Genomic DNA, 130,796 nt, shown 5'->3' on the forward strand with positions numbered 1-130,796 from the left:
TTTCTAGTGCTCAAATCCTAGTGAGCAATTCATAAATGTTCATTTCTCAATCATAAGAATCAGATATGTGTGCAGTTTCTAGAGTGGAATAAGCTTTTTCTGAAGATCGTTAAGTGTTGTATTCATAATTACTGATAAACTGACTGATTAATTAAGAGCTAGAGAGACATCATCTATTCCCTGATCGAGTTCTCATTTAGAACTCCCATTAGTAACATTAATGCGGATTGCAATAGATTCCTCAAACATTTCAGTCTCTCCACCCATTAGGCTTTAGGGAGAGCTGATTGAATCTTGCAAAGAGTGCATCTTGGCAAATATTAATTTGCACTTTGAAATGAATTTATTGTGACTGCTCTAGTGTGCTAGCTGGAATACCCTCAGAAGAGAGAATTTTAAGCAAGGATTGGGCATCGTTCAACAAAAGTAAAATTAGGAGGGTATAATATTCCCCCAGAAAGCTTTTCTTCATTTTTATAAATCTCTTGAAAGAATAAAAATATATTATATGACTGTCCGGTGAAAAAGATTTGAGTCTTGCCACCAGGCATCATATACCAGGTAAGGTTTGTGAGCTATTTATAGTAGTTACAAACCGAGCGCTTTTCACATAAATCATGAGATTAACATTGACAAACAGCAAAAACCCCCCAGATTAGATATGGTCTTCTGGCTAGCAGCTTGCAGACAGAAAGAGGCGACATTCCCTGGGTCACTTCATTGTTTCTAGGTCTCCTTAGAGAAGGCAGCTGCACCTCAGGTATCGTGCTGGAGCAAGGCAGAGCATTCCCTCTGACACAGCTCAACAGGCCCGTTTCCACTGTGCAGCATCTCCAAAGTGACCTACCAAAACACCCAAATCATCTCTCTTTGTGAACCTAGGCTTCCTGAGTAAGTGGCAGGAGGTTTCTGTGAGAAATCTTCCTCTACATGCAATGCTCAGACAACAGAAAGAAAAAATCCAAAGCATCATAGAATGTCACCTGCCAGATAAAACACTCATGAGACTTTCCCTGCTACAGAGCAATGCAGATGCCAGTTTCCACATTTGCCTTGTTTAACCTCCTTTTTTTTGATTTACACTACAACAGCATGCAAGATCTAATCTACTCCACCTCTTTGTTTCAGTCTTCTAAATACGTGCAAATATTTTCCCCTCCCCTTCATTATTCAACATTAACTCTGTAGGAACCAGATCCTCAGCTGACTTAAAGCAACACTTATTCCTAAAAATCAGTGGAACCATTTTAATATTTCTCCAAGCCAGGTCAAAAATGAAGTATGGCTAGGACCACTACATTCATAACTCAGTTTCAGATCTGGAATTTTTTTGCCAGTTTTGGAAAACCAGGAAAACAGTCTTCTGAGAAGGACCTCTCCAAGTCCATCAAGTCTGCTGCTCTGCAGAGGCTTTTAGCTCTCCAGTGCATTTTTTTTTTTTAATGAGAAACATTTGATCTAAGTGCTCAGCTTTGCTGAGGTCTCCTGCATCTTCCATAAAACATCCATGAAGGAATGGCTGGTGCTGCCTTCCTGCAGCTGGGACATGGCCCCATGGGGATCTCATGACAAGAGCACTGCACAGGGTCCCTGGCTCTGAACTGCCAGGGGGACCAAAAAAAGGGTGTGCTGGTTAATTCTCATTTTCCTGTCCTTTAGTGCCCAATTCTCTCCTAATATAGTGAAGTATACGGCTAAAGGGAATATGCTGAAAAATCATGCAGCACCAATCTCAGCTTGGGTGGCATAACCCAGGGGACTGAGGACCGGTGTCAGTAATTAGCTGATCAGGTGGCGAACAGGGGGAAATGACAGAGCTGCCTGTTGCAAAGATGACAGTCACTCTAGGGAACAGGGAGTAAAACTGCTCAGACAACAAACACAGCTCAACTTACTGACATATGAATCATGGGCAAAGCTTAAAAAATAAGAATATAAAACCTAATTTATGGGATTTAAAGACTCAGAACACTGCACATTTAAATGCTTTTTCAACAGAGAAGCTACCAAATAGCTTAATGTTCTTTTTAAATCTTCTATTTTCTGCTTCTCAAATTTTGGACACCTCCAGACTCAGGAGAGCAAAGATGGAATTTACATGAAAATTAAAAGCATTTTACTTGTTCGATCCACGTCACTTGTAAAAAGTTGTTTTTATGAGGGTGGAGGATGTTAGATTGACAGCTCTGGAGACTGACATCTCTATTTATATCCACAGAACAGAGAAAACAAGGGCAGGAGCAGGGCAAGCTCATGCCCAGATGTCCTCTTCTTTTCTTCCTTTCTCTACCTCCTCACTGCCAGCAGCACCCATGGGAGCAGCAGGCACTTGCTTTTATGTGAAGACAGACACAGAAGAGCTGATGGCTACTTCAAGCTGAGAGCCTGACCTGAGCCCTACTCCAGGGCAGATTCCATCATCCAGAGTTGGGGACCATAAACCACAAAGGTCATTGACCAACATCCACCAAAATGAAGAGGCTGAAAAATGCAACAGAAAAGCTCAGGATTACTTCTACCCACCATAACAGTCAGTCAGTGATGGACTGTTTCCTGGACAGAGTCAGGAAGACGTAGGAATTTGAATATTGAAATTAAATGTACAGGACTCAAGAGCATGGATGTAACAAGGGATAATTGATGAAGACATTAGCATGGAGCAGGAACGTTTTTTAGCACAGAGCAGTCAGTATCTCCTAAATTCCTCTGAAACCAAGGATCGAGGTGAAATGTTAGTGTACAACTGAAATAGCTTCTCAAGCCTGCAGAGACCAGTGAATCCATTTCTACAGGCACATATTTTGGAAGAAAAATTTACATGCTTACAGGCAGTTACTGTGAAGGTTGATTCAATTGTTAGATCTGTTTGAATATCTTAACATCTCATTTTGAAAAAGCTGTTGTTCTATTTTTAAATTTTTACATTTCAAGAGCAGATAAAGACATATCAAATTAAGGCAAGGTTGTCCTCCATATTCTGTTTGCAGATTGAAGCAAGGTAATAAATTGAAAACACCTGTGGCAGGCAGGTAGCAGAAATTGATTGAAGACCAGGCAGTGGTCATTAGATCAGGCACGATTCATATAAGAGGTCAGAAGGATCTTGAAAAGGAACTACTAATAAAAATGTTGAAATCAGCAGATGCTTCAGAGGTCTGGAGCTTTATTCTGAAAGCCAAGACTATGGTTATAGGAATTTAAAATAAGTGCTACTTACAAGGAAATGCATTGAAAATATGAGCAGAGATTTAAAAAAAAAAAAAACTATTTAAAGTTGGCAATGAATTATAAAATAGAGTAGCTATTTGCAGGAGAGCTCTGCTTGTTCAATCCAGTAAGGTTAGTTCGTTAATGAATAAAAGGAAAAAATAGGTGATACTTTTTATGTGGAGTTTCTTTGAACCTGTCAAAAGATGCTGTTAATAAAATCAAGTCCAGATGCAAGGTGAGTGCATTGTCATCCTTGAAAACTGCTGAAGAACCCTGTTCAAAAGCCACTGAAGTGAACTGAAACTATTTAGCAAACTTGGGAGCAGACTCTAAAGAAGACAAAAAAAAATCAGGAATTTGTGTCTCTTGCATAATACTGAAGCACCTACAGGTTGAAATTTAAATTGGAAGGGATTAGTGAAAGGACACTGATTTAGTAAATCTCCAAATGTAGCTAGAGAGGAGCCATGAAATCATGCAAAATCCACATCTCTTTTTAGCCAAAGCTTTCGGCATTCTCTCCCTGCACTGTTTGCTGTGGCTGCGTCATCTTCTTGCCACAAGCAGGGTCACTGCACCCTCCTTGAAATATGAGTCCTTGGCAGGACTTTATCCTGATCCGAGACCGGTGGCAAAACTCTCATTGCTTCTTTGGGATTTACTTTTTGTTCTTTTCAGAGCAACTTGGTAATTTAAGACAGGAAAAAAAAAAAAAAAGGGCAGATTGTGTAATGTGGAGTTCTTTCCATTCAAGCGTTCCAGCAGCGATTGCACATGACAGTGAAGGGACACAAGGAGCAGAGGGAGGGGGACATTTTGAGCCAGCTTGGCAGCAATCAGAGACCACATGAGCATGAGGGAGCTCCCTTCTAGACATGTAGCTTAGGTTCTGCGTAGCCACCAGCCTCGCCTCCGAAACAGATGGCTTCCTACTGAGCAGAGAGGATAAATAAAAGGTGATCTGCCCAAGCGCACTTCCGCTCCAGAGATCTGAAAGGAGGATTTTTAAAGTTGTGCTGAAGGCAGCAGTGACTCTCATCACTTGGTGAGTAAGAAGGGTAAAGTTAGCATGAAACCGGAGCCAAAGAGGGAACAGGAAACAGAAAGAGTATGAGTCAGAGCAGCAATTGTGGGGGTGTATCAATATTTATAGCACAAATCCCCAGGCTTCAACTGACTCTATCTGGTGGCACTAAATAGATTTTTTTTACACTAATCAGGAAATCTGTTTGACAACAATGGAGATCTGTTGATTCGAACTCTTCGCGCTTGATAACTACTCCAAGCTCTGAAGATTATTTCCTTAAAACTCCATGCTATTGCCTGCATGCTCCCAAGTAACAGCCTAACAGCCTCCTACAGGACAAATCACTCTGCTTTTTTCAGCCTGCAGTAACTGCTTGTACTGGATTTTACCTAATCTGCTCTCCTGCAATTAAGACACAAGAAGTGAAGAATGAAATTATCTAGATTAATAAGTGGTTTGTTTTCCAAATCCCAAAAGTCCTTTACATCTCACAGCTGAAGCAATATGAGTTTGACTGAATCTGTTTCTAAGCAATAGAAGCTGTCAAAGTTTAAATGTTGAATTATTATCCTGTATTTTCTGAAAATATGATGCTAAGGAATGGCTCAAAATGGAAGCTAATATGTTCTAATCCAACTCCCAAGGGCTTTCGCAGTCAGATTCCACCACGATGCATATGACATAGGAGCAAGGTCATTTTTAAAAGTGCCAAGTTCACTTCTCATTAAACTATGCTTCCAAAATAGTGTTTGCCAAAAAGACTTTAAAGGGCATGAGAATGGCTTTGAATTATGAAATATATAAATGTATCAGCTAGCATGTTAAATGCTTTTACTACAGCACTTAGCTTACGCAGAGGCATGTTTAAGAGTGGAGAAAACAGCACTTAATGGAACAGACAGTTTCTCACATCCAGCCATTATCTCGTCCTAGCCAAGAGTCTCACAAATGAATGTCTTTTGCTTACAACAGCTAATGACATACTATGCTACGGTTGGGTTCAGAGTTGTGCTTTGTTTCCTAAATAGTTATAATTCTGTTTACTACTCACAGGCATTTAATGACCCCTGGCTTAACTTTCAAAGCACATTATCATCACTCGTTCACTTAATCGCTTGTTTCAGACTGGATTTTCAGCAGGAAATTGTCCCCGGGCAGTGTAATAGCTTGGGATAGCTGTTGACGGAAGCCAGTTGGGGAATTATTGATTGCTGATATTTTCATACTGTGCATATTTTTACTTCAGATTGGTAGGGCTGTGGCATTCTGAGCTTTCTCACATGGTCTGAAATATTTGTAGCAATAATAATGGAAAAAGCAAAATAACATAAACAGCACTCCATGTCCTAATGCTGCTTTGTTCTGTGTACATAGTGGCTGTTAAAATGTAGTTCCTAATTGCAGAAAAGCTTTTGGAAAAAAAGCATATCATGCTTTGTTTCCTTCTAAAGGTATCTATGAGTTCAGAAGGATAGATAAGGACATTTAATGCCATGAACAGAAAATATACCACATTTTATACACAGGTCTTTGTTCTTGCACAATTTTGTGAAGTTTTTCACAAATTTTCAAATAATTGTTCAGTGTTAGACTGCAGACCTGCATTCCTCAGTGTAGAACACATGTTTGAAAAGTTTCATGGAAAGTTGGTGCTTTTTAAGTGAGATAGGTCTGCGTATTATAGACATATGGAACAGCTGCAAGAAGATGATTTTTCTACTTTTCTAATTGAAACTGCCCTGAAAGAGGCTGAGAATCTGGCCTTATGTGCATGCACACATCTCAGATTTATGTAGATACATCAGACCAAAAAGAACGGGGAAACTGTCCTGTTAATCAATTATGAATGAGTGTGCACTAATGGTAGCTCCCAAAGTATCGCTAGGGGACTGGGAGGAAGCAACCCAATTCAAATGAAACTTTCCTACCAGCTCAATTTGCCTTTGGTTTCGTAACAGAAAGAGATACAAATTTTTTCTTACAGGAATTTTATCCTTCAGAGTTAGGACAAATACTCAAGTGAAGTGACAGCCTGTTTTTATTGTTTGTTTTGTTTCTTTTCTTTCTCTCCTTTCTGTCTATTCACTGGCAATGCATGAGGGCTTCCAATCCTTTGGAAGGGCAAGAGAAGAGGTTAGACATGGGTTCAGCTGTTAGTCTCTTACAGCCCATGGAACAACGTGTTTTATATTTGTAGCTGATTGCAAAACACAAGCAATGGAGAAAATCACAAAATGCCCTGTAAACAGAAGCTGTAAGTCATGGACCTAAATCAGAGAACATTTGAATATTAATGGGAAGTTTAGGAGGCAAAAGTAAATTTAAAAAATACATAAAGATTTGCAACTTTTTAACAGAGATTTTCTCCCCTGGTGTGCAGTGTCCTTCTGGCCCTGTGCTGGGCACATCAGCATATGGGAGCCCCGGTAAGCATCGTCAGGAGGACATTGCAGAAAGTTGTCCTCTCTCTTCCTCTTTTTACACCACTGCCTCAAGCTTCCTGTCAGGCTTTAGCCCATCCCTCCCACTAACATGCACATCAATAGCTGTACAGGACAGTATTTATTTATATAAATATGGATCCCCATCCTTATTTATTAACTTTCCATGGTGAAGAAGGAAATGTCCTCAGATGTGGCTTGTGGGATCTGGGCAATTGCATTGCTCCTTACGATTTAATGAAAGTATGGTGAGACTCCTGCCAAAATGCAGACACAATTAAGTATTTTTTTTTAAGAAATGGAGTGTTTAGTGTGCAATACTGGGCTGAAACCATCAGGTCAGACTGAGCAGCCGAGAGCGATGCGGCCTGTCAAAACAACGCGGCATCGCTTCAGTAACCACCGCGGCCTACGCACAGGCTGCCGGCCTGCTCACTGAGACAGCGCTGCTCAATAGGACCCTTTATAAAAAAAGAAAAAATGAGGCTTTTCTGTGAAGGCTTTCTCATGCGTTCCTGTAATAATAGTGCACATAATAAGTGTGTTCTGTTGCTTCATCTTCTTTGCTTTTATTTTTGTATGGTAGATTTACTAAAACCTAAATTTAAATATTTATACAGTAGGCTTTTTGATTAGCATATTTTGAAGCTAATCATAATAGGGCTTAGCTAACTTAGTAGATGTGTCAGTAAAATGAATAATGAATTCAGTGACAGGGATGAAGAGGAAAGGTTGGAAAAGAAATAATGCACAATTGTGAAAAACATAGTGCCTGCTACATTGGAACAGACCTGAAGAAAAGCAAATAGGTGGCTGTCTCCTTCCTAATTCAAGGAACATTTATTTAGAGAACAACTTCTTTGAATAATAAATACCTTAATTTAAAAATAATTTTAAAAAAAGCTTCCCATAAATTAAATTTGAAAGCTTCCCTTGATTTAATGCAAAAGTACTTTGGACCTTTAAATATATGATGCATAAATGATTGCTGAAAGCATTTAAATCTTGGTTTAAAATACAGAAAGTGGATAGAGTAGTTAAGAATTCAATACTAGCCTTCTCGAAGCCTAAAATAAAAGATTAATAGAAACGTTCTTTTACTATTTATTTTTCTATTGAAAAGACTGAGTTTTTTTCTGTTAAAAAGCATTGTATTTAGGAATTAACCCAAATATACTTTTAGGAGGCCTTCAATGATCTATTTTTTAATCTAAATACAATTTTTCTGCTGTTTTTCTTCCATCTAAAGCACATTTTCATGTCATTAATGAACAAATGAATATAGTCAGGCCAATGAGCTGGCAAACTAACAAGCTCAATGCAAAAAGCCAATTCAAGTTAATTTTGAGATGTCAGGATCAAGAGCAAACTGACTCCACCAATTTTAGGCCTATACAAACACAGAATTTCATGGGTGTGATTACTTAGTCTTTTTAGATCGTGACATCCCCCAAATGATTATAGCTGTGACCCCGTGGTTGGATTTCATTAGGTCCATTGCTCACTATAGCACTTACTTGCCAGCCCGTGGCCCATGCTGTCATTCCCTACCTCACTCAATCAAAATGAGTCAAGCAGTTTAAACTTATCCTGGATTCTGGATGTCCCGGAGCCCCTGAACTTCCTCGTGGTACTTCAGCTGGGCTTGAGGTCCACCAAGAAATCCTGGCCAGATGCTAAAAATCTTTAAATTCTTCCCAAACAGAATCTGCAAGCAGACAAAAAGACAGAGTTGTCTCACTGTTCTTTCTTGAAGTTCATCACGGCAAAGCAAGAGTTGATTGTCCCAGTAGGGAGGGAATCAGATCCTCCTTATATTTTTAAATTCACATGAAAAATGCTTTTCTAAACACTTGTTACAATATTCTGTAACAATATAACACAGCTTTCATCCATTTATGAGACCAAGCAGGTGCTGTGGTGACTTTCTTGTGAAGCTGGTGGGATCTGAGCCCCTAATTCCCCAGGCTCCTAAGACAACTGCACTCAAAGACATCTCATAGAGACATGAATATGTTTTTAAAGCAGCTTCTCTAGTTTGAACTTGAGATCTTTCTTCTTTCTTTCCCTCATGTTTTTTTATAGATATGCAGTGATTTTTATGAACCTCAACAAACCAAAAATCAATTTCAAAGAACTCACTTACATGTATTTACATATTTAAAAAATCTTAGGAGTTTCTTTAAAAGAAAAACTATCTCAATCTCTGCAAGTCTGTAGCTAGCAAAAAGAAATGTTTTAGAGCAAATAGAACTTGCAATGAGGAACAAAGAAGCAGAAAAAAAAAAGGATGAGAAGACTGTGAAACACAAGAGATGTAGGATATATCTCAAGCTAAAAGGGAAAATCTCACTCTAGGTTTCAACCTAACATTTACATGTTCACGCAAAAAAAGCAACTAAAATGGTGTATGGTATATTAGACAAATTTGAAACATAGGAGTTCATAGCTCTACTGCAGAACTTTTGGGGGTCCTCAAGTAGGCTGGGCTGAAACACCTCTTGCTTAGCTCAGCTAGCAGTGTGATAGAAATCACTGTGTGAAGCTCTATGGGCATTATTAAAGAGAAAGTTCAATGGATGGCGAAGTTCAAGTCTTAAATCTGCACCTCCATCAGTTCTCTTAATTTTGCCTCATGCTAGTTAAAGACTGGAACATGCCGCTTGAGCAATACCCACCGGGTAATCAGTCACCATGGGAGAAGATTTGAAACAATCTGGCCTCCCACAATAGGTTCAAAGCTACGAGCACTGTTTATGGCACATGTTTTATACATCTGTTATTCCATGGTGGGAAGCCATTCAGCAGATGGTTTCGTTTTCACTTACATTAGGTATAAAGAGTTGTGAGCTTGTTTGTAACAAGTGATAATCAAGTTTCAGCTATAAAAAGTGTATTTATGACACCCAAATTTGCATAACAAGTTGTGTTACCAGTTTAACAAGATGTAAGTTTTCCAATGCACGAGGACCAGTGCTGCTGGGCGCTCAGAAAGAACCACCTTTATAGCCTAGCTCAGGGCACTGGTGTTCCTCAAAGTCTTTCTGGTTTAGATCTGATTATAATAAAAGTGGGCTGAGATGCTTTATGCCACACAGAGCTTTTCTGAGTCACAATGTTCAAGTTCTTCTGTAAGATTATTATTTTCAGAGCATAGTTTGTCACCAAGGACAGTTAGGATGTTTAAGAGGTATAGAGATTAGAAGTAAGAGTATTTACCTCTGACTTGAACTGGACAATGAGCATTTGCCATATTTTATTTGTATTTACTGTTTGGTTAAAAAAAACTATTTTCACTGAAAATAGACAAACATGAACAAGCATTTCCTTTGATGAAAATGTTTCACTAGGAGTTTAAGAAGGAAGTGGCATAAACACCAGAATATCATTATTATGTATATATCAACTTGGATTTCATGTATTGTATTTCATGTGGGATTTTAAATGCCAGTTTAATACTATTTCGTGCATTATTTTACCACTGACACTGTAGAAAATGTAGTTAGACTAATAAAAAAAGGAAAAATATGAACAATTCTCATCAGGCCTGAAACAAATTTCCTGCTCAAAATGATTTTGAAATATATTTTTCATAACTTTTTATTTTTCCCCAAAAAATTGTTTTCATTACAAATCAGTGCAAAAATATGCTGCAAAACACCAGCATTTCTTGTGTGAAGGAACACATAGTGTTCTAACCAGCCCGGTCCCTATGGTACTGTTTGCCCTTGTTCTTTCTCTACCCCTTATTATCTGAAGAGTGTTTCAGTCCTTAATTCTTCCTCAGGGAGATCTATAAGTAGATTGACAGCAGAAAGGAATTGAATGTGAGAATTTAAACAGATGAATGAGCTTTGGGGATAATCTTTAAGTTTTTTTTTTTCTCTCTTTCATAATGAGACATAAGATCCTTGTTCTGTACCATGGTAATGCCACCAAAGCAGCAGGGCATGTTCTCTCCAGTCATGCTACCTTGACTCTTTCCCTTTTGCTGGTTAAACAGTTCACTCTTCACGACCTGCCCAGGCCACCAGCAAAAGTGACCACTAAGGACAAAAATGAAATGACCAATCTATTGAAATGATCACTAATCAGAAAGTTAAACAGAATTGGCTTTCAGATGGCTCCAACCTGGTTTTAATGACAGTTAATGACTAGGGAAATGTCTTTGTATTTTATTTGTTTAATATTTGATAATCCTTTAGCTAGGTCTACTTGATAGTCCTTTAGCTAGGTCATAAGCAAGGAAATGTACAAAGGTTAATAGCTTTTCCAAAAATTGAATTATAACTAACATTGAAAGCTAAATATTCTTGACATTCCTATTAAATTCAATTCCTTTGAAACTCTTGTAAAAATCTCATTCTCAAGGTCTGTTGCTTTATGAAATTGCTCCCCAGTGTCAGCAACTTCCAATATCCCTTTCTTCATGTAACATAATACAGGAAGAAGTTTCACATCTATTTTTCACTGATCAGTCATTATTTTCTGACTTTTCATCATGCTTCCTTCTTTCCAAAATAAATAATCTCCACTTTCTTTTTATAAAAGGTTTTCCAAACATTGTATAAAAATTTTTAGTTTGTTTCTGAATAGTCTCTAGCTCTGCAATATTCTTAAGAGCAAGAGAGACTTTCAGAAGACACACCAAAGGTTCCTTTGGCCAATATCCATTCTCTAATAGCAAGCAGAAGTAGATGCCTACAAAAGAGCTAAGATCTAATGATTACCAATACTACATAGTGTATTCCTAAAGAATACTTTAATGACTATAAAGGTGTTACACTAGTGCTACAGTTCACTTGGAAATGATCAGTTAGACTGGCATGATGATGTTTTTCCAAGCCTAATTTTTTTCCAGAAATTCCAGATATATATTCAAGGAAAAGATTTCTATGATGAAAGGAGAGTGATTTTATATTAACATTTTAAACAAGTGAATGATTTGCACGTAATAGGGCAGATGACAGAGCTGAGATGAAGATGTTCCTGAATACAGATCTCTCAAAAATGAATGTAAAATAGACTCCAAATGGATTTGTGGTAGCTCTAGGGGAAAAAAAAAAAAAAAAAAAAAAAAGCAAGAAAGAAAAAGTGAAACATTTGTGACATGGAGGGTGCCAGTATTATTCTTACATTATGTTTTCCCTTTTCTTTCTTTTTGCCATCAGCAAATATGACCCCAGGTAAAAACGATTTTCATTGCTTGAGGAAGCAGGCAGATAGATACTACTGGAAAGACCTTAAAAATGAGCAAATACAGAAACATAATAGTACAAGAGTAGGAGGAGCCCCCAGCAATGGCACTGAGTTGCTGTCACAGCCACAAGAACCATGTAGTCACTCCCATGAGCAACCCAAGTGTGCACAGTGCCACACATGTTTCTCTCCCTCATTCTGACACTTAGACCCTTTTAATATCCTGCTGAAATTAATCCACAACTGTAAGAGAACTTGGCTGTCCTAAAAAGGACACTGTGATCATCTCCTGATCATCGTAGTTGACCTTTTCTGCACCTTCCCCAATTGGGCTTTCAAGTTGTCTTTGATGGGTCAGGAATCATCTCCTTTTGGCAAATCATTCTGGTAAACGCTCACATTTTTTTTCTGTTTTTTTGAGAAGTTGCCTGAAATGTTCAGATCTGCTGAGAAAGTTTAGTGTTGTATTGAGACATTTCCTGGGCTGCTTGCCTGGAAGGCTCTTCTCAATATCACACTCTGCCCGCAAGGAAGAAAGAGAGCTGGCAACCCCAGAGGAGGGAGAAGAGCTGGCAGCTTTGGTGGGGCGGGTGGAGGAAGGCTACGATGAGAGCACGACGAAGGAGAGAACCTGCTATCAGCCTCTGGCAGCCAGCCTGGAAGATCCCGCCAGCTTCACACAAGGAAAGGCCTCCACGAAAATCCCCTAAGCGCTCCGGTTGCAAAGCAGATGAGAAAAGAAGGAGAAAGACGGGGAAAAAATGGTTCCTTCGAAGCAGAATCTGCACTGCTGGATCACCCAGCAGTACAAGCAAGCTTTAGGTGAGGAAGAGACACGGTAGCTTATTTCTGCCAAGTTGCCCAAAGCACAGAAATTCACATTTTTGCAGCTTTCAAGCTGTGCGCCTTTCTCTGTATCTCTCTGTCATCTCTCTTTTCATAGGACCAGATTTCAAAAGCAGCTTTTTTGACTTGCCTTTTTTTTTCTTGCCCAAAGAAACACCAAGACGAGGGCTGAGGACAAGCAACGATTTTTGCAAAGAAGAATGGTCTGAGCAGTGACATCCCAAGAGAGGTTTTAGGAAGAGTGTAGGAATTGCAGGCAGATTAAGACATGCCATTTGGTTGTGTGGAAAAGATAATATATGCAAGCTTGATGAAAGTTGCTAGGATGCAGTATAGTTTTAATTTCTATGTGTGAGATTGCAGGACTCAGTCCTACAGCACCACTTCGTTTACATCATTGGCATCAGTGGTTATTGGCAGCCTTGAGTACTTGATTACAGGCTCACACATTCATGCATACATATATGCATGCCTACCAACAGGCTCTGAGTTCTTTGTATTATCGTAGTTTAAGCAAGATGAAGCTGGATCTGGCATGGATCCTAGATCTTTAAAGAAAATTCATGCAGCTACAGTTTAGGAATGGTAAAATGTGTCTTCTACTAGCACACTGCTTGAATCAGTGGCAAACATGTACCTTACCTCGGTGGCAGGCTATTTTATGTTTCTTTATATGAATAAAATAAAAAAGCAAAGACCTGGCTATAATTGCTTAGCCAAGAACCAGCAGTTAGGATGGAGGAGTTCTCCCTTTCTTCTGTCTGAATTTCAGTACCAGCAGTTAATTGTCTTCTGCCTCCAATTCTCCTTTAAAGTTAAGAGATACAGGGTATTTTCCACCTGCTTGTCCTCAGACTGGTTTGCACTGGATGATGTAGGCTATGAGTGGACTGCTATTTCCACCCAGAAGGGGCTGCACAGAACGAGTGGATGAAGAGATAAAAAATTAAATAGTTGCTTAGAAAATGGGTCTGAAAAGAACAATAAAAAGGTAAGCTGCAATGAGATTTGCCCTCCAGATGTTCTCAGAGCTCTGGGAAAGAATTTTTTTCACATGCTTATTCAGTTAACATGGACAAAATTGCACTCAATATATTCAGGGATCACTATAACAGTGATCTTTTTTTTTTTTAATTGTTCTTGAAAGATTTGTACCTTGCCCAGGCTTTAATGATCTATAGACCTTTTAATGATCTATACTATTCAAGTATAAGGACTACTTGTTCTTTGTCTGAACAGCATCGTTTTCAACAAATACTCAGTCGGTTTTGGAATATTTGGTAAAAACAAAGAATTCAGAAACAGGCTGGGGGATGCTGCAAGCTGCAGTTCTGCATCCTGGTTGAACAGAGCAGTTTAACGAATGTCCAGTTAACATAATTAAAGCGAAGCCAGGGCATTAATTTCATGGCAGATGAGTAAGTGCAGAGGTCAGGGATGTGTGAGCACCCGTGCTGGGTGTCGCAGAGATCCTGGAGCCCGCCAGCAACCAAAACACCATCATCTGTGGCAGCTGCATTTTCTGAGGGGAATTTCTTGGGAAAAATGTAATCACCAAGTACGCCCCATTGCGCGCTAAGCACAACAGTAGAGCTCCCTTGTGGTAAAGGAAAATAGAGGCATTGAACTTGTGCCGCTCAGGGAAGCCGCCGGCACTGCAAGAGGGGCAGTGGCTGCCTGACACGGAGCCGCGCGGCAGCTGTGGAAAGGCAGAGGGATCTCTGCAAGCTCCATGGGCTCAGCTTCACATCACTGACAAAGATTAATACATCTTTGCAATGCAGTGGAAGCATGCTGTGTTGGGGAAACGCTGTTATCCTAGCAGAGAGAAAGAAAAAACCTGCTTTAACAAGCCTTCAGATTGCTTCTAAAAAAGAAAAGCAACAATTGTCATGTTTGATATTTAGATACTATCTAAGATGATAAAACTGGTTTTAATATTATGTTACTCTGAAGCTGCAGAACATTTTCTCTTTTCTTTTTCGGTTATGTTACTTTCCCTTTATTTTTGATTGAATATTTAAACTTAGAAAGATTTTGGGTTTGCTTTATAGAGCTTTGAATTTGCACTCTGGATGAATAGCTGCTCTGACACATGAACAGGTTAGAAAATGTCCTGTGTAAATCTCACAAAAGTAGCTCTCGTCCCTGAATTTTCAGGGACATTTAAAAATGCTTGAAGTTCAGGTATTTCCCATTTTGGTTTATGCATTCCACATACTTTCCAGAACATAGTTAATAAAAAGATCCTGCATCTTTTGTTTGAATTAACACTTTTCTTTCTTTTTGTGAAAGAGCTTCATTTTATAAGACAAAAGGATTTATAAATCTCTCTTCTATTTCAGGAGAATATTCACACTAAATAAACGAATTCATGCTTTTAGGACCAGGCTGTTAATCCTCACATTTTCTGTGGGAAGACAATTTCTTAATCCAAATCTAGAGCATAGAATCTCAAAAAATAAATCCAAAATGACAGAGTCAGCAACACACATTTACACATTAGTTCTGTATGTAGAAGAAGAAGAAAAAAAAAAAAGATTTCTGAGATTAGCCCTAGCTCATCTAGCTGTTTAATACATCCTTATTAAAGGGAGACTTTGGTGGAAGGAGGGGACAGACACAGACGGACCAGAAAATGCCTCAGCTCCCATGGTACCAAAGAGAAGGGCAGAAGCCAGGAGATGTTTCTCACCCAAGACTGCCTAAATTTGGTTCCACACACATCTCAAAGCCAAGGGTATAAACTGGGTTGCCTTGTTCAGAGTTGTGGCTATCCTGTCCCTACTCCCCAGCATATCGTTTCCTGGTGGCTTTTAATAATTGAAAAATAGCAGGAGTTATGTAATGTAGCATCATCTCTTTGAACCACTTAAAAGGGAAAGAACAAAAAAAGAAAAAGAACAGAAAACCTTTAGTTTAAAAGAATTTTGATACCAAGGAAAATTCTGAAAGGAGTTAGGCTTAAAGCATTTGCTTTATCTTAATGAAAAGTTGTTTTCATTTGAAGTTCTCACAAACCCCACTCCTTCCCTTCTCACACTGTGGGAGATTCAACATGCTCAAGGAAAGCAGGTCACATTCTCTGTCACCCAGTCTTGCCAGGAGGCCAGATTTGTGACTATCCCACAAAACAGGGCCTGAGGCTGTGCAAAAACCTTCCCAAACCCTGTGGCAGAGCAAGCAGGGGGACAAGGCAACCACCTTGTGCACTCATGTAAACCCCAAACCCTTCCTTTCCCTTCAACAGCCTCCCTGATTAAAGTCTTTCCTACATCATGTTATCCTCGTTACCGTGACTGATTAACGAACTGCCCCCAGCCTCTTTGTGCAGCGCAGTGCCCGCTGTGGAGTCCCAGTCTGCAGAACAACCATGCAGCAATTTACCATTGCTGAGCTGCCCAAAGAAGTCGACCACTGGAGCTGGGTGTTTTCAGCATGTGTTGCTAAACTCACACTGTGAATTTCCAAAGGAAGAGCAAAGAGCGCCACCAGTTCAGCAGAGGATCTGTCATGAAGCCAGCACAGATCAAGCAAAAAGGCCATACGAGCACCTCAAAGCATTTTGAAAACAGGTCAAATCATGCTGCAGAAGGGTCAGAGCAACAGAGTAATATCTCAGTTGGGATTTTACCTCTGTCCTCCTAATGAGAGCACAGTGGTGACTGGAGCACTTAGAAAGGTGTCCTCGGATGTATTTCTTCACCTTCCCTTGGCAAACAGTCCTTCGCGCAAGGGCCACAGGCCGTGGCTCGGCCTGGCTCGGCCTGCACGCTGGCAGCCGCTCTCGCATGCAGATCTCCCAGTTCCTCTCCGCCAAAAGCATCACCCAGTGCCTGTCTGCTTGCCTCATTCTGCCCAAAGAGGATGATTGAAAATCTGAGCTCTCTCTGTACCCCTCGGGTTTGTGGTTGAGCCCCATGAGTCACCAGCTCCAGACTTGCTCCCCTTCAGGTTTGGGCTGCTCTCTAATCACAATATTGTAAAGAGGCAGCATCCAGAGCTTGTTTGAAAGGGATTTAATCTGGTCTTAATCTACTCTTCACTTTCTTGGCTGTGCTGTATCATCTTATTCTCTGCTTCTTAAGCATATAATTTGAGCATATAATTTAAACATATGATAATATGTTTACATAAATCAAGGGACAGCTCTTACACATTATTCAGTCTTTCCTCTCTTTTGCTCTGCTTTCCAGGACAAGGCAGACTTCACAACCATCAGATTGCCAAGGAGATGAATTGCTGCTTTTATTGAGTGTATTTCCCAGTAGATACCCTATGTAGCTTTTAAAGCTCTTGATCCTGATTGGAGACAGTCGTCCATCAGATAGGCCTACCTCATGGGCTGTCATCACACAGAAGAAAAGGCTTAAGAAGAGACTATCTGGGTAACAAATAAAGCCCGTGACCCTGACTTCCTCATCTTCTAACAGACTGTGTTAAATACATCTCAGAACAGAAAACTTGAACTGTCGTGTGGTGCAATATCCCTCTCTTGAATATTTCAGCCACTTTCTTATTCAACCCCCAGGACAAGTTACAGCATGTGTGACGGGCAGCAGCACAGTAGAGAAAATAGTGTTCTAAACCTGAAGTGTGTTCAGTGCTCGTTCTCAACCTCAGACTGCTTGCCTTTTTCTTTAGACATTTACCATGGTCTACATATGCTACCGTGAGTTTTATATTTTAATCCTGGAAACAACTATTTCTTAAGGAAATAAATAAACAATAAACAACTCTCTGGCACAAAAATCTGGTTTTCTTAGTTTTTGAAAAGCTCCTAAGGAGTTATGGATGTTGCTATCTGAATAGGCAATAAAAATAGTGATGTGAAAGATCATGCCAACTATGATAAGAGATGAACAAAGTGTCTCATTAGGAAAGTTTAAGGAACTTGAGCATGAAAGGCGACAAACAAGGAAGGGTTTGGATTTTCCCTTTTCCAGGAAAACTATCAAAAAGTAACAAAAGATATGGAAGCAGGCTGGTATTTTGAACCCGGAAAAGATCTTCACTCTCAGTTTCTCAATATTCATGCCCCAGTTTAAATATTGTCAATTCCAGTTAATTGCTTTAACATCAGGCGCTAGTTGTAACTGCAGTACTTTTAAAGCCAATGAAGCTACGACAATTTACATGTAATTTGCCATGGCTGCACAAAACACCAGTGAAAAATGGAGATGCAGTATATACTAATAAATTCTGCCTCTGGAACAAGTATTTCAAGGGGGTGCTTGCTTTTCATGTTCATTTCTTCCTTCACTGGAGCCTGACATTAAACTGGAATTATTTCCTCTCGTTTAGAGAGCAATATATCTGAACAGAGTAAAATGCACATCAGCTTTATTGTTATCTAACGGAGAAAACAGTGGTTAACTGACAGCAGAATGAAGAGAGATAAAACAATGACATTATTAGTGTCTGCCTTGCAGATGGGGCGGTGCTGCATAACGGGGAGTCCATTACAGGGGATTTCTCAGATGCTAAGAAGGTTAAATGGCTGAACGACTTAGCCAAAAGTGATTGCTTTTCTGATCCCAGGTCACTCGTGTTACAGAAACATTATCTTATTACTTTCAGAATCGCTCATGTGGCTTTTTCTAATTATGATTTGACTATTCTGCAAGCTACCATGCTGGCCATCTGGAGCCGGTCAGCTCTACCCAATATTTATAAAGTTCTTGACACCAGGTTTCGGCTTCACCCCTCTCACATGAGCAGGGTGAACACTTTGGCTGACATCAAACCCTCCTTGGCTACCCAGACAGATGTACAGACAGAGTAGGACTTGGCCATTCACTTCAGTGAATGGCAAATGCTTTTTTTTTTTTTTTTTTTTTTTTTTTGGCAAAGTCCAAGTCCATCTGTGGATAAACAAACGGATCCTATTGCTCTGGTTAATAGGAAATATTCCTCCTTTCATGGTGGTGAGGTGAGTGAGAGAGTGGCTGGAAGCAGAGGGAATTACTGCATGCTGAAAAGGAGTGAGGATTTATTGCATGAAGGAGCATGAAAGAGCATGTCTTGTCATCACTTTCCCTTTCCTTCTCTCTGTTTGAGACTCAGGGTTTTCAATGTCTTTTTTAATTTTTTTCCTTGTGTTTGCCCAAGCTTTCTGCAAGTTTAGGGCAAACTAAGGAGGTCAATATTAGCCCTTAGCCCAGGCAGAGAAGCAGATTGTTCTAGTTAATAGCAGCGGGTCGAGGAGAGCAGACTTAGAGCAGATGAACAGATAAAACAGTCTAGTAACTCCCAGCCTCACCATGTCGCTGAGTGTAGAGGACTCAGGTAGTTATCAAATGTGCACAATTTTGTGAGGTTTTGTGGCTATCCAATCATGCTGTTGACGGCTTTAGTGGATATGTTTGAAGTTGAAGCCCTTACAGGCTATGGAAGCAGAAAAATATCTTTTGCGTATCTGAAGAAGAAATCTTACATGTGCGGGTCAGGCCTCTACCAGAGGTTACCCTGTGACATGTGGCAGCTGAGCAGGTCGGCTTTTGCTCCTCTCTTGGAAGTTTCCGCATGGAAGAAATTGGTCAGGAAGAAAATGAGAATATCAGAAAAAAATAAAATAAATCTTTTTAGGAGCAAGAGACAAAATGGTGGGGATTCTGGTCCTTCTGAGATGCTCCAGAAAATGAAAATTATAGCCTGATACATTTCTGGATTCTCTCAAACCCAACCTATATAATTCTTGTCTTTGTTCCTTCATATCAGCTTCATCAAGTCTTCCAGACACTTGAAATGGAAATGAATGTGTGTAAAGAAGCTCTCCGTTTATCTGTCTTTCAGTTCTGTCAATAAAATTTATCCTTTGATCCTGTAAGCATCCTGCAAGGGCTACCATGAACTACCTGCAAGAACTGTCCAGATCAAAGGAGCTATGAGCATTTCAGATTCTGGCTCTCCAGAGTTACCAAACTCTTGTTCTCTTTCCAGGCAATGAGTGTAAGTAGCTGCAAAACATAATTTATTAAATCTTACATCAGCCTGAGAAAGTGCCTAATTGTCTTCCTTGACCACACTGAGCAGGGCTAGAGGTGCATCATTTATTGCTCTCTTGAGCCAGGACATTGTGGCCACAGTCTGAATTTGCCTCTGCCATGTGTTTCGTTGCCCCTCGGTGCAGGAGTGACAAGCCCTCACAGAGGAGCTGTAAAGATTCATTAACAGAACAAATTGTACCAGGTTGAGGAGCAGGTGGAAACAGAGGCTACCAACCCCCTTTGCACTAAGTGCCATGCAAATCAGAAAGGAAATGCTGCAGCAATGGCAGCTCTGCCTGAGAGCATTTCAGTCAGCCAGATCAGGGAGAGAGGCTGTGGCAGATGGAGAAAAAAAAGCCTGATCATTCATGAAGCAACAGCATATGTGGCTGAGAGCAGGAGCTATATCGCGAGCAAGTCTGGATTACACTGACATCTGAATTTTGTGTTTGCAAGGGGAAACCTAGCCACAGCCCAGGAGGGAATGCTCCAACAGTTCCTGCTTGTTTTTCTGTAGCCTGAGCTTCTTTCTTAATGCTGCAAGAAAGTGGCTTGGGGAGAGGGGCAGGAAGAGGAGGACAAAAGTGAATGCTCTTGAGATGAGAGGTTAAGATTCACCAAGAGGTCACTTGTGTAGCTGAACATCCTTCTCCTGCCATGAAAGCTTTTGAACCCTGATTTCAGACTGTTTCTGCTCACATCTGAAAAATACCTTGACCAATTTCTTTTCAATTACTCACACAATGACGTGTACCTCCTGCAAGAACTACGGTTTTCATCTTTTCTAAGTGAGGTGGTTCCAGAAGCTCCTAAACTGCAGAACTTGGGTGTTTTTCCCTTTTTGGAATCATAAAATCCACAGTTGAGCAGAAGGCACAACCAGTGTCTGCCACCTGCAGAACAATATGCCCTTTCCCCAAAGCACAGCAACCACCGAGCTTCTCATCACAACAGCCATGAATTTTAATGTGGGAAAAGCAACTTTCTTTTTCTCATGTTCACTTACGCTGACTTCACTGTTCTGACTGACACTTTAAAAGTTTGTCGACTTGCCTGAGGCATGCATCCAGCATAGAAAAATATCTGTCCAAATGATTGAGGTTTGGCAAAGTGGTAAGCAACCGAAAGTAGGGTCTTCTAAAGGAAACATTAGACAGTGTTAAGGTGATCTGGAATTTCTTTAGAATCACATTCTGCTCATCAGTTGGTGAACCATGCTTGCAGAAGTCTAGTTTGTGATCTTATGCATGCCAGCATAAATCTAAACCAAATCCCATGGAACAAATTACATTATTGTGGAGTTACTCAGCTAGCTGTGATAGATAGGCATTTGTCCCTGAGTGCCTCCAATTTTTTTTTTCTATGTGAGCAGTTTCTTCCTTGTCCTCCTTGTCTATTCCTTCCACAGGAAGGAATGTTTCTTCAACAGCGAATAGGGGAAGCAACCAATTGCATTTTGCTGGATGGTTAGGATTTCAATTGCTCAAAGTGCACAGTGGCTCTGAAAGGGCCTCTTTTCCCAAATGAATACAGACTTGCAACCACACGAAACCCCACATGAAAAACGGTGATAAATCTCATGCTGTGAAATAGGATGACCCCAAAGCTCAAGGGGATTCATACCTCTGTATTTCTCCCCTGGAAACTCCTTTGTCAGGTTAACCCAGAAAGAGATCAATTGTCCAGATTCTTGCAAGAGTATGTCCTGTTTTCTGTAAGAAACATCAGAATATGTAGTATCAGAAATGAAGTAGCTGTTCATCTGGCACTGTCTCTTTCCCTAAACTTGCTGATTAGAAAGTGCTCCTGGGCAGAGCCGGGATTGCCTGAGCACTGCTTCTAATCTACTTGTTCCAAATTGCACAGATTCTCAAGTTAAGTAGACGCAGCCTGTGCAGATCCCACAGGGCAGAGCTGCTCCCGACTCTTGAGGTGGAGTAAGAGAGGATAAAACTGACACCGACACACCGACAGTGTCACTGATGGACCCCACACTCGCCTGCTGCATGGGACAACAAACACAGAAATAGAGCAAAATGGTTTTTGCTTAGCATTTTCCCTTGAGTGGACTGAGAGCTTTTTTTTTTTTTTTAATCTCTCTCCTGTTTTTTTTAACTAATAGTTTTCCAGCAAATCTCACAATATTATGGACTTGTATTTCAGGTGACTCCCCAATTCTTTGCAATGATTCTTCTGTCTAGGTGCTGGGTAACATTTGCAATCAGAAAATCTTTAGGAAAGGAAACCATTCTCATCAGGGTGACGTGATGAGAAAGTGCGAGCCCGGCTGAGAAGAAATGACATTCAAGCCACAAATATATAAAAGCAGTGTCACACCAGGTCCATAAATGGCTGGGAACTACAATTTAGAACTATCTTCATTTATACTCCATGTTTCTCAGCTTTAGCTGAAGGTTGGTATCCATGTCGAGACATTCAGCTCTTCCTGCAGTGGTAAATATTGTTTTTTTTTTTTTTTATTAGAAAACTATTCTTTTTCTGATTCTAGACTCTCAAGAGAGAATTACTATTGGGTAGCTCAAATCTGAGAAAAGTCAGATGCTAGTGAGTTAAATGTAGATTTTCTGGCACTGTGTTTTCTATTTTAATAACAAAAATATTGTTTGTTTTGTTTTTCTCCATCCCCCTTGAAATAAAATGCTTTACTGCAAGGCTCTGACTGCAGTTATCCATCACATGGGAGCCCAATAGTAGAGAACAGCACTTATAACATTAAAAATGTATTCTCTGTGTATCAAACCAAAAAAAGCATGCCTCTTGGCAGCATTCATGGCCTAATTTTGGCTGCAGAATGAATAAAATCAAAGCTTCCAGTGAAATTCTAGCTTCAGCTCCTGAGCTGCAGAAACAGAGATAACGCGGGGTGGCAATTCGGGCAGCCTTGGAGGACTTGTGCCAGCCGGTGTCCCCTCCGTGACACCAGCGTAGGCAGCATTTACTGAGGGTTCGTTGTCCAGTTGCTGTGAGATTCAGATGATGTTTCTATTGCATATGTTTAAAACTTCCAGTCTTCACTACTAGTTTCTTTAAATGTGGGACTGGGTTGGTGACATTTACCTCCTGAAACTGCCAAGGATATTTTTTTAAAGCAAAAACACCAGGGGAACACTGTGATAACAAGAGCTAAGGTTCCTCCGAGAGTGACGAGCAACATGACAAGAAAGCAACAGCAAACTTCCTTCTCTGTGTTCCCCCAACTCAGCCTCCAGCTGAGAAATACACGATAGACTTGGATGAACTAGAATTAAAAGTTTAAAAGGACACTACAGTCCACAACTGCTGCAACAGGCAGTGGTTGGGCCTTCCCTAGCACCTCCGGTAAGAGAACATGTATTCATCTCAGTGTCCTCCCTTGAATAACAACCACAGAAATCCTAATGCTTAGCACTATGAATATCTCCAGATCTGCCTGTGGTGCACAGGACTGTATATCATGAGGCCTACTCATTAGTTTATTCTTCTGATATAGCTCCTGTTTCCATGCACAGCGTATATCTGCTTGATAAGCCGTGCTGTAATTGTGCAGTGTTTCAGGCTGCAAGCTGTGGCTCACGTGTGCCTAGGAGAGCAGCTTCAAGACTGAGAAACCGTTATGCAGTCTTTTATTTTCCTTAGGAAAAGAAAACAAGGGGTCTTTTGATTAAATTAACTGTTGAGACACTTGCAGTCTGTTTTGTTTGTGTGTACTTGGGTTATGGATATAGCTAAGTGCTTATTTATATTAAAAGAAGATGCTAAGTTTCCCGATTTCAATCAGACGAGCAAGGAGGAGAGAAAGACGATAATGAACGCAAAATGAGGGAGTTCCTTGCCATAAATGAGGCGTTCTGCCCAAGGAAAGGAAATCCTCGCTTCAAAGCTCAGAATGAGCTTCCCAGAAACGAAGCTCTAGGTCTAGCTTGGTCCCACTCCACCCGGAGCCATGTGGCATTTCTGTCACGGAGCACCTGGGCGAGCAAGGGCCTTCTTTTTCTGCAAAACCTATTTTATTTTAGAAGATTACATAAAGCACATAGGAAAGTGATATTCAGGAATGATTTTCTGTTAGCCACGACGAAGAGAAAGCCAAAAAACAAATACCTCCACAAGCACAGATGTGAAGAGAATTTGCAGTTTAAGGAAAAGTGCATTTTCTCCTCAGCCTTCCCACCCGACACATCCCTCTCTGTCACTGTCCAGCAGCACTCTAAACCCCAGAGGCTTTTACTGGTGACTATTTCCTTTATTTAATTTAGAGTGCAGCAAGCATGTAGGGGTGGAAAGGAATCACCAGTCATTTTGGAAAAGAAAGTGACTGAAATATTGAACGCTCCATTGATTGCAGCCCGTGGCATGTAAAGTGCTTCTTTTATTGTCTTGTTTGCAGAGGAGAAATGCATGCATCCTGCACAACAGCCCACGACATTATCCTTCAGCAAGGCCTTGGTTTGATCCCTGTTTCCATTGCTTCAGCTTGGCATCATTTCAACGTGATTACTTCCATCAGTACCATGAGAAGCGGGAATCCTACCCTTCAACTATTATTTTTTTCTAAGTTTCAAGTTTGATAACTCGTGGCCACAAGAGGCCACACAGAGTGAACACATGTGAATGATATGGAAGGAGGAGGAAGCAAATCGTTCCTGCTGAAAGGCAGCAAAATGGACACAGGCAGCAAGAACTAATATAATCATTATAATGGAAGAAGCTTCCTTGCTCAGGAAATACTGGTGTTCTTTAAGCTGCGTACCTGCAAATTATTTTGCTTTCAAGAAAATTAGTTCAAAATGTGGCAAATAAATCTGGAAAAATATGAAAAAAATACTCACTTTAAGTCCTTCAAAATAGATACTAACTTCAATTTATTTTGGTTCGTTAGTTTTGTTTGTTTGTTTTTTCTCCAGAATAATTTCCTGCTGTTTAAAAGCAGCCATTTTCAGGGGGCTCCTTTTCACTCTTGACCCATTTACATCCCAATAGACTTGGATGGATCCAAGGATTGCAGATTCAGGCATGATGTCAATTGGTTGAAGGAAGCTGCTGGAGCAGAGTCAGTTCAGCAGAAAACAAAGAGCAATATCAAAGACTGATGCAATTACAGAAGCACAGAATAACCTGAAATTGGATGGTACAGTTTACATCTTCAAAATCATTACACTAGTAGTTACAAAAGCCTTAGAAAACTAGAAAGTGAAAAAAATAGATAGCAGCATTTTTAAAAGACTCTTTTTAAAAAATTAAAACATCTTTTAATGAGCAATTTCAAAGCATACTCTGTGCTCTTACAATTTTCTGAATATCTCATCTTTCAGGTGCACATGCTCACAAACACATACATCACAACCAGTTATCAACATCTAATTAACTTTACTTTCTGAAATGGTGACTGCTATAGCAGTACTTGCAAGTCTCAGTCTACTCCAGGGTGAAATGCTCAGTACAAGGTCATGTACGAAGGATTGCTAACATCAAAGATCTACCCATCCTCATAGGCCGTCCTTTTAATGCAGACAACACAATCTTGATTCATTTTCTGTGTAGCCTTTCTATTTTTTTAGCAGAGATAGATATTAATGTAAGTTCCTATCTCTGCACTTTACATCGATCTCTTTTTCACACAGTCTCTACTGATTAAAACTAAAGTGCATGTGTATATTTGTGTGTATGTGTGTGTGCATATACATAAAATTTTTGGTATTAACACTATGAAAGTGCTATGAAAAATAGCACTATCGGGAAATCCCTTATTAATGAAGAAAGTAAAAATCAACTATGGAAAATGCCTTAGTGTCTGAACCCATAATTCTCCATCTCTAAAATTAATACAAACTTTGCTACTTTAGTTCATGTTAGTGACATGTTCAAGTTCTCTTCTCACATCGATGCAAAGAGGATCTCGAAAGCAAATATTTCTCTCATTTGTTTTCAAAATATTTTCAAATTAAAGAGCTGATCTGAGTTTAGAAAGATCTAAAATTGTGAAATGGAAAGTTAAACAAACTAAAAATAGAGATGTTCATGTTGAAAATGGCCAAACATCACCTACTGATTTTAGTCCTTCCTTTTTTTACTAGTTAAAATATCCCACAGTTTCAGTTTTATTGGGTTGGAGCTATTCAATGAGGAAAAAGGCCAGCTAATTTTAAGGGGAGCTACATAGATAACAACATGGAAGTTGTGAGAGAAGCAAATGCATGAGCCATGTGGAGCAAAGCAAGGTTTAAATTGAAGTTAGCTGCACCCACCTGCCTGGGAAGGCTCCTGGATTGCTGCAGCTCCCTTTGCTGAGAGCAGATCTAACACCTATGAGGTCCCTGCTTGCAGCCTGCCTCAAGTGCTCTGCTCAGCTCCCCTCTGCTGTAACATAACCACGTGGGAACGTTTGACATTGTGTGTTTTAATCTGTCAAAAATTATAAAATAGATGCCATTGTTTTCCTTGTAAGTTAAGGTACATTCTTTTTGTGGCTGTACAAATGGTATCTCTAGGAACATATTCTAATACCAGTATAATAAACACAAAAATATTTACTGGAATGGCCTGTTTCTTAAGACATAGATCACAACTCTTTAAGAATTCAGTCAGATTTAGGGGCTCAGTAATTCTAAAACAAAAAATCGATATGAGATAAAGACTGGCTCCCAATAACTCTGTTATTAAATCTCTACATCAGCACAGGCATTTACACTTTCATTAACTTTTCTGTGCTTTAGGTCAGATACCCAAATCAGTATAAAATGTTTGGCAAGGGAGTGGTGAAATGTATTCAGCTTTAACCCCGTGATTATGGTTCACTCGTTGCAAATAACTCCTTCATCAAGGCCATCAGGCTAATTATTAACCTCTTCCATCTACAAATAAAGAAATACCTTCAGTCGCGAGGTGGCAATGCAGAAAGGTGACCCAGGCCATTTGTGGGCACATGGAAATGCACAGGCTGCTCCGAGCCAGGGGAAAGGCCAGGAGCTGCCTGGCTGCGCAGGGATCGTGGGGAACACTTCCCATCGTAGCTGTGACATCTTGGTGTCCTGAGTAGGTGTCTCGATGTCCCACGTAGGGGTTGTACTGCTCCTACGAGGCTGCAGATCTCACCGGCCACATAATGCAACAGATTGCAGGGAAAACCTTCCCGAGGAAGTATCCACACTTCATCAAAGTGCCTGTTATCTCCAAAAAAATTAATGAAGAAAAACAAAAAGGGCATGACTGCATGTGAACCTGCACTGCTCTAACCTGGGAAGCCTCCAGGTGCTACGAGGTGCCCCGGCAGCCCCGGTGCTCCCACCACCCGGCTGGTCTCAGGCGGACGAGGGGCAGGCGCAGAGCAGGTAACGCCGGCCGCGCGCGGCGAGTTCGGCCTGGCCGCACACGAGTAGAGCAGCAGCCACTGGGCGCCCGCCCTGCCATCGTCCGCGACCCTTCACCAGGCCCTGCGGCAGGTAAGAGCGGCGCTTCACGGGGGAGGCCTCTCTAGGCCGTGCTGTGGGGAAAAGGATTTTGATCGGAACAGTCTCCCGAGAGAGGAATTATCGAGGCCAACAACACCAAGCGGAGAGATCGCCTGGCTCTGGCAGTGAGGAAAATGAGGGAGGGTAGAGGGAGAGGCTTGAGGGAAGAAGGCTGGAACATCACTAAAGAATCACCAGTGCACGGAGATGAAGGTGGACTAAAACCTGTGTGAGGGGAAGGAGTCAGGAGACAAAATAAATAGCTTAAATAGGAACAGAAGAAAACAGTAAAATAGGCTCAGAGAAGTCAGCATTCCTCCTGCCCTGCCTTCCCTCTCATAGCAAAGGGAAGGGCTCAGATTAGCCCTCGGAGCGAGGTGTCTAACACCTCTCCAGGGACCTCACCAGCCCGAAACCCAGGTCCGACTGCAGGGGGGAAGGTCCTGGGGCCGCCCCTTGTCACACTAGATCAACCCATTTTTTTCAGAATACAAATCATCCCCGTATAGACCACTATTAAAACAGATTGCTTTATGTGAGCTGTTAAATCATATTTTGCGCTGCAAGGTTTGAGAATAAAAGTGCTGGAAGGCAGATGTGTTTGACTAAGCAACCACAGAACTTTGTATTTCATAAATATATATATAAATGTATATACACACACATATATATATATAGTAAGTAAAATAATTCCTCATAGGTACAGAAAACATCAGGCATCAGCACACTCAAGGAAATTTTATCCAAGGAGCTTAGACTGGAGGTAGTTGTGATCCCCTGCCTGCCTTCGTTTACTGACCAAGGAAACTGTGTGCCAACTCCTTCATGTTAGCACCAAGGGGTGTGAGCTGGACGTCACTGGGGCTCATGCGCCAATTTAAATCTCAACTGCTGAATCTGTCATGCTGTGACCAATTCTCTATTTTTTTCTCCTTAATTTCAATATGAATCAGCCCTCAAAGACAAAAGGAAAATACAGGCCTGCTGTTAAAAGAATAAAATTGCTGAACTTCAGCTAAGGCCCCATCTTATCACTCCTGAAATGAGTCATTTTGTTCTGAAAAATAGGCACCAGCCGTGGGACTGTATCAAGCTTTCATAAGTACCACATAACTTAGAAAAAAAAAAAAAAAGATCAGCAAAAAAGTGGCAATAAAAAAATAGTGCTATAAGCAAAGTTTGCTATTCTGATACACCAAGGTACGATCACTGACATAAGAGTCACTAGTAAATCTGGTTTTATGCATTCTAAACAGTCACATCAAAAGCAAGTGTGTTATTCCCAAACTTGGCAGTTACTGCTTTCAAATCCCAGTTCAGAGCAACGGTTGGGAGAGCTCTCCGTACAGAGGACTTGCTCCTGCCTCTGATAAAAATTTCCATCTGCCTCTAACACGATCCCAAATAAGGGCAAATGGAAAAACAGGAGCACGTCCTCGCTGTTAGCACGATCAATACTATGGCCAAAATGCAGCATCTATTTAATAAACGCAATGTAGATTGTTTTATTTGACCTTCTGTTCACAAAATAATTTTATTATATGTATGAAAGCAGCATACAGGCAATAAAATTATGAAAACATTCACAATACATAAATACACAGACCTGATGCAGGATGTATATAGTTTGTTAGATTTTTTTCTCTCTCAGTTCTCTTTTACTGACAACACATTTTTGATATACGTTATGAAAAGTTTCTCCAAAGAGCACTGGCTCTCATTCAGAAAACAAGTAGCTTTCTTTAAATGTTGTTGAATATTAACACCCAATGTTCCTGTTGCTAAGGTTCACTGATTTTTTGGCATTACAAAGGGAAAGCAGCAGGGAAGGACAATGAAAAAGTAGCTTTTTTTTTTTTTGAATAAAACATTAGCAACTTTTTTGGAGCTCACAGGATGGCTTTGAGGTGGGGACTGCTGTTCCATCCATGTTTAGAAATGTCTTAATCCAAAATGGGAATGAGGCACTATTCCTTCTTGAATGGACTACAGGCATGGTAATTACTAAATTGTCATGTCCTCCTAGTTCCCAAAGCAAAGCTCCAAGTACCTCATTTTTATTTCTGGCCGTGATACAGGAGCAGACAGACAGCATGATCATTGACTCCGGGTGTTACTGCAATAATACAGATGACAATGAAATTTGGCATGTTTACTACCATTATAATCAGTTGTGTTTGTTCAGAAAAGATATCCAAGACTTGAAATAAGAAAAGTCTGAGAAAGCTGTTTATCATACATAAATACAAAACATTATATACTAATAAATGTTACCTAAGAAGCTTTTCTTCTCAAATTGGATCCTTGTTAAGGTTGTAATTGTATTTAAGGTATTTACAGCTCCACAAACTTGACATTCTAGCAAAGTCTTTGTAACATGAAACTTTTTAAAAATAAATAGCAGCAATTTATTTTATTTCTGTAAGGGAAGAGAATTCATAATTCAGTCAACTCTGGTCCTATCTTTTGAAAGAAATCCTACTAAAATAAAAAAAAAAACTCACAAGCAAACAAATTCCACACGGCATCAGTTTTGTTGATTCCTTCATTTCTTGCTGAGCTTCTTAACATTCCTTCATTTTCCTCACCAGCTCTCCAGACTATCAGAGCTTTATTAAAGTGCTGACTGGTTGACTGGTCAAAATGCAATTATGACACTCCAAAAATATCCCATTATTTAAACATCTTAACATAAATAAAGCTAAATCTGTTATAACATATGAAAAATATCAATTTAAACAATAAATAAATAAAACCAGTATCAACATATTACCTCCCAAAGCTTTAAAAATATCCATTCTCATTATAAGGCTCAATTATTTTTCAGAAATAATTTTAAGAAGGCATCTACCTATCTTTACAATCCCTCAGCCTTTAATCAGGACCTGTTAACACCCACTATCACAAGACACAGCAATCTTTTAACTTCTAGTAAACATTAATCTTTAAATACTTAACATTTATCTTTTACCTCATTTCAAGCCAGAAATTTGCTTCTCTAAATGTAGAGATGAAGCAATATTTTCTTTGCTGCATTGTTCTTTGCTTCACTGCACTGTATCCAAATCTGTATATTTTACTCAGTATGAAAAACACAGTTTAGCATCCCTTTTCCCCCAGTTTCCAATATCTTTTGCTGTTTATTGTTTGAAATGTTAAGTTTGATTTGAATGCCAGGAAAATTTATTCTGGGCTTTGTGTAAATGTGTTTTTCTCTCTAGATCTTAATTTCTTACTAAAAAAACTTTTATATCTTCTTTTAAAAGATTATTACCATATACATTATTAGATCTTACTGGGTTAACCTTACTGTTCAGGTTTTATGCTGCCCATTTTGTGTAATGGGGTTGATTTTTTCCAAAGAAACATCAGCTTCATAATCCAAGATACCCGACAGTGCTGGAGACATTTTCTCCATTGTCTTAGACAGTTCCCCTTCTTCCTCCTTTTTTAGAGGTTCTTCTTCTGGACAGATAATTGAATGTGGAATCAGATACACCAGATTGCACTCTTTGGGGCTAGACCCTTTGGGCTCCTGTTGGCTTGAAAAAACAACTGCTCCGTTATTGTTGATACTAACAGTCTCTATAGCATTGCTGGACACAGGGCAGAGCCTGTAGCATCCTAGCAGGGTAGAAAATGCCTTGCGGAAATCAGCATTGAAGGCATAAATGATGGGGTTCAGGGACGAATTAGCCCATCCAAACCAAACAAAAACATCGAAGGTGGTGGAACTAATGCAGAAGGGTTCTGCTCCCTTGGACGGTTGGGTAGGCTCGCAGAAAGGAACCATGCAGTTCAATATGAAGAATGGCAACCAGCAGCACACAAAGACCCCCATGATCACTGACAAAGTCTTTAAAACCTTTGTTTCCCTCTTGAAGGACATTTTGAAGTTGCTCTCTGGCTGCTGACAGTCCATGCTGCTTCTATTGCCGCTTGTGTTCTGGCAGTTCTTGGCATGCACGGCTGCTCTCTCCAAAGCTGAGATTCGTCTTATTTGCTTCTGAGCAATCCGGTATATCCTCGTGTAAGTTACTATCATGATGGCCACAGGTATATAGAAGCTAATTAGAGACGAAGAGATGGCATACATCCTGTTTAGGCTAGAATCACAGTTGTCCATGCTTATACCTTGTAAACTGGCATTTAGGTCCAAAAAGCTTGTGGTTGTAGCCTTGTGCCAGTTCAGCTGCACAGGGATGAAGGAAATCAACACAGACAAGGTCCATGCCACACTGATCAGGATGAAGGCTGCCTTGGGGGTCATTTTCCTCTCATACCTAAACGGACTGGAGATGGCCCAGTATCTATCCACGCTAATGACACAGAGATTTAAGATGGAGGCTGTTGAGCACATAATATCAAAGGCCACCCAGATGTTACAAAACGAACCAAAAGGCCAGAAACCAGCAATCTCAGCCACAGCTTTCCAAGGCATGACCAAAACTGCCACTAAAAGATCTGACACTGCCAAGGAGATGACAAAGAAGTTGGTCACCTTGGACCTTAGGTGGCGAAACCTAATGACAGCTGCACAGACCAGCGTGTTTCCCAGGAGCGTGGAGAGGATCAGCAGCGAGAGGAAGCAGCCCGTGAGGATCCGAAAGGAAGAGTCCCTTTCCACAAGCAACCCTTCCCCATCCATAGTGGTATCGTTCCAAGTCATAGTTTCTCCTGAGGGGAAATCATATCATGATTTTTGTGACGACAGCAACTGCTTTCCTTGCAGACATTAGAGACATCAGGCGTCCATTAATTACTCATCACCAAACAGTGAGAGGTCCTTGCTTGCACCTTCACCCCTGAATGGACTTCATCCACTTTGAGTTGCCCTGAATGATATTGAGAGCTCTCTAAAGAAGGAACTGAAATGCACAAACACAGTTAACTTTGCAGACTAGTATTGAAGCAATCCCTTCAGAAACACCCTGCACCACCCCGGCACCAAGTAGCCCAATTCAGACAGATCACCTGCGAACGCTCTGCCGCTCTCCTCTCCAAATACACCCCACAGACAGGAAAGCAATCACTTTTCCATGCTTGCATATATTCCCACTTAAATAAGCTATTGATCGAGAGTTTCCAGCATCCATTTCGCTAGCCCTTCATATTTACTGAAGCGTTGCACTATTTGAGGTGCTTTTTCTCTAGTTTAGTTTCCTACATGTCTCACTGATGAACCACTCCATCCCTCCTCCTCAGCACATTCGTATTAGAAAATGCATCAGTTCTCTGCTTATAGGCAGCAATTCTTCATCTTGTTTCAAACTGTTTAAGTTTTACACTTCCAGAGAAAAGGAAAGCAAACATACAGTGGCTGGTGTTTTAAAGGTTTTCAGCAAGAAGCAGCTCAGGTTATTTAATTTTATTTAAATGAGAAATTCTGTCTCCTACCTTTCACCTTTGATTCTCTGTTTGATCTGGGATGCAAGGCCGTCTCTTCTTATTTAGTTTTGGAATTGCATAGCAAATCTTATATACAAAACCAGTGCAAAAACACTGCATTGCATGGGGCATGTGGGTTTGCTTTTTTTCCCCTGAACATGCAACCTGGCAGGGGAGAAGTAAAAACAAAAGCCGCCGGAGGGTGATCATGAGGAGTTAGTTTTCAAGCGAGCAGCAGGTCTGCTTCCTTGGACCCTGCGCCAAGAGCCCTGCCAGTCTGTGCCCAGCTCTTCCCAGCCCACGGCCCCTAGTGCTCAGTCTGCAAACTTTGTCCGTCCGAGCCGCACTTTGTACATCCCGGGGAAGCAGCGCACCAGGGCAAGTCATCCCAGGCAAAAGGCACGGTATTCCCAGCACTGGCGAGAGTGGCGTCACAGTTCACTGTCTTGCACTGGAAGAAGGACGAGAGACGGAGGAAGAACCTGAGTGACCTCCCGTGGGCCACCAAACGAGGTGCGAAGGCGGCGGCCTCGGCGCAGGAGCGCGGGCACGTTCTTCGGCCAGCGGGGAAAAGTTGCTTCAGCACTTTGCTGCGAGCTCGTAGCTCTCCATAACTACGGCGGAGTAATCCCACCTCGTGCTCGGCGGGGCTGCGCTCCGGGGACGCGCTCCAGCTCCATCAGGCTCTCGCCCTTACCAGCAGCCCAGGTGCAGGGAGCTCGCGGGGGTCTCCCGCGCCCTGCCCCGCGCCGCGCACCTCCAGCGCCGGGGACTCCCGCTCCGTGGCGCCGAGCGCGGCCCGCGGCGGCCGCGGCTCCGTCCTGCCCGGGCAGGGCTCGGCAGCATCGCCTCGCCGGCCGAGGGCTCCCCGCCTGCCCGCTCCGTCCTAGAGGATTAAGACAGGAGAGAGTCTCGCAGCGGGCACCCCCCCGGCGCCTCCTCTAGCATCTTCGCTTTGGCTCACTTCCCTCTGGGCTTCCTGTCCCGGATTTTTTTTTTCGGTTTTCCAGGGAATAACGAATCCAGCAGCGCGGATACTGGGCTGTAAGAGCCGGTGTCTCGGAGCTGAGGGCAAGCCGGGTGACTTTCCGTGGGGCCGCGCCAGGCTCGGGACCCGCAGCCGCCGCGAGCCGGGTGCTATGAAGTGACGCGCGGAGCGAGTCCCGGCACCCAAGTTCGGGCAGGCTCCGGCAGCGGCTCCCGCTCCCCCTCCCCGGCCAGCAAGCGCTCCCGGGGGCCGGTGAGGCGGGCGGAGAGCCCGGCGTGCCGCTACTCACCGGGCCGGGCTGCAGCCGGGGAGCGCCGCTCCGCTCCGCCGCCTCGCGCGGCTCCCGGCGCTGCCGCGGCCGCCGGGCTCCCTCTCGTGGGCGGCCGCGGCCCCGCGCCCCGCCGCGCCGCCCCGCGGAGGCGGCCGCCGCCGGCCACCGCGCTCCGCTCCGCCCCGCGCACCTCGGCTCCGCGCGGCTGCGGTACCGAGCGCCGAGCACCTCGGGGCTCCGCTGCTTGGCCGAACCGCGCCGGCCCGGACGCGCCGCCGCCGCAGCTGTCGGCAGAGCAGAGCTGCCCTTTACGGAGCGCAGCGGGTTTCCCCCAAACCCCGCGGCCGAGCCCCATCCAGGCGCCCCGTTCAGGCGCCGCTGCTGCTGTCGAGCCCAGGGTCGCGGCTCCGGCGCGCTCCTCGCTGCCGGGGACACGGATTTAGCACAACAAGCGTCTCTTTTGGCCACCTCCAAAGAGGGGCAATCCTCAAGCTTAAACCCTGAATTCCTGAAACCGACAAAGGGCATCATATTTCCTGCATGTGGACAGAAAAGAAACAGGGATAAATAACACCTCGGAGGCCACATCCCGGCCCAGCTGCTCCCTGCATGTTCAGAGCAGCAGGGAGGGCCACAGCCCGGCTCTCTGCACCTGCATCTCCTTCTGTAGCCTCCGAGCTTGCACCAATGTCAGATTCTGAATTTTGGTCAGCTGGATTCATCCCACTGCAAAAGACAACTGAATCCTGTGAACTTCCCTACTCTCATGCAAAAATCCGTCACTCCTTTAAAACCATGTTTTCTTCTTTGCAAAAAATCATTCACATCCAGTAGTAAGCGCTGAAAACAGATCGCCCCTTCAAACCCCTTCTTTCTACAGGAAGGATTTTTTTTTACCTTAGCCACAATAAGCAACAAAAGAGGATGAAGATACTGCTCTGCAAGAAAATCCGTTTGTATAACAATCAGAAATCAGAAAATGAAGCTATAAAACATAGATAAGAGGAAGTTGAAGCCTCCTGGAAGAACAAATAAACTCACTAAGCTGTCAAGATAAATTTTCTAGGGTTCAGCATTAGTGAAGTTGCTTTTATGCCATCTATAATTTTTCATAATGTCAGTTATGCAGATACAGTGCTGAGCTAACCTTGACTAGCTAACAAAAACACTTGTTTTGCCTTTGCCTCTCTCTCATTTTTTGATTGCTTCTTAGCAACTTCTTATTGCTGCTTCTTATTATCCTGTCCTTTAATCATCATTCCTTCCTGAAGGAGCGTGAAAATAGACATGAAAAAGAATTCTGTGCTGTTTGGTAATAGAAATCTCTAATGAAACTCATTGTGGATTTTCATTTTATATTTTCAAGCTTCTTTCTTTTTTCCTCTTCTTCTCAAAGCACAACAGCAATGAGAGCTACTGCACAATACTTTTGAAAACGCAGCACGTTCCTGTCGTTCAGCTGAAAGCCGAGGGTGGGGACGAGCTGTGGGGAGCAAAGACTGCGTGCGAAGCAGCTGATATCAGAGCATTTCTGATTTTATTTGTTAAAGCCTTTGAGAGGCTCCCCCAGACCAGCTTCCCACTGCAGCCACCTCTCAGCCCGAAATTATTCCAGGAGAACCCAGAGCAAGCCCAGAGTACCCAAAGAGCTCAATCTTTCGGGCACACTGTAAAGAAAAGTTGGGATGTATATTGCAGAGCAGAGAGCAGTTTGCTGTCAGTGATCCACTTATCGCTCTGTCCACTGTACTCCTCTCTTTTCAGTTTGCTTTTGCTGGGGAAGACCCTTTCCCAGGGAAGAGGCTGAGCTTTTTGCTGGGTGGCCAAATGCTGCTCCTACAGCTGAGCATTTAAATTTTTAGCATGAATCCCACATAACAGCTGTCCCTGAGCTTCCTACGCACAGCAGCCTGTAAGAGCCTGGCCAGCGTTCATCCGAGCGGCCCTTTGGTCTCCGCTCGAGCCCTTCTCCTCTCGCGCCTGTGCGATGGCCCCGGGAGGCCGGAGCCCGCGCGGCCACAACACGGCCCTTCGGCGTCACAAGCCCCAGCACCCAGTGCAGGGCACCCTGCTCGCTCCTTTGTCACCTCAGCTCATCTGGAGCTTTTAACACTTCCTTGACTTAACAGACATACCCAGGCAAGGAACAAGAGTGAAATCCATTAAAGCCTTCTTATTATTTAGGTGAATTTAGTCATGGGATTAGGCAGCAGCTTGATACAGCTCTGGGAGCAGAAGCTGAATTTCTCCTTTGCTGCTCTCTGGGTAACGGGCCTGCAGCCAGTGCCCAAGGCAGCAGCTCTCTCCTTTTTTTTTTTTTTTAAATACTTTTCAATCACTACAGACTGACACAAGAATCAAAGCAATGACCAAGAAAGAAAACACTTTAGGTCCCTATTACCACCCTGCAAGATACCTATTCCTCCCAGGAGATTCCTACTGGGGAAAATCCTATTTGGTCCATATAAAGATTTAAATATACAAATACTCAAATATTCATAAATGCATACATACAATACATAAATATACAAATATAAATTTAAATATACAAAATATGCAAATACTGAGTAAAAAAGATTTAAATATACAAATATACCTTGATCCAACTCATATTAATCCAAACAGTAATTAGCTAGCAGAAGACCAAGTGAGAATTGAATGAAGTCCAAATCTAGCATCCAGGGATAAATACACTTTTCTAAAAAATAGCACAAACACTAAAGCTGGGAAAAAAAAAGGTGGCTTAGTTTACGAAACATTATTTACAGTATGTGGATACAAAGTGTGCTCACGTCACTCTAGGGATGACTTTTTGAGGCTGCATGCATAGAACGTATTAAACATGAAATCATCTGAGACATGTTAGCAGAAATAATGTTCAAAATAGCTGCCAGGTTGCTAAATAATTGTTGTATTAACAAGCCAAGATTACTTATGTCTCAATTTAACCTACCTGGGAAAAAAAAAGAGTTGCTGGAAATCCAACGATAGCTATAACGTCTCTAAGTTCAGTGAAGCACACTGGTTAAATTGATATTATCATGTTTGGGCATTCCACGGGGAAAAGCACAGTAGCGACGTACAAAAAGCACCAAGCAAAGAGGAGAAACAGAAGGAAACACTGCTGTGATGCTAAAGACACCCAAGGATCTGAAGATCATTCTTGAACAACGAAGATCCACTAGCAAGGAGGAAGGATCGGTGAGAGGAGTGATTCCTAGTCCTTAAACGCTGACAGCAGAGAGGCCTAAACATGCAATGTTCAGTGTGGATGCTCTTGTGCGCGTGCATGAGTGTGCCTGGCTGTAGGCACATCCATCTACTAGTGGAGCTTAGACCCCGGGGAATTCAGTAACAGCAGTCTCAGAAAGCACATCAGCACCCTTGTGAACGCTGATCATTGAGCTATTTCCCCTGGCAGCTGGTGCACAAGGCATCCCTGGATATCAAGGTCACTGATAAAGTACATGAGGAGTCTGGACACCGGCAGGAAAAAAAAAAGAAAGACTGGAAAAAAAAAAGGAGAAACACTATTTTTGGAAGTGTGACTTGTTCAAGGCAGCTAACTGAGGCAGCAGCAGAGTTGGCCACACGGAGCGTAATGCCCATAGGGTCTAGGTGAGGATGGTGTTGGTTGGTACTTGTGTTTTATGGGATTTAGAGCTCAAACACTGACTGTGGAGCGCTCACAGGGTCAGACTAGGGCACTGCTGCTCCTCGGGCATCTTCCCTCCTTGCTAAATTGATGTGTGAATGTGAGGCTGGAGATCCAGCTCTACATGGGAGAGGTTCTCACGCCTACCTCTGTCCCCTCTAGTGACAGGGCATTTAGGGAGGATTTTTTGTTCTTTGGCAGACAAGGCAGCAGACCTTCAAAGAGCTTCTTGGCTGCACAGGCTTTCGGAGTTGTGGAAAACCATAATTCGATTGTATGTCAAATGTTCTTGCTAACACGCTTACCCAAGCAGTCTCCTGTTCAGAGTCAGTTCAGCCTCTGCTCTTCTTAGGAGCTTTATCTCCTTGCTAGTAACCTCTCTTCACATTTTCAAAGCAAACACAACTCAAAGCTGGTTCATTTTAGCTATAACCCCCAAGTTTGGCAACAGAATGATTTTTTCTTTTTTTTTTTTCTTTTTCTTTTTTTCTTTTCTGGAGACAAGTCAATGACAGTAACAAAAGAGAAAAATAACGGACCTTGTAGCTGTGGATCAGAGCAGCAGGTGCCAGCTAAGCCATGCCCCATCCTCCTGCCACACAGGAGCCGTGAGTGATCCCAGAGCTCTGCGGTTAAGTAGGTTATTCCATTGACAGCTTTTCTGCCATGACTTCTCTGAGGGTTTTTCCATTTCCACCCATTCATTCCCACAAACCCAGGAAAGAACAGTTTTACACAACAAGCAGCTAGAGGAATCCTTCCTCTCCCAGCTTACCACCCTCCCTCCTCCCAGCCAAACCCAGTCAGCTGCTGTTGGATACATCTCATTCTGCTCCACAAACTGATTGAACATGGAAACCGAAATTTTCCCACAGCTTCTCTTTTTGGGATTTCCATCTACCATCAGATACAGGGTAGGAAATGAATTACTGCCCTGCCAACACTTCCCTCAAGAATGGGTAGGAAGCCCAAGTGCAGAGGACGAAGAGACTAAATTGTTGCTGAGAAGAGAGGAGAGCTCTGAGGCAAGAAAAATGCCGCCTCAGATGTCCCTGTCCCTGCACTATGGCAGAATAGTGTCAGGACATCCAGAGAAAAGCAACAGGTTTCCTCTTTCAAGCTAAAGAAACAGCTAAAAGAAACAAACAAACCAAAATACAAAATATCTCAAATCTCCTGATTATTTCACTGTCCATTTCACTGTCAGACATAGACACTCAGTGTGTGGCTGAATTTTATATTGTAATCCATGCCTTTAAAAAGCTCAGTCGAGTTGACTGATGAGGATCAGCACATAAGTAGTCCTCAGATGTCCACACAGACAGAAGCTGAGCCCTTGGCATGCTTTATTCTTTATTTGCATATAATTTTCTTAATTCTTTATGGCTTGCTTGAAATGTCCACTGCATAAATAGAAATTGAATATATGAATCAAAGGAGAAGTGGCTGAAAAAAATAACAGCACTTTAAATGCTAAGGATGGTTTTGACATATTAATTAGTATCTATCAGAAATGCAATAAAGCTAGTGAAAAAGAATGTTTCATTAGAATGAAATTAGTCTGATAAATAAGTAATCCTGTGTGAATGGATAAGAAGAATACAAATAGATACATTAGAAGGAAAATTCTTTACAGAGGAATGTTACAGTGATTTCTAGTAACAGTGGATGAAACTAGAGATAACCCACATCTCCTAGCAGATGGCTTGGTAGGTGGCACTCCACTCCGAAACCAGTGTGACAGATATAATCCTGAGCTGTGCACCAGCCAGCAGCACAAAATGGATCCTTCGCCCATATTCCAGTCCAGCCCCAGAAGGATTTTTCTGGTACAGGGTTTGTGATGATGAAGAGAGTGCTTGGTCTCTGTCTGAGTCCGAGGCCTGTAAGGGTTAGTGGAACAAGTGAGAAGAGTCAGGCTCTGTGCATTATATTTGGCTATTTTTAAGCTTGCATTAATGCACATTCAGTATGGTCAGGCTCTACAGGCCTTCTCCTAGGTAGACTACAAAGCAGAATGTTTGGATTAAATGAAATTAAATAGAAATAAACAAAATACCCTCCCCCCCTTCTCCCCCTCGCCAAAAAAGAAGCAAAAAGCAGCTGCTGCTGCCTAGAGTTCTTGCTAGCAGCAAAGCCCAGCACAAACCCATCACCCCTGCAGGAGCAGCAGGAACATGTTGCTCCATGAGGGATGACGGCCAAGAAGTAGCAATCCAAAGCAAGGTCCCTTTCGTCTGCTTCGTTCTTCCTGCCATAACTTTCACTTGAACATTCAACAAACTCAGGGATCTGAATGGATCACCTCAAATTATGGTCTAATCCTAAAATCAATTTCATCTTAGCTCCTCTGGATTTGGTTTTTGACATTTGGTTTCAGATATTCAGTCTCTTCTTCAAAACTGAATTGTGTCTCCTGAGCTGGTCTGCTCCATTTAGGTGAGGTTCAAATTATGGATGTTTTCTAGGTAAAAATCAAATAGTTGCATTTAGGAAAGACTGTTCCATTGGATCCTATTTAGTGTCTGATTTCTTTCTTCTTGTTTTTAGTTATTTTTTCCCTCTGCTTACAGTGACAGCCTCTTGAGCTTTTTTCAGCATTACTTTCTAAAGATTCACACCCCCTGGTCTCACAATTTGTCAAGGATTTTTCCTTTGCTTTCTAGGATTTTATGTTTTCACATCTTTTCAGGAATTCCCAACTGTTTTCTAGGTATTTTTGACCTCCACCCTTTCTATGAATTTCCATTGCTCTCTAGGAATTTCCTTATGCTCTCTAGGAACATCCCTCTCCCACCCTTCAGCTTTCTAGGAATTTCTTCCACCTCAATGCGAATTTACACTTGCTTCCTAGGAATTTCCAGTCACTTTCAAGAAATCTCTATTGCTTTTAGAATCCCACCCTAGTTCCCTGCTTCCTAGAAATTTCTCAGTAGTTTATTGGAATTCATCTTACTTTCTAGGATTTGGTGCTTTTTTTTTCCCAGAAAATCCCTATGTTTTCTAGGAATTTTCCATAGTTTTCTAGGAATTTCTTGTAGCATTCTAGGATTTTCCCCCTGCTTTCTAGGAATCTCCTATAGCTTTCTAAGAATCACACCTTGCTTTCTAGGAATTTCCCACAACTTTCTAGGAAATCCTCATTGCTTTCAAGGAACCCTTTCCTGCTTTCTAGGAATTGGCACCCAGCTTTCTAGGAAGTCCCCTATGTTTTCTAGGATTAACCTATTGTTTGCTAGGAATTCCCTTTGCTTGCTTGCAGGATTAAATGGAGGGAGTTCTATGGGGTTTCATTTGTTTTCTAGGATTTTCTCCTACCTTTCTTGGATTTTGCCACAGCACTCTAGGAATTGCCCCCTCCCTTTCCTCTCTCTAGGAGTTTACCCGCAGCTGGTGTGTGACCTCTTTGGCTGTTGTGTGTCCTTACATGTCCTTGTTGTCAGAAGCTGTCAAGCGCCATCCTATGCCGCTGCAGGAATAAACATTTAACGGGGCATATTTTTAATTGCTGATTTCTAAAGCTGTTGGAAAGACTCGGCGGGTGGAGTTAGGAGGCAGCACTACCTGCTCCCTAGAGGATGCTGACACCTCCCCTTGCCCTGCACTAAGGCACAGCCACCTACTGCTGCCATCCCCGATTCATCTGCCTGGCTCAGTGTCTTGTCAACAGTGGCTGGTAGAGATCCTTCAGGGTATGAACAACTCACAAAAGATATTTATAGTGTAACCACGTCATAGAGGAAATAGCTTCCTACTCCCCTTCAAAGGCAGGTTTATCCCTTCAAATGTAGCCTTATGTCCCTTCTGAATGCAGCATGACTTTTCATCTTCATTTCCTTTCAGCGTTTCCTGGTGTAAGCATGCATGTTTTCCTCTAGATAAATGGGAAAATTGGGCATGCATCAATTTCATTTGGTACTGCATAATGGATTTACCTAAAATCAGGTTCAGATATTGCAAACAGAGCCAGAACCAGTAACTAGTTTTGTAACCAAACCTCCATTAGCTTAGATAAGAGCAAAGAGTAAAATTTAGGGTGTCAAAAAGTGTTCTCGTGCTTTCTTGTTTGACTGAATTCCCCTAGGTAACAGTTTACTCATTAACAGTGGAAGCCTTGGGAAATCTGGGTGATGGCTTTTTTGATATGCTGAAACAGGCTTGAAGACCTTCCTAGCTCATTAACAGAAACAATCTTTGAACTTATGAGTACCCTTCAAGCTCTACTGCTATCCCTTCTACCTTGGGGGTTGGATATACAGGTGCTATACATGTTTCCCCTAATCCAGTACCCTGCTTCTGATACTAAAATACAGTCCAAAGCCATCATAGGCACCTTCCACTAAGTGAGTGGGAATGAACAGTGCCCAGGAATTTTGTTGGGTTCTTTTGGCAGTTCTCTGATAACATCAGCTCAGTGCCAAGGGCAGCTCCTGACACCGTGTCCAAGGGCCAACCGCTGAATACCCTGAAGCTCTTTGTGTTAATACCTCCCGGGCAGTCACCACACATCATTTCCCACCTGCTGTACAACTTCCTTTCTTACGGAGCAGCAAAGTTCTGACATACCCCAGGCTTGCCTTCAGTCCGCTTTACTGCACCATCGGTGATAAAGGGCTTGCTGAAAACTTTGTCCTGCAGTGCCACTTGCTGGACAGTTATGCCAGTAAATGCAGTGTTCCGCTGCTCTTGCTTTTGTCAGTTGATGCACCAACTTGAAATAAGAAAAATATATATATATAAAAGCAGTTAATGTCCAACGCAAATATTTTTAATGCAGTAAGGCTTGGGGAATGTAAAGTTCATTTCCTAGATGAGACAGTAGTTGTACAAGGGCAGAAATCCTCATATTCTGGTTGGTGTAGGGAAGAGTTTATCCTCTAATAGTCTTGAAATTCTTTCATGTGAAAATATGCAGTTGGTTAAGCTCGTTCCTAGTTTAGTAAAGTCCAAGGTCTGAATTTACATCTGCAGGTTTGCATGACTCTTAGTAATGGATTTGTTAGGAAATAAGAGGACTGAAAGGAATGCTCCCGCAGGAGCCAACATCATGCTTACTTAATGTATACAGCTGTAGTCTCTAGGTACATGCTTTCTATATACATATACTATATATAATGTTTGAACTGTAATATAAGCAGCAAGATAATTATGCTCTTTATGAACACATAAGAAAACATATGCTTGAATTTACAATTGGGGCACTAGCCAAGGTCAGCGTATATTCCGGGTATGTGACTGTGCAGGAGTTTTTTGAAGATCAGGGCTTCTGAAAGACGCTACACTACAAGGCTGCAGATGAACACACTGGATACCATGTTCTGGGATGGTGCTCCGTAAAGCAGAGCGCTGCCTCGAGTCCTGGCAGCCCCTTCCCTTCACCCACCAAACTCCCCTTCCTGCGGAGGCCATAGGCAGCAACAGCACGAGCCTCAAAACACACATCAGCATCTGACAGCTGGAAGATGCTGCTGGATTTTGCGTCTTTAAATGCAGCTTAAAATCCCTGTACCAGAAAGCTTAGTGGGAATGAAGAATCACATTTTACTTCTCTAGGGTTTGTTACACCGTGTTTCCTACACCCTTTACTCCCACCAGAACGTAGTTGGGGAAAACAGGCCAGCAGGTCAACCCCATGACAGGGGTGGCCAGGCCGGGGGGTCCCATCGGTGCGGCTGGCGACACAACCCCGTCACGAGCCGAGTGTCGCCACCGTGGAGCAGGGGCGGCCGCTCGCTCTCCCGGGAGCTTTTCCCCTCGAGTTTAAACGTGGTTTTGGGTGACGATCCGCGGAAATTGTCCCCCTCTCCCAGAGAAAGCTCGGAAATCCCCCCCAAAAGGGACTCGCGGAGGCGGCTCCGCCGGCGGGCGCTCACAGCAGTGCCCGGAGCAGCTGGGGGTAGCGCTGCCGCCGCGGCCCGGCCCCGGCGGGGCGGTCCGGGGCGGTCCGGGGCGGCGCGGGGCGGTCCGGGGCGGCGCCGGGCGGTCCGGGGCGGCGCGGGGCGGTCGGGGGCGGAGCAGCGCGGCCCGGCCCCGGCGGGGCGGTCCGGGGCGGAGCAGCGCGGCCCGCGGCGCCGCGGAGCCTCTTCCGGGCAGCGCGGAGCGGCCGCGGTGAGTAGTGGCCTCGGCTCCTCCGTTGTGTCCTCCCGTTTCCCGGCGCCCCGCGGGTAGGGGGCAGCGAAGGAGGCGCCGCTGCAGCGCGGGTCCTCCCGGCTCCTCCATACGGACCAGGCCCTGGTCGCCCCGGTTCCCGCGCCCGGTCCCTCCGCAGGGCCCCAGGTGCAGGTGTCACCCCCAGTCCTCTTAGGGCCCCAGGCCCTGTGTTACCCCCTGTCCCTCCACAGGGGCACAGACCTTCTGTCACCTCTGTGTGTTCTCTTTTTGTCACCCCCGCGTCCTCTCCACAGGGACACAGACTCCATGTCCTTCCCATCTCCTCCACAGGGACCCTGTGTCACCTCCATCCTCACTGTAGAGGCCAATGTCACCCCCCGTCCCCTCCACAGAGATGCAGGCCCTGGTCCCCCTGTCCTTCCTAGCCCGGGGGCGGTGGTGGCCACCCCCTTTCCTAGGGAGCTCCCATCTTCGCACTTATCACGTGCAGCAGACAGGTGACAGGGGGCTGCCATAGCCCTTGTGCCGTCCTCTGTGCGCAAATAACCGCTCCCTGCCTCCCCCCTGCATCTGCGTCCCTGACCAAGAGTCGTCCCCGCAGCTCAGCGTGTGACCGAGGGTGTCGGATCGCGGCCGGACCCACGGAAGGAGCCTCTCTGTGCCGCGGAGGAGCACCCCTTGCAGCTCCAGGTCAGGGGGGATTAAATGTGCATCCTGCTTTTTCTTTATTTACTGAGCTGTGAAAAATTGAGGATAATTATAATGCTGCATGTGGAGAGGGTAGGGGGCAGGGATGACTGGCTTTACACCAAAGTACAGGTTAAAAAATCTCCTGTTTGACCCCTATCAGAGAAAGAAATATTATATAGTGAGAAACTACAGGAGAGGACCATGAACGTGTATGGATAGACCCAGGTAATCCTGCTTAAATTGACCTTGGGTTTTAAAACATGTGGAGCAGGAAAAACGTCTGAAGCAATCAGGAATGAAATAAAGTAGGAGCTTGAAATAACCCCTTCCAGCAAACAACCCCCTTTTTTTTTTTTTTTCCCCTTTGATGAAAAAGAGAGGCAAACGTGTAATGGGTGATAGGTGTCTGTGTGATATACCTCGTGAAATGAGGGCGGTGAGAGAAGAGATGGCAAATTAAAAGCATACGCTGCTGAGTTGGCTGCTGCGACCTCTAACATCTGGAGGGAGCTTTAATGCAGAATGATGAAATCTCTCTTTAAGTTACACACCAAAGATGGCTGCTGTTTTGAGGAGACAGACCCAGCAGCAGACACTATCCATTTAACACAGACTACTGCTTTTGTTGCTAGGCTACAAAGGGGATGTACATTTATAAGCAAAAAAAAAAAAAAAAGTATCTTGTTGTGATTTACTTTAGCCATCATTCAATTTGTTTTTTATTACTACAGTAGGAAAAAAGCATATTGCAGGCAAGGATTTTTAAATTTAAATGCATATTTACCAGCTGCTCTGAGGAAGAAAAACTTGGCAAGTGGCTTTGTTAGCATTTGGTGCAAGTATCTTGATGAGACCTCCCTCGCTCATCAGCTGTGCTGCTTCTTTGAAGCAAACAGTGCAAATAGAGGAATACCGTTGCCTAAGGACCCCAATAAGGCTGATAGGTGCTGTTTTGCCATCCTGTGAAAATGATTTCTTCTAAAAAAAATCTACTACTGCTTCTCATTTAAACTAATTATACCGGCTTGATTGACATACCTGGAGAATGTGCTCTGTACTCTTCTTTACCAGAACAATTGAAATATGGGTAGTCACTGGGTTTGACTTTGCACTGTTACCCTGCTGATGTGTTGTAGTTTTAAAGTAGAATAGGTTGCGTTTTACAAGCAGGGCGGTGGTGGTGGGTGTTTCTCCCAGAAAGGAAAAATCTGAGGTTTCTTTGTTTGTTTATTTGTTTTTTGGGCAGAGAAGTCTCCCAGAAAGGTTATGTTTTATTTAAAGAATAAAAAGACCTAACAGGATTCTTAAATATTTCTCTGTCAAAGCGCCATAGAAAATGCTTGAAAAGAACTAAGCTTAGCAAAAACAGTCAAGTAGTCATGGTTGCTTCAGTTTATAAACATTTCAGAAGAAGAGAGATGCCCCTCTCCCCTTTTATAGCAGCACTTACCTCAAACTGAAGATTTTCCAGCCTACATCTCTTGTCCTAGAACAGGGTGTTGAGTGTTGGACATCAGGCTGTTAGGGCACAGCTGTGAAGATTGGAGAACTGGGAGCCCAAATGTCACATCTCTCTCCCAGTGACTCTGTGCATGACGCCTTTTCAACAGCGCATAGGTCTGGCTTTTGAACTGTTCTGTAGCCTATTGGAGTATGATAAGAAAGAGGTACTGTTGTTACCTTCTATTTTTAGTGAGTTTTAAAAGCAAAATGTGACTGCAGTCTCCTTTTCCAAAAATGGGCCACTTGGCTGCTTCTAGAGGATTTGGGGAATTGTGTTCTGGCCTAAGTGCCTTTATTTCACCTGGAGTTAGGTGTCTAAGTTCTGGTAAAGGCTAACGTATAAGTGAAACTTCCCTTTTCTGCATTTGTGTAGGCTAGTTTACCAGCTACTTTACTAACTCTTGTACAAAGGCTGTTTTGAATCATAGGTTCAAGCTCACAGTGTGTCCTATCTTGTGTAAGAGGGTTGCAGGTTTCATTTTGGAAGTTGGGCACCAAGAAGTGTGGTGTAGCTGACTTCTTTATCACATTTTTTTTTCCCTTGGTGTCATTCAGCTTGGTTTTTGCTGACTTTCCCAAATTGCAGACAAGAAGGTAAAAGGATGTTCTGTCACTAGCAGGGTCTCTTTTTGTAGGGGAAGGTACGGAAGGCTGTAAACTGAGCTCCAGCCGGTGTGAAAACAAAAAGTAACAGAAAATTCTATGTAGAAAGTGAAGCAGCTGTTAACTTCATCTGGTAGCAATCTAAGGATGCTTGCCAGAGGATCCCCATCCAGGAGAATTCTGGCTTCTATATCTGTTCAGAAAAAATATTTCTGGGGTGGTTCCCAGTTAGTTTCTCTTACAGAGAGATGATGGTATCATGCTCCCCAGCAACTAAAAAGTTCTTTCTATCCTTTAGCCATTGCAAAAATGCCCCTCTAATACACAGAGTACTGACAAAAGCTGTTTTTCCTCTCTCATGAATGAATGTTGTGACATTAGAGATGCTTCCTGACTCAGAACAATAATTACAGCTTTAAAAATGTGTATTTAGATCAGATATGGAATTCACAGTTACATCAGTAAGAAATCTCTGTTGTACTACTCCCAGTTTCAGTATATATTCTGTAGAAATTACTGATACTTGATGAAGTTTCTCATTTGCGGAATGGATTTTGTGCAAGTAACATACAAAAGTATAAATGGTTCCAGTGAAGGCAGAAAATCTGCTTTAATGATTTTGGTGCTGCAGAGTGAGGTTAGGTTGTCCAGGATTTCCCAAAAGAGATGATTGTGCACCCCTGGTCATGCAGTCGTATCTAGGTCCTTGTTTTGGGAGTCTTTTCAGTGCAGTATTAGTGGCAAGTACAGTTTAATCTTTGTTAAAAACCTCAACTTTTGCTTGCAACCACATTTCTTTTTACACATGCTAAATTAAATTATCAAATATCTGTGTTGCTCAAAACTGAATAGTTTGTTGCTCTCTGAAATACAACATTGCCACACTTTTGGCTATTGCTTCAATTTGAATGGTGGTTAGAGTGTTCAGTTTCATGTTTAAAAATGCAAACTTTGCAAAAGAACAGCTGAGAGCTGAATTCCTGACTACTCCTGAATCAGCGTTTTGTAGATTTGTCGCAACTGTTGTTCTGTTGTTAACCTTTAAACAAAGTTTAAAGTCTGCTGCTGCTGCTGCTGATTCTGAGGCAAAGCTAAACGTAGCCTTTGTACTAAAACTGTTTATTAGACTTTATGCTGTTTCTTATGTATTTATTTTTAGGAGAGGCCATTCATTTTTCAGCTCCCTCCCCACTGAGTTAATGGTAGTATTAAGCACTAGAAGTAGCAGATGATTCTATCTGAACAGAGAAAGGACAACAAACCTGAGTGTGGTTAATACTGGGAGTTTCGGCCCAGATCAGAATATCTTTTTGGTTGAAAGTACAGGCTGCAAAACATATAAAAGCAGTATTGTTTTAAAATATTGTTGTAGAAGGTTATTAAAAACACGGAATTGAGGTGTCTGTCTGGATAAAATTAGACCTTCTTTTAGTCCGTGATACATGTACGAAAAATCTCCTTATTCTGAAAAGTCTGTAATCAAAAACACAGGTTCCCAGGCATGTGCTGCAACATTGGAGGTGAAGCACGACAAAAAAGCACAAGCCAGTACCATGGTTTTTAGTTTGTTTCATTTTCTAGGGCTGGGAGAGGATGGCGGAGAGAGATGAGGAGGCAGCAGCAGGGAGACTAAGGGAGAGAAGGGGAGAGGAGAGGACGGCAGCGAAAGACTCTTGAAACCACCGGCAAGCGCAATCTCGCGCAGCCCTTTTCTCTGTGCAATCTGTGTTGGGCATCGTCGTGCCTAATTCCTGGCCGTCTGCAGAGCCACATCTTCCCTGTGGTTTTGGCTGCACTTTTGGTGACAAGTACGTGACGTGTTGACGTGTCTGTTGACAGATTGTGGGAGCGCAGCAGGGAGCAGCGCTGCCCACGACAGCCGTCCCGGAGCGCAGAGCAGGGTTCAGCTGCTGTCCTGCAGGGATACCCTGATCCGGAGGCTCCGCAGTTCGGTGATACAGGCAGGCGAGAGAACACAGTCAGTTCTTAATTACTGGTTTAATTTACTTGGGTAGGATATTACTTCAGGGTTTGCAAGCCTAGGGAGTTCTATCAGAAACTTCATTATAATCTCAGTGTTCAGAGATTTGTGGTATTTGAAATGGTGAAGATTTGCTTTTTTTTTCCTTTCCCCTTTCTTGCTATGTCTTTTCCATGGTAGATGTGACTGTTTAGATGTGTTGTCAAGTATTGTTTGTCTTTTACCCTTTTCAGCAGTGGTGGCCCTCCTAGATTGTGAATGTGACTTCAGTGGCCTTTCCAGCTGTTCATTCGGCCAGCACAGTCTCCCCGTGCAGCTGTGTGAAACTCTATTTTCTTTCTTAGCCCCCACAAGAAGATGAAGGCATGTTCACAGCAAGGGTAGACTTATATTGAAGTAGCTTATATTATACAGAAGACTGTCTTTTCATTAGATGTTGAAGTAATCTTAATTTTAAAATTTCTGGGCTTTAAGCCCTACAAAAACATAGCTGTATTAGCTCAGCCCCCTTCTCTGTAGCTCTTTTAGCATCTTTGAAGTATCATTAGGAAAATTTGTCATATGTTCACAATGTTGCAGATTGTTGCATTATGTAATCTGCCTTTTGTTGAAGCGTGGATTTAGGGAAACAACATTTGTTAATGCAATTTGTTGCCTTTGTGGTTTTTTGTTTTGTTTTGCAATGCCAAAGATTTTAATTGGATTTTGTTAAATATTTCCTTTGCCACTCTATAACACCTCTTCGAGCATTTCTGGAAGTATTTGATTTCTCCTTCCCCTTAAAACAACATGTTCAGCAAACACTACTTCATCACTCAAATAAAGCAAATTTTTGTTCAGCGCATCATTTTTTAGTATAGCTGCTTATTAACAAAATCCTTTTTTTTCTTTTTTTTCTGTTTTTTTTCTTTTTTGCATCTATCACATCCTGAGATATTTGTGCCCTCAAAAAACATGTTATATATGAATGTTTGGAGAAACAAGCATGGAAATATATATTCTGTAGATATCTAAGTTCTTGCTTTTTACTTAAATGGACAGCAACCTCATTTAAACAGTGACCGACATCATCTGCTTCCTAGTATACACTTGCTCGTTTGCAGCTCCGTTCTGCAGGATGTTCAGTGTTTGTGCTTCACTGTTTTTTTACTGTAAGTTTAACTGCTTCTCATCTTGCAGATGTAGAGACTCAAATGTTACAGGAATGTTTTGAAATGAGAATTCCAAAATGAAAATGATCATTTTTTTCTTCACAGTTTCTGAAGATGTCAGCAGATATACCATTAAATATCAATATTAAGGAGCCCCGATGGGATCAAAGCACTTTCATTGGACGAGCCAGTCACTTCTTTACTGTAACAGATCCCCGGAATATTTTGTTATCTGATGCCCAACTAGAAAATGCAAGAAAAATTGTTCATGATTACAGGTATGACAGTTGGTCATTGTTACTGCTGGCCCAAATAAATCCATGTTGGTTTTAAGTAGATGGTTATATATTTGAAAGGAAATAGTTAAGACACTGTATTCATTGTACCGCTCTTTCTTCCTATTATTTACCTGGAAACATTACCGTATTCTCTAATAAATGAGGAAATGATGTCATGTGAGAACATCTACTATTACGTTAATAATACTATGACACTATAATGATACTATTAAGTATTCTGGAATGTGGAAAAAGTGACTGATTTTGCAAATAATTAATATAACAGCAGAGTTGAAAGCTCTGACATGTTGCTCTGTTTGGGGCAAGTAGCTTCTTAAATATTTGCAAGATAAATTCTAAAAGTTTAATGCTAAAGTCTTTGAAAAGATTTTAGCTCCACAGTTCTCATACAGCTTTGAATAAACAGGACTCTGGTGTTAGAAGCATCAACTCAGCCAACATAATCGCTGCTAGAAGTTTTGATTATTTTTATTTCAACAGTCCATTTAAAAGCCAAGGATCTACTAGATCCTTAAAAATAAAGCTGACTAGAATGCTAGGTTAATTTAGTATGAACATCCTCAAGATCTCTGATGCCATGTTTTTCATTGGAATTTGCAGTATTTTTTAACAATTACAGTTTTTGCTGTTGTTTTGTTTTTTAACTTGTCCCAAGACAAGGTATCGTGGCACCTGGCTTGACAGAAGATGAATTGTGGAGAGCAAAATATATCTATGATTCAGCCTTTCATCCAGACACTGGTGAAAAGATGGTCTTGATTGGCAGAATGTCAGCTCAGGTGCCAATGAACATGACTATCACCGGGTGTATGATGACCTTTTATAGGTAAGTAATGGTAATATTATGCCTCAAATATTTGCTTGCAAATTACATGAATGAAAATGAATATTACTGTCTGTTCCGGATGGGCTGCAGGTGTTTGGCCTCCAAAGCTAGTTTGGAGTAGGTCTGCGGTTAAGGTGGCTACAAGCCTGGCTGAGCGGCCGGCTTCAACAGGTTTCTGGGGGGCTGCCTGTGAACCAGGCTGAGCAGCTGTATCCCTGCTCCTCACCACTCAGCCTAGGCAGGCAAACATCTTTTTTCTCAAGGTCTGGCCTCTGCTTCCCATGGGAGATTGTTACGACTCTACAGATCACAGAAATTTTCATCTCCAATACACTGTCAATAGAATATTTTAGATGCATTATAAATATTTGAAAATAAAAAATTTTGCTTCCTTTTCTCTTTCTCTCTGCATTCCTTCACACCCGTACTGATTAGTGGTTTCCTCTAGAAGTAGCTGTGAGATAAGTCCTTGGCACCCTCTAATCCTTCATCAAATATCCCACTTTTCCTCACTGAATCAAGGAAGTTGAGTAGTCCCAAATCCCATCCCTATAGGAGAGCCTTGTGGAGGACAAAGAGCACGAGATACCTGGTAATTCTAACCTTAGCGATCTGGCATTTAGGATGTTCTATCTGCCAAGTGAGTATTAAATATGCTTAAGTCTAATAGTTGTTGGTACATCCAGCACCTGTCAGACCCTTCCATTTCCTCAAGTCCTCAGTTCACCAGTATGATGAAGTCCTTAGTGGAAGCTAATGTCTTTTGTTAATAGGCTTTATGCTAGAAACATATATGTGAGATAATGTTTTGTTAGCAGGGACTAGGGAAAGGTTAGAAGAAATACCAATATAACTTTCAATGATGGAATTTTTAAAGTACCTTGATTCACATTCCAGAAAAGCAGTTCTGAAAGGCACTTGTGTATGCATGTGTTTGTGTGTATATAAAAGTGCTGGGCTTGTCAAGAATACAAATAAAGCCACCGGTGCAACTGCCCACAAACATTGCTGTTAACAGGTTATGCTTATTTTTATGTATATTTTGTTATTAGTGATAGTAGTTACAGAAGGTATTTAATTTTTTCTGCATTATTGGTAGAATCACTCAAAGCTGAATTGCTTATTAGCTGGAAGATTCTGATTTATTTGGAAAATACCCTCAGCAGTGCAAATGGAACTTTGCAGAAGTTCCTGGATGGTGAATTTTAGTCTCTATCTTTCTGCATGTCAATAGGTCTTGGTTATTGCTGGTTACTGGAAAAAAAAAAAAAAAAACAAATTCCTCGTTACGCCTAGGAAGGCTCTGGGCCACGCAGGAGGGTAGTGTGAGTCATGTCTGAACTTCATCGCAGGGGGCCTAAAATCCTCCGCGTTGCAGTAGCACAGGAAACACAAAGATGAATGGGGAAGAATTGCTCATGCATGAGAAGAAAGGAAGAAAACCAGCAGTGACAGAGAAAATGCAGCTAGTTTATCACTGTACCTTTCATATCAGTCAGATACTGGAAACCAGAAGGAATGAGAAGACACAAATCTTCTGATTTTTTTTTTTTTCCGTTTCAAGAAATAACATATCATCCTGTTTCAGAATTAAAGTCATTATTTTTGGTGGCCAGGTTCCCCTGGCTGAAATTCTAGTGGAGCAGAAACTTCAGTGCTTTCTCCTTAGTTTGTGGTCCTAGTCACCCAGGAACACCTAATCCCTGGTATAATCTCCCAACCTCCAACTATTTGTGGACCAGAAATTTCTTAGTCCAGAAGTGCAACGGCCATTTAGCTCACTTTTTTTTTTTTTTTTTTTTTTAATGATACTTTTAAAATCTCATAAAAAGAATAGCTTGTACTCCCATTAGTAAGACAGTATCTTATTGACTGAATTGCTTTATTCAGATAAACCAGAACCTCCACGTGATTATAGTTTGCACTGATTTTCTTGATTTCCTTGCCATTATTCTCTTCTTTTGTTTCAAATGTGTTTTTAAAAATAATAATAATTGTTTCTTGTTTTAAGGACGACCCCAGCGGTGGTTTTCTGGCAGTGGATTAACCAGTCCTTCAACGCTATAGTAAATTACACGAACAGGAGTGGTGATGCCCCAATTACTGTCAGGTCAGACACTCAACTACATAGTTCTGATGTATTTGTAACTAGTTCTCCAATGCATTTGGACACAGCTGGGCTTTAAAGGTTGAGGTGATAGACAAGTTTGGTAATCTATACTTAATACCAACTTGATAGGTTTAGAATAGAAGCCTTGAGAATGGTGGAGGTGATATCTGCCTTTCCTCCTTTAAAGATGAGCCCTAGCACCATGATTATAAGCATTTAAACAACAACATAGGATTTAATAGGAACCTGACTGCACTGATCAGTTAATCATTTGAAAATAATGCATCAGTTTTGTGTCATACCACAGTATTCCTAAATTGATGTTTTGTGTGGAATTTAATGTATCGCCTTCTCCTGCCTGTGTCCTGCAATGCAGCACATGCAACACTGAGTGCTTATTTGCACTGGAACTTTCAAGGAATTGTTCTGCATACTACTTGTATCTACTTGAAGGCAAAGAAAGGGATAAAACAGGTGCAGAATGCTAAAAATCGTGAATAGGAGACTAATTGCAGTGCCTACCTCGCTGTTCTTGAGCCAGGTTTGTTTGCTGACCTCCTGGAGAAAGCGGTGGATTAGAGGGCATGCAGACACACCTGCTAGTTGAGAAGCATGTAAAGTACGTTTGAAGGCAGATTGAGTGAACTCAGATGTTTACAACATGGCTAGCTGCATGCGTGGGTTTTGGTGCAGTTGGTATTCGTTATCATTGTGCATATTGCCTTTGACGTTTTAATTGGCCACATAAGTTTAAGTGATTAGAAAATTAAATATAGAAAAATTAATTACTTTCAAGTGATCTAAATGTAATTGTTGTGTATGTACAAACATTTTTATTTTTGTTTTAGCCAGCTGGGAACAGCCTATGTTTCTGCTACCACAGGTGCTGTTGCAACTGCTTTAGGACTTAATGCACTAACAAAGGTATTGTTGATATTTTTTTCCCATTCTTAAATATACTTTGCTGTTCTATGAAATATCAGTGGCTCATTTCTCCTCCAGTGCATCTGTGTCGTGTTTTGCACAGCTCCCAGTATGGAGCTGTAGTTGCCTCTGGCACCTGCCTTCTTTAGATTCCAGCTATATTTTCCACAATATTGATGGCTTCAATACGTTTTAAATGTCTGGGCATTGCTGTTTTGTTAACACAAACTGTATCCAGTGAAGGTGCCCGTTTTGCAGTTTCTTTGTGACTTGTCCAAGCATCTAATATTTTTTGTTAACTCGAGTGGATGTGTAATTACAAAGATGTGTGTCCAGTATCTGAATATGACCATAAAAGGTATAGGTATGTTTTAAAAAGGGTAGTATTGCTTCAGCAAACATGGAATCTGACTCTAGACTGGCTGTTAGAACTTGCTAAGATGTGCACCCCTTTGCTTATACTTTAAAGTACTAGGTATGGTAGAGTATTGACAAGTTATTTAATATAAAGAGACTGTTTTAAGAGAGTAAGTCAGATTATATAATATATTGATGAGATGAATAGTTTCTGAAGTCAGTGGTCTTAGATGCAGCTTGTATAGATGTCTGCTGGTTGTAACCTTGCCAGTGCAGACACTCATGGTGAGGTCCATTTGCTGTTGCCCTTGGGCAGACATACTCAGAAGCTGACACTCCTCTGCCGTGATACTACCAAATTCAGATTATTTTTCCCAATCTCATGCTAGTGCTCACTGTAATTAAAGTATGTATGACTTGAGTCTTGTTTGTTTGTTCTTTTGCTACAGGCCTCACTGGTGAGTTTTCAACAAATTTTAAATTAAAGGAAATAAATTTGTTCTATCACTAGTACATGAAGTTCATCTTAATATGACCTTTGGGGAAAAATTCATAATGTAATTGTTTTTCCTGTATTTTTTTTTCTCTCTATGCTTTTCGCAGCATGTTTCACCTCTCATAGGAAGGTTCGTTCCTTTTGCTGCTGTTGCTGCTGCTAACTGTATTAATATTCCACTCATGAGACAAAGGTAAGAAAAATAAAGAATATTACAATCATTCTAGAAGACAATGATGTTGTCAGGTTTTTAGATTGGCACATCACTAAAGAAAACATGTTATAGATGTTCAGTTTTTTTCAGAACGTTACTAAAATCTCACACAGTCTTGTTTTGGTCGATCAACTGTGACACATATAAAATAGAATATATTCATTCTCTTCAGATAAATATCCATTTATTTCTTCAGTCTTGAATCTCAGAAACCAAGTACCTGTCCTCCAAGACTTGATCATGTGGACTCTTTAAATACAAGCTGCTGTTTGGAAAAATATAGTCATTTCAAAAATGTTTCTTCAAATCTCACATAGAGAAGTCATAGAAGTCAGCCTCTGCAGTTCTTTTCAGTCATCTGAATTACAAAAATATGCCTGTTCACAGAAATATCATTTCATGTGTAATCTGGTTTAACTAGAACTAAAAATAGAAGTAGGGGAAAAAAACAAATGGAAAATGCCCTCTTATGAAGTGAAGGTTATGGTGGGGAAGGAGGAAGGGAGTATGAATTTCAATCCATTGTAGTATTTTATCTCTTATAAAAGGCAAGAAGAATTAATGCAGTCCTCAATAAAAGTGTCCTTCTGTCTGCTTCTTGCTCTCCTAGAAGTTCTCCTTGGTATGGGTTTAACACCCAATCCTGCACTTGAGCAAAATATCTCATAGAGAATACTACAGTCATAGAAAGGTAGTTTCTTTCATACCTACTTGTATATTGTAAAACATGATGTTACTGGTTAAACTGAAAACTGTAAGACTAGAATGTTCTGGAGGGAATTTTCACAAAGATGCTTTTTTTTAGTTCAATGAAACTAATTTTTCTGTGTTCCAATATTGGCTGTGGGAGAAGACAGTAAACTTTGAGAGCAATCCAGAAAGTTCAAATTCTCTAAATTGCTTTTTGAAGGAACCTGTCCCTGCTATGGACTGTGGAGATAGCAGGTCTTCTCTTTTCCCCTCTGGAAGGCATGTGAGCAGGCTCAGGTGATAGACTGCTGTTACAGATTTTCCACAACTCCTCTGCCTTTTGAAATCGTTTGTACCAAAGAGTGTTAAAGACAAACTTGGAAAATAGAACTCCACAGATTTATATCTTCCAACAGGGAACTCAAGTTTGGAATCCCTGTCACAGATGAGAATGGAAACAGACTGGGTGAATCAACCAAAGCAGCTCAGCAGGCAATTACTCAGGTGGTTATTTCAAGGATTCTGATGGCTGCTCCTGGCATGGGTAAGGACAATTTCAATCAATACAGCTCTTGATTACTGATTTCTGAAGTGAGGAGAGCTTAAATTCTATATAGGTATTTTTTCTCAAAGACCAAATTATCTTATAGTTTTCCAGGCAGTATTAACATGTTAAGGAGTTCCACATGGAAGAGTACAGCACTTCTTACTGTGAAAACAGCCATAGTGTGATACATTTAAGTACAACAGAAGAGCTCTTGAGCATTTTGCAGAAGAGTTGTAGCTAGTAGGTAGAGGTATAGCAGCAAGTTCTACTTGACTAAAATTAGTTTAGGGAAGAGTCTGTGTTTTGACCAGTGTCAGCTTTTTGAGCTCAGGTTTAGTTTAGTGTGAGGTTAGAAACTGCGCTTACTGGGGAGTCGTTCTTTGTAAAACAGCAGTCTAGTTTCTTGAATTGGCAGAATGTAATGGAAGCTCAGCTCAAGATAAATGGCCGTTAAAAATGTGTTTCAATATATTAGTTCATCTTAACAGAATATTAAAACAGAATGCCTTTTTCTCCAAGGTTCATGTTTTTTTTTCTCTCATTTGCAGCAATTCCTCCCTTTATAATGAATACTTTGGAAAAGAGAGCCTTTCTAAAGGTTAGTCTTGTCAACAATCTATATGTATATATTTATATCATAAGTTAATATTTTCATGTTATATTTAAAATACCATTTGAGTCTTTGTATTTCCCTACCAAATGTTGGAGTTAGAAAAAGAACTCTTGTGCTACTTAAAACCAATTATTTTCCTATAGGATAAGATTGGAGTTCAACTGTTCAGCAAAAGAAATCATAAAAACTTATAATTGTGACTTAACTCTATTAAAGTATTTTAATGAGTAGTTAGAGAGTGCTAAGTACTAAAATGCTGAACCAAAATTCGGAGGCCTCCAACTCTGACCAGGAATTAACCATTAAGACCAAATCTGGGACAACCTAGGTAATTCTTTCAAAAAAAATCAAATCTCGACTGAAACCAGTCACAAACAAGCTGAGGGAGCTGTGCCGCCGGCTCACGAAAACAATTACCCATAACCAGAATTTAAATCACAGGCACAACCCAATTAAATGAAGGGATAACAAATGCAGGTACTTGTCTGTATATCAAAGCCTTAACATTTTAAATGAGATATTTAGAGATAGATGAGCTCCAAGCCTTTTAAAATTGCCAGTTTTTCATTTTTTTTTTTCTGCTGCACTGCTCCCTGTACACAAGATTTGGCCAGATGAATTTGGTAAAATGCTTTCATATATCTACTCAAACATGATCTTCCCTTCAACACTCCCTGCATTTCCCAAACACCTCCTAGGATGCTGTGCAAAGGATGAGTAGAGCACTCCCCATGAAAATGGGCCGACCTGAGGAGTTGGACAATAAGAGCAACAAGGCTGTGAAGTCTGCTTTGCAGCTAGGAGGCTGCTTTCCTCGTCTTGCACAGGCAGACACAGATGGGTTCTTAGCTTTTTTTTTTCCTTTTTGTTTTTTTTTTTCTTTTTGAAACCTGACATTTTTTGTTATTCTAGTGATTGTTCTTAAAGTGCCCAGTTCCTCCTAGTTAATAAACTTTCTTGTTTCAAGACTTGAAATATGGTTACAAACAGATGAAAAAACTTTTTTTTTTCTCTCCCAGGTATTAATATTAATAAGGAAGCATTGCTTATCTGCTGTAGGAGCACTTTGAATTTGGAAATAATAATGAAACTAAAAACATCTTTTAAAAGTGATCCTTTAAAATTACTGGAAAAGCAAGTGCAGAGTAGGCATTGAATAGGCACTTTTCAGTAAAGATGATATATTTCTTACATTCCATTTATGTTAAAATAGTGTGAAGTCATTATCAAAAACCTGGTGTTAGTAAGTGTGTCAACTAAGTCAACATTATACCCTGAATATGCATGAGATATTATTATTGTTATCATTATTATGTTCTCTAAAGTGAGAAAAACAATTGTCAGTTGAGGGACTGGGTTCATTTATTAGTAAAGGGAGTGTCATCTTCGCTTTACTTTCTTGCCTAGCTGCAGACAAACTCTTACCTGTCCTGAAACACATCAGACAAGCTGGAACTAGTAGCCCAGAAGGGCTCAATTCCTTTCTGTTGAAGGAAAAAAAAAAAAAAAAAGTGTAGTGTGAGTTTCCAGACCCTTCGTTAGAAAAGTGGTTGTGGACATTGTTTAGTTCTGTTCATTTGTTTAAGATGAAACTTCCTAAAACTAAATATTTAAATTATATTTCATATATTATTTCTGCTTCTCATATTTCCTGTGCTGAATTAGCTTTACATCATTTGAAAATGCTTGTGTCTTAGTATATAAATGAGACACTAGGAAGAAGTGCCAAGTGTCTTTGAATTTTGAAAACTCTAGTTTTCTTTGAGCACTTTGTTTTTCTCCCCTTTTATTAACAGGAGACACTATTTCTCATGATTTAGGAGTAGGAAATGCAGCATTTGAGGTTTAGAGTACAAGCTTGTGCAAGGAGATGAAGCTTGTGCACCATAACCCTAACCCCAACCCTAACCCGTATCCCTAACCCCTAACGCCTAACCCTGATCCTAAACCCTAACCGTAAACCCAAACCCTAACCCTAATCCTAACCTCTAACACTAACCTTAACCTTATCCCTAGCCCTAAACCATAACCCTAACCTAACCCTAACCCTAGCCTAACCCTACCCTAAACCTAACCCTAACCCTAAACCCAACCCTAACCAAACCCTAACCCTAACCTAACCCTAAAACTAACCCCTAACCCTAACGCTAAACCCTAACCCCTAACCCTACAGCCTAACCCTAAACCCTAAGCCCTAACCCTCACCCTAATCCCTAACCCTAACCTAACCCTAAGCCTAACCCCTACCCTAACCCTAACCCTAAACCCTAACCCTAACCTAACCCTAAACCCTAACCCTAACCCTAAATCACAACCCTAACGCTAGCCCTAATCCCCAAACCTAACCCTAAACCCTAACCCTAAACCCTCTCAGCTTTCTTATGCCTTCTTATCTTAACGGGAAAAGAGATGACTTTCACCCAGAGGTGCAAGGTGCACAAGCCTCATCTCCTAAAAGAAGTGAGTGCAATGCATTCAAATGTAGTACTGTCCTATAGCATAATTGTCTTTTGAGTCCTACCCTGTTCTTTAAGCAGGTTGTGATATTGTTATGTTCCTGAAAATAAATTACTCAAAACAGCAATATATATTTTCCAATATCAAAATATTTTTAAATTTAGAGCAAAGATGGTTTTACATGGATTTGACATGGGAGAGGTGTCAGAAATGTTAATCAACTCAGCTGTCAAATACATGATATTTGTGGAAGGTTTTCACAGGGTTTGGAGACAAATATTGGATTTTTTTTTAATGCAGTATAATCAATATAAGGGTGTTGTGAATTTTTCAGATCAACAAAAATGAGAGATTTCTTCAGTGACTACTCAGTGGTCTTTGGTACCATCATGACCGTTTATGCTCACCTGTTCCTCCCCCTCAGCCTCAAAGCCTGTGAGTTCAGGTGAAACACTGCTCTGCAGGTAGTCAGTGGTAACACTTGGTATAGATTAGTATTAAAACCATTAAGGAATGAGCTGCATTTTTAACAAGCAGCTTGTGCATGTTCTTTTGAGGTTTCAGAAGCACCATCCCATTTGCAGTCCTCTGACACCACCCACACAACGCTTCACTAACTCATTTCTCTTAGCCTTTGCTTTGCACATCATCACTCCTGAAAAGAGTTTTGTATGCCTGCCAAAGCCCATTAACCAACACACAAGAAGGCCAGAAAATAAGCAAATGGTTGCTAAATAAGAAAATAGAATGATAGTCTGCAGTGGGATAGAAACAAATACTTCTGGACTGCACATCTCAGAGGTAGCTGGATGTCATTCTCTGATGTTTGGAGTAAAAGCAGGTTATGTAGCAGTGTTCATCCCTGTGTTCTGACACTGTTTTGCATGAGGAAACATTGGTGGGAATTACAATATTCCCTATAGTTACAATTAGAAAATGGTTCAAGAATATTTTCAAAATGCAAACACATGAACACATAGCTGCTGATTTTAAAAGAATCTAATTATTTCTTGACTTGAAAGTTCTAAATGTGTTTTTTATTTCCTAGATTTCAGCAGTGGCTTTGGCATGCATTTTGTGTTATTAAGCACTGTAGTGGTTCCTGATGATGAGGCTGTTTAATGCCTGTATTCATTATCTCTGTTGATTTACACTTGAGTAGCTTCATACAGAAACGAGTTACCTGCTGCTGCGAAAGGAGCCATAAACAACATTATTGTGAGCATAGGATTTATAGATTTGATATATAACCTTTCTCCTAAAGAAATAATGTTTCTTCTGTAGAAACTTCTTTAAACTCCAATTGACACTGAAGTTTTAATTTATATTACCACTCTTGCAGCTTCATCTACTCTTTTTCTTCCTATTTTGTATACCTTGTTGACATTCAAGTTAATTCTACTAATTTCCTCTTGCATCCTATAAAACAAGCCACTTGGATTCTGTTAAACTGCAGCTAAAATGTGTATTCAAAACAGTTAAAATACTGGAACAGACCACCTTTTTTTTTAATTATCAGTCTTGAATGTCTTACGCCTTGGATTCCTTCTTGCATTCCTAGTTTACCTGTCATTTCATGTATTCATCTTCTTGAAAGCAGACCTAGTTAAGCTGGGAGAGCTGGAAGGCTTTAAGGTCTAACAATGAAAAGAAGCATTTAGGAAATCTCTGGTTTTCCTTGTGTCTTTTGTTTGCTTAGTTTTCATTTCTGCATTTTCTTCATTTGCACTAACTGCTAATGATTCCATGAAGTCATCTGGAACTTAAATCCTAATTCATTTGAAACTGTCTTCTTTCTAGGTTAAGTGATAGATCTCTAGCACACTAAATATCGTTCTCTGTTTTATCTCTTTGTAGGGATGTACAGTCTGCATTTGAGACTTGCTTTTTTTTTTTCAGAATTATTCCCTGGGCAGTCACAATTCTTAATATTGCCCTTTTAGATCTTTTTTGCCCAATCATCTTTTTTTCCCTCACCATCTTTCTTAATTAGTGTAGTATGGTAACTCTCTTGAAAAGTAATATAACTTTATTGTTGGATAAAATATTCCAACAAATGTAATAGGCGTCACAGGCTGTAGCTACTGCTGGGCACCTCTATTCTTTCCATTTAATGATCAACTAACTTAAAGGTTTGAAACCACTATTTGGTAATATTATGATACCCTCTAACACACCTTTTATTTATAAAATCAAGTTTGGGGCTTTTCTGGTAAACATCTCGGCTCACACTTCTTAGTATTCCTCTTAGTTCTCCCCTTGAATTGGAGTCTTCCACAGCGTGCAATTTGTTTTCTTTTCCCAAATACACATAAGAGCTGCCAGCCTCCCCGCAAGAGCTGGGCCCTCATACTTCGGTGTGGTTAACGCTGTCTGTTCTTCTGCTCTAGGTCGCATCATCTCTTGCCCTTAACACTCCCAACATAAAAAGCTTACTTTTTGTTCCAGTAAACTTTTATCAGCCGAGAGTCAGGTTAAGATGGACATAGCAGATGCCAGCACAGCAGAGGAGTGCTGAATTCACTCTTTATAACTTGTTGCTATTGTTATCTTTTCCCATTTGTTATCTACTGTTGCAGGTTTTTGCTGAATTGCACAGTTCTTCCTGCACTCATTTCTGGATTACAGACTGCCTCCAAGAAAAAGAGGAACAATCTTCTACATCATTTCCTCTTCAGTCTCAAGCTCTGGAGAGAGCTTATTTCAGGCTTGTTTTCCATGCTTTTCATACTACTTGTAGCACCAGCATCAACCTCTTTTCTCCATTTCTGCCTTTAAATATTGACCATCTCTCTCTCATACACCAGTTCTCTCTTAACTTCTACAGCTTGAGAAATGCTTCTTGCACAAAGCATCAACTTTGTACTTGCCCACTATAATGTATAATTTTGACTCAGTAGCAGTTTTGCTTCAAAATCAACTTTTTGTTATAGCAGCAGCTGTGTGTGTCCTGCTTATTGAAGGCACTTGTTTTATTGTAACAAAAGCCCATAGTAGCAGTCTCATATAAACAGGTCTGGTTTTATTTCATTAGTAATTAATCTGAACTAAAATTCTAACACTGAATGGGGAGGAGGGGTTCCTAAATCATTAAAAACCTACAATAAAACTTATATTCCTTGGCACTTAGTTGAGTTCTACAAAAATCAAAATATTGAAGGATATGCTAAAAATAAGCATCTGTATCTTAGGGGCTGCATTCTGTTGTTCTGTGTTGTTTCCCCACTTTCTCCACCATTTTCTATTTCAGTAAGGAAGGACCTAAGTTCTTGCAGAACTAGAATTACTAGGCTGATATGTAGGAACTTACCCCTGTAGCTCACAAAGCAAATCATGAGAACAGAGAAAGGGCTAAGAGAAGCAGGACCCCTCCTTTATTTTTGGATGGCAGCTGCTGTTGCACACACAGAAATCCCCAGCTGTAAATTAGAACCATTGAGTGTCACAGTGAGAAGAGAGGAGCCAGAGCTACCTCTGCACAGGGAGTCTCAGACCAAATTTGCTGTGTCCTCAAGACCTTGCAGTACTGGCTGTATTGCTCCAGAATTTGGCTCTCTTGATAAATTCTGTGAGCATAGGGGACTCACAGAGGAAATGGTAACACACTCGAGTCACAATCAGGACACAAGGAAAACAGTCAACTACCTATGGCATTTTCTTAGTGACACTTAGGATATGTGTGGAGTGATATCCCTAGGCATTTTCTATTACATTCAGAGGAATTTGGAGCAGGCTCTCAACTTAGAGCTGAAGTATAAGATGTTTCAGTAACTATTTTGCCTTCTTTGTATCCAACAGTCTTTTAGATCTAATCTGTCCCTTACACCATAAGAAATTTCCAGGAAGGTGGGAAAGAGGGGAAAAGATATCATACTCACTGTATATGTTTTTTTACAGAGATTTCCATGGATGAGTGCTCCCATTCAAGTTGGATTAGTTGGCTTCTGGTGAGTGATTTCTTTGAATCACATCTGCTCTTTTAAAATGTACCTGCAAGGTTTTTCTTAAGGAGGAAGTGGAAATATTTGTATCTAAAGAAAAAGCCTATGCAGATTAGGGCTAGAAACCACAGAAGTTGTTCCTCAATTGAACTCAGAAGTTGATGAGATAAAGCAGCTGCTTTACTTGTAACTGATAATGATATTAAAAAAGCAAGTATTTAGTAATGAAGAATCTGCCAGAAGAAGAATAGAGAGGGGGGAGAAAGGTAGTGGCAAAGAAAAGGCAGGGAGAAGCTTAGTTTGAAGGGTGCTTGAGCTGTTCTCTTGATCACTGATTACCAGAACCTAATCCTGTAGTTTGGAGGAGTTCTTGAAGCAAATCTCCTTGAGGGCTTGAGTCTCTCTAGCATTTTAAGTTGTCCTGTGCACCTATGTAAAGTGCTGTGAAAGGACATTATATGCATTTGTAAACACAACATTGATGAATTTCTACTGGGTAGTAGGTAAATTAATCTATAAGATATTACACAGTGAAACATAAAGGTTACACCCAACACTTCCAAACTGTCTTAAAAAAAATAAAAGAAAGCAAATTAGGTAAGAAATCATGCTTAAGGGTTTATATTTTTCTTTCAGTATCTTAAACCATGTAAAACCATTTTTTAATCTTCTCTAGTCTCGTCTTTGCAACACCCTTGTGCTGTGCCCTGTTTCCTCAAAAAAGGTATGTAGTCCTCTTGTTCTTACTTTAATGTTAACACTTCCAGATGCATGCAAGGTACCGCAGAAAGACACACAAATAATGCTTCCTCAAGCATACAGTCTCATTTCCCCCATAACAAATGTGATTAGCATGAGAAAATTCAGCAAAGTAGTAACTGTATTATTTATCAGCAATACATCATAGCTGAATTGGGCTTGTTTGTTCGTAAATGCCTAGCAGCTTCAGAGATGCATTTATAGAGGGGTAGTGAGCAAGAAGATAGGCTTAGGGGAATAGTTTATAGAGGCCATTTCAGACTGAGAAGGGTGGGAGTTGCAGGGTCAGAAAAAGAATTTGAACTTGACAAGTTAGGAATCACAGCAGTGATTCCTAAAGAGGCTAACATAGCCCAGGCAACACAGTGCTGTCCATTAAGTTCCTTTTAAAGGCAATCTGTTTGCATTTAATTTTCAATGGAGAACTCCCAGTTGTTAGAGAAAACAGCACTTGAGTATGCATGCTTATTTATAACCTGATTAACCTTACCCAAGTAAGAATTTTTCATCAATGAAACACTATCTCAGGACTAAAGTTGTCACAGGAATAGTATTCTTTATACCTTAAAGCCCTAGTGAAGTTTGAAGGGGTTATCTACAATTAGAGTTACATTCATTAGGACCCTCATTTGCACTGTGTAGTATAATTTGAACTGTCCCTCTTGCATTACTTTGGGGTTGCATTTGGCATCTTGTACTTAATTTTAGCAGCCACATGATGCAAGGTGGAACCAAATCAGTGAAGAGTAGGCAAGGGGCCGTTTTAATACAAGTCTCCATGAACTTGAGAGCCTGGTTAAAATCAAGAATTACATGTGCTTTATAAGTTTCATAAGAAAATTAGAGTGCAGATTGTACTTAGGAAATTGCAAGTGTTTATATTATCTGGCAGCCAAATTCCCTTTTCTGGGAGATGAGTCTTATAAAAAAATCTTTATTCAACTGAATAAGAGTCATGCAGTAAGTTAAATAAGCATATACATAGTGAAAGAAAACAAACTTTTAGAAAAGGAATCTACTATTGCCATGAATGACCTTAAGTGACTAGATTCCAAACCTCATGACAGTAGCAGTTCAGCTGTTTGAATCAATAGAACATCCTGCTGTCATTTGACAGATCCTTCACCTCAATCTGTGAGCAGAACTTGTTCACAGAAAAGGAAACACACAAGCCCACAAACAGTAAGTTGAACCAGATGCATCATCTTTGAGTCAAGTGCTTGTTATATATAACAATGTTACTGTTTCTTTTGCTTAGTTCCATGGCTGTAGCACGCTTGGAGCCAGAACTGCAAGCCAAGATCCGAGAGAGCAGCCCCGAATTAGAACGTGTATACTTTAATAAAGGATTATAATTCAAGGAAGGCAGAAATATCTTTCACAGAGGATCCTGTGAACTGAGTTATGTGCCAATATAGTTGAAGAGAACTCACTTAGCCTGTACTTTTGTTAAACAACTTTGATCATGCACATTATTTTATATTTAAAGACCTTTCCTCATTTTAGTGTTTGTTACAAACCTCATTTGTCCACTTTGGTTTTGATTAAAAAGTTTAACTATACATATACAAACGTTTACATAAGCTCTCAAGCAGCTATGATAATAAAAAAACAAGCGCACAAAGAAAAACAGATGCTATTATATTGGATTTGCCACCTGTTCCGATAATAGTGGGGCAGAGATCTCTTTGGTAAAAGTCATAGAGCAACTGAACGAAGTTGCCACCCTCTGCCAGCAGGACGGGTAGCTGAACGTGATAGAAGGTTGTGCAGAAAGGGCTTTTTACCAGGAGTTGGTTGGAGGTTTTCCCTGTTGGCACAGAACCGTTTCTTTAAGGTAGATGTTGGAGGAGCCTGGAGCTTCTGCACAGTGTGGTACTGTTCAGCAATACAAGCTGCTTTCTTCCTCAGGTCTAATTTTACCAGCATCATGTTGTTCTGCAGTTCTGCCAGTGTTTGGTCCTGAGAAGGCAGGATATTACTTAGGTTTACCTGCTGATTTTGGCAAAGTGCCTTAGTTGAAATCCCCTGCAAGCCCCAACAAGACATTACCTGTCTGGCCAGAATGTCATCACAAGTGCAGAGGGCCTCTCGGAGCTTCCCTGCGCTCGTACTGTGGCAGCACGCCCTCTCTGCAGACTGCAGAGACTCCCCAAGTTTCTGCAGTTCCGACCGCAGCAATCTGACATTCTATAGCAAGGAGAGATTGAACATAACATTTAGCTTTGAAGAGATCTTATCTTTGTAAAATTCAGTGGTATCACTGGTAGCAGCACCTTCCAAACATCTGGTAAAGGTCTGTTTTGAGCAGATAACTTGCCTTTAACCATTCTTTTAAAATCATGCAGTCAACAGCTACAAATACTCTAAACTGCTCTCCCCTGCAAGAGTTCCTTTCCATAACACAATAGTGAATTTACCTTTTGTCCTTCCTCCAGCTTCCTGTCTACATCCATTGTAATAGGTTTGGCAGAGGGAGGTGGCTCCACTAATTTCTGGTATTTGCGTAGCTCTGGGAAGACACAAAAGCAGCAAGCTACATCACATTCATAAGGCTTCATTTTTCCCTCAAGTTCATTCAGCTCTTTGAGAAAAGATGCCACAGGCAAACTGCGCAAAGCTTTGAACTTGTGCAGACATGGCTCTCATCTTCCTTCAGTTAAGCAAAGGGACTTTCTAGGTTCTGTGATTACCAGGTAAACAAGAACAATGCCATCTTGCACCCTATTCCTGTCTTCTCTCACCACTCAAAATAGTGGTTTCAGGATATCCAAATCTAGTACAAAATACTGTACTCTATAACCTTCTGCAGGGAGACCTCAAACATTGTTCGGAGCTAGTGCAGCACCACTTCATTACCTGCTGTTGCTGTATTCAGCTCTGTCTGACACTGCTCTAGTTTGGCTTTAGTTTCAAGCAGTTCCCGTTGCAGAGTGCCTGAGGCAGCCACTCGCTTTGATCTACGCAGTCCTTGTTCTGAGCCCATTGCCTTAGTATGCAGGTTCTCCAGTTTTTGTTTTTCCTCCTGCAGAGCAGCTTGGAGCTCCTCTATCTTCTCATCACGGACCTAAGAAAGCAAAATTGTTTATAAAGAACAAAGATTTCTTAACACAGCTTTTTCTCATTGAAGCTTCAGTAACTTTGTGTCCATTTCTTCCAGATTTTCTTAAATCATGCATTTCACACAGGAAAATAGTTTATGTTGAGCAAATAGAGGAATTGGAATGGGGATACATTAGCTTGCAAACTAAGAGCCAAAACACAGAAAGGCTGGTGAACTATATAAAGCAGTAGCTTGATCCACATCTCTTGGCTATCAAGGAATACTATAAGCATACAGAAGCAAAACCGTTGCTCTCAGTTCACATGATAATCAGCTACCTGGATTCAAACATCTTGCCTCCCTTCCCAAACCCACTACCACTTCCTGATGTCATTCCATTGCCCTGAACAAACCTGGATCTTCTCTTGGTAATAGTCAGTAAGTGCCTCCTTCAGGTTGTTCAGTTTATCTTCATACAGTTCCTCTAGCAACTCCTTCTGGGCATCCACGTGTTGGCTACAGAGAGAGCAAATAGCTACAGGCATCAGATCTGGCTGCTTTTCATCTCCCCTCTATCACAGTTCACCTGCCTGAGGGTGATCAGAGTAAGCTGTACCTGCACCACTGCTCTTTCTGTTGCAGGTGCTCCAGCATCTCATTGCAGATCTCTTCACGGAGGCGCATTTCTAGTTGCAGCTTCTCCTGCCGTTCTTGCACCAGCAGCTCTCGTGCCGCATCCACTATACGCAACAAGTCCTGCAGTAAGGACACAAAGCTGCTTTGCCCACACTGCACAACAGAAATAAAGCCTAGAAAAAAATCCTTGCTGATCTTGGCTCCCAGACTGAAAGAATCTAGGTTTAAGGTGCTTCCAGTCACTTGTAAAGAGAAGCTGCCAGCCTTGCTCTGAATTCCTTTCCAGTGTGACTGCCTAAACACTGCACTCCAGATGGATGTGTCTCTAGAACAATTTTCTCTTCCTGCGCTGCTCAGGACAGCACTGGCTTTTGCCACCTTGGCACATTGCAATGCAGGTCTACTAATCTTTCAACTTCCATTTCTTCATCTAATCTGCATCTCCTCCATCTCTTAATCTTTCAAGAAGTCCAGCTGCCCATGCCAAGTATAAGAAAAAAAGCATCTTTTCTAGAAAAGCATCTGTTTTGATTTCCAATCTCTAGATTTCCCTTGTGTAGCACAGAGTATGATCTGCAACTGAGCTCTTACTATCCCTATTCTACAGATGACAAAGTGCTTCCAAATTAAGCCTGTGCTTCAGATTTTGACCAATTGTTGAATGTTTTCATGGATTCCCAGTTTCTTGGTCTAAGTTTCCCACATCCTTCCGGGGTTCTCTGTTGTCTCTATTTTTACTGGGCTTCAGCTCCACCTCCCAGATCAAAGCCAAGTCACCTATAAAGGATATAAAACATACCACTACCCACCTCCTTCTCATACATGGTGATCTCCGTTTCATCCTCACTGTCATCTTCCAATTCCACTTGTTTTGCCACTGCCTCTGGCCCCTGGCTGGTTCGCCTGCTGTGCTCTTTGATAATTGACTGTATGGTTGGAAGTCCTACCTTTGTGGGAGGTGCCTGGATAAGCTGAAGGAAAAAGGCTACAATTACTTCAAGTGCACAAAACCCAAAAGTCATGCAGTCCTGAACTGTGGTGCTTTTCTGCAGTTTGTCAAGCCTCTAATTTTAGCAGAACTTGGAAATACTGAAGAGCCAATAATTCACTGAAGAAGCAGGGGAGGACTTGCAAGCTTCCCCGCCCTCCCTTGTGATGCAAATTGCCCCATTCCCACAGAAGTAAGAAGTATCCCAAGTATTCCATGATCCTGAGATGTACAACTCACCTGACTGGCAATGGCGGAAAACTTGGCTACATACAAAGTCTCATCATATGTAGATGCACACTGGTTAATGTTGACAATCATGCAAGAGCGTCCACGTCCAGTGAAGAACCCCTGGAACACTCGGGTTAGCTTGCTGTCCCGGAAGGGAACCACAGTCTGCTTCAGTCTGTGGGGAGAGACAAGAGTGAGCCTGTGGAAAAGCACAACAGCTTCCCACACATCCTCCCGTGATGTCTTCAATACTGACTTGGACTGCTGGTTCTGGCGGAGGGCAGCAATGCAGCGGCCCAGCGTGTGCAGGGAGGTGTTGATGTTATTTGCCTCTTTCATTCGGTCCCCACTTTTCTGGTCCTTGCAGCGCTCTGATCCCGCAAGGTCACACAGTGATAGCCTGAAGAAGAGGCAGGAGATAATATGACCCTCTGGGTTTGCCATGTCCTGCCCAGGTTTAGAGGTCAGACACCCTGTGATTATCTTATCCTGTTCACTCTCTTCCAGCTTCCTTAGAAGTGCAGGAGCACTTTTGCAGTACAGATCTTAGCATGCAGCAGTAGGTTATCTAAATTGTAGGACTCTACCAGGTGATAGTGTAATAGCTTAGTGGTGCCAAGTTTGAAGATCATCTGTCCATCTTCAGGACAGAGACTTTTTCAGGTACTGGGTCAACTCATTTCCACATAACTGCTTCCCAAGAACAGGCACCAGCAGCAATCAAACCAGTTCCAGTACAAGCACAAAGTTACCCACATTCACCCTAATTGATGGAGCCTGAAAACTACCAAGTTGTACTTGGCAGCACTCCTCAAACTCCTTCCCACTGTCAGTTCCAGCACTTATAATGGGAACATTTGTTCCTTCCAGGCACTTAATTATACCCACCTCAGGATATTTCCATGCCAAATCCATAACCACAGCAGAGAAATAAAAAAAATGAGTACACAGTAGGGAAAACACAATCCTAAAGGGCAGAAGACTCACTCGCTGATTTTGGAAACAACTTCACTGCCACCTCCTTGCAAGTGCAGAATCCGAATAGAGAAGACGCTGTGACTGTAAGACAGACACAGATATTTGAAGATGGAAATACAGCCTGTAAAATCTCCTCAGAATTGTATGAGTAAGTCTAAACACACTGTTCCCTCCCCAGACCTGCGACTGGAGTTCTGGTTCATGTGGGTACTAGCAAAACTTTGTTTTTTCCGACCCAGTTTCAGGAGCTTCCAGGCCTCATCAGCATTACGGACATTGATCCAATTTAGATCTGGAAAAGCAGACATGCATTGGACAAGTCATTGAGGAGACTAGCAGAGAAATAGTTCACAGTCCCAACTGCACTGTTGCATTTCCTTATCATTAAAAACCTCATTTCACCCTACCTAGACATCAGAAACCTAAGGGGTCACAGCACATCCTCCCCAACACATTCCTGCTAAGCCACCAACTCAGTCCATGGAGTCCCCCAAGTATGATGCACCCAGGCCCACTTCTAGCATCTAAATCCCTCAATATTTTTCAGGCAAATGTACCTTTCACATAGGGGTTACCAGTCTGGTCTTCACAAAGCCGCAGTGTCTGCCTCTTGTGGTTCTGGCCCGGTGGAGTTGGTTCTAACAAGTCGTAGATTAACTCATTGTAAATCTCAAAGAAGGAGACCCAGATAGAGAACTGCACATCTGCTGTGGTAGCGAGTGAAATACGGTCCAGGTCAGCCCAGCGAGGACCCAGTTCTGGGGAAGAATAAGAGGAAAATGCAGGATTGCTTCTTTCACAAGTTTAAGCTGAATAGCTTCACTAGAGGCTGAGGTATCTTTCCTCAGCAGAACTACCCCAGGCTCAAATCTATTCTATAGTCCCCTGTTCCAACTCAGGCATCCTCTAATGCCTATACCCAGGCAGTCATTCTAAGCTTCCCTTTAGCAGCATCCCCCTTGCTGTATAAGGACTTTCTATATGCTTGATCTCCACTATAGAAGTACAGGGTATCATAAACAGAAGCCCCTCCTGGACTAAGTTATAGTCCTGGTTACCTTGATGACTCTTTCTGGACATCCAATGAGCTAATAGCCCCTAGGTTTAACAGTCTAGGTACAAGTGCTCAAGGCAGCCTGTCACCTTAGGAACCCTACTATCCACCTATCTGCATAGCATGCTGCAGATGGGCATCTTATCTATCAGCTTATCTATAAATGAGTCAAGCTTCAACTAATTTTTCCATTTCACAAGGCTTTGTTATTAAAACATTGTCAGCTCTTCCTAAACTAATGACACATGCACAGTTCTTCAGCACAGAGATCCTCATGGCTCTCCTACAAAATTCTTGAGAACATAGAATCTTCCCTTCCTTACACACCAAATAAGCATTCCTTTCTTCCCCCAGCCCCCAGTTAAAAGCAACAGTTCAAGCATAGGCTGCCACCTGCACCTTCTGTCTGGCTGAGGTCTGAATGGCTGGTAAATTGGCTAGATGAAGAGAGCCCAGCAACTCCACTGTCAAAGCTGCCACTTGTGGTGGCTTGAAGCTGGGATTCAGCACTGTGACTCCTCTTCAGTGGTGTTAATAGCTCCTCCTGAAAGAAGCAAAGACCATGAGTCTGCAGTATTAGCACCATCACTTTTCTGTTAACATAAGTGAGCTAGGAGGAGCATGCTCACCTCCCACAGACCCCCCCGCAGCAAGGTCTGTTTCCTGGTCTCTTCGTGCCGAGCCTGCCGGCTGTCCAGCCACATCACCTCGCTGGAGAGTGAAGGTTTCAGATCCATGGCTTGATACAGTTGGTCCCCCACGCTATTGAAGATGACTGCTAAGGCCCGAGGCAGAATCCCACCATCTTTGATGGTACCTGAAGCAGTAGCAACCACAGCAGGCTGAGAACTCAGCACACATATACAAGCAGACAACTCCCTTAACATGCCACTAACATCTAGTATTCTTCTTACCCTGAATAGTGTGAGTCTTCCCTGAATTGGTGATGCCATAGGTGTAAACCAGCCAATTCTGCCCATTCAGTACATCCTTTACCACCTGCTTCATTGTAGCATCAAAGAACAACTTCTGCCCCACATCTGGCCCAAAGATCTGGGAACAAGACAAGGAAAATACCTAGTTTCACATGGATCTTTTCTGACTGCCACTTGTTCAAGTGATACTACACACTACTACTGTCCCCTCTGCTTCCCCCACGCCATGAACCTAGACCCAGCAATCACTCCAGGCTAAGTGCTTAAAAAAAGCAAGCAGATCACTTCATGAGCAAAATAAGTTTGTCATTTGCTACCAAAAAAGGTTGAGACTCTTAAAAACAAAAAGGCAGTAAAAGGTTGCACAAGAGAACAGCATAACCCACACTGGTATCACTGATCATTAACTACTCAGCTTTTCTATCTGTAATGGCAGTTTAAGCTCAGAAAAATTCCAGGTAAATTGTTTGCCCCAGCTACTTACCTGGGTGAAAGTGAATTTATGCACTGCGTGTCCCACCCCACGTTCAGTGTTCTTCATGGTGAAGGAGTCCTTGGGGGCTTTTAGAAGCAGGGTCTCCGAGTTCTCAATGCAGACGCAGCCCTGAAAGACCAGTTAAATACCATCACCTCAATGGCGAAAGGATAGCTCCTTCAACGAGCTCTTAGTCTAATTAGTTCAGTGTCTTACCTGATCTTCCCCCTTTTCCAGCTCTGTAGACTGCAGGGGCCGAACTCTGAGATACACTTTTACTTTCCCATTACTGTCTTCAGCTGCAGCCTGCAAAGTCAGCACAGGTTAGATGCGTTAGCTAGAGAGGACCCAAGACCATTGTACATCAGACTCAGAATCCTAATGGGAACCACAGCACAGATCACATGTGGCTGCCCTGACCACTGCTCAGTAATCTCTAGAGCTCCAGCAACACCAGAAAACTTGCAGAGAAAATGTTGGGGTGCCTCAAAAGGCCTAAGTATCTAGTGAATCAGACCAACAGCCCAAAGACCTGACACCAAAACTGGCCCCCGGTCAAGCATCCTACCAAGGGACACTTCTGGTTGTGGCCTTCAGAGCACATTGTTCACAACAGAGGACATCCCCAAGGGAGAGCGTGGGGAGGGAACGGGATCTTCACTAAAGGCAAGATTTTGTTCTGCTCAACTCCAAAGTTGGAGTCAGCCCTGGATCACAGCACCTTTTTGCAGCAACCAAGACACCATCCTGGGTGTGGGAAAAGAGCTCCAGCCTCACCTGCTGGGAGCTCCCAAGGTCTGGAGAGATGGCAGAGAACTCGGACAGCAGGTCCTTGCGCACATCAGCCCCAAACCCTGTTGCAGTAGATTCGAGAACAGGGGAGGCTGCAGGTTCCTCATCAGAGAACAGCCCTGGGGAGAGGAGCACCTGGGCCATGGCGTCTCTCAGCACTCCTGAAAAGAAGGGCAGAGTAAGAAGGGGGCAGCGCTGCAGCAGCCTCCAGGAGCCCTTCAGGAGGCTTCGCTCCCTGCAAACACCCTCCATGCACATCCCATCACACAACCCCCCAGCTAACACACCCCCTGCACATGCAACCCCCACAGAAGGCTTCACTGTACCACAGCAGCAACGGGGTCCTCCAGCACGCACAAAGCCCACTACGAAGGACCCCACACACACACACCCCCACACACAGCCATGCGCGGGACCTCCCCACACACACAGTCGTGCACGCCCCCTCCCCCCTACACACACACACACACACCCCCTGCATGGCCCCCTCTCCACCCACCTCCCCACTCCCCCCGCGCCCCTCCACGCACAACCTCCCCTACCAGCCACCTCCCAACGCACAGGCATCCCCACCACGCACCACACGAGGCAAGGCCCCTCCGCAGCCACGCAGGCCGCCACGAGGCCGCCTCTTCCCCGCGGGCCGGGCCCGGCGCCCACCTCGCGCCCCGCTCACCTCGTCTCCGCGCGGCGCGGCCTGCGAGGGGTTTCAAACCGCGCCGCACCGCCCGCTCCGCCAATGGGAGCCCGAGCCTGCGCGGCCGCCAATCAGCGCCCGCCGTGGAGCCGCGGAGGGCGGGGCCGGCGCGCTGGGCGGTGGCGGTGCGCGGCTCCCGGCGGGCTTTGCGCGCCGCTCCGCCCTGCGTGTTTCGAGTCGGGCGGGGAAGATGGCGGCCGGGACCGGCAGTGAGTGTGGGGCCTCGCCGTGAGCGGGGAGTGGGGAGCGGCGGGAGAGCGGCGGCCCGCGGCAGCGGGGCCGGGGCGAGGGGCGGGAGGACGACAGGGAGCGGCCCGCGGTGCCGTTAGGTGGTTCTGAGGGGAGGGGGCGTGGCCAACGGCCGTGGGAGCCATGAGGGGCGGGGCTAACGGTCCGCGAGAGGGGCGGGGTCAGGTGTGAAGCGGCCCGGGCGCGGCTCCCGGTGCCGCGCGCAGCAATGCGCGTCGCTGGCATTGGCCCTTCTCCGCGCAGAGCACAAGCTGCTGAGCGCCGGCCCCACGGAGCCCTGGTCCATCCGCGAGAAGCTCTGCCTGGCCTCGTCCGTCATGCGCAGCGGCGACCAGAACTGGTGAGGGCCTCAGCGCGGTACGAGGTCAAAGGCGCGGGGCCCCGCACTGCAAAGCACTGACGGGTGCTGCATGGGCATGGTGTCTTTTGTGCCCTGGCTGGTCGTGTTTTGTTTTCCGTGCGTTTTCTGTTCACCAAACGTGGAGGCATGAGACTGCTACCTTTAAGGGCTTTGTTGTTTTGTAGCTGCTGGCTAAAAACAGAAGCATGTGAATTAGAACAATGAAAGAGTAACGCATTTATAAATCAGGTAAGGTGAGCTTACCCGATTGTGTTTATAAATTGGGTGAGAAATACTTTTAATAACATGTTCCTGATCACCACTTCAAGGCTCATGGTTCTGTTTTGCTGCCTCTTTCCTTCACCAAAGTAAAGGTTTTGTTGTGGAATTGTAAAAGTGTCATGAGAAGCTAGAACCTTACTTTTCAAAGAAAGGGGTGTGGAGATGTGTTTGAAAGTAGGCAAATGTTTTGGAGTCCTAAAACTCCTTGAATAATTCCCAAGCAAAACTTCATCTTAGGCAAGTTTGCTGTGATTATGGGAACTGTTCGGAGTGATGGATATCAAGACAGATCAGTACTTTTCACTGCATTTTGGTTTCTGTAGAAAGCAGGTTGACAGTGGCTTGCCATTTCTCTTCTGTAGGGTGTCAGTCAGCAGAGCTATCAAACCTTTTGCAGAGCCAGGCCGCCCACCTGACTGGTTTTCTCAAAAGGTAAGGAATTGGCTTTTGAATCTTGCAAAAAGTGAGTTCTCCATTGGCATATGACAGCTATATAAGGAACTTATTTTGGTTTGATTTTTGGTTAAAAAGTAGGAAAAGTAGTAATCAATTTTATTTTTAAATCAGATTAAATGCTTTTTACTGTTAGGAAGTTAAACTTGAGCTTATAATAAAAGTTGTCAAGGATTCCTAAAAAGGCAAGAAAGATGATTGGACAGCTAATTAAGCCAGAGCCCTTCAATATGAAAGAGACATGATTAACAGGAGGTATGAGAGATGTCTGTGGCATCAGAAATGGTGTGCTGAGGATGAGTAAGAGTTAATTGTTTACTACCTCATCTAATACAGGTGTTAGAGGGTATTAAATAAAACTAACAAGAGGCAAGTTCTAAGGAAACCCACATGGCACATAATTAAGTTGTGGAATTCCTTGCCACTGGCATTTGTGGTTGTCCTTGTATTGTAATGTACTTTGGTGTGCCTGTCTGTTGAGCAGGGCACCAAAGCGTTTTTGTAGGAAAAGTGCTAGAAGGAGCTCCAAAGACTCAAGGAAGGAAAAGTCTTCTTTTATCTTTCTTTTCTATGTTGCCTACTGTTTTCTTAGTTCTGATAAGCTGTAAGTCTAGGCCTGTTATAGCGCTGCCTTCTTTCCTTCGTTGAAACATTTTTGGTGCGCGTTCACAGAGGGAAGCATTACATCTACAGCCCCTAAATACAAGCCCCAGCTTGCTTGCTTTGATTTGTAGATTGTTACTTGGGAATATCTCTTCTTCCTTTTGTTTTTAAGGTCACTTTTGGGCATTGCTGGAGTAGGGAGGGAATATACTTCCTTATGTTGAGGTACAATAAATTGCAGTTACGGAGGAAACCGTGGGTCATCTTGTCAGATATGTTCAGAAAGTGTTAGACCTCTGAAGAAGGAAGAGTAGGTTTGAAGGCTTTGTTCATGGCTCTTGCTGATGATGAGTGTTGGGTGTCATCTGACTTTGTTTCTTTGTAGCATTGTGCCTCCCAGTATTCAGAGCTCTTGGAGACTACAGAGACCCCCAAGTGAGTACTTGTCCAAAAACACCACTAAAGACTATAAAAAGACTAAGGACAGTTTTCTATCAGTGCAGCTTTTTGGTGTCAGGTACTTCTTATTCTGAGTTCAAGCATTTTGCACTGGGACTTTGCATCAAATTAAGTTAAAGGCAGAATGTTTGAAAGAAGTATTCACTTATGGCAGTGGTGAGTAAGCTAGCAGTAGTTACAAAAAAAAAAGGGGCCTAGTAGAGTTACTGAGAAAAAGTAGATGTTTCATCTCAGATAACTCAGAAGTTGGTTTGCAGGCTGGAAATTGAAATGGGCTTATATTTTTAATCTTCTGAAGTCTTTAATACTGAATGCATTTAAGGATTAGAACTTACAAGAAGAGACTGCTTGAACAGTGTGCCTCCTGATAATATTGAGGAAAATTGAAGGAGGTTATTTTTTGGACAGGAACGACAGACAATATCCATTTATGAAAGGGCAACTTGGATTTTCTAGGGTTTTTGCCTCAATTGTTTTTTTTCCTTTTATTCTATAGGAGAAAACGTGGTGAAAAAGGAGAGGTTGTTGAAACTGTGGAAGATGTTATTGTGCGGAAACTGACTGCAGAACGAGTTGAAGAACTGAAGAAAATGATTAAAGAAACCCAGGAGAAATACAGGTATTGGGTAGAGACATTAAGCTGTGATGAAGCCAAGGGTCATGTCTTGAAAAATCATAGGTGGGGAGGTGCACAGGGTAGAAATACGTGGAACAAGAGCTGCTTAAGATTTGTTTTTCAGTGGTCATGTAAGTAAGAAGATTTTCTAATTACAGGCAACTCAAGAAGGATGCAGAGCTGATTCAGGCTGGACATATGGATAATAGACTGGAGGAGCTGTGCAATGAGATTATGATGTGGGTTATTTATTTATTCCCATATTACACTTCCTTCTTAGATTGTCAGTCTCTAACTTTGTGCCTGGCAGACTTCTCTTGCTCAATACATTTAGGCTTGAAAGATAACCAGATAATTGAGATGTTTGGGCTTCTCAATACATTTAGGATTGAAAGATACCAGATAACTGGGAAGATGTTTTGGCTTCCAAGGATGGATTTAATTTGAATTGTGGGGAACCAGTTTTATGGGGAGGATCTTTTTGAGTGTAGTAAAGAACTTTATTTTGTTCTTACTAAAGAGCTTGGTGGTGGCTTGCAACACCACTCTTGCTTCCATATGTTTTAATAGTGAGCTGGAAGATTTCCTGCAAAGTTTGTCCGTCTCTGATGATCTCTAACTCAGTTTCTCTCTTCAGAGGAACTGAACCTGAGTCTGCCCAGGAAATTCATTATTGCCTAGAGATTACAAAGCAGGGATCTCTAGGCTGATTGTGCAGGGATAAGTAAAGGGCAGCAGGATGCTCTGTGATACTAGACTCTGTTTCTATATACAGAAAGAAAAAAATGGAGGAGGAGGAGGCAGAAGTGAAGAGGAAGGCTACAGATGCTGCTTATCAGGGTAAGCTGGAAATGTGCTTCCTTACTCTTCCTCACAGATAGATGCTTATGTTCTTAAGAACATTTGGGAGATATTTAAGTCTTGTTAAGATCTGTTTGAGAGGAATTCCTTTACTATAGGAGTAGCAAACAAAGTTTTTATTCTTTTTCCAGAAGTGTATTTTTAACGTGGAAAGATGCAGAGACCTCTGAGAAGTGTTTTTGTTTAAAAAAAAATGTGTATAAGAGGCAGAAATATTAGTAAGAAGCTCTTCATTAGAATGTCAGGCTTTTCATATCTTTAGTTTTCCTCTTGATCACTGTGTGATGATAACGTGAAGAGAGGTTTGTTTTGATTATTTAATCCATTTTATAGTTCTTGGGGCAATTCAGTAAACCAATGTGCTAGTGGTAGAAGATGGACAATACCTGGCTGCTGAGAAAATTTGAAGTTAGAGTACATTAACCATCCTAGTAGCGTTTTGAGTGTGGTGCAGGAAGTTCCCATCATATAAATGTTTGTTTCCCAAGGGCACTTTAGGACAAAAACGGAAGTAGCTCCTGGGGACTGCCACAGAATCTGACTTTTCCTCTCTTCTCTTCCAGCTCGCCAGGCCATTAAGAATCCGCCCCGACGATTAACGGGTGTGATGGTTCGCTCCCCTGCGGGTTCCACCTCCCCAGGGGGGGACTATGCTCTGGGAGACCTGTCCCAGCCTGCTGTGGACGAGGCCAGCCCTGGGGTAAGGATGCTTCCTGTGGCAAGAGGGAAGGACTGGCTTGGGACATGGGGCTGTGCATCTGTCATGGAGCAGGAGCCTGGGAGAAGCCCTTGCCTCGTTTTGCAGACTTTTCTCTACAGTAGTTCTGTAGTGTGGCTGGTGTACAGTGCTGTTCGAGATATGTGTTGTCTTCGATGTCTGTGATAATCAGGTGCTTGGATCAAAGGCTGTGTTAGGGGCATCAGCGGGTTGACCAGGCAGCCTTCTTTGTGCCTGGAAAATGGCAGTACAGGGCAGGGCAAGGATGAAAGCATCTGCCTGTCGTAGGTGTAGTGAGTGAATGGAGTAGGTGGCTGCGGTGTGCTGGATCAGTGCTCTTGGGGGAAGGAGCAAGTGGGTCTAGTCCATGTGGTGGAGTGTGGCTTTGAACAGTGTGGTTTTTCTCTTTCTCAGGTCACTCCAGGGACATTGCCCAGCACCCCAGTTGCCACCTTCATTGGAATCCCTGACACCCCTCCAGGCTCTGCTCCCCTGGATGCCCCCATGACCCCAGTCACTGATGATTCACCCCAGAAAAAGATGCTAGGACAAAAAGCAACTCCGCCTCCTTCCCCTCTGCTCTCAGAGCTGCTGAAGAAGGGCAGTCTCCTGCCCACAAGCCCCAGGCTGGTATGGAGCTCTCTGCTCATATATGCAAGCACACAAACAATCTGGTGCAGACTCTCCCACTGAAAAGGGGGAGCTGCAAGGGCTTTTTAAAAATATATAGTATTTGCGAGAGTCCCAACAGAAGTGAAATCTGAGAGATGTAATGACTCTCCTGAGCCACGAAGGTGGGGCTGTTTCCCAGTGCTGCTGTGGGCGCAGGACAGTAGTGGTCAGTCAGCACATAGGACTGGCTAGTTCCCCTTGGTCATAAGGAGTTGGAGTTGCAGACACTACTGGAGAAAATCCTTCACCGTAGGGGGTCACGTTAGGAGGCAGCATCCTGGTTAGTCCCCATGGAGGTGTTCTTGGTGCTTTCTCTTTTGGGCTCACAATTATTGTTTACATCTTGGTAGGAATTTGAATTTTAATAATCAAGACAGATCTTCACATAGGAATAGGAAGTCCTTTAATAAAGTTTTTGACCAGTATTGAAGTGGGCTAAAACTTCTGCTAGTTTAGGTTGTAGACAGTTATTAAAATCAGTGTGATGACAAGGAATTTTGGCCTTGCTGGCATTAGTGATTTTGGAATTAACAGAAGGGTTATCATTGCCCTTCGTTGTTCAGAGCCCCATCCGAAAGTAGCAGCCATCAGCCTGCCTGTGGTACGGCTCCCTGTGTCAGTGCTTGTGAAACGGGATAGATGTATTGCTGCTGCTGGGTTTTTTTTTTTTTTTCCATAGTCATATTTGAGGTCTTCTCTATTTGTTAGCTTGTCTAAAGGCTCCATGGGTTATACGTTTTCAGGGTGCAATGCAAGGTTTGAGGGAGCAAGGAATAGAGTGTGTGGAAGACTTTGGGTTTTGGTGCTGTTTTGCATCTGCTTCAAGGTCTATCATAGGTGTATTGTGTGACCTTGATTACTTTTGAAGTTACTTTCCATCTTGGTGCTTCAGTTTAACTCACAAAAGCAATAATTCCCTGACATCTGAGGGGGTAGAGAGACTAAATCTCTTGCTATTCGCAAAGAATTACAGTATTCTTGAACAGACTAACTGAAATAGAGCAAATTTGGCCTGACCTAAAAGGAGGATTGGACAGCAACTGTATTTTAGCAGAAGGAAAACAGCTGGTTTCAAACCTGTGTTGTGGACTTGCATAAGAGGCCTCAGGCAGGGACTAGATTGGACAAAAAGCACAGGGGAAATGCTGAGACACCAAATGATGGGCAGCTTTGCAGAGGTGCATATCTGGCAGAGAATCACCAGGAACTTCAGTTGTGTCCTCCTTCGGCAGGTTGGTGAGAACGAAATGGCAGTGGCTTCTGGTCACATGAACAGCTCAGGAGTCCTGCTGGAGGTAGGAAGCGTCCTTCCAGTGCTGCACACTGCGGAAATGCAGTCGGCACCTGGTGCTGTCCCTGCATCTCCTGCTGCTTCAGGTAATTTGCAGGGACTCTTTCTGTATTGTTATCCCTTCAGATTCTAGTTATGTGCCATAATTTCACAGACTGTCTTATGAATCCTGATTAGAGATGAAGACATCTAGTCTGGCTGGTGTGGGGGTTTTTTGAGTTCTACTGCAATTTCTATATTCTTCTGTCATCTCTTTTTTTTTTTTTTTTTTTTTTTTTTTGGGTAAGACAACTCTTAATTTTTGCAGAAAAGGGGATATCTGGAAAGATGACTAGAACAATTAGGCTTGACCCTGGTCCACCCAGACTAGTTTCAGCTTTTGATACTGACTAATACCAGGTATTTCAGCAGAGGGAGGTTTTGTTGGAAAAAGATTGGGAAAACTTGAGTCTAGGGTCTGATTCTAAATTTGTCAAACTGCAGCTCCCTGCGAAGCTGGAGGCCCCACACATCTTAGCTCTTCTTTAGCTCAAAGCTGTGTTAAGGATTAGACCACAATGGACTGTGAGCTCTAAGATAAATTCCATATGGCGCGGTGGAAAGGACAGTGCAGGAGCCTTTACATTAAACCCTTCTAGGGACACATGCCTGTGGTAGTTCTTTTTCAGCTCATCTTAACCAGTGGTTTAATCTGCAAACTGATGATTTATGCCATTCATGCATATTTAGTTCTGAATGAATAAGCTCCCTTTCCTTATCTATGTGTGTTCTTAAAGTCCTGCTAAATGGGTTCAAGTGGTAAAGTAAATGGAGACTGGAAATTATGATTACGATGAACGACAGCCTTTGAGTAAAGAGGAAGTCTCCAGGAAAGACCTGCAAAGAGATCCCCTCTGCTCCCTTCTGGCTCTTGTGATAACTGTTTGTCCTGCCTTACCCTGTGTGGCTCTTAGCACTGTTTTTGAGATTTCCCGTATTTGTATTGGGATGAGCCTTTGGAAGGGCATCTCTCTGCATGTGTGGCTTAGCCTCTCCAGCCCTTAGCTTGACCACAGTGTCCATAGTTTGCATGGTGCTCTCTCAGATCGCACACACGGAGGAGTTGTGCGTTTTGGTGTGGGCTCTGGGGACCATGTGTAGGCACGTCCTAGCATCCCGTCCCAGAGGAAGCCACCAGCTAGCGACCAGCCCCTGGTGGCTCTGTGGACTTCAGTGGTGGCTGCTTCTTGCTCATGTGCTTTTCCCTTCTACTCTCTGTTAGGTGCTCCTACGCTTTCCCGGCTTTTAGAAGCTGGTCCTGCACAGTTCACCTCACCTCTTGCTTCCTTCTCCGCTGTTGCCAGCGAACCTCCAGCTAAGCTTCTACCACCCCCAGTAGAGCCTGTGCCTCAGGCAACCATTGTCATGATGCCCACGCTGCCAGTACCATCCGTTGTGCCACCAGCTGCCACTCCAGAAAGCATAGCGACAGGTTCGTTCCTGGGCAACGCACCCAGCAGGGTCTTGGCTGGGGCTTCTGTCTCACCATTGTTTTTGACTCACCATCGTTTCGGAAAGGCTGGGTTCTGGAGTAAACAGATGGTGCTCTTGGAGACGGGATTTGAGCAGGATTTGCTGGGTGGAGGTGGGGTGCTAATAGTATGTAGCCGGGTTGTAAATCAAGGACTGGATTCTCACTTTCTCTCTTGTGTGGGAAATCAAACACGTCATCCATATTTGTCTTTTATTTTTCTATGCAGTGCTGTTGTGGGTGGACTTGGGTTATATGTGATTGGTGCTTGGTCTGACCCACTGCAGTATGCCCTTATGTGGGCCTGAATACATTGGGTTGGTTTCTGATTTTCACTCTCATCCTTGTCCAGTGAGCCAGCCAGAAGCCTGTGTTTCCATGGAAGCCGTGTCCGATTCCCATACAGTGACAGTGTCCATGGACAGCAGTGAAATATCCATGATCATTGATTCAATCAAGAAAGAATGCCTGGGTTCTGCAGCTGGCAGCACTGCAGGGCCTTCCAAAGATCACTGCATGGATGGGAAAGAAGACCTGGATTTAGCTGAGAAGATGGATATTGCTGTGTCCTATACTGGGGAAGAGTTGGACTTTGATACTGTTGGAAACATTATAGCCATCATTGAGGACAAGGTAAATAGGCAAAATAGAGAGCCAGTGCATTCTGTTCCACATTCAGTTAGATTAATCTCAAGTAATTACTATTCAGCAGTTTATAGTCATCTTATACAAACAAGAAATAACTAGCATGTGCTCACCTTCTTTATCCAGATCGATAGGGAATGGCCCTTTGGCACCAGTGTGTGCCACATTTAGCTTGGTGCTCCAGAGTACAGAGAAATCTCTTCCTCAGTTTGAGTGGGGGCCATGGATCTGGCAAACAAACCAGTGCTGCTGGTGGCTTCCCTGGAGCTATGTATTTCTGAACCTGAAAGCTCCCTGGGGACAGGATCTCCGGCATATTATGTAAGGAAGTGATGTGAGTCCTGCTGCTAAAGGCAGCTGGGTAGACACACTGGGGGGTTTCTTCCAAAATTGCCTCATTACAGTGTAACATTTTGAATTTATTTTTAAGCCCTTCTTGTTGACTTTGGCCTGCACTGCTGTCTGTGTTTTGGGAATAGGTAGATGACCATCCTGAAGTCCTGGATGCAGCAGTTGTTGAAGCTGCTTTGTCTTCTTTCTGTGAAGATACTGATGACCCTCAGACCCTGCCTGGCCCATGGGAACACCCAATTCATCAGGAGCATGAGAAACAGGCCCAGATACCCCAAGTGTCTGTAACTGTGAAGCAGGAAAGACTGGAATGTGAGGAGCCAGAAACAAAGGGAATTCGAGAGCTAATGGGCATTGGAGAGCTGGGATCAGAAATAAAGACAGAACCTGCAGAGCAGGAGCAAAATCAGCTGGGCCCAGAGGAATCTGTACCAGTAACTGCAAGAGCAACTGAAACACCAGAGCTTAGAAGTCAAGAGATAGAAGAGGATCAAAGAGCATCTGTGACAGCAGGAGAAAGTTCTGAAACTGAGATAGAGTCAGCCAAGGGAGAAGACCCAGTGTCCAATACAGTGAAGACAGAGGTATGTGAGCAGCGAGGCTGCCTGGAAATGGTGTGAGGAGAAAGGAGCAGTTGTGGCAGGTAGGAGAGAAGTTTAGAGGAAGGATAACTGTTGCGTTTGAAAGTGACCCTTCAATAAATGTGGCTGCTTGTTTCCTTGGGGGTCATGCTGCTGATCTGTTTGATCTGCAGGAAAAACTCTCCACTCTAGGCAGTGCCTTTACGTATCTCCCCCTGCCCATGTACAGAATTGCTGCTGGGGAGGTGCTCAGTGAACCTCAATGCCTTAAGTTAGCTTAGGATGAGCGAGATGTGCCCACACCTTCACTGAAGTAAGCTGACACAAACATCTAGATTTGTGCATTTCTCTTCCCTCCAGACCCCACCTGATGATGATTCATCCCCTCCACAAGTCCCAAATGTGAGTGAAGACTCCTCACAGGCTGATGTTCAGCACAAATTTGAGCTGTCAGGTAACTTAATTCAGCTAGGAAATCTTTTATGTGCAACATTATTAGTTGGATAGATGTTAGTGATCTTGTTCAGTTTTTGGGGAGGAGGGAGAAAAGAAGATATGTGCAGGAACAGTGGTAATTATTGCAGGATAGTAGATATTGATGCAGGAGCTGAAGTAGGAAAGACAGCTTTGGAGAATCATAACCTTGCTGCTTCATTTTCTTTCTCAGAGTCACTGAAGGAGGAGGCCCAAGCCCTGTTCAGGAGTCAGATGAAGGTAATTCGGAATTGCTTGTAGTCATCTGGGGTTCAGTAGTTAGGACATCTTGCTGCTGCTTCCTAGCTCCCATCTGCAAAAAAACAAAGCTTGTCTTCAGCTTGCCACACTGACAAGAGAGTGGGCTGTCTGAAATTGGAGCAAAAGGGAAGATTGCTTCAGACCCTATAAACTGTGTGTGGATATGTGTGTGTGTGGTGGAGCAGTGAACAGGACAGTATGACTAGGATTTTGTGGAAGCACCTTTACTGCAGCTATAGGAAGAAGATCACCTTTATCAGCTGAACCATAGATGCCTTGGAGGCTGAATCACTGTTGTAGCAGGTTGCACAGACTTATGTACTGTGTGTATTTCAGGATGGGCAGGGTGAGGAGGATGATGAGGATGGTGCCAGCGAGGCTGCCAGTTTGGAGGAGCCCAAAGAAGAAGATCAGGGTGAGGGATATCTGTCGGAGATGGATAACGAGCCCCCTGTGAGTGAGAGCGATGATGGCTTCAGTGTCCATAACGCACCACTGCAGTCTCACACGCTAGCTGACTCCATCCCCAGCAGCCCTGCCTCCTCGCAGTTGTGAGTATCACTGCAGCTCTCAGCCACACCAGTGCAAACCCCAGGCTGGTTTGTGGAGGGAGCATGGGATTCTCATGTCTGTTTCACTGACTAAGCGGGTTTGAAGAGGGAATTTGTTGATCTGTCTGACACAAGGTTCTCCTTACTCATAAGCACAAGCCTGCAGACAGCACCCGCTGTTTCTTTCTGTCTCTGGCATGGATTAATGTAGGTATGTCGAAGGCAGAGTAAACCATATGGTTTCTGCTTCAAGCAATGTGGAGACTCCTGAAAGAAAGTTGCATTCTTTTCTTCTCAGCTCTGTGTGCAGTGAGGACCAGGAAGCTATACAGGCCCAGAAGATCTGGAAGAAAGCCATCATGCTAGTTTGGAGAGCAGCAGCTAATCACAGGTGAATTTGATGTCTTGAGAACTAGAAGAAAAAATGACTAATCCCAGGCAGTCCTTCACTCTCCTGTGTGCGCCTTATCTGATTTGGTCCTGGGAAATGGTGAATCATGTTACTTCTGACAGTATACAAAACATGAGAGCATGGAACAAATATTTAGGATTGTTCCTTTACTAACAAGAACAGGACACTCAGTGGACTCCTTCTCTCTGCAGGTATGCCAATGTCTTCCTGCAGCCTGTGACTGACGACATAGCACCAGGGTACCACAGTATTGTGCAGAGGTGAGAGGCTCGGCAGTATTCTATCACTAGAACAACAACATTTATATAGCAGTTCACGACAGGAGAGGTTTGGTTCTCAACTGCCATTTAGAATGCAGGACTTGATAATAAAGTTGCTTTCTAGCACCACTTGATAAAAAACAGGTTTCCCCAAGAAAAAGGCTGTCTTAGTAGCAGACAAGACTCTTTATGTAGCCCTTTCTTTAGAGTTCAGTATGCTGCTTTATCCAGAACACTTGTTTATCAGCAAGGTGCTATGTGACTGTGGTCTTCAACTTGTGTTCAAGGATAGGATTTGGTCTTTGAAACTCTGCAGACCCATCTTTAATCACCTGTTCTACTGTCCAGAGTCATGTCTTTTTCTGGAAGAGATACCAGAATCCCCTTTTAGCCCCAGAGCTCTCTCCTGAGCAGCTCAGTGGGTGTAGCTCCAGCACCCTGGTGTGTCTCAGCAATGTCTGGGTGTCAAATGCCTCTCAAGGCATTGTCACTGTTCACGGTGCCTGCTGTACAACGCCCATCTCCTGACTCAAGAATACAACCTGCATGGAAAAGAATTTACTGGGGTCTGGTGCTACTAAATTGAGTAGATGGTCTGACCAGACATGTCACAGATCCAGCTCAGTTTGCGAAAGGGAAAAGAGTTAAATATCTGTTTTGACTGCGTTTCTTTCATAGGCCAATGGATTTATCTACCATTAAGAAGAACATTGAGAATGGGCTGATACGAACCACAGCAGAGTTCCAGCGTGATATTATGCTGATGTTTCAAAATGCGGTTATGTACAACAGCTCTGACCATGATGTGTACCACATGGCTGTGGAGATGCAGCGAGATGTCCTGGAGCAAATCCAGGTAAAGTACTGAGCTGAGGCCAGTGCATGGCAGAACATGTGCCTTGGTTCATAAGCATGGGAAAGACTTCTGAATGTAAAACCACACCTTTGCTTGCAATATCTTTGAATGAAAGAGTTCCCTCCTCCCCTTCACCTGTCTTGAGCTTGTGTGAGCTGAGGTGGTGGTAGTGATCTGATATCGTGGAACCACTGTAAGTTAAAACCAAGCCAAATATTTGTCAGGTTCAGCCCCGAACAATTTCAACTGCAGCTCCCTTCAAGAGGTACCTGCCAGCAAGAACTGCAATGTGCTTCAGGAGCAGAATCTAGCAACAAGATTGGGGAACTGCAGGGGCAGGATTGCTTCTTTAGGTGGCTCGCTGGTTTCTGCTGCCTTTGAAGTCTATGTGAAACTGTGGCCTGAGACTGCCCTTCTACTCTGTGCCATTTAACACTGCTGAAGTGGAATGTGCCAACTGGCAGGGCTAGCAAAGTTTGAATTGGGTTTTTATAGTCTTTTGGAACTTAGGACTTCTGAGGTGAAAGGAGCAATATATTTTGAGGAACAGACAAGGAACTGAAACTGTCCTTGACCTAATCATTCCCAGCCTTGTGGTTTGTGATATTAACTGACGGGCAGTAACTGAGCTTGTTTTGCCTGAGAATCTTAACTGAGAGTGTGTTTTTTCATGCAGCAATTTCTGGCCACACAACTGATCATGCAAACATCAGAGTCCGGGATCAGTGCAAAGAGCCTGCGTGGGCGAGACTCCACTCGCAAACAGGATGCGTCAGAAAAGGTGAGGGTGCTGCGCTCTGTGGAAGGGCGGTTGATGCCTTTGGGACCATCCCAGGATCCTACATTAAGTCCCTATACCAAAGATGTGGGGATGTTTTTAAGATCACAATTGCTCCAGCTTCATGTGAAACCTTTGTTTAAATGTGTCCTTCAGTTAGATTTCAGCTCTGGAGATGTACGTTATCCCAGAGGCCAGTTTCATGAGTTATCTCCATAATCCCAATAGTTCTGTTCGTTTTTTTAAAAAAACAAGTGATCAAAACTGGAGGGAAATGAGCAGAGTTTTGGAGGAGGAGGCATGGTGCAGCAGGAAGGTTGTAGAAAACTAGAAGACTAGCCTGTCCATGTTCTTTACTTCCTAGTCAGAGATTTTTAGAGCTGGGGAATTACTGCAGTCTGTTCTGCTGTTTAAAGCACACTAGAGAACCTTTGATTTCTTCATTGATCTGAACCAGTATTCTGCAGGTTTTTTTTTATTATTATTTTTTTCCTTTTGTAAAGACATGCCCAGTCTTGATTCAGGTGTTTTCAGGTGCTCTTAGCTGGTGCACATAGCATTGTGACAGCACGAACTGCCTGCTTAGCTGTAGTGGGGAGCGTGACTGAATGCAAAGTGCAAAGAGGTTATTTGGTAGGCCAGAGCTTGCCGCAGCTGAGGAGGGAAACCCCTTTCCTAGCGTTCTTACTCTCGCAGTATCCTTCTCTTGTCCATTTTTATGTTCCTGCTGTGTAAGACTGCTGCCACGCGGGAAGGGGAGTGGGGCATATGTTTCTCTACGCTGACGTATGTGGGCGCATTGCTTCTATGTGGTGTGTGCATTTCTGTATCTGGTATCTGATAAGTCCTTCTGTTTGGCCTTTTAACAGGACAGTGTCCCAATGGGCTCTCCTGCCTTCCTTCTCTCTCTCTTTGTAAGTATTGAAAGGCTGCAGCAGGCACTGTGGTGTTGCTGGCAGTGTGCTCTGCTCCTTGCCTGGGTGATCACTGCACTGTCACGGCATCCTTAGCATTGCAGCAGTGTGTGTTTAATTGTACAACCGTGGTCATTAGAGACGAAACTTCTCAGTCCCTCGTTCTCAGCGTGGGTGAGAGGGAGGGGCTTGCTTCTGATTCCAAGTGTTCTTGTTTTTGTCATCTGCCGTTGCTGTTCTCCACAACTTCTCTCCTGCTTTCTTTCCATGTAAGCGGGAAGACAGATCAAGTGCAGCACTATAGTTCCGACATCCCTCATGCTTATACAGCTGCCCCGCTCTCCCGTCCAAGAAAGTACACAGGGGTCTGGGGAAAGTGACGAATGAGCTGTGTACTCTTTTATCATTCATGGTCCAGAAAACAAGATATCCAACAGAAATGTCCTGATCTATGCCTGTGGTGATCTGGAAGTGTTTGGAAAGCTATTCCTTTCTGGGAAACCCCAGGTCTTTTGAGTGTGGGAAGGAGAGAGGGGAGGAAGATGGAGAGTTTTTTATTTTTCTCGCATATATCTAAAGACAGAGGAGTACTCCAGGAGAGTCAGCATGTCAGCCAGAGGGAGAGGGCAGCGGATCAAAGGAAGCTCTCATTTCGCCTTCTACTCTTGGAGAGCAGCTGTGCGGAGAAGCTAGGGAGCTAGTGCCAGGGTCACTCAACTGGAGGATCACTTCCCATAGGGATCAGCAGCTGATAAGGTAGGTTAGTCAGCAGTTTCCTCTTCCCGTCTTAAGAGCCCAGCTAGAATATGTCACCTGGGAGAAAACCTGCGCTGGCGCAGGCTCTAAAAGCATCCCTCTGGGGGAGAGCCTTGCTGCCCCTCTCTGTCCTGGCTAGCAGCAGTGCACAGAGAGGCTGCACATCGCAGCCCCTGGGCTGTATCCACAGTGGTGTTTGTAGGCAGGTCTGCAGGCAGGTCTCCCCAGGCCCCCCCAGGCCTTCTTGCCTGTCTCCTCTTTGGAGTCCCTGGGTGCTGGAGGAAGCGTTGTTGGATTTGGGGTTTGTGGCTCTGCTAACGCCAGTGCTTCTGTTTGCCCGGTGACCAGGACGGAGGCACCAGAGGGCGTCGCTGCGCCATCGAGGCCGACATGAAGATGAAGAAGTGACGGAAACCGCCAGCACCCGCCGCGCGGGCGGGGGTCCAGCGAGACGCTGCTGCAACTGCCAGAGGAGGAAGAGCCGTGTGTTCCTTTTCCAGGACCTGCTCCACCTTGGCTCACCCCTCTGAAAGCAATATCTCCTCCGAATGTGTAACCCAAAGAAACTTCCCTGGAAGGGAAGGCTAGCCCTGCTGCCTGTTCTAGGGCAGAAGTCTTGGGCTTCATCAGTGTTCTGGTGTTAGCTAGCAACTGGTGGCTCGTATGTACTGTAATGTGAAGTGTACAGATTTTTACTAGTGATGTGTAAATGTGTATGTATATTAAAGTCGAGAACAAATCCGTTGTGGGGTGTGCTTAGTCCTGCAGCGCTGCGGTGAACGGCCCTGTCTCGACAGCATTGCGCCTACCCATTTTGCATATCTGCTGATCTAACCCACTCTCAGTTATTCCTATGGCAAACGAGCACCTCAGAGCTTTATCAAAATGGTGCACAATTCTTGGATCATGTCTGTAAGTGTGTAAGGCTTGAGTGTGTAAGGACATAAGGATGAGGTGCCTATTATGAAATACAGGGGGAGATCGAATCTCAGAAAAACTAAATACTAGTCTTGTCAGAGCCTTATTACATTTATTTCCCACATTTGTTTCCCAGAGTATTGAAAGGGGTAAGCAAGTGAAAATCTCCCGTGGTTCCAGCAACTTTAGGCAGGCCAGTATCTGGTTTCAGCACTGTTCTCTGGTTTGGCACTGGAGCTCTAAATGTTTCTCTTTATGGTAGATGACTGTTGTTTTCCTCAGCAACATGGATGTTTAAACTTGAGTTTGAATCCCCTCTGGCAGTCCTCAAGTTACCAGCTTGTTTTCTGTTCATGTGACCTGTGAGCCAAAGCTGGCATAGTTTCTGCCCCCATGATCTTCCGAGGGGAAAAAATTGGTTGTGATCTTTGCTGGTGTTTGAAGTAGCTGGGTTTGGTCTGCACTTTGTTTGTGCAGCATGCACAGGCTTCAGCTTTCTGACCCGCAAATTGCAGGAGCCAGAGTCATTACAATTTAGACCAGCAGGATCATATAGTAAAAACTCTTGCTTTTCACAGATTTTGTTTTCCAGTTGGTTGGGCCCACTGTGTTGAGTTGAATGCCTGGCTGAGTTGTATTTCTGCTAACGGTCACTCTGCATTTGATGCTGAAAGTGCGGAATCTACTCCTTTGCTTATTTGTTTACCAGTTAATGTCCTTCACTATTGAAATTGTGCCTTTCACTATTAAAATTGGGTGCAAATTTATAGCAATTACAGGTTGTGGAACAAGTTGCTTGTTCCTTGTGGAACAAGTTACAGGGTTCTTTTGCCGTTTGATACTTTATAAAATAATTTAGGTTGGAATCTCTGAAGAACATCTAGTCCAACCTGCTTCTCAAAGCAGTACTAGCTTCAAAGGTGGTTCAGGTTGCTTGGAGCGTTGTTTAGTCAAGTTTTGAAAGTCTCCAGGGATGGAGATTCCAGAGCCTCACGGAGTAACTTATTTCTGTGCTTACCCACCCTCAAGGAGTAAATGTTGACCTTATATGCAGTCTGAATTTCCTCTGTGCAGCTTGTGATCCTCCTGTCCTCTCGCTGTTGGCCACTGAGAGGAGCCTGGCTCCGTCTTCTCTAACGCCTCTGCTGTGTTCGGCTGGGTTGAACAATTTGAGGTTGCAGCATGTGGGTAGACTGTCATCAGTCCCACTAGTGACCTGCTTTCATTATGGAAAGAATTGCTGTTCATTCCTCCCTTGGTTTCTTCTCTTAACCAGGTATTTTTTTCTTCAAAGAGCCTTTCCACTTGTCCTGTGGCAATTTAAGAGCCTTTAATGACCATGTTTAAGATCATTAAAAATCTAAAATACAATTTTCCTTTACAGAGCCATGCAGCCTCTTTCCCAATTCATCATGTTTGTGTTCTAATTACTTATTCTGTCCTTCATAATATTTTCTGCTAATCTGTCTGGTGCAGAGCTCAGACTTTCTGTGCTGCAGCCCTCACCGTCCACCTTCTTGAAGACAGACATCACAATTGCCTCATTCCTGGGCTTGTGCTGGGGGTAGTTTTAAGTGACAGGCTGGTTCATATCATATTAAAGCTTCTTGAGGACTCATTAGTGAATGCCACTGGTTCTAGGGTTTACTCCTGCCATCAAATTGTTTGAAAAACCTCCCCTGTTGACATTTGAATTGGAAGCAGTCCCTCGGACCCATCTTAAGAAAAAAGTCTCTGTTTTGGATATTTATGATCTCCTCTGTGGCAACTGCTGATAATGATGATTATTTGGTTTCTCCAACCAGTCCTACTTTCTCCTGAGATGCCGGCACTGTTTGTGTGTCATCCCCACTGATCTTCTGGCAGATATTCTGCTTCTGGTGGTTTTTGATGAGATTTGTTGTTATTATTTGCTTTTATGTCTTTAGTAAACTTCTTCAGGGTTTTTTTTTTTTTTTTTTTGGAGGGAGGATGCTATTTTATCATGCATTTTGCATTTCATTTGCTGGCATTTGGGCTTTTATCATTTCCCTTCTTTTGACAAGTAAATTCCCATTAAAGGCTGTCTTCTTACTTCTAACAGCTTCTTGGCTGCACAGTGTCTAATCCTTGCAAACTGAACTAAAATTTTCCCTTCAGATAATGATTCCTTGTTGACAACTTATGTAAAGTCTGTAGGGTAGTTCTTCATTAAGAAGTTGAATTCTATATTTCTCTATCCCTTATATTTTGTATGGAATTGGTCTGAAACTAGGTGGTCTGCAATTATTTCACTCATCCTGCTCGCCCTGCGCTAATGCCACTTTTCTGTTCTCCAGCATCCTGAGTATCCCAACACTTAGTAATGTAAGGCCAAGTATTTTCTCAATCAGTTCTTATGCCCACGCTGGCTCAGTTTGCTGATTTTCAAATGCTTATCCCTCTCAGCTTGAAGACAATACGATGTTCACAAGCGGCTGGGTTACCCTAGCCTGAGGCTTGCTGTTCTTCAGCTGAGCTGTCTGGCCGTGCTCGTGCAGCCAGTGCTGCTGATGGTGCCGTAAAGCGCTTTAGGCACCGTTGCTCTTCAGGTGAAGTCATAGTTTGCCCAACTCCTTTAACTGGAAACTGAGACCGAGTAGTTTTATCTGTTACCTCATCAGATTTCATCTGCTTCTGCTGAAGTTAACTTCAAATGGGTTTCAGAAGTACAGCCTTTCTGCTCCTACCTCTGGGTGTTAGTTCCTAATATTAGCAAATGAGTTTTTTTCATCCCAAACCCATTCTACTTATGCCCTGTAGGTTGGGCTTGCAGCTGTGTTAGCAGTCCTGAGAATTTGAAAGGAAGTCAGTGAGAAAGTTGGTTGTTCAAAACCCTGGAAAAATTAGGTTGCACGTAATTAACTGAGAACTGTAAGAACGCAGCTGATGAATGCCTAGAATCCCCCCAGGTGCAGCATCCAGGCAGGCAAGTTCAGTGGCAAAACAGAGATTTTCGTAATAGCCATTCACTGTTGTTCCTGTGCCTCCGCAGCCAATTCCCCAGACTCTGTGGGGGTCATCGTGGGCTCGTACAGTGGAAAAGACTTGGGCATAGACTAATGAACAAAGACGAAATGAATGGTTTCCTCCTCCTCGAAAAAAATGCTATTTTTAACTTCTAAAATAGGTATAGAATTGTCTCCTGTCCGTGTGTGGCTATTCATGGTTACATTCCTCATGAGGTACACAGGAAACCACCATCCAGTTCAATCACGTCTGTCACAACAAAGTTTCTATAGTGTTTACAATAAGATATTCCCAATATAAAAAGTTTTTAACTCATCAGCAAATGGAATTTCAGTGAGTTATCCTTGGGATCATTGATCGCTTGCAACAGGAGTGCCAGCATTGCTGCATGTCGTGGCATCCTTTGGCAGCTTACACATCATCAGAGAAAGCTGCGTGCTCCAAACCTGCCCAGCATCGCCTGGGCACCGGCACCCGCTGACCCACACGGGGAGAGCACAGCAAGGGCACTACAAAATCTGCGATTCCGTTGCTCAGAACTGAGTTGGTTTGTGGAGCTGCAGCCCTGCTGTGTGCCGAGGAGCGCGGGCTTGGGCCTCGCAGCACTTGCCCCATGCTTTGGGTCGCTGGGGATGTCAGGAAACGAAGCAGAGTTTCCAGCTCTGGACCAGGGTACAAAGAAATTGCTGTATCTCTCTTTCTGTTTGTCTGCAGATGGGCCATGCCTGGATGTGCTGGGGGTCAGAAACGGAGTCTCTCAGTGAGTCTGAGAAGAACAGCGACTTCCAGTCTCTTCTCAGCTGGGATTCAAGCTTGGATTTAGAAGTGGGGAGCTGGAGGAATACCGAAGAGACAGCCATAAGGGAGCTAGAGGAGAGCAGCCAAGAGGAAGAGTGCAAGCAGTTCAGTGAGCCTCTCTGGGAGGATGACAGTGAGGACTGCCAGGAGGTGGTGACGCAGTGTGACCAGGAGAGCCTCCTCCAGTTCCTCGCAGAGGTAGGTCTGTCTGCGTTATAGCAATGGGGGCTGCATGGCCCAGGCCCTCTTAAATTACTGTTTTTATTATCCTGGGTGAGGAGCAAATGCCCTGAGCTCACTCGCTCCCTCATCCAAGTGTAGCCCTTGCTCCCATTTAAAGCTGGCAGCTCAGCCAGGGAGCTGCTTTGCCAGAACACCCCAGAGTACTGAGATGTTGGGGAGCTGACACTGAAATAACAGCACAGGGCTGCATCAGAAGATTTTTGCAGAGTTCTAAAAATGGAAAGTGTTTGTGAGTGAAATCAAAAATAGCATTTGTGCTACTTATTTCTTCTTCCCTTTGCCTTCACAGTTTGAAGCAATAAGCCTTTGTGTTGCAGGTAACCCACTTAATGGAACCTCTCCGCATTAGCAGCACAGATTCAGCACAGAGTCACTGGGACTTTTGTGGCTCTGGGAAACAGGATAAGGGGGAAGATTTAAGCTACCAGGAAAAGAGCATGGGGTCAGCAGTCTCAGAAGTGGAAGAAAGTCACCTGCAGACCCCGTCAGAAGAAGATAAGAAAGAGCATTTACCAGAAGGAGAGGTATGGGAGAGGTGGTCTTAAGAGAGCCTCAGGTCCTCAGTGAAAGACAGACCATACAGGAAAACAGCTTCAGAGGAGAGATGGGAAAGTCCTGGGATCCAAGTGGGGAGGAAGAGACAGAGGGAAATGCATAAGAAATGTATACAGGGAAGGATGCTTTTAATGTATCAATATGGATCTTTATGAACAGCAAGATTATTACAGATCAAACACTCAGATGTAGGAAGAGTAATTTGGCAGTGGAAAGAAGTTTTTTATTACCAGAAGAACTGGTAATACTCGGTTTGCTCTCACTGCTGTGTTATGCAGCACACAGCTTGACTGGTTTCAGGCCCACGAGGATGTGATAGCAGGAACCATCTGCTCCTGGGGACTGTCATATCTTGGAAGCAGGCGTTGTCTAGCATGACTTTGTGCACTGCCGTGTCCAGAGGGCTTTGGGCTTTTACCAGCCTGCAAGATGTTGCCCAGACAGATGAACATAACAACAGTGGAAGAACAGTGCCATTTTTTCCAGTGCCCACACATGTTTGTTCCATTGCAAATTTAGATAGGAGAGATGAAAATGTGGGAACCCTGAGAGTCATTTCTACTTGTTCAGCCAGGACAGGGCTACTCCAGGCAATTCGCTAGAGGTCTAACCAGTAATCAAAGTCCTGTATAGCACAATATCTACTTTCTTTCCATGGAGTCTGCTCCATGCTTCAGGTCTCCTGTGAAGGAATTCAGGTGTTCCTGTACAGTGTAATTCCATTTTTGGACTCCAAAGAATCCTCTCTTTATGCTTCTTTCACCCTGTACACTGTACTGGCAAATCACTATGTTAGCAGCACCATTCTGTTTGCTGGCTGCCTGTTCAATGTGGGAGTTTGCAAGGAGACAATCCTGCTGTGCTCCTGTCATCTGTGTCTTGAGGCAGTCTTACCTCAGCTCCCAAATGTGCTCTCTTTGTCCATGACTCTCTCTAGACAAGGAGACTGACACGATGCTGGAGATCATTCAGCACCACAGTGCTTTGAAGCAGTTAGAATTGGTTATGGTACGAGAACTCAGACCTGGGTGTTGCTGGAGTCTTCGGCAGCATGACGAAGGCGTGAAGAGCTTAGGGCAAACAGCACCCTCCGGAGCAGCACAGAGAGTGCCAGCTCCCATCTGAGGTTGGCTGCAGCAAGGGAACAGGCAGCAGGCGGGCTTGTAGATGAAGGATTCTGGGTGATGGGCTCCATTTCAGCTCTCTCTCTTTTTTTTTTCCTCTCTCTCTGTTCTTCAGGACAAGGCTGAAGAGGCACTCGGGGAACAAACTGCAGATGAGCTGGGTCCCCAGGAGAAGATTAATCAGGCCCTGCCTCAAGATGATACAGAGAGCCCCTGTGCAGCCTCCCCGCTGGGGTCTGTGGGTCCCAGCTCCACACAGCTGTGAGTAGTTCGGCCTGATGCTTTGCAGAGGGCAGTGTAACAGCTGTTTGCTTGAGTGTACATGAGAGTAAGTATATGAGGTGAGATATCCCAGGAGAAGAGGAGGGAAGGAAATAATTTGTGCCATTTGTATGAGACTATCCGTGTTTTGGGGTGGGAGGAGATAGGCTCCTGCTTGTGTGATTACCTGAGCTGCCTTTTAAAGGAAAGAGGAGGGGAAAAAAAATGAGGATGAGAAGTCAAATAACCACCAGAACTTGATCCTGCTCTTTAGTTCAGCTCAACTGTTGTTTCTGCCTGTTGGCCTTTATCTTCTTGTGTCCCAGGTGGTAAGCCCCAATCTGAGATGCAGGATGCTTCCACCATCTCACATTGAGGTGGTTTGAGTAGCTACACTAAAGAATCTGTGATCTTTGTCCAAGTGGATGCATTGGGCATCAGCAGAGGAACTGTCCTGTCGTTTGTCTCAAGCATGATCATCTGAAACTGTGTTCCCTCTGCAGGGTGCAGCTGAGCTGGGATAACCCCCTGCAGCGTTTGCTCTTCAAGAGGACTCTCCTGTCCATCTGGAAGGTGATAGCCAGTCACAGGTGTGTGGGGATGAGGGGTTTGGCATGGTCTGGCCCCTGTCCAAGCTGTCCTGAGTTCCATCTCTCTTGTCACAGGCCCTGTCCTCCCCTTCAGGACAGCTGCTGCAGGCTGACCTGTCTCTCCCTGGCTGCTATTGCAGCAGGGAGAGCTGTGTGCTGACAGACTCGTGACAAGCAGGGATAGGTCCTTGTTGCAGTGCTGTGTTCAGCCCTCTGCTTGGAGACGTTCAGAGGCCATTTGCTGTGCTTGCCCCTGTAGGTACAGCGGCCCGTTCCTGAAGGCAGTGTCAGACAAACAAGCCCCTGGATACAGTGATGTTGTGAAGAGGTGAGTTTGTGGGAGTCTTTACTAGCTGATTTCTGTCTGTTTTCTCTGCTTTGTCCGGTACCCAACACTAGGAACAAGAAAGACTGAGTAAGATCAGCCTCTGGTCTCTCCCCTATACTCCCTGCAAGGGAGTGTTTCCTCCTGTCCCTCTGCCTGCCCTGACCTTGAAGACAAGTGTGGCTGTGTCCTTCTGCTCTGCAGAGCTTGGCTGTCAGCAGTGTATCCCACTGATTTATTTTAATAAAACGCCCTTCCAGGTGATTAGGACCTTGAAGTCTGCACTGAGCCCAGTACTGAGATTGATTGTTCCTGTCCTTTGCCAGTACTGCACTATTGCAGGCACTTTGACCGCAGCCCTACCCCTGCCTGAGTAGGGGGACTCACCCCTAGAACCAACTCTCTCTTAACCCCCATATTTTCCCTTAGGGTTGGGAAGAAGATCTCTCAGTGAGTACCCTCTTCTTGCCATTGCTTTCTGCCCAGATGTTTTACTTGCAGTGGAGAAGTGAATTATAAGAATATTTCCCAGATAGATTAAGGGCATTTTTTTTCAGAGCTGAATCATATTCTATTCTGGTCAGAGTTGTCCTCTCTGCAGCCATTCATCTTCTCATTCTGTCAAAATAAGAGAAGTCATATTTATTCCCCATCATGTCCCACTTGCCAGCACGGCTATTTTTGCTGGTGGTACCATTCGATTTTTACAGGGTTTTAATAGATACCTATTTTAGTATCTTCTTTTTCCATCAAGACCTGGGCTCACTTCACAAAGACTAATTACTAGAGTTGCTCTGCTTGCCTTCTCTAGAGCTGCACATCAAACTTTCTTCACAAGTAATTGCCAGTGGCTTGCCAAGTTGATTGGATGGCAAGTGTCGCACTGGCTAAACTTATTTTTGTCTGACTTAGAAGACAAACATTTCTCACTCTCCCCCTCTGTCATGAGCAATAAAATTGATTGAATGTAGCTGTGTGCTAGAAAGAAAACAAGCAATTTCTGGCAGAGCCTGAAGAATCCCTACTTCTGCCTTGTATTTTGTAGACCCATGGATTTAACCAGCATAAAGAGAAACTTGTCCAAGGGTCACATTCACACCAGCGCCCAGTTCCAGCGCGACCTCATGCTCATGTTCCAGAACGCCGTCATGTACAACAGCTCGAGCCACCACGTGCACCGCATGGCCGTGGAAATGCAGCGGGAGGTCTTGGAGCAGCTGCAGATGCTGGGGGAGGCCCTCCTGTGCTCCGGGGACCGGCTGGGCTGGGGCAGAAGGTAACAACCGTGTGCGAGGCCCCTTCTTCGGGGCTGCGCCGTCCCCCGGGCACTGTGCCCCAAGCTGGCGGCACGGGGTGGCCTCTGGCAGACCTGATGACCCCTTTGTGGTGCTTGCAGGTTGATGGGATGAAGAAGGAAGCAACTGCTGGGAGGGGAGCTGGATGCAAAACCTTCGCCCTTGCTGGGAAAAGCAGCACATCCTGCAAGGAGCAGAGAGGGGGACACAGTTGTGTGAGCTGAGGTGAACCAGGCCTGCCGCTCCCGAAGTGCAGCCGCGGCGCTCCCGAAGAGCTCTGTTGTGTAGGCGCCTTCACTGGGTGTTCCCAGCATCGCTGCGCGCGGGTTTGGGTGCGGATTTGCTGTTTAAGGCCCCTGTTGTGCTGCAGCCGGGTGAGCTCCGGTGACACCTGTGCCCTGTAGCGGGGCGGCTCGCCAGTAAAGGCCGATGTTGTGAAGGGAGCCCTTGTCCCGCCTGTGTTTCACAGCGCTCCGGGAAGGGGCGCCCAGCTCTGCGGCACTGGAGGGGGCAGGACCCCGGGCTGGGGGGAACCCCGGCGAGAGGGACCCGGGGCGGGGGGGACACTCAGGACGGAGGACCGGGGCGGCCGGGCGGCGCAGGAGGGTTTCCCCGGGGCGGGAGAGCAGCCCGAATGCCATTGGCCGGCGGGGCGGGCGGGCCGGGCAGCGGCACTGGCGATTGGTCAGCGTGGAGTGCGGGGGCGGGCCTGGCGGCGCGCGGCGCCGGAAGCGGGAGCGGCGGCGCGTGCGGGGCGGCCATGGCGCGGGAGAAGCAGCCCGAGGCGGCGGCCGAGGCCGAGGCGGCGCCCGAGCGCTCGTACCGGGAGCAGCTGTGCAACCTGAACGGCATCGCGCAGCCGCTCGCCTCCCGCAAGCTCACGCGCAAGCTCTACAAGTGCATTAAGAAAGGTGGGGGCGGCGCCGGTGCCGGGTTGCCGAGGCCGGGCCGGCTCGGTTCGGCTCGGCTCGGCTCGGTTCCGTTGGTTTGGGCGCGGCTCACGGCGCCGTCTCTCCGCGCCCCGCAGCGGCCAAGCAGAAGCAGATCCGGCGCGGCGTGAAGGAGGTGCAGAAGTTCATCAACAAGGGCGAGAAGGGGTAAGCGCTCCCGGGCCGGGCCCGCGCGGCCCGGCGGCACCGGCTCACGCGGCCCGTGTCCTGCAGGATCGCGGTGCTGGCCGGCGATACGCTGCCCATCGACGTGTACTGCCACATCCCCATCATGTGCGAGGAGCGGAGCTTGCCCTACGCCTACGTGCCCTCCAAATCGGTGAGGGGGCCGCGACGCCCCGCGGCAGCTGCACAGGGATGGCGGGTGGAGGAGGCCCCGGGCGCGCCGCAGCACCGGCCCCGCTCGGAACGGCCGGCGGGACTGAGCGCCCTGCCGGTTTGGGGCCAGGATGCAGCAGGGTCCGTGTGCTGGGGGCTGCGCTTCGGTGCCGGGTGCCAGCTCCCCTCGCGGATGGCACGGGTGTCCAGGGCCCTGCTGACACACACCAGCCCCGCGTCCTGCTCCCGGGAGGCAGCCAAGGCACCGGAGAGGCGCCTGCCACTGTGCCAGGGCGGCAGCGTCACCCGCGGCCTCCGTCCCCACAGGACCTGGGAGCTGCGGCCGGCTCGAAGCGCCCGACCTGCGTGATCCTGCTGAAGCCGCACGAGGAGTACGAGGAGGCCTACGGCGAGTGCCTGCAGGAGGTGGAGGCGCTGCCACTGCCGCTCTGAGCGAGGGCCGCGCGGACTGGGGCAGCCGGGGGCAGGCGCCCGCCCGGCTGCTGGTGGCCATGCTGCCGAGAGGCGGCGCGGGGGGCACGGGGACAAATAAAGGTGCGGGGGTTTGTAAAGCCTGTGCGTGGTGTTGGGACGGGCCCTGTCCTCCCCGGGACAGACCCTGTCCTGCCAGGGGTGCCCCACCCAGGCTGTACCCTGTCCTGGCCAGGATAACCCCCCATGCAGGGACTCCCCCATCCTCCCCGGGACCAACCCTGTCCTGCCTAGGACCCCCACTCAGGACAGGCCCTGTCCTGGCCAGGATAACCTCCATGGGATGTCCCCGTCCTTGCCGGGATAACCCCCATGGGATGTCCGCGTCCTGCCCGGGATAACCCTCATAGGACATCCCCGTCCTGCCCGGGATAACCCCCATAGGACATCCCTGTCCTGCCCAGGACTCCTGTGTCCTGCCCAAGGGACCCTGGGCGCCTCCCGCCCAGGTGCCTCCCGCGCGAGGGGGCGCCCGCGCGCCGGGCCGGGAGGAACCATTGCCTGGACTGCGGGGGGAAGCGGGTTTGCAGCCGCGCGGGGGGGTCTGGGCTAAACCATTCCCGGGGCGGGGGTGCGGGCGGGCCTGGCCGAGCGCGCCGCTCGCAGCAGCGCGGGGGGCCTGGCCCTGCGGGGCCACGCGGGGCCCGGCCTCGCGTGACTCAGCCCTCTGCGATGCACGAGCGGGTTGGGCTTCCCGCCCGACGCCGCGGCGGCCCTGCCTGCCCGCACTGCCGCTGCTGCCCCTGGCCTCCCCCAGGGCCAGCACTCGCCCCCCCAGGCAGCCCCGGGCACCCCAGAAAGAGCAGGCACAGGGTGGCAAGGATCAGCTCCAGGTTTATTGCAGGAGACGGGGGAGCCAGGCCAGGCCTGGTGTCCAGGCAGCCCCTTGGGTACAGGCAGAGAGCGGGTCTCCTTTGGCACTGGCTTGAGCTGTGCCCCAGCCGCAAGGGGGGCAGAGAGGAGGTCCCCACCCTCTGTGTCTCTGTCCTCCTCCCTCAGGACCACCCCAGGAGCAGGATACCCCACTCCTGACCCCCACAGCACAAGGCACTCACCCCTTCTCAGCCCCCGGCCACCACCCTGGGACACCCCTGGCACCCTCTCTGCTGCAGGGCATCCACATACCCCCAGAGAGGCTGTGGGGCAGCCCCATCTCCCAGCACTACCCCTCTTTCCTCGTCCGTGGCCCCAGTAGCAGCAAACGGGACCGGACCAGGCACAGGGCAGCTGGGCACTGCCGGGCCCTGCTGCTGGAGCAGCCCCTGCGAGACCCAGCTCAAACCCCCGGGCGCAAGGCCGGGCTGTTGTGTGCACCCTGGGGGCATCGGGGACAGCGCTGAGCCTTAGCAAGAAGTTAAGTTAGGGGTTGTAGGGGAGAAGGGAGGCCGAGCAGGAGGAAAAGGAGATTTCTCACTGGGTGCTTGGTTTCTGCCCCCTTGGCAGAAGGGATCACAGGGCAAACACTCCTGCAGTCAATGCGTAGGGCACATGCAAGACCCCCACCCTGGCACAAATGGTCCCCCTGCTCCGGAGATGCCTCCAGCTGGGCCCGAAGTGCTGCAAGAAGGAAAAGCGCCCTTGTCGCAATCAGTCCTTCTCCCCAGGGCAGCGCCAAGTGGCCGGTCCTTGCGCAGACCCTGAGATCATCCCATTGCAGCAGCAAGAGATCTTCCCCCATCGCAGTCCCGTGGGCATCTCGCCGCTCAGATCTTCGAGGACTCGACCCGCTCAATCCAGGGCGAATCAGCTCCCGTGTCCCTGGGCTCCGACCGCAGCTGCCGCAGCTCCCGCTCCAGCGCCTGGCTGCGGTGGTACATCTCCATGTAGCTGGCCTGGAGCTCCCGCTGGTACCGCAGCACCTTCTCCTTCTCCTCCTGCCAGGTTTTCCTCTCCAGCTCAAAGTTCACAGCTTGCAGCTGGCCCTGGCGCCGCTCGCGCAGCAGCTCTGCCCACAGCCACTCCACCTGCCTCTCCAGGGGCTCCGCGCTGTCGCTGTGCAGGCCCCGGCACTTGGAGTCATCGGTTTCGCAGCCAGGGAAGTCCTGGCAAGCGGGCATGGGGTCATCGCCCAGCGCCAGCGAGGCGCCGGGCTCCGGGGCGCTCTGCAAAGAGTCTGCCAGTTGTGCCAGCTGGGAGTCCCTGGCCTGTACCTCAGCCTTGGCCTCCCGCAGCTGCGTTTTCAGGCTGAAGATCTCGCCCAGCTTCTGGGCCATCTCCTCCTGGGTGTCCCGGAGCTGCTGCTTGAGCAGGGAGATCTCAGCTGCCTTCTGGCACACCTGCAGGGCACACGGAGGAGTGAGGAAGGGCCTGAGGAGCGGGAACGTCCCCACCTGATGGACACCCCCGGGAAGGGCACTCACCTCCCATTTGGTCTCCTCCAGCTTGGGGCTGACACGCTCGCCCTGGGCCTGCCGGAGCTTGGGCTCCTCGCACTGGCACTGCTGCATGCTCAGCTCCTCCTGCAGCCGCTTCTTCTCCTGCTGGGCCTTGTAGAGCTGCAGCTGCAGTGCCCGCTGGCCGCGCTGAGCCTGCTGCGTGACCTGCTGCAGCCTGGCCATGTACATCTGCTTCAGATCCTCCAGCTCGTCCAGCCACAGCCGCTGCTTGTCCTCAAAGACCTGCCGGTACAAGCGGACAATGACGGGGACCCATATCCCTGCCCTGTGTGGGACAGATTCCCAGGAGGATCTCAGAAGGTCTCAGGACCAGCTGCTCCTCTAGGGGAAGCCCCTCTGGGCCAGGCTCTTCCCAACTCCAGCCCAGGGGCAGCAGCAGAGGTTCAGCAGCAGGTTCCCATCCTGCTCTTGCTGGAGGATGCTCCCACACCAGCACCCATCACCCTGGCTTCAGCACTTGGATGCTCCCAGCCCGTCTCCCACTACGGCAGCACATCACAGTCTTGCAGCCCCATCCTCACACCCCTACCCAGGTGAGGCACCCCAGGAGCACCCAGAGCAGTCCCAGCCCCCCGGCTCACCTGTGTGAAGGGGTCTTCAGTCTCGCTGAGGCTCCTCTTGAGCTGCCGCAGCTCTCCCCCCGTCTCCTGCAGCCGGTCCTCCAGCTGCTTCACCGCGTCCTCCAGGGAGTAGGTGAACTCGTAGGGCGGCGGGGGCTCCCCGGGGCTCTGCAGCCGGCTCAGCGTGGCCATGCTCTTGCAGGACAGAGGTGCCTTCTCGGGGGCCAGGGGCTCCCTGGGGCTCCGGGACACCCTGTCCAGGGAGCCCCCAATGTGGTTGATGTGACCCATGGAGGCACTGAACTGGCTCTGCGCCGGCTTGAGGCGGGAGCCGTAGGAGGGGAAGCTCTGGATGGAGTTGTGGCTGGAGTCAGAGGCCTCGTCCAGGCTGATGGCGTGGAGCAGGTGGCTGCGGAGCGGCCCGTGCGGCGGGACGGCCGTGCTGCTCTGCGACAGCAGCGTGTGCAGGCTCCCATTGCTCTTCGACAGCTTCTGCCCCTTGGACGAGGACAGGCCCTGCATGGAGACCAGGCCCTTCCCAGCCACTGCCTTGAAAGCTGAGGGTCTGATGCGGCACTGAATGAAAAACAAGAGTGGAGTCAGGCTGGGCCCACCATGGGCACACGCCGGTGCCCAGAGCCCTGGCCCCATCTGGAGAGGCCCTGGGCTCACAGTGGCTTCACCGGGACAGGAGATGCCTACGGATGCCCTCTAAATCCTGCACCCAGCCCCATTCCCACACGGACTGCCCAGGGGGGCAGTGCTGCAGGGCTCACCTTGTCGAAGCGGCCCCTCTCGGGCAGGGAGCTCTTGGAGAAGTCGGCTCCGCGGTGGTGGTCGCGGGAGCCGCGCTCGGGCGAGCGGTTCTCGCGGTCGCTCTCGTAGTCCCGCTTGTAGCACGCGGCGGCCGCCTGGTGCTTCCGCTCGGAGCGCGCCTCCTTCTTGGCCCCGTGCAGGTAGCCGAAGAGCTCCCGCTGGCCCGGGCCCTTGCGGAGCAGCCCGTCAGGCTGCCGCAGCCCCCGCGAGCCCCCGAGCGGGGCCCGCAGCTCCAGGGGAGACAGGTCCTGCTTCTCCACCAGGCTGCCCACGCTGCCCATGCTGCCGCCGACAGGCTCAGAGCAGAGGTAGGTGCCAAGGATGCGGGTGGCAGCCTCACAGGTCACAGGGCCCTGTGCTGTTGCCATGGAGGATCAGAGGGAAGCCCGGGACCAGCACTGCCGAGGGAGAGACAAAGTCAGCGAAGCTGGCCCGGCCCCGGGGACGACCCCCCATTGCTCCAAATCCCTCGGCACCTCCCAAGAGAGCAGCCCCGAGCACCGGAGGAGCCTTCTGGGTGTCCCCGGCCTCCCAGGGCGAGCGCCGGCGGGACGCGGCCGTGGGGCGGGACGCGGCCGTGGGGCGGGACGCGCTCCCGCCCCGGCAGCGCCGGCCCCGGCGGAGCGGCTGCCTCCCACACCCGGCTCCACCTCCCGCCCGCGGCCGGGGCCGGCACCAAAACAGGCACCTGCCGCCCAGCCGGGCGGGCGGGTCGCGGAGCCGGCAGCACCTGCCCCGGCGGCGCCCGCTGCGCCCCCGGCCGGGACCCGCTCCCGGAACCCCCCGCACGCGGAGCCCCGTCCCCAGCGCCGGCTCCGCTCCCGCGGCTGCACCAAGACCCCGCGCGCAGCCCTTCCCCCCGGCTCCCTTCCTGCCCGGCAGGAGCGGGACGTCCTCGGGAGGCCTCCCCAGGACGGCCCTGCGGATGCCCCGGGCCAGCTGGCCGGACGAGCGCGGCGGCCCCCGCGGGCGGGAAGGGCGGATGCGGAGCCGGACAATGCGGCTTCCTGCGCAGGTGGCCGGGCTCACGCGCGCACGGCCGCGCCGCGGGGAGCGCGGGCCGGGGGAGCCTTCGGCCTCGCCGCCCCGCCTGCCCGGGGGCCGCGTCCCCCCTCCCTGCGGGCGCAGCGAGGGGACAAGGGCAGCGAGGCGACAAGGGGGGGCAGCAGACCCCGCTTAGCCCTGCCCCTTCCCGCGGGGCCGCCGGACAAAGCCCTTCCCGCGGATTTTGCCGGACTTCCCGGGAAGCCTCGGGGGTGCTCAGGAGAAGCCTGGGGCACCCAGCACCCCCTCCCAACCCCCCCGCGGAGGAGCGGAGGCTGCAGGCGGCAGCGGCCCGGCCGGCTGCAGCGTGGGAGCCGGGCCGGGCCCCGCGGCAGGTCCCGGCCCTTGGGGTGGCCTCGCGCGGGCTCCCGGGCCTGGGTTACACCCAGGAAGCTGCCCTGGTTCTCAGCACCACGCGCTGGGTAAACAAACAGCTCGCGTTTAATTGCTGCCACGCACAAACCTGTCTGACAGCTCCCGGCCTGCACTGTCATCTCGCTCCTAGGGAGCCCAGCACCTGCTCCGGAGCCATCGGCAGCAACCGCGCCCCACGGCGCGCGCCCCGAACGGGGGTCCCGGCCGCGGGCGGCGGGGCCGCGATGGAAGGGGGCGCCCCGGGGCACGGGCGCTGGACCCCGGCATCCGAGCCGCGGCACCGGCGCCCTGGGGAGCCGCCGCAACCAGCCTGGCCAGGCCCCCGAGCGGCTCCCGCCGGCACGGGCGGCCGAGGAAGTAGGTCAGACCGTGGGAGGCTCGGGAAGCGCCGGGGAGCCCGCGGAGGTCCCCGCCACTAAGAGCAGGGTGTCTCCCGAGGCGGCAAACACCGGTCCGGCCAGCCCGGCTGCTTCTCGGGGCCGTACCGGGCCGGGAGCCCGGCCCCAGGAGGTTTGTCCAGAGGTTTGCCCGGGCTCGGCCCCTTCCCTTCCCGCCAGGTACGAAGGGTCCGCGCGGCCCGGCCGCCCTCCCGGCCCAGCGGCCGCCGCAATCCACCCCCTGGGGAAGCGGGAGCGGCCGCCTCCGGACCGGCCCCGCGCGTCGCCGCTCCCGGGGCCCGAGCGCCTGAGGGGGTCGCGGGCTGCGCCCGAGGCCGCCCCTCCCTCCGCAGGCCGCTCCCGAGGCGCTCCCGCCGCCCCCGAGTCTCGGGCCGGGATTTCCCGCCGCCCAGGACAAAGCGCGGCGGCCGCGGCGCGGCGGGCACGTCGGGGCAGCCGGGCCGGAGCGCATCGCACCGCACCGCACCGCACCGCATCGCACCGCACCGCAGCGCGGCGGGGCTCGCCGGGCCCGCCGGGCCGCACTCACCATGCCGGCGGCGCTGCGCTCCCGCTCCGCTCCTTCCCTCGCCGCGTTTGAACGCGCCCCTCGGCCGCGGCCGCGCGGGGAGCGGGCGGAGCCGGCACCGGCAAATCGCGGCGCGGGGGCGGCCCCGGGGCGGGGCGGCCCCGGGCACCGGAGAGGGCGGCTCGTCCCGGCGCGGTCCGCGGCGCCGGGAAGGGGCGGCCGCTGCAGCCCGGCTCGACCCGCGCTGTGCGGCGGCCGCGGGCGGGAGGCAGCGGGACTCACTGTGGCTGCCGCGTCCGGGCCCTGCTCCGTGCGGCCCGTGGCCCCCTCCCGGCCCCGAGCCGGGCCGGGGGGCAGGGAGCGTCTTGCTCGGGTTTCTCACGGCCGAGCCTGGCCCTGCAGGAGGGCAGAGCAGCCTCCGGCTTCACAGGGCACCGCTCTGGTCTTGCAGGACAGGAGCAGCCGCAGGACAACCCCGTGTCCCCAGGGATGTGCAGGAGCTGGGATGGAGGCGTCTGTGCAAGGAGAGCTCCCCAGGGCCTGCAGGCCTGACCCTGGGCCTGCTGCCCACCCCAGAGCCCAGCAGTGAGACCTGACAGGCTCCGTCCCTCTGAATCAACCTGGCGCTTCCTGGCAGGGAGCCCGTTGTGCCACTCACAGCCCCTGCAGCAGCCTCATGGGGAGCAGGGATGCCAGCACGGGGGACCAGGTGGCATCATGTCCTGTACACTTTGGGGAGCAGGACACCTGCAGCAGTCTGGCTCCTTCCCCCCGGCAACTCGTGCTGGGTGCCCATGCTGTGCCCAGCTGCAGCTCTGGGGCACCACGTGCAACTTGCTCGTGCGCCCAGGCCTTCCTTGCTGCCAGCTTCCCCCCTCGCACACCAGAGTCCTCAGTCTGTGCTGCCAGCGCTCACCCACACGCACACACTGTCCCGGGCCCCGCTTGCCAGGCTCGCAGGCTCCCGTTGTCCTTGCCGCGGTGCCAGGGTGCGCGGGCGCTGCCCCCGCCGTAGCCTGTGAGAGCCCCAGGCTCCTTCCAGCCCATGGGCACCAGCACATGTGGCCTCCTGCGCAGCCCCACACCACACGGTTTGTGTCACCGACTGCCCCGCTCCGTGCTGCCTCCCGAGCACCTTCCTGCAGGCGGTAACAGCATCTTGCTTGGGCCAGGCAGGTCCAAGGGACATGGGACTGGCTTCAACGGGCACTGGTCGCCTTTGGATCCATCTGTGCCCATCCGCCCAACTTCCACTGCCATGTCCCCAGGCAGGGCCATGCAGCCTCCTGCATGTCTGCCTGGGCTGGTGGCTCCCATGGGCAATGGGGATTGCCCGTGTCTGTAGTCCCTGGAGCAGGGCTCTAGCGCTGACCCCCCACCCAGGGCTTGCCAAGAGCCTGGAGGAGCCAGGAGGCCCCTGGCCCTGCTCTGCCGGGCTCTGGGATATCAGGCAGGGCGTTATCCCTGCAGGGATGCGGAGGGAAGGAGCCTCAGCCCCCTCCCGCTGGGCCGTTGCTGATAAAGAAGTGCGTGGGGGGAGCAGAGCCGAGCGACCTCGCAGGCAGCCTCGGGGCTATAAAAGGAAGCCGGGTCTCCAGCAAGGAGTCTCTTCCACAAAAGCAACCAGAGGATGAGGGGGCTGTGAGCGGAGCTGAGAAATAGCTGCCAGGCAGCGGGAGAGGAGCCTTCGGCGCTGAGCTAAGTGCGAGGTGCGCGTGTGCTCTCTGCTTCCGCGCACCTCCATCTTGGGGAAAGCTGCCGAAACTGTGTCATCTATTTTGGACTCCACAGAGAAACGCTTGGATCTGCCTCCGGCTGCCCTGGCTGGGGTTCAGGCCCCGGCTAAGGGGTGGCCACAGCACACGGGCAGTGACTGCTCCCAAACCCGGAGTGCTGGAGCCGCAGCAGGAGCGGGGACAGCCAGGCCCCGAGCCCAGCTGACGTCTCCTCAGGGCAAGGACCACGTCCCAGGGACACATCCAGATGAGCAGGACACCCTCGTCCAGCAGCGGCAGCGCGTCCTCCCGCTACCCCAGGGCAAGGACAGGACCACGGGCTCGATGGGCCAATCTGCACTGCCCTGCACCCCCCAGCACCTCAACCCCTTCCTTGTGAGACAACCCCCCTGCTCCTCACCCAGCCCGAGTTCAGGTGCATCAAGACATCCTGATCTACTCCTACCCAGCCCCACGCTCAGCTCCAACACTTTTGACTCCCTCATCCCGGAGCTCATCCTGGGAGACGTCTTCCGCACAGCTCTGTTTCCAGGTGGCAGGAAGCCATTCGGCTTCCTGGGATGGCAACAACTTCTGCCTGGAGACGGCAACAACTTCTGTTTGGAGACATCTTCAGGCACCCAGCAATGCTAGAGCTCCAGGGAAGAGCCAGGCTGAGGGATGAGGACAGAAGGGGGCAGGAAATGAGAGGCCTGGTGCCAGCACAGCCACAGCACATCTCAGCCCGGCCGAGCGGTGGCAACGGGGCAGCAGCTGAGCCTGAGCGCTCCTGGCCACGCGGCAAGGAGGAACCGCCAGGGCTGCCCCGATACCCGCAGCAGATGCAGAGCCCAGGCTTGACCGTGACCATCTCCTGCAACACAGCAACCACAGCACAGCCCTGAGGAACACCAGGCTCGGAGCCCGTTCCAGACCAGCTGGGCTTCGCAACCAGGGCAGATGGCCTGTCCGAAGGGAGGGCAGCCAGGCCCAAGGCAGAAACGGGCACTGAAACCAGGGAGAGGAAGGGAACCGAAGGGACAACTGGTGCACTGTGTTGCAGGGCATTCACAACTTGCAGATGCCCTGACAGTTTTTTATTGTCCTCGGAGCTGGGTGGCAGTTCAGCCACTCATGCAGTGCAGGAAAACACCCTCCTGCACCTGCCCCACGAGGCAGCACCACTGTTTGCAGCAACGCCACGGAGTCCGACTCTCAGCCTCTTCTCTTGGTCCCATCAAGGATTGGTTCTCAGCCCTTTCTGTTCCTCTGTGTCTTGCCAGCACCTCTATGCTTGCCTACTGCAACGATCCTGCCCGCGTCAAGCGGCTCGGCGGCAGCCCTGGCGCCTCAGCACAAGCACAGTGACTGGCACGCGGGGCAGGCGGCTCAGCCAAACGTGCACCAAGGAGTCTCGCTCGTGTCACAGTCCAGCAATATATTGAGGACAGTGCAGGGGGCTCCTGCCACACTCAGAGCTGTCCGTGACTCAATTCGGTACCTCACGTTGTTCAGACCTCCTTCCCGATCCACCTTAAACTGCTCCTGAGGAAGAGAAAGAGCATTCAGCCCTCGCTGGCTTCTAGTGAAGGGCAAAGTGCCCGGGAAGGGAGCTCAAGAGCTGGCAGGGGAGGACATCAGCAAGGGGGGCTCAGAGCACACAGTAATCTGAAACTGTAGCTCTCGTGGCCTCCCCCGGCCACGCGGAGGTCTCACCTGCTTCTGCGCAGCAATGCGCTTCTGGTCTCTCTTCCTCCAAGCGGGGTCATGCAGGTGCTCAAAAGTCTCATATCCAGTCTTGATTCCAGTGGGACGGCGAACCTGGAAGGACAGCAAAGCTTCTGTAAAGCTACTACAAAACTAGCCCTGGCCTCCTGTGTCTGCTGCTAGAGAGGGGGATGCACAGAGGGGCCGCTGTCCCGGGTACCAGCTTCGATCGCTGTGGCAGGTCAGCTGGAGAGACGACAGGAAGGGCGATCCCAGCCTCGGAGCCGCCGAGCTCTCCTTACCTGGAGACCGGCTCCTTTGATGCGGCGGTAGAACTCGTCGTCCTCCCGTCCCCAGCCCCAGAAGCGGTTGGACATGCCGTTGCACTGCAGCGAGAGGGGCTCTGTACGACTCGAGGCGCCGCTCTCCGGCTGCGGCCGCGGCGCAACCCGGCCGCCACGCAGAGGGGGGCACCGGCCCCGCGAGCGCAGCCTCACCTCTCCCACCCCCCAGCTCGATGGCAGCCCCATCCCCACAGCATTTCGTCCCCTTTCCCCACTTCCCACACGTGGAGCGCTACGTGTGACCGTGCACCGCGATGGTGTCACGCAGCCTGCCCCGAACAGGCTGGGGCGTCGCACCCATGGGCTCACCAGCTCGTAGTGCTGCTTGGTGAGCAGCAGGATGCCGCCCACGTAGGTTTTATAGTGGTACAGCGGGTGCAGTTCTGGGGAGGCGACGTGGAAGGGCCCTTCCTCTGGGAAGCCGTAGTCCAGCTGCTCGTTGAGGGGCAAGAGATCGACGTCATGCATGGCAATGTAGTCAGTGTCGTTGCCGCTCTCCAGGAAGCCCACGTTGATCAGAGACGCTCTGTTAAATCTGGGAAGGCACCCAGGACTCTCAGCACCCAAGCTGCTATCCCCTTGCAGGGACAGGGGACAAGGAGGGCCTGCCACCACCAAGCACAAATGAGGACTTCAGTGGCTGCACAACTGCCCACTCCGACACGTGCATGGGGCTACGCGTGCAGCTTTGGATTTGGCCTGTTGGGACAACACATTGGAAAGAGTCCCAGCAAAACACCCTGTCCTCAGGCGGGCTGGGGAGCACCACAACGCGGGCACAGCTGGTGGCAGCCACCGAGCAGCCAAGGCAGGACCAGCTGAAGCTGCTGGCAGCTTTATTTCCTGACACCACTACCTGTGGATAAACAACCTACTTGCTTAGGATGGGCTGCAAAGAGAGAAACAAAAAACCACCTGGTTCCCTATGAGCTTATCCCCTGGAAAACTTCTCACCGCTTTAGTTGCCAAAAGTGGGCAAGTGAACCTGGCCAAACCCAGGCGAGATGAGTCTGACCCGTTGTGCTCCAACCCCAACTCGTCACGGACCCCACCAAAAGCTCCCGGGCGCCACACGAGGCGAACGGGAGACCCCGTCGGCTCCCCGCAGAGGGGGCTGCCCATTCCCGGCGCCCTTGGAGCCCTACCTGAAATGATCCACCTGGTTGAGCACCAGGATGTGGTGCCGGATCCTCTTCTTGCTGAGGAAGCGGTGCATGTAGGGCACGAAGGCCAGCAGCTCCTCGAAGCGCTCGCGGAAGGGCACGAGCAGGGCCAGCCGGTGGGGCCCCCAGCCCGGCTCGTCGTCCGGGGGCGGAGGCGGCTGCGGCGGGCAGGGCTGCCGGGGCACCGCGGCACCGGGCGCCGCCGTCTCGCCCGCGCAGCTGAGCTGCAGCCAGAGCAGCGAGCCGAGGGCCAGGAGCAGCGCGGCCAGGAAGAGCTGGAACACGGAGAGCCGGCCGGCCAGGAGGCCCCGCAGCGGCGGGGACCTGGCGCGAGGCGCCGCGTCAGCACCGGGCCGCGGCCGCCCCCCCGCGCGCGCGCGCCCCGCCGCCCCGGCGCTCACCCGCCGCCGCGCAGGGGCAGCGCGGCCCTGCGGCGGCCCGGGCCCATGGCGGCCCCGCGCCCAGCGGCTCCCGCCGCCGCGACACGCTGGCTCCGCTGCCCCCGGAAGCGCCGCGCGGCCCCGCTCCGTGCGGCCCCGCCGCCTTCCGCCCGGCCCCGCCGCGGGCGGCCCGCGGGGCGGGCCGGGGGCGGGACGCGGCCGCCGGGACCCCCCCCGGGCCCCCCTCCCGGCCAGGGCCCTCCCGCAACCGCCCCCACGGCGGCAGCTGAGACCCCCCCCCCCCGGGGAACCCCGTCCTCGTGGGGCAGGGACCCTCCTCGCGCCATCCCCACCCCGGCCGGGATCCTCCAGGATCCCCCACCCCGGCAGCGGGCGCAGCTCTGGGACCCCCCAGGCAATGTGTGTGCCCCTCCGCCGGCCTCTCCCTGCCTAAGATGGAGGCCGAGGGGCTCCAGAACTCACCCCCCGCCCCAGGCCCAAGCAGGACCTTGAGCAAATCCCTCCCCTCCCCCGCACGGGAATCCTCCCCAGGCCCCCCCATCCCAGCCCCACATCTCCCTAGCAGCCCCTACCCCCTTCCCCAAGCAGCTGGGGGGCAGGAGGAGGGTAGAAATCTGTAGAGGGTCCCTAGGTGGACCAAGGGGTCCCCAGGATGCAGAGCTCCTGCTGCCCCTCAGCCTCTCCTACCCCTTAGCAGTCTATTTCCCCCACAAAGGCTGAACCCCCCCTTTCCCTAACCCCAGACAGACACACACAAGTGACCCACGCAGTATCAGTCCTTTAATGGCCCAGTGGCAGCCACAGCCCTACCCCCTGCAGGGCACCCGCTGCCCCCTTACATTCACAGCCCCTGCCGCCAACCCCCCCAAGCAGCACGGGGGGCCAGTCCCTCCAGGGACCCCCGGAGAGGTGGCGGGAGCACCGGGTGCAGCGTCTCCCCCCTGCCTCCAGGCTCCTGCCCCGCGGACAAGGGCCATTTCCACAGGAGCCACGCGCTGCAGCGGAGCCGCCCGCCTCGGTCCAGCCCCTTGAGCGCTGAGCATCCGGCAGGAGTTACAGCAGAACGGGCAGGTAAGAAAATACTTCTGATATTTATCAGAAACAGCTTTTAGAAACCAGTTTTTACAGCTCCCTCTAGAAAAAAAAAAAAAAAAGACACACACAAAAAATAAAGCAGTTTGGGCATAGACCCCAGCCCAGTTCTTCCGCTAGTAAAAACGCTTGTTCCGCTCCTGGCGTTTCTGGAAGACCACAGCTCCCACCACAGCGCACACGATGATGCCCAGCAGCGCGCAGAGCAGCAGCAGGAACACCTTCCAGCCCGTCAGCGGCCCACTTCGGAAATTGCCTGTCGGGTCATCCACGTTATCTGCAGAAACAAGAGATTTGACAAACCTCAAGGTCCCCAGCATCGTGCCTAGAGGGAGGGATTCACAGCTCTAACGCTACTCCCAGAAACACCAGTGCTGCAGCACAGCTCCACCAAGGAGGCCACTGTGCCCCAGTGATGCTGTGGAGTTTTCTGCACAGGACGCGTTTTCTTCCAGTGCACTGGCAGCAACCACGAGCTGCCAGCGTGTGATGCTGGCACCCACATCCACAACGAGCAGCCGCTACTATCGCAACTGAGCTTCCAGCCTTAGCAGAAAACAGACCCAACATCTGAAATTCCACATCAGGTTTCCGAAGCTCGGAGACTCACCTTTGGGTGACTTAAAGAGGCTGACACTAGGCTCAACCTTGGTCCAGTCAATGTTTTCATCCTCTGGAGAGTGATCCACCATAAGCTGGAATAGCTTCATCGAGATAATGTCATGATTGTCTAGGAAACAACCACCAGCACTAGAGATATCAGAGGCTTTGGGAGATGCCCTCAGAGGGCCCCCTAGGTCTGCACTCTGCCAGGTCCAGGTCTCATTTCCCTCAAGCCACCCTCACACCCCAGGTATCAAACTGTAGTTTGAGATGTTCCTCCATTTTCAGTTTCCTCCATTCCCAGACTGCTGGTGCAATAGCCAAAATGATTTGAAGAGCCCAGTGGAAAATTCAAGGAAAACAGGCAAGCCACTGCATGCAGCACATTGTATTTCAGGTGCCAGATGGTCGGTATTCCTGGGAGCAAAGCCCACTCACCAGACAAGTCTCCAGTGCCAGCAGAAGCCCCAAAGTAGTAGCCAGTAGGCAGGCGGACCCCTGCAATGTCAATGCAGTTCTTCCATTCGTTCTTGTCTTCCACATCTGTCATCACCTGTAAGATGCACAACAGGAACATCAAAAACAGCTCCCTGCCAGCCTGCAGCCCTCCTAGCACAGGGGGTGAGGAGGAACAGCCATCCCTGGCCAGCTGCTCCCACGTCACCTCTGGACACAGCAACACCCACCCTCGGAACCGCCCCACAGGCCCAAGGGGCCCAGCAGGAGGCACGGGGCTCCCCCCGTCTCACCGTGAGCCGACCCCTGGAGTAGCGAATTGCCAGGAAGGTGTCGTGGTTCTGGTTCCGCAGGTCGGCGGTGCATCCCGCCAGCTCCGTCCAGCGCCCGTCCTTGCTGTGATCGTAAGTCAGGGAGCCGTTATTCACCATGGCGGAGATGTACGGGAAGACGCGCTGCGGGGAGAGAACGGCAGAGCCTGCAGGAGCTTCCCAGCTGCGGCCCCAGGGCAGCTGCCACCCCCTGCATGGCCAGAGCTCAGCAGCAATCCCGAGGCAAGAGAGCCGCAGCTTTGCCTGCGCTGCCCAGTGCCAGGGGCAGAACAAATCAATCAAGGCTCCTTTTCCACGTGAAGCTGCTTCAGCACCGACTGAGAGCTCGAGCTGCCTGAAGCACAGCTAGTGCTAGGGAGAGCCGGCTTTGGGTCACTAAGCCACCTGTGGCTTTCTGTGCTTGACCAAAGCAAGCTCAAAAACAAACCAACCAACCAACACCAACCCTCATTTTGTGAGGCCCAGATTAACCATCATCCTCTCCTAGAACTCGTCCCCTAGTTAGAAATCCTCTGCGCTTTAGATCTTTTTATTACTAGAGCCATTTGCGATCTTCCATATCAAGCACCTTATAGGCCAGGACATTCCACAGCACTGGATAAACTTCCAGGTGGATTTCCCTAACTTTACTTAGTAGGTGGTGCACAGTCAGCACTACCTCTGCACAGCTCTCCAAACCAGCAGAAATAGGGTCTTGGAAACATATCTAAATAGCGAGCAACATCAGAAGATGGAACAAGCCCCTTACCTCCATTAAGGCACATTTGTCCTCTTTCCTTTACCACTTTCCGTAACAGGCAGAAAAGCCTCGTGTAAGGAGAAAAGGCTCCTTGGTCCAGGCATCCAGAACCGAGCACAAAGCCATGAGGAAGCAGCCTCCACGGCACAGAACGGCCCCCCTCAGCTACTCACCTCTGTTGCTTCGTCATTGGGATATGTATCCAGGAAAATGGCCAATCCGTGAAAGTTATCCTTGCTGCCAAAGACAGGGCCTGGAACAGAGCAGATTACAGTAGTAAAAAGAAAGTTTTCAGTTAAAAAAAAATACACATTTCTGCCACCTTTTAGGGAGCCCAAAATGAAGCAAGCAGAGGAGTAAGACAACCTTTTACTGGGTACGGCAGCGAGCAGCACTTTGTGGTGAGTTTGGCAGCGCGCTGAGATCTGCTCCCCCGGCAGAGCCCCCCGCTCCCAGCGCAGCTGCACGAGCTGGGCACGAGACCCGGGAAGGGCTGCAAGAGGGTGCCCTCCCCACGGGAAAGAGCAAACACAGCCCCCAGCACAGCCTCTATTTAAAACAGCTGCACAGATCAGCACAAATTAAGTCACTGAGCTCAGCTGCTCTCAGGGCAAGAAGCACAAGACACTTGGGAGCAAATACATCGAAGGGAAAGCTCTAGAGAGAAACATTCTGGTAACGAAGCCGCTCAGGACGCGTCTTGGTGCGTGAGGGGGCGGCAGCGCCCGCCGCGCACCTGGCGTCAGCCGCTCCTGCGTGTACCACAGCGCCAGCCCGTCGCCGTGCAGGTTCTTCTTGCCGGCCCCGTGGATCCTGAAGTGCACGTGCAGCTCCCAGTCCTTGAGCAGGCAGGGCTGCGGGGGGGCCGCGCGGCGTCAGCGCCGAGCAGCGCCCCCGGGCGCCCCCCGGCAGCGGGGCCGCCCCGCGGCGCCCTCGCGCTCTCACCACGCGGTTCCAGATGGAGCCTTCCCTGCTGCGCTCGTCGGGCGTGAGCCGCACGTACTGGCTGGTCAGCATGGTGCTGCCCTGGAAGTCCCACAGCGGCACGGCGGCCGAGCCCGCGCCTGCACGGGCACGGAGAGCGCGGCTCAGCGTGCGCCGGCGGCAGCGGGGCCGCGCGCGCGCCGCGGCGCTCACCTTGGTAGGGCTTCATGAGCGAGTGCTCGCGCTTGAGGTGCTCGCTGTTGCCGTCCGTGAGCTCGGCGGGCGCGGGGCGCGGCCCGCCCGCCGCCAGCAGCAGCGCCGCCGCCAGGAGCGGCCCGCGCGCGCCCGCCGCCATGCTCCGCTTCCGGCAGCCGCCGCGCGGGAACGGCGGCCGGCGCGGCCAATGAGCGGCGCTGCCGTCAGCACGTTCCCGCCTCCTGGGGGTGCACGTCACCACTCACAGCCAATGGGGGAATGGGACGGGGCCAGTAGCGTAAGCGCTCCGGCCACCTGTTAGGCGGGAGAAGCCGGGGGGGGCAGGGCGAGGAGCGGCATCGCCGCTCCCGGCGTGCACTGCGCGGCGCCGCAGAGCGCAGCATGCCGGGAATTGTAGTCCCACGTGGGGGACGTGGGAACGTGCGCGGCGCGTGCGCGGCTCCGCCCCGACAGGCACGTGACCCGTCGCCGTGGCAACGCCACGCAAGATGGCGCTGGGGTGGCCGGGCCTCTCTTCCCTTCCCGCCCTCCCGCCGTTGCCGCTCCGGCCGCAGCCCCGCCGGGGCCGCAGGAAGGACGGAGGCAGCGCAGGGCATCGTCACCTTTATTGGGGCCAGGGCCCGCGCAGCAGCGGCTCCCGCTGCCCCAGGCGCGGCTCGGGCTGGCCCCACTCGCTCTTCAGTTGAGGCTTTCAGCCCTCAAGATAGTTGTTTCTTCAGCTGGGGCACTGGAGCGCTGGCCGGGCTGCACTCAGGCAGCGCTGTAGCAAGGTGATGCTGCAGGGCCCTGTGTCTCGGAGGCAGGCGCAGCATAGCTGGGGCCAAGGCTCTCACGAGGGCAGGGGGAGCCTCCATCAGGGACTGCCCAGCCACGTCCTCTCTTCATCCTTGTGCTTATCCCAGGTCCTGGGCACGTGCAGAGTGCAGATCCTCTGGCCAGTGCAGGATGCTGCGCGGAGGCCTCCCAAGCCAGGTACGGTGCTGCAGGGGATCGCACACAGTTTGGGGTGTGCCAGGGGCAGCGGTGCCTGTGGTGCCGCATGCGCAGCCAGGTGGTGCCGCATGCGCAGCCAGGCAGTGCCTGCCTGGGCAGCAGCGCTGGCAGGGGCTCTGCAGCCTGCAGCAGCAGTGCTGATGGACAAGTCATGAGTGGGTTTTGCTTTGGAGCTGTGCAAGCCCTTGGCAGTACACAGTGTTTCTCCTCACAGCAGTGGTGCTGCAGGAGGGTTAGAGGGGTATAAGTGTGAGCTGTGGAAAACCAGGAGGCAGGAAGAGGAGGGAAGTTGGCTGGTCCATGGAAAACTGGGTGGGAACCCCCTGCCGAGCTTGGCAGTCGGAGGTCGAGGCCAGCCAGGCCTTCAGGGGAGCCTAGGGGCACGAGCTTGGCCCTGGCTAAGGAACGTGCAGTTTGGTCCAGTCTTGCATTTAGCACCTCTCACTTCTTCCGATTCATGATCTGACTGGAAATCCAGTTCATCCCATCCTGGAAGGGAGAGAGGCGCGTGGGAGCGTAGCCCTAAGGGCATCGCAGGCCCTTAGCCCCTCTCGCCCCTCCGCAGCCCCTTGCCCCTCTACCTGCACTCCTTCCCCCGACAGGGCCGAGCAGGGCTGGATCTGCCATTCGCGGTCGCGGTAGGTGTGCAGGCTGAGCCCTTCCGCGATCTCGGCCGCAGGGGCTGCAGTCCCCAGGTCCTGCTTGTTGGCAAACACCAGCAGCGGGACGCCCAGGAGAGACTCCTCCCCAGTGAGCTCCGCCAGCTCCTGCCGAGAGACATCTCCCAGGAGAGCTGCCACTGCAGCCTCCTCTGCGCAGCTGCCTGAGCCCCTGCCGAGCTGGCCGGGGGTGGGATGGAGCAGCTCACATGAGCAGAGCGTCTCCTTCCCATGGCTGTGCCCAAAGAAGCTGTGAGGTCTTGTCTGCCACATATCCCAGAGGAGACACACGTGTCCCTGCAGCTACCTCTGCCTCAAACAGAACGTGGGAGCTGCATCCAAGCATCTAGGTAAAACTCCCAGCGCCAGGACAGTCTGGCCCTCGCAGGCCCTGCTGTCATCCCGTGCTCTCTGGCCGCCCATGCCACCGTGCCAGGCAGCATCTCATGTTGGTGCAGCCTAGACTGGCATGCAGGGTCTCACTTTTCTCTCTGGTCTCTTTTCCAGGCTTTTTGAACTCTGAAGTCACTACTTGAGCTCCAAAGAATAAATCTTTGCTTTGTCATGTTATCAACCTGATGCTAGGGACGTGAACTTGGGAGGACAGGGGCAAATGGGGGTCGGTCACACTCACGTGCTGTCCCTGGGGAGAAGCAGGGTGTGGGGGGGTGTCTCAGTTGCTGCTCTTAGAGAGGAGTTTGGGGGGCCTTGGGACAGGCAGAGTTGTCCCTTCCCCAGGGCTCACCCAGCTCGGGTGAGCCCCAGGGCTCTGCTGCCCTGCGCCTGGCCCGTCATACCTGCCCCGTCTCCTCGAAGCGCTTCTGGTCTGCACTGTCAATGACATAAATCTGCCGTGGGGACAAAGAGGACAGTGAGCGCCCGGCTGCCGGCTCCCCGTGCCGCCCGCAGCGCTCCGCGGCGCGCACGGTGCTCACCAGCAGGTCCGTGTTGCCCAGGTACTTCCTCCAGTACGGGCGGATGGAGCGCTGCCCCCCGATGTCCCAGACGTTCAGCTTGAAGCCGTGCGACTGGACGCTCTTGATGTTGAAGCCCTGCGCGGTGCGGCAAAGCCGAGTGTCCCATGTGGGGAAGGCCGGACGCGGCGCCCGCCCGCCCCGTGTTGCCGGAGCAGCCCCTACCTGGGTGGGCGTGATGGTGCTGACCTCCTCGGACGCCAGGCGCTTCAGCAGCGTCGTCTTCCCGGCGTTGTCCAGCCCCAGCAGGACGATGCGGAGCTCCTGCTCCCGGGAGCCCTTGAGCCTCCGGATGACCGAGAGCAGCCCCGGGGGCCGAGGGGCGCGCGGGGAGCTGTGGGGGGTGCCGGGCTGCTGCCGCGGGCCCTGCTGCCGGAGGGGAGAGCTGAGCACCCGCGTGGGCTCAGCCTGCGCCTCGGCTGGGGCCCCAGAGTGTCTGGGATGGCCCCACGGCCACTCGGGGCAGCCCCTGTCCCGACCCGCATTGTGCGGCTCCTGCCCCGGGAGCCCTGCCAGCCCTCTCGGAGGGACGAGCCCAGGGGGACAGCCTGGCCCCGCACTGCCGGCCTGCCTGGCGGTGCCACGGGGCAGCCCGGAGCTGGCGCCAGAGCAGGGGGACAGAGCTGGATGTCACCTACCGTCTGCACCTCGCCCATGGCGCGGAGCTGCCGCAGCCCTCAGCGGGTCTGGGGAGCTGTGGGGACCTGTCCCCAGGACCTGTCGGCGGCTGTGTGACTGGCCCGCACCCACCACCACAGGAGGAAGAGGATTAGACGTTCCCGAATTAGCTGCTGTTTCTCCATTTACCCACAGCGCTAAATAATGCCCTCAGCAAATCTCCCAGCCAGCTGTCCCCCAGGAGGAGACGTCTTCCTGCCACTGCCGGGATAAGCCGGGCCCCGCTGCGCAGGTCCCTGGGGCACCGGGCGTCCCCTGCCCATGGTGTCCTGCCGCATCACGGCCCGTGCTCCCTCGGGCTCACACCTGCCAGGGGCCGCTGCGAGGGTGGCACGGAGGATGTAGAACCCAAAGCACGGCCGCGGGATGGAGCGGGGCAGCCGGTGCTCCCAAAACCGGCACCGCAGCCTCCAGCTGGGGCTGCATCCCCATGCCCAGCGCACGGAGCGACTCGCAGCGGAGGTGGCGGAGGTGGGACACAAGGCACGTTGCCACCTTTGGCACATCCCCATGTCCCACCCAGCCCATGCCGTGGAGGTGACACCAGCACGCTGGACCTGGCCAATGGCCCAGTGTCACTAGCCGGTGCCTGGCCATTACCAGCAAGAGGTGCTGGGGGCAGAGCGAGGGCAGCCAGCGCTGCCAAGGCTTTCCCATCCCTGCCAGGTCTTTCCTGTCCTGCCAGGTCCTTCCTGTCCCTGCCAGGCCCTTCCCGTCCCTGCCAGCCCCGAGGGCCCTGCCTGCGCGTGCAGGGAGCCGTGCAGCCAGCTGTCCGCGGGCCAAGCAAGACAGCTCTGCCGGGACAGGGCTCTCCGGGCCACGTCACCCTCTGCCCCTGCTCCCTGCGTCATCCAAGGGAAGCCACCAGGCTCTGGAGCAGGTCGAGGGCAGGCATGAAGATTGCTGGAGGTCAGAGATGGCCCAGGACAAGGGGCTGGAGGGACACAAAAAAACACTTTTCCTCACACAAGGCGAGGGGCTTGTCCATTCACCATGTGGATTAATTATGCCAATTAAGCGATTTGTTGGATTCTTGCAGGCTGCAGTTCAGTCCTCGGATCAGGTTTCCCAGCAGAGAGGTTATCATTGTGGTGAGGACCATGACTCACACGCTCTTGGTGAGACATTTTTATTTATAACTCCTGCTGCCAAGCCAAGGCAAACAACGCAGTTTGGCTCCCACAAAGGGGAGGCCAGAAGCACAATCACCCCCATCTGTGCTGCTCGGCCTGCTGCAGCGGGGTGCAGGGGGGCAGCTGCAGGCCACAACCTCCCCCTGCTCCCTGCTGCTCCGCGCTGCCCGCAGACCCTGCCGGGACTGCAGTGCACTAATGCTGTGCCGCCTTTGTGCATATTCATGCTGGAAACATTTCATTTTTCTCTGCATAGATCTGCACCCAGCTTAATGTTAGGGTTCTGCTTTTGATAGGTTAATCACCTACGTTATGTCCCAGTTATTAGCATTTACATGAGTGGGTTGCCATGGTGCTCTGCGGTTTATCCTGTAACTGTTAGTTACTTATATTTCCTAACAAATATCCGAAAATATCCTGCACTGGTTTGTGGTTGCTGATGAACATGGAACCTAGAGCTAGGAGATGGGCAAAACTGCTTAGGCATCACTTTGGTGCCTCCAAGTTACACGTCCACCGCTCCTCTGTGCCCGGCTCTGCTGCAGGCTGCAGCGTGAGCGGCTCGAGCTGGCGAAGCCCTGACGGCACCGTCCCCCCTGCAGGGCCCGAGGCACCGGGTCCACAGGGGCTGTGGGGCTGGCGGGGAGCCATGAGCACAGGCGGGTGCTGGGGCCGGGGCTGAGGAGATGATGCCAATGCTCCCACCAGCCCTGCCGCCCGCCCGCCACGTCCTGCGCGGCCCCGCGCATCAGCGATGCTGCTCCTGGCGTCCTGCAGGGCCTGAGACCGGGCAGGCTCAGCGCACAGAGCCCGGGGCCGGGGGCTCAGACGGGGCAGCCTGTGCGGTGCCCGGTGCCGGCCCCAGGGCCTCCATGGGGCGGCTGGGGCAGGGGGACGGGGGTGGAGAGGGCACTGAGGCCTGGCTGGTGCCAAAGTGAGGAGGGCACCAAGGCGAGGGGTGCGAGATGGTGCTGGGGAGGACACGCAGTGGCACCAAGGTGCGGGGTGTGCGATGGCGAGGGGTGCACGATGGTACTGGGGAGGACACGCAGTGGCACCACAGCGAGGGGTGCATGACGGTGAGCAGTGTGACATGGTGCCACGGTGAGGGGCGCACGATGACGAGGAGTGTGTGGTGCTGAGGAGCGTGACGGTGCTGAGGCGGGATGTGCCATGGCACCCGGGCCACGGTCACTCTGTGGCAGGGGGTGTGAGATGGTGAGAGGTGCGCGACAGTGATGGGCATGAGGTGGCGAGGGGCACGCAGCAGTGAGAGCTGTGATGGCGAGCGGCACATGATGGCCAGGGGCACATGGTGGTGAGGGGCACACAATGACGAGGGGCCCACGGTGGTAAGGGCTGTGACGGCAAGTGGCACATGCTGGCCGGGGCACACAGTGGTGAGGGGCACACAATGGCGAGGGGCACACGGTGGTGAGAGCTGTGATGGCGAGCGGCACACGATGGCCAGGGGCACATGGTGACTAGGGGCACACAGTGGCGAGGGGCACACGGTGCTGGGAGCTGTGTGATGGCGAGCGGCGCGGGCGGGCGCCGGGGTCGGGCTGGGCGGGCCGGGCCGGGCCGGGCCGGGCCGGGCCCCAGGGGCGGCGGCGGCGCTCGGAGCCTCCCCGCGCGGCCCGGCTCGCGCTGCGGTTTCGGTTCCCATAGCGACACTTCCTGTGGCAGCGAAAAGAGGTAGTGCGGCTGCGGCGCCGCGCCTCGCCCGCCCGCGATGCTGCGGGGGCGCGGGCCGCGGCCATAGCCCGCCCGGCCCGGCCCGGCCCGGCCCGGCCCGGCCCCGGCCGCGCCAGGCATGCAGGGCAAGGCCAAGCTGCTGCTGGTCCACAACGGCCGCATGGTGAGTGCCCCCCGGGCGGGCGGAGGGGCCGGGGGTGCCCTCCGGGAAGGGCCGGGCTCGGGGCAGCGCCATGGGGCTGGGGTGCAGCCGCCGGGCGTGGGGCTGCTGCGGGCTGGAGTGTGTGGGACCGGGATAACGGGGATGTGTGGGGCTGGGATAACGGGGGTGTGTGGGGCTGGGATAATGGGGGTGTGTGGGGCTGGGATAATGGGGGTGTGTGGGGCTGGGATAACGGGAGGTGTGTGGGGCTGGGATAATAGACAGGGATGTATGGGGCTGGGTAGCGGGGATGTATGGGAGCAGGATAGCAGGCAGGGATGTATGGAACTGGGGTAATGGCGATGTGTGGGGCTGCGTCACAAGGATGTACGGGACCGGGATAACAGGCAGGGATGTATGGAGCTGGGGTAACAGAGATGTATGGAACTGTGATAAGAGGCAGGCAGGAGGTTGTGGGTCTGGGTAACAGAGCAGGCACATATGGAACTGGGGTACCAAGGGCAGGTAGGAGCCTATGGGCAGCAGTGGGGCAGGCAGGGATATGTGGGGCTGGAGTAGTGGGCAGCCAGGGATGTGTGGGGCTGGCATAGCAGGGATAGGAGAGCACGTATGGGGTAATGAGCAGGCAGGGAGGCTCGTGGCTGGGTAACAGACACTGGCAGAGCAGGGCGGCAGTGGGGCTGAATAAGAGGGGACAGGAAAGAGCAGGGAGCAGGCAGGATAGGGGTGTGTGGGGCTGGGGTAATGGGCACGGCAAGGCCGTGTGGGGCGGGTAGCGGTCAGGCAGCGCTGCCATCCCAGCGCTGGGGCAGGAGGCGGGAAGGGCCGAGGGGCGGCAGGGGGACGTGGCCGCGCGGGCCGGGGGCAGCAGCTCCGTGTGCCGTGGGGCTCGCGGGAAGCCTGGAGGGCGGTCGGGGGCACCTCGCTGAATGGGCTGCGCTGGAGGCTCTGCCCGTCTTCCCCCGTTGCGGGGTGCCACATCCCTGGGCAGGTGTCTGGGGCCGGCCTCCCCCACTGGGGGAGCCCCAGGGCACCTTGCCCTGCGCTTGCCCATGGGCCGCTGCCCTGCGGTAGCTGTGGGCACCCAGGAGGGAGGGAGCCGCCGTTTGCGGGCCCAGGGCTGCGGTTCTCCTTCCTTCTTTCCCCTCCTCCCCTCCTCTTCCTGTGCCGGGAGGCTGCTGCTCTCCTCCCCGGGCAGCGCCCGGCTGCGCTGGCAGCATCTGCCCCTTCCCGCTGCCTGGCCTGGCCCCTGGGCAGGAGGTGCCCGGGAGGTGGGAGCGGGGCCGCGAGCCCCGGAGGAGCCCGGTCAGCCCCGCCGCGGGCCGGCCGCCAGAGCGGCGTTTGCTGCCGCCCGCCCGGGCCCCGCTCCGCCGGGGCGGGCAGGCACTGCCTTCCCTCACGCTCCTCTCTCCGTTCCGCAGGGCCCCGCCGTGTCGGATGGAGGTAAGGCAGCTCCTCGCGTTGGGATGGGCGCTTGGCCTCATCTCCAGGGGAGGGAAGGGCTCGCGGCCGGCCAGGAGCTGCCCCGGCGCCAGGGCCTGTGCGAGCGCCGGCCACGCAGGAGCGGGCGCACGGCCGGCCCCGCGCAGCCCTCCGTGCCGGGCACCCGGCCCTGCCCCACGCCGCTGCGCCCGGCCCTGGAGGCCGCTTGGCTGGGGCTGGGAGCCGAGGTGCTTCCCAGAGGGAAGCGGAGCCCCGGCCCCAGCCGGCCCCGTGCTCCAGGGTGAGGTTTGTCTGTGCCGCTGTGTCCTGGGGGTCCGCGCTGGCCCCTTCGCGTGTCTCGGCCCTGCTCGAGGACCCTTTCAGCACATGGTCTCACGGCCGCAGTCTCGTGCACTGTGGCTGGCGGTTTCCACCCGCACACACAGCACAGCTTGTGCTGACCATAACCAGAACCAGGAGAGCCAGGCAGGGCAAACAACTGTCTCCTCTCTGCTCAGGAGCATCCAGGACACTGCTCTACGGCCGCTCCTGTTGCTGGGATAACCTTTCTATACCTTTAATATATATGCTGGGATACCTCTGCCTTTTGCAAATGACCCTCTGCTCCCATTTGTTCAGCAGAAAAACCATTTCAGAAGCTGTTTGGCCCTGGGAATTTCCATCCTTCTGATGGAGGGGCTCCACTTGAACGCACAGTCAGTCAGGGTTTCCCCCAGGGTTTCCTCAGCACTGAGGGCTGTTGCTTGGCCTCCCCCTCCGGTGGGATGTGTTTCTGGGCTGGGGCAGGGGGCGAGTTCAGGCACGGGCGTGGGGCGATCCCAGGAAGGCGCCTCCGCTCCTTCTCGGAGCTTCCTTCCCTGCCGGGTGCCCCCCATGTCCCCTTCCCTCCCGCTGTCCCGCCCCAGCCGGGCGCCTTCCCCACGCGCCGGCTCCATGAGGGATGAGTCACGTGTGGAGTCACTGTGACACCCCGGCGAGGATGGCAGCGCTGGCGGGGGGTTGTCGTGCCAGAAGGTGCCAGCTGTGTCATCGTGGTGCTCTCATCTTCTGAGGATGCTGCCGTGATACAGGGAGCGACAGTTCTGCTCTGCTCGCTCCCTTCTTGGGACCTCAGGGCCGTCTGATCTGTCAGCTCGTGCCCAGGATGGGGCAGCTGAACTTGCTGCACATACTGGGGCTGGGATGCAGGGGCAGGGGCAGGGGTTGGAGGATGCCCCGTTGGCTGGCTCAGTCCCAGCGCTCCCGGGCAGTTTCCAGGCAGGCAGATTTGACCTTTTCCCTCTCTCAGAGTTAAATGCCTCCAGGACCCGTGGCAGCAACCACAGCGTGAACAGCCTGCCAGGACCGCCGAGCACGTGCAGCTCCACGCAGAAGTCCGTGGTCAGCTGGGCCGAGTCCTTTGAGACGCTGCTCCAAGATCGTGTAGCTGTCACCTACTTCACTGTGAGTGCCACAGCCCGGACCTCGGTCCCGACCTCATCAGCAGGAGCAGTCCCTGCAGCCAACACTCACCCTTGGTGTCCTGGTGACGTTGCTGTCCCTGGGCCCTCAGCCCTTGTCCGGTGCTGTCTACAAGCCTGGCCACCCCAGAGCTGACTGTCCCGGCTGTCCTCCCCATTACCCTTCCCATCTGTGTCTGTGAAGCCGAGGGTCCCCACATGCTTTGAATTCCTCACCTGGAGCCAAGCTCCCAGCAGGGCCCAGCGTCCGCGTGCTCTGCGCTCCCTGCTCCCTGCTGGGCCCTGGCCTGCGAGGACGCAGTGCCGGCCAGGCCAGCAGCCCTCTCTGCCCCGCAGGAGTTCCTCAAAAAGGAGTTCAGCGCGGAGAACGTCTACTTCTGGCAGGCATGTGAGCGCTTCCAGCAGATCCCGGCCAGTGACACGCAGCAGGTACCGGCCGGCAGCGGCAGCACCGGGAGCGGGGGGCGTCCGCGTGGGAGCAGAGGGGCCAGGATCGCCGTTAGGTGCCATGGGACCCCAGCAAACTCCTGCCTCCTGTGGGAGGGCTCTTCTGAGGGGGGGGGAGATGCAGAGACAGATACAGAAGCATCTGGAAAGCCATAGATAGGATGGCCTGCCTCACAGAGCAGGAAGTGCTTCTCCATCCTTGATGCCAAAAGATGGTGGGAAGCACTGCAAGGACTGGGAAAAAGAAGACATGGAGGGAAATGGAGCAGAGCAGGACCTGAGGGGACAGAGCCATGCAGTTGTGTGAGGGGCAGTTCCTACAGGAGGTTGTGTCTTTGGGGAGGGACCAGCGTGTCAAGCCCAGAGCCCAGCATTGAAGCAGTGAGGTCACCTCTGATGCCCACCCTGAATCCCAGCCCTAGGACTGTGACTTTGCCCTTCAGCACTCAGGTGGCATTCGAGCTCGATGGGGTGAGCTAGGGGTTCTCCACGTGGTACCAGTGAGGAGAGGGCCCTTGGTCCTGGTCTGATCCCTGCTCCCGCAGCTGGCGCAGGAGGCCCGGCGGATCTACGACGAGTTCCTCTCCAGCCACTCGGTGAGTCCTGTGAACATTGACAAGCAGGCCTGGATTGGGGAGGACGTGCTGGCCACCCCATCCCCGGACATGTTTCGCATCCAGCAGCTCCAGGTGAGATGGGGCTGAGCAAGCAGCACCCCTGCTCCACCCCGCATGCTGGACGGGGGCTCTGGGACCTCCCCCCGCTATTTGCCCGGCCTCGCTGCTGTCCCAGAGGCTGGGGATTGCACTAGCCAGAAAGGGCTCTAGGTGAGCAAGTGTTGTGACCGCGCTTGTCCCCCCTTTGCAGATCTTTAACCTGATGAAGTTTGACAGCTACGCACGCTTTGTGAAATCCCCGCTCTACCAGGCCTGTTTGAGAGCGGAGAGCCAGGGGCAGCCTCTGCCAGACCTGCGGCCCCACTCCCGCAGCAGCAGCCCCCCGCCTGACCTCAGCAAGGTGAGTCGGGTGCGAAGGGGGCAACAAGAGACCTGTCCCTTGGCCTGAAAATATGGCCAGGTTCTTTTTTGTCATTGCTGGTCCCTTTCCTGATGGTAAGTGCAATACCAGCACTTGGCAGCTCAAGCCCTGGGCTGAGCTTGGGTAAAGGTCTGGGGTAAGAGGCAGCTTTGGGTATCCCCGCGGATATCCAAGACACTCTCGCTTCGTGCCAGAAGTCAAAGCTGAAGCTGGGCAAGTCCCTGCCGGTGGGTGTGGAGGCAGCCGGCAGCAGCACCAAAGGCAGCCCGCGCCGCTCCTTCAGGAAGGGGGAGCGAAGGGAGCCCTCCTGGGCAGGTATGTGCTGCCCTCAGTCGGAGTGGCCGTGGCCACCCTGGCTGCCTGTCCCCAGAGGGTGCCCGCTGTCCCTGGCGCTGCACGTGCCTCTCTCCTAGAGGGCGGAGAAGGCGGTGGAAGTTCCCTGCTATGGCGCGAGTCCCAGGGCTCCCTGAACTCCTCGGCCAGCCTGGACCTGGGCTTCCTGTCCTCCACCAGCACCACCACCAGTCCCTGGACAGAGGTGAGTGTCGCTGCGCAGGCCCTGTGGCCTCCTGCTGCCGCCTGGGCCCATCCTGCCTCTCCTCTGCCCCAGAGCCACCGCAAGAGCCTGGGAGGCCCCGAGGCGGAGGCCCCGGCCAAGCCCATGAAGTACTGCTGCGTGTACCTGCCCGACGGCACGGCCTCGCTGGCCTCTGTGCGGCCTGGCCAGTCCATCCGCGACATGCTGGCCGGCATATGTGAGAAGCGTGGCTTCAGCCTGCCCGACATCAAGGTCTACCTGGCGGGGAACGAGCAGGTACGGCGGCGCAGGAAGAAGAGGGGGCTCCTGCCAGCCAGGCTGGTGCTGCACAGGCCTTCTCTGAGCTGTGCCTGAGCGCTGCCCACGGGCTCTTAGGGCTGAGGGAGCTGGGCCGGTTGAACCTGGAGAAGGCTGAGAGGGGACCCGCTCAGTGTACATAAATACCTCAAGAGAGGGAGTGAGGAGGATGGGGCCAGCCTCTTCTCAGTGGTGGCCACCGATAGGACTAGAGAAAATGGCCACAAACTGAGGCACCAGAAGTTTCACAGGAACTTAAGGAAAAATTTCTTAACAGTGAGGGTGACAGAGCACTGGAACAGGCTGCCCAGAGGGGTTGTGGAGTCTCCTCTGGAGATCTTCAAACCTGCTTGGATGCGGTCCTGTGCCACGTGCTCTAGGTGACCCTGTGTGTGTAGGGGGGTTGGACTAGATGACCTCTAGAGGTCTCTTCCAACCTTAATGCTATGATTCTCTTCCAGAAAGCGCTTGTGCTGGACCAGGAGTGCTCTGTGTTGGCAGACCAGGAGGTGAAGCTGGAGAACAGGATAAGTTTTGAGTGAGTGCGAGCTTCGGGATAGGTGCTGTTGCCTGTGTGTGTCCAGCATCATTCACAGCATCCTGCCCTCCCAAATGTACCCCAGTCCCAACTCCCTGAGTAGGCCCAAACACATGGGCTGGGCCCCTCGCATCCTGCCCAGCTGTCCTAGCCCACCTCAGGCTTCTCCGTGAGACAGCATCTCCTGCCTCTCTGCAGGCTGGTGATTTCCTCCCTCAATAAGACCGTCCGCATCACAGCAAAGTCAACCAAGCGCCTCCGGGAAGCGCTGCAGCCGGTGCTGGGGAAATACGGCGTGAGCGTGGAGCTGGTGTCGCTGCGGCGGGTGAGACCTCCTGCTGAGAGCGTGGGCCCTGTGTGGTCCAGCTCGGGTGCTCGCGGAGACTGGGGCTTGGGCCAGGGCCTGCCCGCTCCTCCTGCCCTAGCAGGGGTGCTAGGGAGCAGCGCTCCGCGTTGGGCCTGGCCTGCAGTTCTGCAGGGAGTTGCTAGTGATTGCGGTGGGTGGTGGCAGCCAGCAGTGGTTGTGCTCTGTGCTGTGCAGCCCACAGAGCCCGGCCTGGTCAGAGCTCCTCTGGTCTCCCAGGCCCCTGGCCTGGCTGCCTTTGCCCAGTGCCATGGCACAGTGAGCGTGACGCTGGGTCACTCTGTTCCTGCTGCAGCAAGGCGAACCGGGGACCTTGGACCTGGAGAAGCTGGTTAGCACGGTGGCTGCTCAGAAACTTGTCCTGGAAACACCAGCAGGTAACATCTAGGAAGACACTGGAGCCTCTCTGTGGCCCTGGCTGGCCCACAGCTGTGTTCCCAGCCTGTCCTGGGCGGTCCCACAGGGGGATCCCATGGTGATTGCTCCTGGCCAGGGTTCCTGCTCCCTTGGACAGGCTATGTGCTGTTGTGGGCTCTCCAGAACTGGGGCAGTGTCTCGGGGTGGTGCTGGGCCTCACTGCCCTTTGCATTGCAGGCATCAAAGTGATGGAGAACGCCGAGGGTGCCACTGCCCCGTCCCCGCTCCGGAGCGAGGTGAGTCCCACTGCCCTGCTCAGAGATGGGAGGTGCCCTGGGGTGCTCTTGTGATCTATGGGGACAGAGTGCCCCGCTGTGCCCCCTGTGAGTGTGTGGGGATGCTGAGGCAAGAACCAGGCCCGGGGAAGCCCTGCTCGCTTGTCCAATCCCTAAAGCGTGGGCTGCTCATCACAGGAGGGAAGTCCAACGGGAACAGAGGCCGACACGCTGTGGGAGATGCCCTCCTCCTTCTCCAGGCCCCGCTCGTCAGCTGCCACAAACCTGAACCGGCGCACATATGACCTGGAAGGTGAGACCTGTGAATCCTAAACTCAAGGGACTGGACAAAACACTGAGTGAGGGAAGAGGGCTCCTAGTGTGCTGGGGGTGCGTGGTGGGTCCTGCGGGCGCTGGGGTGGTGGAGGCTGCCATGCAGCAGGAGTGGAGTGTGCCTGGGGTGTGCTGCCATTAGCTGCAGGAGGCTGCTGAGGGGCTGGGGCAGGGGCCATGTGCAGGGCTTGGCTGAACGACCTGCTCTTCCCCAGGGCTGGTGGAGCTGCTGAACCGGGCCCAGAGCTGCAGGGCCAACGACCAACGTGGCCTGCTCTCCAAGGAGGACCTGGTCCTGCCTGACTTCCTCCAGCTCCCGGCGCAGGATGACGGTGTCCGCGAGGGCTCGGATCAGCCGCACAAGCCTCACGCAGGCTCCAAGCGAGATGACCAGGCTCCCCCTGCAGAGCCAACACCAGCTCAACCTGCAGCCGACTACGAGCGCCGCTGAGTCCTGCTGCACGTCTGCGCCCAGCACGTGGCACCCCCGGGCCATGGCAGGCTCCAACACGGGGCTTGACCAGCCCCTGCCCTGCACTGCCGGCAGCGCCCGGACCGCACATTCGTCCACGTCCTGTTCCAAACTGTCGTGTTGTGTTGCCGTGAGTGGTTGAGCAGCTGCCATGCCCCTCAGTGGGGTCGCGTCCTGGTGCACGCCAAGGGAGTCCTGTACATAATCGTTTGAGCTCCTGTGCAAAGCACTTTGCAATTTCCCATGCGCGCCTGGCACTGTTCTGCTCAGTGCTTCTGCCTCCTCTGCCTGGGGCAGAGCTTCCCCTGGGCAAACCCTACCCATGCCAGGCTGGCACAGCCCCGTTGACTGCCCAAGGGGCAAGAGCAACCGTTTACTGAAAGGTGTGAGGGATGGGGAGGACACAGGTGAACTGGGTATGAAGGTAGGGGCCAGCCCTGTACCCTGGTGCAGTGAGCAGGCAGGGTCAGGAGAACATGTGCAGACCTAAGGGATGGATCAGGCCCCTGTCCCAGCAGGAATCTGTTGATGCCTCAGTTGTAGATATGGGACCCATTAGCTCTCTGGGCCTGTCTTTTAAAGTGCCATGGCCACCCCGCTCCTTGGGAACTTGGCCGTGCTGGCCTGTGCCCACCTGACAAGTTGTTACCGTCTGTTTTGAACGAGCAGGGCTGGGCCTGACTGAGTCAGGCTCAGCGCAGAGCCGCCTTCGGCCTCGCTGCACAACGGGCAGGCGGCAGCAGCAGCAGCAGCAGCGCTGCCCTTGCGCAGCAGGGCACGGACACGCTGGCTGCCCTCCTGGCTGACAGACTTGCCAGCTCGTTGTCTGACCGGGGTCACCAGGTTCAAGCCCTGAGCAGACGCAGGCAGAGCCAGCAAGACGTCCCCAAGGACCCTGCCTCCTCCCTGCAGCGAGACTGTGCAAAGGAGGGTACAGAAATGACCCACAGGCTGCAACTGCCTTCAGGTTGCCTGTCCTGGGTTTCCCCTAGAGCCCAGGGCCCTCAGGCCCTCATGGTGCTGTGGGATGGGGACTGGGTGCTGCCAGGTGCTGGGGAAATGCAGCACCCTCCAGGTGCTGAGCGTCTGGGGCTGGCCTGGCACAAAGGGACTGCCCTGCGCCAGCCCCAGCCCTGGCGGGAGCTCCCTCCTGCCCGTGGCCGGTACCATCGAGGTGGCTCTGCCAGCCCTGGCTGTGCCCTGCCCTGGGCACAGGGATCCCCTGCCACAGGCCTCCCCGTGTCCCCAGAGCTCCCTGCGCTCTGGCGACCCTGACTGGGCTGTGGCTGGGTCGGACCCCTATGTCACCGCGCATGCGGGGCTGGCCCCGCGCACCCGGCTGTGCCCGGGTCCTTCCCCCAGCACGGCCACACTGCCAGCCTGGAGGGGCGGCCTGGGGGCTGCCGGGCGCCCCGGGGGCAGGAGGCCCCGCTGCCCCGATCCGACCCCACAGCGCCCCGTGGCTGCAGCCCTGTGGCCCAGGGTCAGAGCCCTCGTGTGTCTCTGTGCTCCTGCTCAGTGCTGTCTGTGGTGTGAAACCGGGAGGAATAAAGAGCATTGCCCAAGCGAGCTTCCCTCGCCTTCCTCAGCCGCCGAGGCCGCGGGAGCCCCTCGGAGCTGCGGCTGCCACGGGGCTCGTCCCTCCCCTGCTGCCCAGGCCAGGAGCTCCTGGAAGGCAGGAGCCTGGCGGCAAACGGGCGGCCCCTGGGAGGTGCCCTGGGAGCTCTGCCCTTGAGGGCCCACAGCAGCTCTCGGGGAGGCCACACGGGGCTTTGCGGGGCTGCAGCACCTCCCCGAAAAGCCCCGCTGGGTGCAGGGCTGGGATGGAGCTGCT

The 130,796-nt window shown here is 49.0% G+C and overlaps 9 protein-coding genes and 1 long non-coding RNA gene across 12 annotated transcripts; 4 read left to right on the forward strand and 6 right to left on the reverse strand.

Annotated features, from left to right (window-relative positions):
• Nucleotides 1-29,085: 29,085 nt before the first annotated feature.
• Nucleotides 29,086-32,547, reverse strand: LOC104569427 (dopamine receptor D1.L). Its single transcript, XM_088522528.1, has one exon. The coding sequence runs from the start codon at nt 31,827-31,829 to the stop codon at nt 30,474-30,476; it is 1,356 nt and encodes a 451-aa protein (XP_088378654.1). The 5' UTR covers nt 31,830-32,547; the 3' UTR covers nt 29,086-30,473.
• Nucleotides 32,548-43,485: 10,938 nt separating this feature from the next.
• Nucleotides 43,486-65,239, forward strand: SFXN1 (sideroflexin 1). Of its 2 annotated transcripts, XM_088522530.1 has the most exons (11): nt 43,486-43,570; nt 49,607-49,779; nt 50,456-50,626; nt 52,638-52,736; nt 53,585-53,660; nt 54,621-54,706; nt 55,834-55,961; nt 56,513-56,562; nt 62,932-62,981; nt 63,652-63,699; nt 64,993-65,239. In XM_088522530.1, exons 2-11 carry the CDS (start codon nt 49,616-49,618, stop codon nt 65,087-65,089), a joined length of 969 nt encoding a protein of 322 aa, XP_088378656.1. In that variant the 5' UTR covers nt 43,486-43,570; nt 49,607-49,615; the 3' UTR covers nt 65,090-65,239. The 2 variants fall into 2 exon arrangements, with proteins under 2 accessions (XP_088378656.1, XP_088378658.1); XM_088522532.1 differs by lacking the exons at nt 62,932-62,981; nt 63,652-63,699; nt 64,993-65,239 and adding an exon at nt 59,369-59,606.
• Nucleotides 64,796-73,023, reverse strand: KIF20A (kinesin family member 20A). The gene is made up of 18 exons (XM_088522529.1): nt 72,852-73,023; nt 72,291-72,380; nt 72,084-72,203; nt 71,579-71,717; nt 71,294-71,481; nt 71,064-71,208; nt 70,168-70,368; nt 69,791-69,902; nt 69,620-69,691; nt 68,889-69,032; nt 68,642-68,807; nt 68,223-68,384; nt 67,394-67,533; nt 67,191-67,293; nt 66,594-66,801; nt 66,155-66,246; nt 65,787-65,924; nt 64,796-65,696 (listed from the first exon to the last, which is right to left on the reverse strand). The coding sequence occupies exons 1-18, from the start codon at nt 73,008-73,010 to the stop codon at nt 65,433-65,435; spliced, it is 2,643 nt and encodes an 880-aa protein (XP_088378655.1). The 5' UTR covers nt 73,011-73,023; the 3' UTR covers nt 64,796-65,432.
• Nucleotides 73,024-73,738: 715 nt separating this feature from the next.
• BRD8 (bromodomain containing 8) lies at nt 73,739-99,274 on the forward strand. Its single transcript, XM_088522705.1, has 33 exons — nt 73,739-73,772; nt 74,056-74,152; nt 74,797-74,866; nt 75,876-75,925; nt 76,446-76,568; nt 76,724-76,804; nt 77,341-77,405; nt 77,990-78,126; nt 78,559-78,774; nt 80,049-80,193; nt 81,369-81,578; nt 81,970-82,250; nt 82,742-83,197; nt 83,555-83,648; nt 83,862-83,908; nt 84,266-84,480; nt 84,779-84,871; nt 85,084-85,152; nt 85,831-86,008; nt 86,685-86,789; nt 87,656-87,700; nt 93,077-93,358; nt 93,721-93,941; nt 94,118-94,146; nt 94,896-94,966; nt 95,198-95,343; nt 95,847-95,933; nt 96,193-96,261; nt 97,304-97,534; nt 98,250-98,464; nt 98,581-98,650; nt 98,717-98,822; nt 99,149-99,274. The coding sequence occupies exons 1-33, from the start codon at nt 73,754-73,756 to the stop codon at nt 99,272-99,274; spliced, it is 4,449 nt and encodes a 1,482-aa protein (XP_088378831.1). The 5' UTR covers nt 73,739-73,753.
• LOC148595035 (uncharacterized) lies at nt 87,707-88,861 on the forward strand. Its single transcript, XR_015913265.1, has 2 exons — nt 87,707-88,456; nt 88,805-88,861. It is a non-coding gene; the product is annotated as an uncharacterized LOC148595035 (long non-coding RNA).
• Nucleotides 99,275-100,883: 1,609 nt separating the features above from the next.
• On the reverse strand, nt 100,884-105,498 carry N4BP3 (NEDD4 binding protein 3). Of its 2 annotated transcripts, none has more exons than XM_088522533.1 (5): nt 105,432-105,498; nt 103,046-103,483; nt 102,291-102,845; nt 101,674-101,931; nt 100,884-101,589 (listed from the first exon to the last, which is right to left on the reverse strand). In XM_088522533.1, the coding sequence occupies exons 2-5, from the start codon at nt 103,451-103,453 to the stop codon at nt 101,017-101,019; spliced, it is 1,794 nt and encodes a 597-aa protein (XP_088378659.1). In that variant the 5' UTR covers nt 103,454-103,483; nt 105,432-105,498; the 3' UTR covers nt 100,884-101,016. The 2 variants fall into 2 exon arrangements, with proteins under 2 accessions (XP_088378659.1, XP_088378660.1); XM_088522534.1 differs by lacking the exon at nt 105,432-105,498 and adding an exon at nt 104,593-104,611.
• A 2,905-nt stretch (nt 105,499-108,403) lies between these two features.
• Nucleotides 108,404-111,066, reverse strand: B4GALT7 (beta-1,4-galactosyltransferase 7). The gene is made up of 6 exons (XM_088522706.1): nt 111,062-111,066; nt 110,322-110,663; nt 109,486-109,711; nt 109,135-109,218; nt 108,842-108,946; nt 108,404-108,670 (listed from the first exon to the last, which is right to left on the reverse strand). The coding sequence occupies exons 1-6, from the start codon at nt 111,064-111,066 to the stop codon at nt 108,515-108,517; spliced, it is 918 nt and encodes a 305-aa protein (XP_088378832.1). The 3' UTR covers nt 108,404-108,514.
• A 744-nt stretch (nt 111,067-111,810) lies between these two features.
• On the reverse strand, nt 111,811-115,259 carry LMAN2 (lectin, mannose binding 2). The gene is made up of 8 exons (XM_088522535.1): nt 115,100-115,259; nt 114,908-115,026; nt 114,699-114,816; nt 114,136-114,215; nt 113,185-113,346; nt 112,874-112,988; nt 112,443-112,562; nt 111,811-112,109 (listed from the first exon to the last, which is right to left on the reverse strand). Exons 1-8 carry the CDS (start codon nt 115,239-115,241, stop codon nt 111,949-111,951), a joined length of 1,017 nt encoding a protein of 338 aa, XP_088378661.1. The 5' UTR covers nt 115,242-115,259; the 3' UTR covers nt 111,811-111,948.
• Nucleotides 115,260-116,536: 1,277 nt separating this feature from the next.
• Nucleotides 116,537-118,384, reverse strand: LOC104571702 (ADP-ribosylation factor-like protein 3). Its single transcript, XM_088522707.1, has 6 exons — nt 118,367-118,384; nt 117,894-118,097; nt 117,690-117,806; nt 117,552-117,602; nt 116,677-116,862; nt 116,537-116,584 (listed from the first exon to the last, which is right to left on the reverse strand). The coding sequence occupies exons 1-6, from the start codon at nt 118,382-118,384 to the stop codon at nt 116,537-116,539; spliced, it is 624 nt and encodes a 207-aa protein (XP_088378833.1).
• Nucleotides 118,385-121,343: 2,959 nt separating this feature from the next.
• RGS14 (regulator of G protein signaling 14) lies at nt 121,344-129,290 on the forward strand. Its single transcript, XM_088522547.1, has 15 exons — nt 121,344-121,400; nt 122,822-122,843; nt 124,132-124,286; nt 124,640-124,732; nt 125,296-125,439; nt 125,618-125,767; nt 125,983-126,103; nt 126,202-126,326; nt 126,399-126,602; nt 127,085-127,161; nt 127,360-127,486; nt 127,821-127,902; nt 128,120-128,178; nt 128,356-128,470; nt 128,706-129,290. Exons 1-15 carry the CDS (start codon nt 121,356-121,358, stop codon nt 128,939-128,941), a joined length of 1,755 nt encoding a protein of 584 aa, XP_088378673.1. The 5' UTR covers nt 121,344-121,355; the 3' UTR covers nt 128,942-129,290.
• Nucleotides 129,291-130,796: the final 1,506 nt, after the last annotated feature.

Source organism: Tinamus guttatus, unplaced genomic scaffold, assembly GCF_059628265.1.
Source record: "Tinamus guttatus ecotype Peru unplaced genomic scaffold, ASM5962826v1 Tinamus_guttatus_pri_ptg000155l, whole genome shotgun sequence".
Lineage (NCBI taxonomy): Eukaryota > Metazoa > Chordata > Aves > Tinamiformes > Tinamidae > Tinamus > Tinamus guttatus.

Coding starts and splice junctions, on each gene's coding strand:
- RGS14 (XM_088522547.1), top strand. CDS start 121,356: ATGCAGGGCAAGGCCAAGCTGCTGCTGGTCCACAACGGCCGCATG. Junction 122,844..124,131: donor CCCCGCCGTGTCGGATGGAG/GTAAGGCAGCTC, acceptor TCCCTCTCTCAG/AGTTAAATGCCTCCAGGACC. Junction 124,733..125,295: donor CGGCCAGTGACACGCAGCAG/GTACCGGCCGGC, acceptor CTGCTCCCGCAG/CTGGCGCAGGAGGCCCGGCG.
- LMAN2 (XM_088522535.1), bottom strand. CDS start 115,241: ATGGCGGCGGGCGCGCGCGGGCCGCTCCTGGCGGCGGCGCTGCTGCTG. Junction 112,989..113,184: donor ACTCCAGGGGTCGGCTCACG/GTGAGACGGGGG, acceptor TGCATCTTACAG/GTGATGACAGATGTGGAAGA. Junction 112,110..112,442: donor CCTCTTTAAGTCACCCAAAG/GTGAGTCTCCGA, acceptor TTGTTTCTGCAG/ATAACGTGGATGACCCGACA.
- N4BP3 (XM_088522533.1), bottom strand. CDS start 103,453: ATGGCAACAGCACAGGGCCCTGTGACCTGTGAGGCTGCCACCCGCATC. Junction 102,846..103,045: donor AGAGGGGCCGCTTCGACAAG/GTGAGCCCTGCA, acceptor TTTTTCATTCAG/TGCCGCATCAGACCCTCAGC. Junction 101,932..102,290: donor CTGAAGACCCCTTCACACAG/GTGAGCCGGGGG, acceptor TTGTACCGGCAG/GTCTTTGAGGACAAGCAGCG.
- B4GALT7 (XM_088522706.1), bottom strand. Junction 109,712..110,321: donor AACCAGGTGGATCATTTCAG/GTAGGGCTCCAA, acceptor GTGCCTTCCCAG/ATTTAACAGAGCGTCTCTGA. Junction 109,219..109,485: donor CCAAGCAGCACTACGAGCTG/GTGAGCCCATGG, acceptor CTCTCGCTGCAG/TGCAACGGCATGTCCAACCG.
- BRD8 (XM_088522705.1), top strand. Junction 82,251..82,741: donor TAGCCATCATTGAGGACAAG/GTAAATAGGCAA, acceptor TTTTGGGAATAG/GTAGATGACCATCCTGAAGT. Junction 87,701..93,076: donor CCTTCCTTCTCTCTCTCTTT/GTAAGTATTGAA, acceptor GTTTGTCTGCAG/ATGGGCCATGCCTGGATGTG.
- SFXN1 (XM_088522530.1), top strand. CDS start 49,616: ATGTCAGCAGATATACCATTAAATATCAATATTAAGGAGCCCCGATGG. Junction 54,707..55,833: donor ATTCCACTCATGAGACAAAG/GTAAGAAAAATA, acceptor ATCTTCCAACAG/GGAACTCAAGTTTGGAATCC. Junction 63,700..64,992: donor GCCCTGTTTCCTCAAAAAAG/GTATGTAGTCCT, acceptor TCTTTTGCTTAG/TTCCATGGCTGTAGCACGCT.
- LOC104569427 (XM_088522528.1), bottom strand. CDS start 31,829: ATGACTTGGAACGATACCACTATGGATGGGGAAGGGTTGCTTGTGGAA.
- LOC104571702 (XM_088522707.1), bottom strand. Junction 117,603..117,689: donor TGGGCAACACGGACCTGCTG/GTGAGCACCGTG, acceptor TCCCCACGGCAG/ATTTATGTCATTGACAGTGC. Junction 116,863..117,551: donor GCTTCGAGGAGACGGGGCAG/GTATGACGGGCC, acceptor GTCTCTCGGCAG/GAGCTGGCGGAGCTCACTGG.
- KIF20A (XM_088522529.1), bottom strand. CDS start 73,010: ATGGCCCAGGTGCTCCTCTCCCCAGGGCTGTTCTCTGATGAGGAACCT. Junction 68,808..68,888: donor CGCCAGAACCAGCAGTCCAA/GTCAGTATTGAA, acceptor CTCTCCCCACAG/ACTGAAGCAGACTGTGGTTC. Junction 67,294..67,393: donor CAGAAAGAGCAGTGGTGCAG/GTACAGCTTACT, acceptor CTCTCTCTGTAG/CCAACACGTGGATGCCCAGA.